We start from the raw sequence: 144,179 nt of genomic DNA, 5'->3' as shown, positions 1-144,179 counted from the left end.
ACACTGATCTCCAGAGCCAAATAAAACAAGGCAGAGATGGGCTCTTGCCTTACATCTGTAGCTGAGTAGATAGCACCTTGATTAAGTTTTTAGTTAATGGGAATATAGATAATATTAATAATAATAATCATTTTTATTGCTAGCATTTATGTAGCACTTTGAGGTTTGCAAAATGCCTTACAAATACCGTCTCATTTGATCCTCCTACCAACCCTGGAAGGTAGGTGTTATTATTATCCTCACTTTACAGATGAGGAAACTGAGGCTGGCAAAGGTCAAGTGACTTGCCCAAGGTCACACAGATGAGGTCTTGCCTGAAGCTGGATTTGAACTCAGGTCTTCCTGAATCCAAGCCTAGCACTCTGTCCACATTGCCTCAGGACTAGCAGTTAGTTGCCTCTGGCACATGAACATCCACGTGTAAGTTCACCCCCCTTGGAATCTGTTCAGCATTTTTATAACCTGTCAGAAGAACAAGTCATGTGTGGGTGCTAATGACCTACATATCTTAGAGACAGCCTTTTACTTTCTGATCTCTGTTATCTGATTTATGTCAGTGTTCTTGTAATATAGCAAAAGGGCTGTAGGAGGTCCTTGTCAGCTCTAACATGTGAGGATTCTGGGAAATGCACCAAGATTGACAATGAAGAATTAATAGAAGAAAAACAGTCATTAACAAGTTCAACCATGTCACGCATTTATTTTTTTCACCCTTAGTGATGAGTTTTTCAAGCAAAGCAATGCTCAAGGACCATCTACTTAGTTGGAACAGGGCTGGGGTCTACACTGGGATCCCTCTGCACTGACAAAACCTCAGGTGCTTGAATTATTGAAATGTGATCTCTTGTAAACATGTTCTTCTCTTCACTCATATAGCCACCACCTTGGTGCAGGCTTTCATCATCACACGGTGGGACTGTTACGTAGCCTGCTGCTTGTTTTCCTCAATTTTCCTAAAGCACAGGTTTTTAGGAAAGCACAGCACAAGACAGGAAAGACCTGTCCTAAAGCATAGGTCTTATGACACTCGCATGTCATAACCCTACTCATTAAACTTCTGTGGCTCTCTATGACCTCCCGGGTCAAATATAACATCTTCCATTTGGCTTTTAAAGTCATACATGACCTGGTGCCTACTAGCTTTCTAGTTTTCTTACACTTTTTACCCCTTCCACATATGCAAAACAGGTCTGCTTGCTGTTCCTTGCACTCTTTCCCATGCCGCCATATGTTTTCACTGACTATCCCCCCATCTCTGGAATGCTCTATCTCCTCACCCCACCTCCTGGTCTCCCTGGCTTTCTTCAAGACTCAGCTCAAATCCCACTTTCTGCAGGAAGACTTTACCAATGTCCTCCATTGCTAGTACCTTCCGTCTGAGGATCACTTTCCATTTATTCTCTCTCTGTTTTTTATACATAGTTGTTTGAATGTTTTCTCCTTCCATTAAGACGTGGAGTCCTTTAGAATAGGAATCAGGTTTTCTTTGTATCCCACGTAGCACCTACTTAATAAATTCTTGTTGACTGTTAAATGACTGACTGATGAGGAAGCATATAGTATCATAGATCTAGAGTCAGAGGAGACTGCAGAGATCTAAATAGTCCAACCCTTTCATTTTACTCAGATGAGGAAACTGAGGTCCACAATGGTTCAAATGACCTTCCAAGGTCATAAAATTAGCAAGGAAGCAAGTTTAGATTTAAACCCAAGTCCTCTCAAAATTCAGAATCAGGAACTAAATACAATAATGCATTATTCAGGAAAATGCAAAAAATAAAAACATTAGCAATTAGAATATTAAAATTACGATTCTGAGTTGAGGTGTCATGAGAGATTTAAAAGATTGTCATTGTACTGTACCGTGAAAGGAAACAGATTGTGGATCATGTTAGTCTAGAGCGATAAGCAAATCTACAGAAGCTGTTCAGGCTTCAGTCAGCCTGGCATTGCTGGGAATCTCATTATACTGAATAATAGATAATGCCATAAACTATGAAGAGTTCCAAACAAGTTGGGGCCTCAAAGCCATCACTTGAAATAAAAGGAGGAGAAGGGAGAATACAAGCATTTATTAAGAACAAGATAGTGTGCCCCAACCCTGACAGAACTTACAGTCTATTGGGAAAGACAAAGAGGTAAATAAACAAACACATAAATAAATAAATATGTGCGCACACACACACGGACTTCTTGAAAGAATCAAAATTGTAGCTGACCTAAAAGGCAATAGTGGAACACATGGCAGGTGTGAGTTAACTACAGAAGTTCAGTTCAATGTACCATTATTAGGCACTGGCAGCTAGGTGGCACAATGGTAAGAATGCTGGCTGGAGTCAGGTAGACCTGGGTTCAAATCCATCCTCAGACACTTACCAGCTGTGTGACCCTGGGGAAGCCTCAGTTTCCTCATCTGTGCAATGAGCTGGAGAAGGAAATGGCAATCCACTCCAGCATCTTTGCCAAGAAAACCCCAAATGAGGTCATGAAGAGTTGGTCACAACTGAAATGGCTGAACAACAACAAACTACTATTCTTTTTAATTTTTTTTGTTATTCTGACCTTAAACGCTAAAAACCATGAACATTTCCATATACAAAAAAGTACAGAAAAAAAGATTAAATATGAAACTGTGAATTACCAATTACCTACAGCTTAGGTTTTTTAAAGTCCATAATCATTAGGCATGTTGGTTTCAAAGCTGCCCTGCTTGTCCATGTTATTCTTGAAACAACTTTCTCTTGTCTTCTTTGCCTTTTAGAATGTTCACTGATGCTCTTTTCTTCCTTATCACTAGCCTTCTTTTCTTTTCCAATTCTCCCCCCCCAAAAAAAAGTTAATAAAAGCTTCAAATAACAAATAGTAATAAACAAACAAAATAAATCTGTTCATTGGCCATGCCTAAAAGCATCTCTCTCATTCTGTATCCCTAGTCTACCACTTCTTTGTCAGGAGGTGAGCGGCATGCTTCAGTCCTCTGGATGATTGCCATCAATCAGAATTCTTAAGTCTTCCAAATGTGTTTTTCTCTGTAATGTTGTAATCATTTTATAAATCATTTTCCTGCTTCTGCCCACTTCATTCTGTATCAGCTTATGCAAGTCATGGTTTCTGTGAATCCATCTATGAACCATCTGCACAAAGCATCACTCACAGCCCCAAAATTGAGAAATATAATTTCTTTAATAAAAACATACAGTCCACAAGGAAATAAAAGTTAATCAGGTAAAAGTAGCCTATAAGGAATTCACCTGGGGTCTCCAGAGCTTCCTAACAGACATTTAGAGTTCCTTGCTCTAAATATGCCTTGCCTAAAGGGCCCATGTCTAGGTCCCAGGTAAATCCACCTGAAAATAAAATTAATTCAAATAGCCCCCACTCTTCTCCAGAGTGTTTTGGCTCACAACAGATCTGGTTGGTGAGGAAAATGTATAATTTGTTGCTATGGCCTTTTTGCTAATATTTAACTTTTTTTAATAGTCACATTAGAGATATTGGTCTATAATTTTCCTTTTCTGCTTTGTCCCTCCATGATTTAGGTATCAAGATCATAACTGTATCCTAAAAGTAATTTGAAAGGATTCTTTCTCTTTTTCATAAGAGTTTATGTAATATTGGAGGTAAGAGGCAGTATGATACATTGGAAAGAATACTGGGTTTGGAATCAGAGAAGTTGAGTCTAAATTCTAGCTAGCTATGTGACGTTGGGCAAGTTACTTAACTTGTGTGGGCCTCAGTTCTTCATCCTAAAAATGAGGTGGTGACCTCTAATGTCACACTTACCTCTAAATCTATTATCTATTAAGATAAAGATTATCTATTAATCTAAGTGTATTAGCTATTAAGACAGCTGAAAGTTCCAGAGTGTGAAGTGGAAGGGGAAGGCAAAGGAAGATGGGATGCAGTGAGGGATAGGGCTAAGCTGGATACAGTTGAGAGCGTGTGGTCAAAGTAATGGATGGGGTTTTTGCCTCAGCAAATGGCAGCTCTGAATAGTAGGAGAAATCAAGATTTTTACTAATCCCAAACCATCTCTTTTAACAAAGAAAAGCAACTAATCTAAACAAACTGATATAGAGAATGCATCTGTCACGGTATGCAGTAATATTCATCCTGGGTTTATTACCTCTCTACCTAAGAGAAGGAAGAGTATTTTATCATGAATTCTTGAAATCCATTTCTCAAGAAGTACATATTGTGTAAAATTGTGCAAAGCATCAAAAGAGAAATAGAGAAAGAGGACTAGAACACATTAGGAAGACACTTTTAGGAGGGTTCAGGGAAAGACCTAGTCCACAGTTGTACAGAGTGAGAAAGCTTGGATGGGTTGTAATCCATACTGTTAGAGAGGGACAAATGCTCATGAGATCCCAGATCCCAGATGTGTAAAAAATAATAACATCCCTAGGCAATATGTGAATGTTATAATTAATATATACAATAGATGTTTCAGAGAAGAGAGCGATTGTTATATAATACCATGTTCATAGAAGGGAGCCTTGGTCATTCTGTAATGTTTATCCAAAACCTAAAGTGAATTTTCATTTTGGTTACTGGCCAGATGAGTTGGCCAGAACATGAAGTGCCTTAGCTAATGAGGAGAGAACCCTATAATGAACTATAAGATCACTGAGACTCCCTTGAGCCTCGTGATTCTCTCATTCAATGTCCTGTACACAGTCCAAACTTGTATAAACATAATAATTAAGGACAATAACAAGAGCTGACCTGTGTATAGCACTTGAAGACTGGAGAATACGTTCTATATGTAGCACTCCCTCTGAATTACCTGCCTCCCCCAACTCACACCAGGTCTGGTAAGTTGTGTTTTAAGGGTAACACTTTAGCTCATGAGCCCTCACTGGTGTGCCTCCCTGATAACGTTCAGACAGGGGAGTCAATTAGCTTTTTTTTAATGGCATTTACTCAAATGGTATAGCAAAATAGTGATTATGAAACATTTCCATGAAAAACCTGGGGCATGTTCTCCTATAAATAGACAAGTCCATGAGAAGAAGAGTAGGCATAAGCTTCAAGTACAATGGTTGTGGGACAGACACGTTGGGAACACACCTGGTCAAAATAATTCACAGCTTTGGAACATCAGGGCCTTGATGTTCTCTTTCTCTGGAGAGTGCTCATGAAGTTCACTGTGGGGCAGGGCATGATGAGTCACTGTTAAGTCGAGTTGACTCTTTACAGGTCATGATGTCTTGGGTGGACGGGTCACTACTTCTGGGCTCCACCAAGCAGGTTGTTTAGTTACAAAGCTGGTTCCTGACTTGGCTCAGATGTTGATGGGCTGAACCAAGAAGGTTGTTTAGACGCTGGTCAATGCTATTACTGAGCCAGGACCAGCCTGTAGCCAAACCAGGCTGCTGCTCAGTCCTGGGCTAGTCAGAATACTTGGTCTCTGGTCTTTCCACAGGACATGGTATCTCTGCTGTATGGGACAACTTGCTGTACTCCCTGGGGACTTGCTTTGATGGACTGGACTGTTGCAGTGTTTCCCACTCCTAGTCTCTGGCTGGTTGCTGTGGTACTCTTTTAATCAAGAGCAACAGCCTTGGGTCAGTCTTCCCCAACCCTTCTTAATTCTAGTGCCTCCCCTCTATTAATTATTTCCTATTTTCTATGTAGAATCTGTATCAGACTTATAAGAAATGGGAGGAGGACTTTTGCTTCCACAGAACTAAAGGTGTGCTTCCCCACCCTCCCCCACCCCAGCTTTAGCAGAGACCAGGCCTCAAGGTCGGTCAGGTGAGAGGTCAGAGGCTTGTACTCATGTACATACTTTTTGAGAAGGCAGTCTAGGGAATTAGAGAGGCCAAACCCACTTGAACCTGTTCAAGCTTATCTAGAGTCTGGTCTTGGTCAAGAATCCAGGCCTACTGATTTGCATCATTTGCATATGTTAGAGAGGGAAAGTAGGGGAAGTAAAAGAATATAGTTTAATCCTAAACTAGGACAAGGAAAATCTAGTTAACTTCACTTCTGCTTCTGTATCCTTATTATCCTATTTATATAAACTGTATAACCTAGGAAAACTATGTAAAAAACAAAGATTGTAAACTAACCATGACTCTAGCAGGAGTGGAGGGAATGGTTACCCCTGCTCCTGCAGCTGTATCAGTGTGAGTGTTCCCGCGAGCACTGCACCCGCTCTCTCGGGGAGTGTAATAAAATGCCTTCCTCTGCCCACTCTGGTCCTGAGTTCTTTGGATGTGAATGGGCAAATCACATGGATTTTCCTAAGGTCAAGTGAAGGGAAGCAACAAGCAGCAGAAGCTCGCCAGGCTTACTCCTGGATCTTGTCTTGGGGTGTCCTGTGATCCCCACTGCGGTGTTAAGAGGGCTACCACTCTGGATTCCCTTGGGGAACCCTGTGGTCTGCACGGCCTTCTTAAGGGGACATCACATGGGACTTCCGGCACTGTCTCGGGAGCCTTGTGATCTTACTGCCATCCTAAGGGGCCATCACTTGGGTCTTCCTTAGGGTCTGACCCCTAGGAGGCCCTGTGATCCCCATAGATTAAGGGATGGCTACCACTTGGTCTTCCTCTGGGAGTCCTGTGGTCTGTACAGCCTTCCCTAGGGATTATCACAGGGTTCTTCTTCAGGACTTTGGCCCTGCCTAGGAAGTCCAGTGATCCCCAAAACCATGTTTCTCACAGACTGCATACTGTCTTAGGGGGGAGGGGAGTGTAGAGAAGAAAATTTGAAACTCAAGAACATGTAAAACTAAGTGTTGAAAACTAAAAATAAAAAATCAAATTAAAAAAAAGAAATAGACACAAAAAAATTATTTCCTATTTAACCTGTATGTAGCTTGCTTTGTACATATTTGTTTGCGTGTTGTCTCCCTCATTTGATTGTAGGCTCCTTAAGGACAAGGGCTGTCTTTTGCCTCTTTTTGTATCCCCAAGGCTTAGCACAGTACCTGACAAATAGTAGGTGCTTAATAAATGTTTGTCAATTGATTGATTGAAAAGCCTCTCCTACCTCACTCTCTCTGAACTTCAGCTCTGAGGTTTGTCACCTCCAGGCAGGAGGTGGGACAGATGTAGACTCCCTGTTTGACAAACCTTCTGGTTCATATCTGGGGTCTCTCGGGGAGGAATCCCACACACCTTTACTTGTAGTCAACATCCCAGTTATATCTCCTGGATTCCTGTAGGGTCTTGTGCAGAGGAGTGGCTGAGAACAAAGGTATGGGGATAGCCCCCACGTGCCCTAGGGGAAAGTTCATTATCTGCTAGACTTTTCCTATGTAGTTCAGATACTCAAGACTCCATGTGGAATGCTTCCTTTACATCTAAAAGGGCTTGTCCTTTACATCATTGTGTGTCTCCTTTACCCCCACTAACCTTTATCTTTGCTCAAGTAGAGCTATCCCCTTACAGATGATTATCTCATTTGGACCTCACAACAACAGGTATTATTATGCCCATTTTATAGAAAAGGAAAATGAGAGTCAAAGATTAAGTGACCCTCCTTGAATCAAAAAGCAAATGAGTGTCAGGATTTGAATCCAGGCCTTCCTGACTCCAGACTCCATTTTCTGTCTATTGTGTCATGATACATTTGCATTGGAGTTTTAAAAAACAATCAACCTCATAAGTACCACATGGGAGAAGAATGACTAGGAAGCAGTTTGTCTGAAAAAGATCTGGGGGGGTTCATGAACTTCAAGCACAGCATGAATCAGTATGTTATAGCAACCAAAAAAAAAAAAAAGCTTATGCAATCTTACATTGTCAAGGACTAGGAAGGCTATTATAACCCACTGTACTCTGTCTTGATCAAACCATTATCTTGAGCATTGAGTTCAGTTCTGGGTATCTATTTTGGAGAAGGATCTTGAAGGGCCTCGAATTCATGTCGTCTGAGAATTTATTGAGAAACGTGGTGACATAATAACCATTTTCTAGTATTTGAAGAGCTTTCATAGGAAAGAAGGAATAGATGCATAATGATCGAAACCAGAAGGAAGACCTACGAACAATGGGTGTAAGTTACAAAAAAGGAAAATTTCAATCTAGAGGAAAAAAATCCTTATGATTTTGGAGATTTGGTAGGGGGAACTGAATGTTTTATTTCATCATTGTTTGGCACTTCCAGTGTGGAAATTCTCTTTATCAATGTAGATTAACATAATTATTTGCAACTTGTAGTCTTATAGCTCACTGAATGGTTAAGTAAATTACCTGTGGTCAAACAGCTAGGTCCCAATTAGCACAGATAATGAATCCTGTGAAGTAGTATTATCTATTTCAATTTGTACTGTTTTAAGTTATAATTAGGCAAAAATATAGTCATTAGTTCCAACCCAATGAAACCATACATTGCAAAATTAAATCATTGGACCAATCGGTATATTCATTACTTGCTCTTTTCAGGATCTAGGTACATATTGGGGCTGGGTTTGATCTAGGGTTTTTCTTGATTCCAAGGCCAGCCCCTTTCTGTTATGCCATGCTTCCCCTCAATTAAACCATTCAAAAAGCGAAGTGGGCTGGCACAAGAATTTGTAGGTTCTGTTGCTCACTGTAGGTTTTCAAAAAAGAGCAGGGTGACCACTTGATGGGCATGCTGTAGGAGAGATTCCTGTTCAGGTACAAGTTGGAATTGCTGGTGGCTGAGATTCTTTCCAGCTCTGAGATTCTCTGATCGTATATGCTGGGAACTATGACTAAGGGAACTCTCTGCAAGCATTTGTCGCAGGTGACCCACAGCCCTCTTGTGCCAAACAGAATTTAAAAATGGAATGTCCTTTCTGAGATGCCTAGTTAATCCTTCCTAAATAAGGAATCGAAATCTGCCTTGATACAAAAAAAAAGTGCCACAGACTTTGCCTGAGTTCACAAAAAGCTTCTGTATCTTTGAACTCAGTGACCAGTCACCTTTTTAGTCCCAGTAAACTTTCCACTAGCTCTCCATGGCACAAAGACCTCTATTGTGCCCAGGATGGTACATCTTACAGCACTGAAGTTAAGTAAGCATTGCATCATAATCCCCTGTGGCCATCTACTTCAGCAGACACTGAATCCTGATTCAGACATATAATGTCACACTCTGCCTACTGACTGAAGAAAAATGTGGAAAGAGATAGAAAATATATTTAACATATGAAATGAATTCTCATGGGAAAAGTAGTTCCTCTCCAACTCAAAGACTAATGTCAGTCATTTCTTTTCTTTTTTCTTTGTTTGCTTATTTTTTATTTATTTAATTTTTAACTTATGGAATAAAAAAAGCATTTCCATAACATAGTATAATTTTTAAGAGATGATTGCCCAATAAACTATTGTGTACTCTCATAGAGAGTCAATTTATACAATAATTTTGATCAATAGTCTTATCGATTCTATTTCTCTTATAGAGTGAAGTCTCACATCAAAATCCAATATAACCACTGGGTTTATCTAGATAAAACCTTCTTAATTTGGAAGGGGTTTGTGGAAAGATTTCAGGGTGGCTGTTAACTTGGTTGGAAAAAAATTCATCTTTATTTTCACTTATCTGTAACTGAAATTTAGCATTCCCTCTATTTATATGATTTTGCTAAAAACCCATCATTATGAGAAGAGGTCTATGGGTTTAACCAAACTGACACAAAGGTCCAGGATGCCCCAAAATGTTAAGAACCCCTGACATAGATGGTTTCTATGTGTGGAGTGTGAATTCTACATGGAATCAGAGAATCTTAGATCTGGAAGCAACCTCACTGATCACCTTTTCCAACAGACTACACAGGGAAATGAGGAAATGGAGGAGATCCAGCCTGGCACAGAGAGGTGCAACAACAGGAGTAAAGAGAAGATTTATTTATCTGGAGCTGTTTTCTTTCTCCAAAGCAGGGCAGATAAATATTTCTCTACTTCCTTTGATAATAATTTCTTATTTCAAAAGATGGAGGAAACAATAAGGGGAAATTCTGCTCTGGATCTGACGGTTACCAGGGGCAGTAATTGACTGTAGAGTTAGAAATAATGGGGGGGGGGAGGAGAGGGGCAGGGAAGGAGCCGCTCTCTCCTCCAGTTCATGTTAGATGAAAAGAAAGATTAGCATAGTCGGATGTGCGTCTTTGATTTAGAGAGGACAAATTTCCAGGGGTTCAGAGGAAGGATAGTTAAGATGAGATGAAGTGGAAAAGTGTTCAAGCATTTACTATGCACAGAATTCTTTGCTAAGAACTGAAGACACAGAAAGAAAACAAGACTCCCCTAATTGTGGTAGACAGCACTCAGAGGAGGGAGCAGTGGTAGAGCAAAAGGAAAGGCCCAGTAGGCCTTAGGGTGATGGCCGAAGGGTGGAAAACATGGCCAGGTTATCCTAGGGTGTTATGACAAAGATGGCAACACCTGGGGGTCTGGAGGGCCTAACCGCAGGGAGACTGTAAGGCCCAATGACCTTTAGGAGCAGTAGCAGAGCAGATGGTAAGGTCCAGTGGTTTACCATCGTGCCAGAAGTACTATAGTGTCATTTGGCCAAGCTCAGAGACACTCATTACAAAGTTGGCGTTTGTCAGACATGGTGGAGAATGCCTGTGATCCCTGCTGCTAGGGAGGATGAGGCTGGTGGATTTCTTGAGTTTGTGAATTCTGAGATACAGTAGGCTAAAGCTGATCAGATGTCTGAACTAAGTCCAGAAACAATATGATGAGCCCTGGGTCAGCAGGCTGCTGGAGAAGGAAGAAACTCAGGTTGGGGAAAGAGTAACTCAAAGTTGGCATGCCAATGGATAATAGCATCGGGCCGTGAGTGGCCCCTGCTCTTCTAGTCTACCTTCAAAAAAAAAGGAAAGAAAAGAAAAGAAGAGGGGATAAGGGAAGAAGGGGAAGGAAGGGAGGAAAGGGAAAGGAGGGGAGAGAGGGCAAGGCTCTTCCATTTCCTGGGCCTCAACTTTTACCTGCAAAATGAGAAGCTTGGACTAGGTGGGCAACTAGGAGGCACAGTGGATAGAGTACAGGGCCTGGAATCCAGAAGACCTGAGCTCAAATCTAGCCTCAGACACTTACTCTGTGTGTGTGACCCTGGGCAAGTCACATAACCTCTGCCTGCCTCAGTTTCCTTGACTGCAAAATGGAGTAAGAATAGAACCTACCTCCCAGGGTTGTCGTGAGGATCAAATGAGATGTTTGTAAAGTGCTTTGTTGACCTTAAAGTGTTATATAAACACCAGGTTGATATTTCAGGTCACTGTGTCCAGCTCTAAGCATCTAAGATTCTATTTTTTATTTTTGGCTTTATTTTCCCAGGATAATGACTGTAGCATATGTCTGAATATCCAGACTTCCATTCAGATTAGAAAGCTAAAAATGCCAAATGATTAAAAAAAAAAATTCCTCCATGCTTCCATGGGAAATTTACTGATTTGAACATGGAGGACGTGCTACTGACCAATTGTGTGACCTTGAGGTACCTCCCTTCTCCGGACCTCTGTTTTTTTATCTGTAAAATGAGGGAGATGTCCGTACTCTCCATGTTCCCTTCCATTTCTCATGCTCTACAATTCAATAAAAGGTGAGGGGGAGGAGGGGCCCAGCTGTGTGTTCTTGGGCAGTTGGCACTGCGTTTGCTGCTCTGAGACTGTGTGAGCCTTTTCTCGGTGTCTGGCTGGCTGGCTGCTACACACCAAAAGGGGCTGCTGAAGATAGGGGAGGGAGCATGATGTAATGGGTAGAGAGCAATGACCTCTGAGGCAGGAAGATCTAGTTTCAAATGCTGCCTCTGATACCTATTAGCTGTGAGATCCTAGGCAAGTCACCTAACTCTCCATGCCTTAAAGTGGGATTCAAAAATGAAATAAACTGAGTCAGTCGTGGCTAAGAACAAGAGAACCAATTTACTTGGTGTCACTAAAGGACAGCCATGTGTGTTAACTGGAAACACCCAAGGGAGCAACTAGGGGAAGACAGGGGCAACAAAGGAAGAATAGTTCTGTAGTTCAGTCATGTCCAACTCTCTGTGACCCCATTTGGGGTTTTCATGGCAAGGATACTGGAGTGCTTTGCCATTTCCTTCTCCAGCTCATTTTACAGATGAGAAAACTGAGGCAAATAGGGTCCAGGGTCACACAGCTAATAAGTGTCTGAGGCCAGATTTAACTCATAAAGATGAGTCTTCCTGACTCCAGACCCAGCACTCTATCCACTGCACCAGTTAGCCATCCATAAGACAGCACAGACCCACCCAAAAAAAACTGGGGCAGCAGCTGAACCCCCAAACCAGGAAGATAGTTGACAATACCTAAGCAGGATGAGGAAGGGAAAGGAACAGAGATATCCAGGGATGTTGCCAGAGAGCCTTGAGTATCTTGGTCTTTGTAGAATTCACAGAATCATAGAATTTATAAGTTGGGTGGGATCTCAGCCGCCATGTTGTCCATCACACACACAAAGGAAAATATACGAAACAAGCGGTCATCCACTTCTACCTGAAGACCTCCAAGAAAGTGGGGCTCTCTGATTCTCAAGAAAAGCTATTCGTCATTTTTGGACAAATTCTGCCATCAACACAAATTGGCCTCTTTACAGCTTCTACCCATCGCTCTTGGTTCTTATCCTCTATGGCCAAATAAAACCAATCTAATCTCTCCACCCCATGAAAACCCCTCAGAGACTTGAGGACGGCCAGTGTGTCTCCTTGAGTGTTCTTTTCTCCAGGCTCAATATGCCCACTTCTTTCAGCTGGTCCCCTTATGTCATGAGCTCAGGGCCATTCACCATTGTGATTAACTTCCTCGGGACATTCTTCTCCAACTTATCAATCAGAACCGAACACAGTAGTCCAGATGAACCCTGACAAAGGCAAAGTATAAGGGGATCATTTCTTTCCTGTTCCTAGAAGCCACGTCCCACTTAAAGCAGCTCAAGATTGTAATTCTACTACTGACTCATATTGAACTTGTGTTCCACTAAAACCCCCAGATCTTTTTTCCAGAACAACTTGCTCTCTATACATGCCTCTCCCATCTTATATTTTCAGAGTTCACTTTATGTAGCCAAGTTCAAGGCTTTACACTTATCCCTGTTGAATATCATCTTACTAGATTCAGCTCAATGCTCTAGTATGTCAAGATCCTTTTGGATCTTGACTCTCATCCAATGAACTAATTCTCCCTCCTTCTCAGCTTGTCATCTTCAAATTGGCCTCTATACTTTTATCCAACTCATTCTGTTAGCTATATCCAAAAATAAATGTCTCATCCTGCCCCTTGAGCCTCTCGCCTCTTTATCAAAAGGTAAGTAGCATGCTTAAAAGTTGGTTATTGTTATGGAATTCTTTCTGATCCCCTTTATTATACTAAATCATAGACATAAAATTATTCTAATGGTAGGAACCACAGATTAAGTTCAAATGCTGGGATGTCCACCTGCCCCCAACAAAAGTGTCCTAAAAGACCCTGTGCCCTTTGTTAGTGCCTAAATGAGCAGATCTTTGGAAATGAGCTGGTCTTTTTCTTCCTCCACCTTCACGTCAACTCCAATAATTCCTTCTGTGGCTGATTGGATAATACTGTTCTGAATTCCAAAATCGGTACTCAACATTCTTGGTCCACTTCTACCAGCCTCTGTAGTGAAATGGTTGTCCCTAGAGTACCTCTGAGGGCTGCCAGGGGAACATTCCAAGGACTACCCTGCCATGGTACCACCAGAGCACTTTGAGCAAAGACTCAGCTAGGGATCTCAAAGCCTGGAGCAACCACTGCCTGGGGCAAGCAACATGAAATGCAGCCAGCAAATCAGTTTTGTAATTAGTGATGCAAAGATGACACAAGAGGCAATTAAGAAAAATCCGGCTGAGTGGAAGTGAAGAACGTTAACTATAGCGACCTAGGGAATGGAATCTCAAGAGTCAGCAAGGACCTTGAGGATCAGCTGGTCTGACCCATAGGATTTAGTGTCCTATATACTTCCTGCTCCACATGAGCTTCCGTCCCAATCAGTGAAGGGAAGATAGCCCAGGTATTATCGCCCTCAGATGTTGGGGGTGGGGGAGGGGAAGGAGGGAAGTATTGATTTTTTAAGAAGAGAGAAGTTGATCTAGTCCAAAGGATAGTGGGAAAGGAATGTCTGGTGAGGGGATGGGGTGGGTATTTATGAGAAGAAAGGAAGGAGGGAACAGATTACCTAATGTTGTTATAAAGAGCTCAAGGGAACCTGAGCCTCTTTTATCTTACTTTTCCCTTCTTTCATCACTTAATAATTATTAATCCCCAATGAGTAGAAAGTATTAGAAAGAAGATACATGAGACCATAGCCCTATCTTATTGGAGAACACATTCTAGGATAACAAGATACGGAGCATTATACAGATATGTTTTACCAGTTAATGCACAGGCATATAGCAATACACTTTAAAAAAATCTTTGTGCTTTCTCTTTTTCTAGATTTTTTTTAACTTTAAAAATTGTTTTTAGGGGTAGCTAGGTGGCTCAGTGAGTAGAGCACTGGCCCTGGAGTCAGGAGGACCTGAGTTCAAATATGACCTCAGATGCTTGACACACTTACTAGCTGTGTGACCTTGGGCAAGTCACTTAACCCCAATTGCCCTGCCCTCCCCCCCTCCAAAAAAATTTGTTTTTTAATCTTCTTTCCCTAGGCCATTGTCTAAACTCCTATTCCCCTGTCTCCATCTACTATGTTAAAGAAGAGCACTGGCTAATTCTTGGCACCCTCTAGATTTCATCCTCGAGGGCAAAGCCTGGGTGGCCCTGGGCTGGCAACTCTACCCTGGGCTACCTGGAACCAAGAATAGCTGAAGCAGTCCCCGCTGATCATTGCAAAGGACTCGAATCTTGCTGAAAGCTTTCAGGGCTCTTTTTGCCAGTGAAATACTTTGGTTGAGATCCAGGTTTCCCTCAGAGTGGTCGGTACCCTCAATTGGTCTTGATTAACCTTCAAGTTTTCAAGGACAGAGCTGACATTGGAGGGAGACCTCTGTCTTTATCAGGAGGCTCTCCTGATAAACCAAAAAAACAATGCACACTATGTGCCAAGACTTGGGCTAGGTTCTGGGCAGGCAAAGACAAAAGTGAGATTTCCCCTGCCCTTAAGGAGCTGGCATTCTAATGAGTTGGGGGAAGGGGGTGCGTGGAAGGAGAAGAGATGACCTGCACATTTATGGGCATATACCCATTTCCTTCATTTCTGTCTTCGGTCTACTGTCCCATTCTTTTTCAGTACACATCCAAGTACCAGAAGATTTGCTGTAGAGTATGATAAGGGGGGAAGGGCAAGGGAAGGAGGGTTGTTTCCTATTGCTTATTAAGTGCCTACTATCACTGTACTAAGCACTTTCCAAATATTATCTCATCAATCAACGAACATTCATTAAATGAAATTTGATCCTCACAACAACCCTGGGAGGTAGGTGCTAGTATTATCCCCATTTTACAGTTGAGGAAACTGAGGCAGGCAGACGTTAAGTGACTTGCCCAAGGTCAGGTCTTTCTGAATTCAAGGGCTACTCTGACCACCTTTTGAAATCTTGGGCACCCTCCTACCTCGATGTCTTTTCTCTCATTTCCCCTGGCCTGTGGCCTTCCCAGTGTCCCCTAATGATGCCCCCGCCCCCACCCCCACCCCACTGGGTTTTGTACTGCCAAAATAACATGACTTCCCCCTTCTCCAATCAAATCTCCTAGTCCCTTGGTAAGAGAAAAGTAACCTGTTTAAAATGCTTTTTAGGGTGTAAATACTGATGATACTTTCTGGTTGAGGGGTATTTACATTTTTTAACAGAAAGTTTATTCCCCCAAACAAACTTCCATTTAATGGCATTTCAAACATTTTAACAAAAGTAGAAAGCAGAGACCAGAGCATGGAGAGCGTTGGATTCAGCACCAGAGGTCCCAGGCTGTCTCTGTTCTCCTCTAGCAGGGTGACCTCCAGCGAGTCACTGAGACCCTCTGGGCCTCAGTTTCCCCATCTGTAAAAAGGCACTGCTGGACTAGACAACAATGGTTGACATTCACGCAGAGCTTTATGTGGATATCTCATTTGATCCTCACACCAACGCTATGAGGTAGACGCTATCATTATCGCCGTCCGGCAGAGGAGAAGACTAATACTCAGAAAGATTCGACGTCCCAGAGTCATCCCTTTAACAAATGTTTTCGGCAGAATTTGAACCCAAGTCTTCCTGAGTGCCCACTCCGTATTCTAACCACTGAGCCACACTGCCTCTCCAAGTGAGCTCCCACATGGCTCTAAATTCCATGAAGAAACTGACAAGACCCTTTGAACTAAGTCAACATATATGTAAAAATGATAATAATAATAATAATAGCAGCTGGCATTTATAGAGGGCTAAATAGCTTATATAATATGCTAATATATGTAGCATAAATGTACATGTTTCTATAGGCAGGGTTTGCAAAACATTTTGCATATATCTCATTTCATCTTCACAACCACCCTGGGAGTTTTGTGCTATTATCCCCATTTTGCAGACGAGGAAACTGAGGCAGAAGGCATATAAGTGACTTTCTCTGGGATCATACAGCTAGTCAATGGCTGAGATAATATCTGAACTCACACTCCTGTCTTTAGGTCCAGTGCCCTAGTACCTGGGCTGACCAGAAATGGACACCCTCCTTTGAGTTTTGAAGGAAGCCAGGGTGTTTAAGAGGTGGAAGTGAGGAAAGAGGACATTCCAAGAATGTGGGATGGCCAGTACAAAGGTACTGGGATGGGAGATGGGGTTATTGTTCAAAGAATGCAAGTCGACCAGTGTAGGTGAATGTAGAGGGCCTCAAAGCCTTCTAAAATGTAAAAAGGCTGGAAAAGTAGGAAGCGGGTGGATCATGAAGAGTTTTAAATGCTTTGTTTAATGAAATGGGATTTTGACCCCTGTTGTTGGGGAGCTTATAATCTAGTTTGGGAAGTTGAAGATTATATCAAAACAGGAAGGTGCCAAATAAGTGAGATTTCAGAGGAAATCTACATAAGATTTCAGAGTTGCCCCTTCCCTAATCCCCTCAGGAGTCATTGCTTTACCTACAAAGTATTTATATCTATTTTATATTTATCTGGGTCCATGTTGTTTCCACCACACACCAGCAGAATATAGGTTGTTTTGTTTTTTAACTTTATATCCCAGCACAGTATGTGGCACATAGTTGTCACTCAATAAATGATTTTTTACTTGAACTGAACTGAATTGAATTCAAAGCTGGTGTCAGACTGATGCCCCTTGTACTAACCAGGACCTCAGAGCCTTTGAGGCAAGCCCAGCCAAGGGGCAACAAAGCTCAGAGGATCAGAGAATTTAGAACTGGCAGGAATCGGGGGATTTAGAGATGGAAGGACCTTAGGAGCAATTGAGTGCAACCCTTTTTACACATGAGGAAACTGAGGCAGAGAAACATTAAATGACTGGCCCTAGTAAATAATGTAGTCCAACTCTTTCATCATAAAGAAGAAAAAAAAGGACATTTCACAGAATGGAAGTGGCTTGTCCAAAATCATACAGTAATTCATGTGAGATCTTTCCCCTTTTTTCCCATCTAATTTACTGCCAAAATGTTAACAACATAGCTGCTGCCGATCACATACACAGTCATCATAATGAAACCCCTTCCAAAGCAGAAGTCACAAGGATATACCCAACACACTGTTTTCACTTTCCCTGTCCCGGTTACTGTTCGACCTCCTTGCAATCTTGTTTCAGATCACTCAAGTGAAACTTTTCTGGAGGTTACCAGTGGTCAAGTCTTGGTTATTTAATATGACAGTCTTTCCACAGTCTTCATTCTTCTTGACTTCTCTACAAACATTTCAAACTGTTAATAACCTTCTGCTCCTGTCTCTGGTTTTTGTGACATTATTCTCTTCTTGTTTGGCTATTCCTTCTCAATCTACTTTCCAAGATCATCATTCATATTCCATGACAGTATTTTAGGGCTCTGTCTTCTTCTCTCCTCTATCTTTACCCTCTCTTGGTGATCCCATCAGCTTCCAGGGGTTCCATGATCATCTCTGCACCAAAAATTACTAAATCATGCCCAGCTCCTATATTTCTTCTGGCCTCTAGTTCTGTACCACCAGCAGCTCAATGGGCCTCTCCACCTAGATATATCATAAGCATCTCAAACTCAACATATCCAAAACAGAACTCATCTTCCTATCACCACCCTCAAACCCAACCCTCTTCTGAACTTTTATGTTTCTGCTAAGAACAACATTCTTCTAGCTGTCCCCAAAGTTCAAAGCCTCAGTATCATCCTCAATTTCTTATTTTCCCTTCCCTTTATCAAATCCAAGTCTTACTGATGCCAAGTTGTATTGACTCTAACCTCCAGAGTATCTCTCATATCTATCCCCCCTTACTCTCTACTAATACATCTACAACCTTAGTTTAACCCATCATCACTTCTCAGCTATCCTGTTGCAATAGTTTTCCAATAAGCCTTCCTGTTTCTTGTCTTACTTCCCCAATCTATCTTCCACACAGCTGTCAAGGTGATGTCCCTAAAGCACAGGTATGACCATGACACTCACTTGTTCAGAAAGCTCTGATGGCTCCCTTTTGCTCTAAGATGAAACACAAACTTCTCTGTTTGGGTTTTAAAGCCCTTCACAGTCTTCCTGAGTTCAAATCTGGCTTCAGATACTTACCAGTTGTGTGATCTTGGGCAAGTCACTTAACCTGTTTGCCTTAGTTTCCTCATCTGTAAAATGAGCTGGAGAAGGAAATGGCAAACCCCTCCAGTATCTTTGCCAAGAAAACCCCAAGTGGGGTCACAAAGAGTAGGATACATCTGGAAGAACTCAACAACAACAACGAAATATCCCTTTGAACCATCCGATCAGTTAAGATCCTTCCTTCTATACAGGATTAAAGGGACACTAGTCTGATTCTGTCCCAATGCTCATGCTTTGACGCCCAGCCAGGGTGACAAAAACAGAGATCAATCTAAAAAAGTTGGGAAACATTGAGTTGGAAATGCCTAAGGGACATCCAGGCGGGAATGTCCAGCATTTATTTTGAGTTCTAACCTTGAACAAGGAGAAAACCTGACTTTGGAGTCAGAGGACTTGAATTCAAACTTTGCATCTGTTACTTATTATTAGAATGTGAATCCCTTGAGAGCAAAGACCTCACTTTTCTGCCTGAGCACAAATTGTGTCTTTGTCACATAATCAGAAGGTGGGTTCCATGACAGTAGGGTCCATCTTGCCATTGCCAGTTCCTAGAACAGCATTTTGCACAAAGTAAGCATTTAATAAATGCTTTTTCATCCATTGATTCCTTCCTTCACTCATTCATACTAGCAAGAAAAAGTCTGTGAACAATAAATGTACTGAAGCCTTTTTCTTTCTCTCCCCTTTACAAAATCCCCAAGTTGGAATGGGGCCCATCAAAGGCCCATCTATTAATCCATACCTAAACCATACTTGCTTTTGTATATCAGAGTTGTACCAAATTACATGTTCCCACAGTAAATTATAGTAGCCTACACTAATTTCATATAATAAATAATGATAATAAATATATATATATAACAAAGGTCAGGTAGTAACACCAAAAAAATCTAAATATTTTGTTTATCATGGCAAAAAAAAACCTCTTGTATAAACAATTCCCAAATGTTTTCACATTTTCAGAAAAAAAAATCTTCAGAATTTTCCCCGTGCCATTTTCCCCCACTGACTTTTTTGGCCTTTATCTCTAGCTGGGATTTTGTCTTCATTGATTGACAGTCTGATCTGAGGAAAGCATTGTGATGGGAGGTTAGTTAGCCCAGTCAGCATCATAATGCACAGTACTTATACCAGTGCAACCCAGTTTATTGGCTCTTCAGCTGGATCTGACACCCTTGACTGACCATGGATAAAGCAAGCCTTACCAGGTAAAGAATTGTTATCTTTCTTTAAATGTTAGAGATTTAAGCAGCATCCATTACTGAAATTTCTTTGGGGATAATTGGAAGACTCCTAAAAAGGATGTATTTGAATGTTGGGATGTCTCAGAGCACCAGTCCTTGGTCCATCTCAAGCTGCCTTCATCGGTGTTTCTCATTTCCCATCACTGACTCTCATATAATATCTATGAAATGCAAGAGGGAATGAAGAGCAAACTCCTAAGCTTATAAATAGAACACACATGAATCACTGGGAAGATTAAAAACCCTGGCATAAGATTCACCAGTAAGAAGATAAAAGAAATGTATTCCTCCCCCTCCCATTTCTAAATCTCCAAAAGGACAGTTTTCAGAGCTTTTTTTTTTTGATGAGAATTTGCAAAATAGAATCACAGAACTAAAGGCAAACTAGAGGGGCTTATTTCGTGCATCTCCTGATCCTAATATTGAAATCCTCATTAAAAAATCTGCTTTCCTCTTACCCTCTCTAGAGCAAGATGCTCTTCAGTCTCCACCAGTAACTTGTCATTCTAACATCTCATAGTCCTTTCAATCAAGATAAGTAACTACAAATCAAATGATCAGAAGAATCACTTACAGAAAGCATTGAAGTTGAGCCCTAAGACTAGCCAGTCAGTGATTTGTTTATCTGATGTAACTTAGAGTGCCTTGCCTATTTATCAGACCCAATGGAGAAAGAGACAGACAGACAGACAGAGACAGAGACAGAGAGACAGGGACAGAGAGAGAGAGAGAGAGAGAGAGAGAGAGAGAGAGAGAGAGAGAGAGACAGGGACAGAGAGAGAGAGAGAGAGAGAGAGAGAGAGAGAGAGAGGAGGGAGGGAGGGAGAGAGAGTTGTCAGTGATATAATTGGAAACATTGGAAAAATAAAAAAATGTCAATCATCTAAATGAGACTGGAAGGTGCAGAGGTAGCATTGAGCAGGATGGATAGGGAGAGCAGGACTTTGGAGTCAGGACGGATTGGACTTAAATTGCATCTCAGACACCAGTTATTGAACCCTGGGCAAATCACCCTCTCTGAGCCTGTTTGTTCATCTGTGAGAATGGAGATAGATAATAATTTCACCTGCCTCAGACAGTGATTGTGCTGATCAAATGAGCAAATAAATGTAAAGTGCTTTGTACATACATGTTAAAGGGCAATGACAGAAGATCGTTGTTCCTGATTTCTATGGTGCTAGAATGTTCAGACGGCTAGGTGGCGTCCTAGTGCACAGAGTGCTGGGCCTGGAGTCAGAAAGACATCTCCCTGAATTCAAATCCGACCTCAGACATTTACTAGCTATGTGACCCTGGACAAGTCACTTAACCCTGTTTGCCTTAGTTTCCTCATCTATAAAATGAGCTGGCAGAGGAAATGGCAAACCCCTCCAAGTATCTTTGCCAAGAAAACCCCAAATGGGATCAGACACAACTGAAAATGACTCAATGGCCACAACACAAAGAATCTTCTGCCTTCTAGTCACATGGTACATTTCACCTTGCCTAACCTCTAAAGTCCATTCTACTTTCCACATTAACTGAGTGGGAATTAATGAGTGAGATCCACTTCATTTTTATTATAAGAATTTGTTTTGAAATGAGTTAAGTAAAAAAGAACAGGATGCTATGAAATGTTTTCTAATCATTTCAGAGGAAATTTCATTCATCATGTTGTAAAATGAGTGAGTCTATGGCAGGTCCTCACGGAAAATCTGGGTGTAGTTGTTAGTATCATTATTAATAATATTATCGTCATTATTAATAGATCTACACTGAAAACACCCAGAGACACAAGTGGAAATTATTGGTGCGATGATTATGGCATATAGGCCTAAAAGGGTGCCTATAGAAGCAAGGTGGGGTGGTCGAGAGCAAGCCTGCTTTAGAATCAAGAAGATCTGAGTTCCAGTCCTATTTCTGACATGTACTGACTGTGTGACCTCGGGTCAATTTCATTAATCTCCCAATGCTCCAAGACGAGCTTTTAAGAGTCTTAAGTTGGAGAACAGTGGCAGCTCTGCATTGATGGAGGGAATTTCTTCACCCGAGCTCCCTAGCCCATCATCACAGATCCAGACAGACTACCACCTCCTTCCCCTCCCTGAAAGGTGTCTGTAGGAGGTAACATTTAAGAGATCAGGACTATGGAATGTCAGGGGGCAAACAACAATAATACCACCTAAGAATGCCATGGCCTGTTATTCAACTAATAACTAACTTCTAGGTCTACCGAGCTAGGCATCTCTTGATAAACAGGGCTTCGGTATCATGTGCTAACACGTAAGAATTTGAGTCTGTAAACATTTGTTACACTCCTGCCTTGTGGCAAAGCCACTGCTTTGGGGAATGCAAAGTTAAAAACAAAAGGAAGCTGAGTCTGCCCTAGCTAAGAGGGCCTGGGATAGGGAGATGCCTGTGGATGCAATGGGCACACATAATGATTGTTGAATGAAGAGAGAATTGTAATGAAGCTGGGAAGGAGACTGTGTGGTAGGCATGGGGGATTTAGGTAGAGAGAAGAGCTCGGGATGAAATTGGGGAACAGCTAGCAGCCCAGGTTGCTTGGTACAAAGTACATGAAGACAGGGGTTGGGGGTGGTGGTGGGAAAGAATATCAAATAAAACTGGAAAGGTAGGTTGGAGCTAGACCACAGAGCGCTTTGTGGTGTTTAAATCCAACTAGAAGGAGGTCAACTTTTATCTTAGAGGGACTAGGGAACCATTGAAGGTGAGTGAAGATGGGAGAGAGCGGTCAGTCCTATGCCTGACAAAGATGATTTTAGCAGCTGTGTGTGAAGGGTTCCACTGGAGGAGGGTGAAGTTGGGGGCAGGGAGACCAGCTAGGAGGCAGTTGCAGTGGAAGGTTGTGGGTGGACAATGGCCAAGGCTTGTCAATCATTGGATATAGAGGGTGAGAGAAGGGAAATAGTCAAAGATCACACTTAAGACTTCATATTGGAGCAAACAGAATTTCAAATAAATATCAAAAAACCCAAAGGATGATAGGGAAAGGCCAAAGAAAAGAACATTTCTTAACAAAAATGAATAAAACAGATCTTTCACTCTTTTTTTTCTCCTAAAGGTGGGGGCTCCTCCATTCATCTTACCATAGGAGATAATTATTTGTGAGAGAAATGGTTGCATGTATAACCTATAACAAATTGCTTGCCACCTCAAGGAGGGTGAAAGGGAGGGAACTAGGGAAAGAATTTGGAACTCAAAATATTTTTAAGAGTGTTGAAAATTGTCTTTATATGTAATTGGAAAAAAATAAAACATTTTTTAAAAAAGAAAGAAAAATGGTTGCTGACAATCTCAGACTCAGTCCTAGAGGTCAAATCTTTGGAAATAAACAGCAAAGGCATAAAAAAAAACCCTGTTATATCTCCAAAGGGAAGGCCCTACCTCTAGGTGAAGGTGATGAAGAGCTAAGTTACTTCACAGAAATGTCGAGTAATTAATCCTGAATCTGGGATCCAGTACCACCCGCAATGGTCAGTTTGCCTTCCATTTCCATTTGTTGGGTGCTGGTGATCATGTCAATTCAAGTTAAATAAAAGCCTTTATTAAGCATCTACTGTGTATGAGGAACATAACCTGTTATGTACAACTGAGCAGGGCACTGGTGGTACAAAAATCAAACAAGACAAAATGAAAATAGCTCCTGACCTCAAAGGGTATACGTTCTAATGCACAACATGTGCAATAAATGAATATATTACAATATCAACTTAATTGCAAAATAATTTCGAGAATGAGAGAACATTGACAAATTGGGTGGAGGCAGGGGAGTGGAGATCAGGAAAGACCTCCTCCTATGGAAGGCTGAGAACTAATCGGTGCTTTGAAAGAAGTTATGGATTCTTGGAGTCAGAGGTGAGGAGAAGGATCAATCCAGACCAGAAGAGGCTCAGAGGAGAGAGATCTAAAGTTCTATTAGGATGGGTGTGTTGCCTGTCTTGCTCCTGGGGAGGCTATGGCTGGTGGATTGCTTGAGCTCAGGAGTTCTGAGCTCTAGGAGAGCTAAAGCCCAGCACCAATATGGTAAGGCCTCAGGAATGGAGGTCTACCAGGCTGCCTAAGGAGAAGCAATCTGGAACATGTCAGAAAAATGAAGCTGATTGAAGCTGTCACGCAAATCAGTGCTGTGATCAGGCCCATGAGTGACGCCTGAAGGTGGGAACTGTATTATGAAGGACTTTGAATGGCAGGCTGAAAAGTTTTATTTTATCCTAGAGGCAATAAGGAACTACAGCAGTTTTTTGAGTTGGTATGTGATATGTCTGACGCTGACTTTTTAAAAAGTTTTTTTTTAATTTTAATTTTATGTAGCAAATAGGTTCACAGTTCATTCTCCCAGCTCCCTTTCCCCACTCACACTAGCAGGTCCAGTTCCCAGAACTCAGCTACTAGAACTCCTTCTTAGGATTTTAGAGGTTATCCCCATAGAGTTGGAGATAGCTCTCTGTAGTACACCTCCCACTGGATCTCTAGAGATCACTACCCTGATATCGTTTTAACCAGTTGACATCTTGATATAACTGATAACCAACTAACATTAATTAGCTTTTTATAAAGGGCTGTTTACTGAGAAGATATAACAAGAACAGAAGTATAAAAATGCCTCAACCAACCAAACCAGGGCACATACTCTCATCCTTTCTCCTCTATACCTTCCTGGTGCCCAGGAAGAGGAGATTCGACCTACAAAACATTCCCCATGAAATGGAGGGCACCCTCTCCTCTGCCATCTCAGTCTCTGGAGAGATCAGGTTTAAACTTAAAGCAGGGCGTGGGAGGGGGGTCAGCTACAAACCGATCCTCCCATCAAGTTCCCTTCTGGGTACAGTATAGCTGATAACCTAAGCACTCCCTTGATTACAAGGCACAGCGTCTCAGCTGCTGGCTGAGCTGGGTCAAAAAAGTTACTTCTCAAGGCTACACTGGCTATCAGATTCAGTCACTGTCACTGTACTTTTGGTGAGTTTATGAGCTTTTGAGGCTCACAATGCAATTGTTTCCTTGATACGTATAAACCTTGGATCAGAAAAGAATAAACATGCCAGACACAAAAGAAACAAAAGTGCCATGTGTTTGTTTGAGGCTACGTGGTGACCAGGTGAGAAAGGGACTGACACCTGGAAGCTAAGAACATTCTGTCCTCCTCACACAGTCAGACAGACAGACAGAGATAGAGACAAAGATGGAAAAGTACAGAGACACAGAGAGAAAGAGGGAGGAAGGGAGAGAGGGACAGAGACACAGAGAGAAAGAGAAGGGGAGAGAGACAGAGACACAGAGAGAAAGAGAGAGGGAGAGGGGAAAGGGAGGGAGAGAGAGAGAAAGAGAGACAGGGACACAGAGACAGAGAGAATGAGGGAGGAGAGAGAGAGAGAGAGAGAGAGAGAGAGAGAGAGAGAGAGAGAGAGAGAGAGAGAGAACCTTCTGTCTGTCCAAGCCTTTCACAAGCATATTCAGCTCTAGCTTAGCAGCCAATAAAATAGCTCTCTGTCATAATCTAGTAAGGCAGCAGAAAACAGTCGTTGAGTTCCTGTACATGCTCTGTGTTGAAAGGGCCCTTCCATGGCTGTCCCATCATGCATTTCTAGAAACAGATTCACCAAACCTACACTCAGATTGTCTGCAGGATACACCTACTCTGCTTCCTCTGAGGCTTGGGCCCCCACTGGCTAGTCATAAGCTGCATTCACAGTCACCTTCATGTCCAAATATATCGACCCCTCTCCATTTCCCTACCGAGTGAGCCATCTCTTATAACAGAGAATAAGAAGGAAAAAAAATTCCATCAGAACTAAGCCTTATCACCAAAGTTGACTTCTAAGCTGGTCCTGAGGCTTTCTCATTTTGGCTTACATGACCACCTGCTTTCCTAAAACTCTTCTAAGAAATAGAGTCAAAGGTCTTGAAGAGCCCTCCCCCTCCCCCTCCCCCTCCACCCCCCCATTAGTTCTGAGAAGGCCAAATCAGCATTTGGAGTTGTTTTTTCTGCTAAAGGAGAACATTATAAACCAATAAAATTAAGACACATTAAAAATAGAAGAGTATAAGAAAATGCATGTCATTTTTAGTGTAGAGAGAGCATAGTTGGGCTTGTTGATAGGTGTTTTCTAAAACAAAGAACTTTTACAGGTAAGTTTCCAGAGGTGGAATCAAGTTTATGTGTGAAACAAGAGTAGTCACAATAATACAGCCTCCACTAAGGTTTCCGTCCAGGGTCATTGATGGCCAGGCCTCAGAAGCAAAGGAAGGACCAGAAACATCTCTGTTTCTTAAGAGTAGACCCTGTAGCAGGTCTTTAAGGCAGTCCTGCATTGTTCTGACCTGTGATGTACTGCATGAGGTTAGTAATGTAGAATTGTTGGAGATGGATAGAGATAGTCTTGGTAGTCATCTAGTCCAGCAGCATGTCCTCTCCCTGCCTCAGTTTCTCCTTCTCTTCCCCCTTCCCATTTTCATAGATTTAGAGCTAGAAGGTATTGAGTCTTACCCATAGATGTACAAATGGAGACACCCAGGGAAGTGTCTTGTCCATGGTCACACAGCCAGCTAGTGACAGAAAGCAAGACTACATTGTGCATTCAGGATTTGGGAGTCTTTCTAGAAAAATCAGATAACTTGCTTAGGAGGAGGAGTCTATCCACTGGTGTACCGAAGAAATAAGGAAAACTTATGACTGTTTAGTGTTGGAAGCCAGAAGGCCTGGATTGAAATCCCAGTTCTGGCTCATTGAAAACAGGGGCCAAGTCACTTAATTACTCCGAGCCTCATCTTCCTCATCTACAAAATGGAAATGGAAATATTTGTCCTAGATCTATAGTACTTGGTGGGCAGAATTGAGGGAAAAAATTATTATGGGTCTTCAAATGCTATTACAGAAATGTGAGGAACTGTTAACATTTATTTTTTTCCCTTAGCCCTATGGATACTTTCAATACCTCATAATTCTCCAGCAAGGGGACAGAACATGTTCTCATTTCAGCAGATTTCAGGCACCATAAAAAGCAGACACTGCTAAGAATGTTTGACCACAACTCCTTCCCTGCATTGCAACCAGATTTCATTCACCGATCATTTAAGTGCTCAGCCATCAGGGGGAATACTGATATGAGGACATTGAAAATACAATATATAAAATGATTGTAAAATTATTTCAGGGAGGAGAGCAATAAGAAATGGAGATGAGGTGGTGGCACCTAAGTCAAGTCTGAAAAGGGAACAAGGGTCTCTGAGAGGAGAAGGTGTGAGGAGGGGGAGAATCCCAGGCTTGGGTTATCAGTTCAGGAGCTGCAGCCCAAAGCTTGGTGCTGCTACTTAGGTACACCTATCAGAGGATTTTAGAGCTAGAAGAGATTTTTTGTTTTCTAAGATCCTCTCGTTAGCAAGGCAAGCCATAGATCATTGGGATGTGTGCTGCGTTCTCCCTGAGAGAGCCTCATTAGCTTCCCAGATGTACTCGACTGCCATTGTCAAAGCCCAGAAGAGCCATTCCCTTTACGATCTTTTTAATTAAGAGTCCTGCTTCCAGTAAACTACAAGAAGACAAGTTCTACTTTCAGGGAGCATGTATGGGGCATGAATACCATATTGTGAAGGACAAGGATGGCCAGGCTGACTCCAACGGCTGGGGGAAGGGCCTCAGAACCTTGTGGAACACATGAGTACAAATTTAAAGCAAACCTTGTCTGCCCGCCTGGAGAAAAGCCTAGCGTGCAAATGGGAACAACCAACCCTCTCATTTCTCAGTGTGCAAAGACACGCTGCTCCCTGCAGAAGAATTAGAAGTAAAGTCTCTGGGAGGGCTTATTTTTAGGCTCACGGCACCACCCTTTCCTCTGGAACCAAGTCAGCTTTGTTATTTTAGGTTCAAGACAGGGTTTTTCACCTCTTAGGCAACTTTCAGTTTACAGAAAGTTTTCTAGGGAACCTTTTAACGTGCCCTCACTTGGCAGTTTTGAGAGCAATAATTTCAGTCTCAACACTTGCAAAAAGGTAGATTTTAACTCAGTATTTATTCAGAAAATGTTAACTGGTGCAGATGTAGTACAGAAGAGGAACTTAGAACAACCTTGTGCTCTTTTCACCAGGGCCACACCCACAGGGCTCAGAAGCAGTCTCAGAATGTGTAAGCTAGTTGGCGGATGTAGGGCAACACGGATTGGGCGGAGGTGCTAGTTTTGTTATTATCACCAGGCACAATCAATAACATTTCACAAAGGAATCCATGTTAATTTCTATTTTCAAATAGTATGATGAGCGATACTGACTTTGCTACATCTATGATTAACTGATGTGGCTATTCCTTCCAAAGCTACAGATCGTAGCCATTTCCTGTCTGGGTGTTCAGTGGAGAACCGTGTCCTGTGATCTGCGTCCATGCCCTCCCATAAATCCTAGATTGAAAAGTCAAGACTTTAACCACCCTTGGACCCTTGGGTAGTGAATGAATGTCAGGGGGAGATAGAATGGCTATTTGTAAGCAACATCCAGAAACCTAGTTTTACCACTGGTTTCCTCAGGAATCTGGTGTTTGGGTAACTTAGAAGAACTATAGAGTTTGGGTGTGTACATAGTTTTCAAGTCAAATATAGAATGTTGATTTTATTAAAAAGTCAGGACCAATTCAAAACTAGAAAAGTTTGCTACCTCATTGCTCTTTAAAAAAAATTATAAGTATTTATTATCTTTCTTTCTCACTCCTCCCATTAAACATTAAAAGAAAACCCTTGTAATAAATATGCATAGTCCAGCAAAACAAATTCCCATATTGGTCAAGTCAAGTCAAAAAAATGTATGTTTCATTCTACTTTTGTCCATTACCTCTTTTTTTCTGGGTAATTTAATCATTTTATCAGTAAGGCCAACAGGTTATTAACAAAATATTGGTCATTTGGACATTTCTCTTAGACCAAAGACCTGTCTATTATAGCATGTTTCGTTTTCAGTTCTCAGGAATCATCCCCCATTTAAATGTTCTTGAAAAGTAAACAGCACTATTTTCCAGGTAGACAGGTATACACGTGTGTGTATATACACATATACAGACACATATGTGTGTGTATGTGTGTTCCTCCTCCCTTCTAGCTCTTGGAGAAAACACAGTAGAGGAATATCTAAATTTCTCAAAGCAACAACAAGATTAATTAAGAGGTGATTATTCGTGCCATGCCATGTCACTTAGAGGCTGTATCCTAGTGATCAGGACTTAAAGTCAGGAAGCATGGTACCCTGGAGAATAAGAAGAATAGCGTTTCCATAGCACAAAGCACTTTACATAGGTTACAAAGTTAAAAGTATCTTATGTATGCTATTTCATTGGATTCTCACGACAACCTTGTAAGGTAGGTGTAATGATTACTGCCTGCCCACAGATGAAGAATCCTTAGGTAAGTTATCTGCCCAGGGTCACATAGCTAGTAAGTATCCGAAGCAAGACTAGGAATCATGAATTAGGAATCTCTCTCTGCGTTGTGCTGCTTAGATTGCCTCCATCTGAAAGCAGGGTTTGGGGAACCTGTTGGCCTTGAGGCCACATGTGGCCCTCCAGGTCCTCAAGTGCAGCCCTTTGACTGAATCCAAACTTCACAGAACAAATCCCCTTAATAAAAGGATTTTTTTCTGTGAAACTTGGACTCAGACAAAAGAATGCAAGCAAAGAAACCTAGAAGGCCACACGTAGCAGCCTCTAGGTTGCAGGTTCCCCACCCCTGATCTAAAAAAGCATTTTCTCTGGGTTCAAATCTTTGCTCTTCCATGTAACTTCTCAAGGACTTAGTTTCCTTATCCATAGAATGAGGCAGTTGGACAAGATGGCCTCTGAGGTCCCTTTCAGCTTTGTATCTGTGAACCCACAGCTAGAAATAAGGGACTGCACTTGTGATTTCACTGGTGGAAGCAACTCCCAGGTAAAGAAACTCTACCAATGTGAATTGGAACCTTCTCATACTTTTATAGAGACCCATAGAGCATTGAGAAGTTAGATGACCTGCCCTAAGATCACACAGCCAGTCTGTGTCAGAGGCAGGTCTTCCTGGCTTCAAGGCTAGCTCTATCTAATTTGCTTGTCAACAATACTACGACCTGAGTTCAAATTCGGCTTGACCGTGGACAAGTTCCCTAATCTCTCTGAGCCCAGGGAAACTAAGCCTTATCTACCAAATCACTGAAGGGTTCTAATCTAATTCCCATACCAGGAGTTCACTACAATAATGAATTCGCATATAAGTCCCTGATTTGCATATTCTTGTCACAAAAGATTCTTGCTTAAAAATGAGTCTGCCTACAGGCTCCATTGAAAATAGGAGCTTCTTTCCCTCCACTTCCTTCCAGTAACCTATAAGTGTTCCTTTACAGGCTATTAATTAATTAACAGAAAGACTTGAAGATACTAAGGGTCCTTCACAGAGAAACTAAAACTAGTGGCAGCCATTGCTAACTGTAGAGCAATAAGCAATTAAGATAAAGTATCCCTGAAATTATTCATCAATAGAAAAGGATTCTGGTTTCAAAAATTTGATCAAAACACAAATTTTCTATCATAGCATTCCTGAAAATGGTCTTCTTCACTATAGTCAATGTTTTCACCATCAGTAAGTCTTAGACTCTTGTGTCCTTCTGGGTCATTAGTCACTGGTGATGGGCATTGCCAAAAGGGACTGGAGGTATATTGGCCTCAGAAATTTACCATAATATGAGTAATATTTCAGAGGAAATCCAGAAGAGTCTCCCATGCCAAAGTGGTCCCTGGTTCCAACTTTATCCTTATCGCCTCTCTCTGGCCAGCACAATGAGCCAGCAGGACATTCGGATTGTAACACATCATCAGGTCCTTTTCCAGAGAATTGGTCTTTTGGGGAGGCTTAAGTCTAAAGGCCAAAACTGGGTTGAGTTTTATGATGATGCATGATTTGTCACTTCCATAGCCAAAGGTTTCATTTGAGTAAGGCATCCTTCCAGGTGTGGATAAAAGAGTCCAACCAGGAACATAAACACCAGCTTATTATTTTTGTCCTCCGTAGCAAGGGGCCAGCACCATGTAGTGGAAAGAGCACTGTGTTGGTTTTTTTTTTACCTTCGGTGGGGAAAGGAGGGGGTAGGACTTGAGCCTGGCAATAACCAGTCAGTTCAGTTTGTATGGGGGAGCTGTACCTCTAGAAGACACACATGTGTGCTCTTAACCCAGGGATTTGAGGAACAGTTGAAAAAGGAGAATTGACATTTGTGGATGGGGGTGCAGTCAGTCAATAAACATTTATTAAGTACTTACTATGTGCCAAGAACTGTACTAAACATTGGAGATACTAAGAAAAGGCCAACAACAAAAAATCTCTGTTTTCAAGGAGCTCCCAGGGAAGACGACATGCACACACTATGTACAAACAAGATTTATAGAGGATAAATCAGAAAGGGACCAGAGAAGGAAGGCACTAGAAATAATGGGGATTAGCAAAGCCTTCCTTTGGAAGGTGGGAATGGAACTGGAATTTGAAGGAAGCCAGGGAAGCCAAGAGGCACTGCAGGTGAAAACAGACTCTTGAATTGCATCACTTCCCTAATGTAGGAGTTTTGAGGAGGGTCAGGCAGGCACAGACTTTGAATGAACTTGATTGATACTAGGAGAGAGGAGGCAGTTATTGGGCTTCAGAGGTGTCATGTATGAAGAACTGGTGGGCTAAGCATACTTTGATGGTGCTATGAAGAATGTGGTTCTCAGCTGAAGCTGAATGCCTGGTCAGAACCTGTGCACATACACACAGCAGTCCATCTGCCAGAAGTTCAATATACCTAGCATTTATATAGCTCTTTAAAACTTTCAAAACACCATAAACATGGCATCTCAGTTGATCTTCACAACAATCAAGTGAGGGGTAGGTATTATTATCCCTATTTTACAGATGAGGGAACTGAGGCTTTCAGAGAGATTAAGTGACTTGTCCAGGCTCATACAGCTAGTGTCTGAGGCAGGATTTGAACTCAGGTCTTCCCGATTCCAAATCCAGCCTTTTATCCACTGATCCACCTAGCTGCCTAGATAAGTTATTAAAAAAAAAACTGAGGGGTCTGTGGTTTAGAGGAGGCTAGCATCTTGAGCTTCTGTAGTGGCTGGGCAATCATTGAGGCATCTCAGTGTTATCAAGGTTCTCGGGATGTTAACATGAGATAAAAGCCAGAAGAAAAAGTCTTGATGAGATCCCATCCTAAGTTACAATGGCTATCGTCACCATTCAAGGGACAGATGTCAATAAGTATTTAGTAAAAGTGAGCAGAGCAAGGAGTACTTGATAATAGGCCCCTGGAGCTCAGGTATGTTTCTACCAAGTTGAGCTACCCCAGAAGATATTGAGGCAAAAAAAAAAAGATATTGGGGCATTTTTATCTGGTAACTTCAGTCAGTGAATAAACTTTTATTAAGTACCTACAGACTAGCACCTCTGGTGTGAGGGCTTGCTAAGCCCTTTTCAGGCTTCTCATCCACCATTGGTGTCCACCTGTATTAGGAATCAAGATGGCCTCTTAGCATTTATTCAACCAAGTGTCCTTGAAGAGTTTGGCCTTTGTTTCCTTGATTAAATTAGGAGTCCTTGATGACCTCCTTGCCTCAAGGGAAAGCCTAGTTTACATGGGTTTGAGTGACATGTTTGTGACATCAGAGGCTTTTAGACCAAGTGGGTTTAAGTCAAATTTTTGTGACGATTTTAGGTCACGTGGGTCCTAAGGGGAGTTGCTAACTCTAGAGCCAATAGTAAGAGCTTAAGTTCTGGTGGCTCAGATGACGTTTGATGATGGCTAAAGAGTGCATAAAAAGAGGAGACAGAGCTATTTGCTTAGGGCTCTCACTTTTGTTGGTTCCCTGATGTGGAGACTCTGGGCAGCCCTAGTTAAGAGCCCTTCAGCTTGTAAACCTGGATGTTTGGACTTTGTTAAGCTCTGGTAACTATGAATTGAGATTTGAATCAGACAAGGTCTGTCTGTTGATGTTTGTAATTTGTTTGTATTTGCCTTGAAGTTCAGGGGGCTGATCTTTTCCCCCTGAATTGTGAATGATCTTTGTATACTGGATTAAAGTAAGATTGTTAACCCCTTAACATTGCTTTCCTTAGTAAGGCAGATCAAAAGAACTTGGGCTTGCAGCATGCTGTGTGCTGGTGGTTGTTGGTTTTACACTCCCACAGCAGCTGCTAGTGGAATTGTTGAAACACCACCTGTCACCCAACTCTCACCTGTGGCTCCAAGAAGCTGTAGCATGCACAGCAGCCACACCCTGGCCAGCTGTTTCAGGGCTAAACCAGGGTCAGAGTAACTGAAGGGCCTCAGACCTGTTAGTGAGTTGGGGTAGGGGATGTCCACCCCAAGCATGTGGAAACTTCCCCCAGTGGGATGGGCAGGAGAGAAATATTTGTTCCAAAGGCCATGAAGGTGACTAAAGCAGGTGCTGTGGAATGCTTAGAACTTGGTCAGACATCAAAGAATCCAGTGACATCCACTGAATTCTGGACCATCAACAGTCATCCTGACTTTTGTCTTGCCACTGGAGTTTGATGACTCTGGAAGAGAGAGTGAGGCTGATGACTTTGTGAAATTCTGCCTCACTTAAATAGAATTCACTTGAAAGTCGAGACATCACCCAGGATGTCATTGATCTCTTCAAAAATGAAAGACAAACTGTGTGCCAAGCGCTGTGCTGAGCTCTGGGCAGTATATAAAGAAAGAGAGAGGAGAAGGAGAACACGAGCTGAGTTACCCAACTAGCTGGGTCCCCTTTCAGGCAGCTGGGTCTACTCACAGGTTGTGTTTGTCCTTCATTTTCAAAAAGGGCCATGGCATCAGGGAAATGATGATATGACTTGCAGTTGACTTTGATTTGAGTGAGGCAGGGCTGTGCAAGATAGGAAGGATAACATTCTAGGAATGGGGAACAGTCTGTACAAATGCTTGGAGTGGAGAGATCTAAGCAAGGAGGGCCAGTATCAATGGATGGATGGAAGCATGGGAAGAATACAGTTACCCCTTCCACATCAAAACTTTCCCCATCTCGGTTTCAATATATCGCAGGTTGGCATAAGAAACTAAATGGGATTTTTTTTAGGAGTGTTGTGGAAGCCACAGATGACATGTACGGGCTAGACTAAGTGACTTTTTACAGTCCCTTCCAACTCAACATCCGTGATCTCTTTCTTTTTTTCTACCTAGTCGCATGTTATGGTAAGCCCCACCCACAGATGCTCCACACGTTCATCTGTTATCTTGGGAATTTGTTTCAGGTGCTGGGCAAATGAAGTCCACCTTTCTTAGTCAGCTTGCTTAATGAGGTGGGGGTTAGAGACATCTTCAGAGCAGCCCAAAGGGCATTTGATGTAGGCTTCCTGTAAAGTAGATCGGAGTCATAAGGTAGGAACTAAAGAAGGGTGCCTTGCTGACGCTTCAGCCAGGAAGCTGTAAAAGGCGTCGAACTACGACTGAATAATTCTCATCCAGTCTGAGAGACAGAAGTAGGGGGAGGAAAAGGAGGCGGGACTTGTTTTCTCGAGGTGTGTTTGCTAGATCTGGCTCCCTTGAGTGAGGCCGCTGGCTTCCTAATAACTGTCCTGGTCATCCGCATCTGTTTCCCACCCAGTTTCCCAGGCCACAGCTGTGTTTGTTTCGCTCTTCTAGAATCCTTCTCAGAAAGAAGTGTCTCCTAATGACCTCTCCAAGTCTGCAGTTTGGACCCAAGATTTCCCGTGCACATGGTAGCCTTAAAGATGGCAAAGGACCTAGGTAGGGAGGAAAGACAATGAAGCAGAGGAAGAAAGGCTTCCTAAGGGTCCACCGGGTCGCACTAAATGTGTGCCATCCAAATATGCACAGCCCCTACGTTGCTAAGGCGTCGGATAGCGGGAAGGTTAGACCGGCCTGTGCCTACAGTGAATGAGTGAATTCTCACAGCAACTTTAGGAAAAGTGGGGATCCCTGACTGGCTCAAGTAGAAATTTAGTAGCCAGCGGCTACCTGGGAGTGGGGACCGTAGTGGGGCAGGCGGTTCAGGAAACTGCAGTTGTCCCCACCCCCTCCCATCCTGCTCCAACATCCTGGCCCGACAGGGCCTTGCCCTTCTTAACCCTTCCTTCTCTGGGGGGCTGCGGTTCGGCCAAGACGAAAGGAAAGGCAAAGGCGGGGGCGGGAAATAAACTTCATTCCCGACCCGGGATAGTCCTAGGAGTTCCTTCAATGGCTATTTATAGTCCCCGCTTCTCCTTTGGATGGAGAGGAGGCGTGGGGGGGGGGGGGGCCCGAGGGGGAAGGGGGGCAGGGCTGCCCCAAAATACCCCCAGCTTTTCCTAGCATTGTTCGAGGATGAGGGACCTTGCACAACCAGCAGCCACCGCCTAATCACCCACACCCGCGCGGGGGGGAGGAGGGACGGGGACTCCAGCCCGGGAGGCCCGTGGGGCTCTCGCCTATCCAGCCCGCCGGCACACAGGGCTACAGCCACCGCCCACCCCGCTGCTCAGCTCGAAGCTTGGAGCGCTTGGGCGAGCGGGAAGGATCCCCCTGGAACGCCGGCTTGCGTCACGACGGCCAGGGCGCAGGAGTGGATCCCGCTGATTTCAGCGCGCCACCGCGGGTGGGCAGGGGCGGGAGGCGCGGTCCGCTCTCCCGGGGGGCCGGGCGCTGGGCGGCGCTGGCCGCAGCAGCGGCAGCAGGAGCAGCAGAATCAGCCCCAGCAGAATTAGCAGCAGTAGTTGAGGCGGCACGGGGCCGGGCTCCGGGTGGCGCTGAAGCCAGCTTCATCAGCAGCGGCAGCAGAGGCAGCAGCAGCCGCCCGAGAAGGAGGAGAAGAAGGAGGAGGCGGCCAGGGGGAGGGCTGTTAAGGGGCAGGGGCGTTAGCTGCCTCCTGCCTCGGAACCGGGAGGAGGAAGCCGCCTTTGCCGCTGTCGCCGCCGCCGCATTTCCCTGAGACAAGCCATGAACCGCACTCCTCGGCGGCCTCCCCGTGGCCCCACCGACGACCCTCCCATCTTGGAGGACAGCCGCCTCCTGTGAGTCCAGCTCGGAGCGCCCTCGTCTCCCCTAGCTTCATCAGCTCTCCAGCCCGCCCAAGGACCCAAAGGTAAAGCAGATGGGGCAGTCAGGGCCAGTGGGGGAGAGGATGGAGAGGACTGCCAGCCCCAGCACCACCCTCCTGGCCCTGGGGACTGGGAGGAGGAGGAGAGTGACTAGTCGGGCTCCGTTACAACGTCTGACTACTACAAGAACTTGCCACCACCTCCACCACCGCCTCTCTTCCTTTTCTTCCTTCTCCCTTGCTTGCTCCTCTCGGTAGCAGCATGCCACCGCCTTCCTCCGCCCAGCCTCTCTCTGCTGTGACTGTGCCGCAGCTGCAGCCAGCCAGCCTCCTACTGTGGCTTCTCCAAAAGCTGGTCTCAGTCTCTTCGGCCTCGCCCCTTCACTCTGGCTGGCGCCCCCCGTTCCCCAACCTGCTGGGCACTCTGCTTGTGGGCTGCTGCAGGTTCTGGGAACTGGAAGGTGGAGGAGGAGGAAAGGCGGTGGTAGGGCTGGGGAGAGGTTAGCATCGTTTTCACTTACCTTGGGCACATCCCCCTGGGGAACAGCATCAGCCTTCTCCCACACCTAAGTCCGAAGTTGGAACTCATTAAGAGGAAGAGAAGGGGATGAGAATTAAAGATCAGTGACGGCAAGGGCGGGGGGGGGGGGGGGGGCGGGGGAGGGGGGAGAGGTGTCCGAGAGATGTCTGTTTACCTGCGGGAAGAAAGACCCGTCGGACCCGTGGGGGCGGGGAGGCGTCCAGTGTTTGGAGGCAGGGGGCTGCTCACCTCTTCCCACCAGAACCGCCGGGCTTGTGAGGGGAACCATTCCACCCTTCTCCTCCTGCTAATGCTAACTTGTTCTTTCAGTAGCTTGTAAAGCGTTATTCTCTCTAAAGATCCCAATAAAAGGATGCTTACAGAGGGAATTAGTGGTCAATTGCTCCTTCCTTTTGTCACAGACAACTTTTTTTTTTTCCGAATCCACTTCCAAGTCATCCTCAAAAAACCACGCTCAATTTTAGAGCATCCCTATATATCTATCCCACATCCTCCCGTGTGGGTCTTTCACAATGTTGGTGCCAAACTTTACTTGGGTGTTGAAGCATCCTTAGGCTTTTCAAATTTACCAAAAAGCCTGGGAGTACGAGAAAGGAAAGATCTCTCTTTTCTTTGCTTAAGTTCTTGGGGGGGGGCGGGGGAAGTGGTCAAGTGGTCAGTTCAAACTTTGACAGTTAGAGGCCTTAACTAACAAGTCAGTGTTAATTGTGGGTGTTGTTTCCCTAACAGACGTCTACTCTAAGAAATCTATATGTTCCTGAAAGTCCGTGGTTCCTGGTAGATAACCAACAACAGAGGCTATTTCTTTTAAAGTGTCAACTAGCAGAAACTGGGGGTATAATTAGATGTAGGACCTTTGCCCTAGAAATAATACTGGTTTCTGCAAAAGTTGTACTCTTGTTCAGGTATAAAAATACCCAAAATAAACCAAGTTAATGAATTCAAGTTCTTGTGGAATTTGGGAGGGCACACAAGAGGCTGCACTTCAGGAGTTTTGCTGAGGTCAGTATACCATAATGGAAACAGAAAAATAGCAGATCAGATTTGCACTGTAAGAAGTGTTTTAGGTGTCTTGCTTTAGGTGGTAGGGGGGTCCAAGATAAGAAGCTTATGGGCTTCCCTGTGGTCAGTGGTTAAATTAAATACCCTACCTTAAATCTAGTCTAGAGGGAAAAAAGTGAAAGAGTAGTTATTCTAGGATTATTCTAGTATATCCAGGCTGTTGCAAATAGCCTGACGTGTAATGTGTGTCATGCAAAGCAAACCAGTCTAACTCAAAATCTTTTAAACTGACACCAAGTCGATTGAACTAATACCTTACCAATAAAATGGACAAAGTCTTTTTGTTATTTGTAGGAACCTATTTTCTCCAGACCAGCTAATATTTAGTGTAATCTGTTTGATGAAAGAAATACTTTCAGAGAGTTGGGCAACCAATTAGTTACTACAACAGATTAATTATTGATGTTTATGAGAACCTCATTTTTAAAAAACAGACCCCAAATCCCAAAGCTTTGGAAGAGTCATCCATTGTGGTACAGAGGAGAAAGCACTGGGGAGTCTGAAAACCATGGATTCAAATCCTGCCTCTGCTCCTTATTTACCTGTGTGACTCTTGGGCAAAATCACATCACTTATGACTTACCCAAAGTATCCTTCTGGTCTCATACAGGGCAGCATGTCACTGTTTCCTTTACAAATGATGGTATCACATATCTTAGCAACTATTGACTCATTTTTCACATAAACAGCAAGTAAGGACCTGATTTTAGCACTGGTTGGATCTCTGAGGTCCCTTCCAGCTTTAAAGCCATGATCCTAATGCAAAGCAGTTACGTTGCTAAGCTATTCAAATTGTCATTCAGTTGTATCTAGTTGGGTCCAACTCTGCGTGACTCCATTTGGGGTTTCTTGGCAAAGACACTGGAGTGATTTGCCATTTCCTTCTCCAGCTCATTTTGCAGATGAGAAAACTGAGGCAAACTGGGTTAACTCCTATGCCCAGGATTACACAGCTATGGTCTTAGGCCAGATTTTTACTCATGAAGATGAGTCTTCCTGATTCCAAATTGTACCAAGTGTTTAAACAATCTGTCATATTATGTATGAAATTAATTTTAAAATGTTGCTCTTGAAACTGACCTGCTGTTTCTATTATATGTATGATATGATCCTATCCCAACTATGTAACTGCAGGCTAGTGGAGGCAGGATAGTGGATTGAGTCTGGGCTTGAAATCAGAAAGACCTAGGTTGGAATCCCACTTCACTAACAGCTCCGTAAGACATCTGCTACATCACTCAAAAGTGGCCATCTGTGGAGGGAGTTTCCCACATTGATGAAATCATAGATACTTCCTGTATTACTATATGTTATACATGTGTGAATATATATTGTATATGTTCACATTCTGATGACTAATCAGTGACTGATGAATGATTAGGTCATTATACAAAATCTAAGATGTTTCAAGTATTTTTCTCTGTTGGTTTGAGCCTTGACTCCTCTATAAAAGTTTTCGTGACTTTATTTTAATTCCAATTTTCATTACCTTTTTGGCATACCAAGGGTTAAAAATCTGTCACTGAACAGGTCATTTTTACAACTTCATACATATCTCTGAAACCTTAAAAATAATCTAAAAATTGGAAATTTTGCAACACCTACCCTGGATAGATCATACCAGCACCTGAGATCCATCTTCTTCAGCTGTTTCTTTAACTTTGTTTTTTCCAGTTTTTTCACTTGATCATTGGCTCATTTAATCCCTTTCTGAATTGCCATATTTTGAGTCTCCTTAATTCTTGGATTCATGTTAAATCATTTTAGTTCACAATTCCCTGAAAATCTCATTTGAGGAAATTGAATGCTTCTGAATATGAAATATTCTTACAGCAACTCAGTCTTCAGTTGCCATGTATGTTAAAAAAAATCAGCAGTTGCTAAGATACACGATAGTGTCATTCGTAAAAATAAGCAGTGAAACGCTGCCTTTTATGAGAGGCCAGAAAAATACTTCTGGCAAGTCACTTAAAAATTTAAAATCTACATAAAATTAGTTAGCAGTTGCTAAGCTATGTGACACTGTCATTTATGGAAATGAGCAACGAATTGCTGCCCTTTATGAGGGCAGAAAGGTACCTCTGGCAAGTCATCGAACCTGTCTCTGCTTCATTTCCCTATCTGTAAAATGGGGACAATAATAGAAATTCCCTTACTGAATTATTATAAGGATTAAATGAGATACTACAGTGATTACTGCCCAAAGTCACTCACCATTGGCCCATCCTTTCCATTTTTGCGTGTGTGTATCTTCCCTAAGGCTTAGCACTGTGCCCTGCACTTAGGAAATCGATCTGTATTAATTGAATTGAATACCAGCACCCTATTACCTCTTCTGTACACTAATGGCATGGCATCTTAATTGATCCCTGGTTCCTGATGTGGCCCCTCCCCAACTATCCTGCATATATCTGAGTTAATTCAACAAGCTTTTAATAGATACCTGTTATAGAGAGAACCCTGTGCTAGGTAGGGGAGGGGAGAGATAAATAGGGTCATTAAGGCACTGACCTTGTACTTGCAGAGTTTATAGTCCTCCCAGAGGATGTGATGGTAAAATGTAAGCTCTCTGAAGTCAAGGAATATTTTGTTTTTGTCTTTGTGTCCTTGACTTTAGCATGGTGCGAAATATATATATAGTTTGGCACACAGTTTTTTTTTAATTTTTAACTGAATTGCATTTAGTTACATGCACAAGAATCTATAATACATGACAAAAGCTTAAGGTATTGGTAAACAAAGTACTTTGTAAGATAAGAAGAGGTGAATGGCCTCAGGTGGAGGGGAGGTGGAGGGGAAAGTTCATTGAAGGAGGTGAAATTTTCTGGGCTGTAACAGATGGGGTAACACCTCCTGAAAGAAGTGATAAAACCAAAATGCAGAATGAAACATTTTTGGACAGGACTAGTGTAGAAACTTATTTTTCTGGACTATGCATATTGGAAATAAGGGTCTTGTTTTTCTTTTCATTTAGGGTTAGGAAAGGAAAAGGAAGGACTAGAGACAGAATAGCCAAAAAAGAAAAAGGAAAGGAAGAAAAGAGCTCATTGAAGTATTTTTTCTTTAAATGCATAGAAATGAACAAAAGGACGGTGAAGATGAATCACTGACAAGCTGGACAGCTTTTAAAGTTACAAGATGAACGTATTATAGGCTTAAAAGGAAAAACAGTCTTTTGAGACATAGAGATTCACTAGTAGCAATGGGAACACAAATGGGAAAGAAGCTGTCAGATACAGAATGTGGGAAGGGAGGGAAGAACCCAGAGGTTCCAAGCATTTCAGCTAGGTGAATAGTGGTGGCCCTGATAAAAGTACTGCTGTCAGAGGAGAGTAGGTACTGGGGGAGAGCTGATGAGCTCAGGGGTTTTGGTGCCCTCTGTGAGAGCAGCTTGAGGAGAATGGTGGGGATTGGAGTTAGATCATAGGTGATTGAGGGGATAGTGAGTGGGAAATGAGGGAGGAGGAGGAGGATGGGCCATAGACTACTTTTTCTGTGAATATTGAAAGGGGAGAGGAGACAGATGGGACAGTAGCTGGAGGGAGAGGAGGGTATGAGGAGTTGAGGAAAGGCCCTTATACTAGAACATATTTATAAGTGGCTGGGAAAGATCTAATGAAGAGGAAGGGGTTTAGAGAGAGTGAATTGACAGAGCCAAGGGCTGGAGGAGATGGGATCAAGCAGAGAGAGAGAGAGCAAGGAACCTTGGATTAGGTTTAGGAAGATTCAGAGGAAGAATCAAGAGCAACTACTGTATGCCAGGCACCATGCTGGGGCTGCAAAGACAAAAGCAACCCTAGCCTTCAGGGATTTTGCAACTCTGTGCCAACTCCTCCCAACCAAGGGTACTCACTGGCCAATGAACTTTGTAATTCAAAATGTGAAAATGATTTTTGTCATTGTTTAGTCATTTTTCAGTCACATCCAGCTCTTCATGGTGCCATTTGGATTTTTCTTGGCAAAGGTACTGGAGTGGTTTGCCATTTCCTTCTCCAGCTCATTTTACAGATGAGAAACTGAGGTTAACAGGGTTGAATGACTAGCCCAGGGTCATATAGTTAGTAAGTATCTGAGACTGGATTTGAACTTGGGTCTTTCTGACTCCCAGCCTAGCTGTCTATCCTCTGTGCCACCTAGCTGCCCTGTGAAAATAATACAAGAAGCAATTATGACAGATTCCTTTGAACAAAAGCAGAGACCCTGGTTGCCACCTGGCAGAGGGAAACAGAGAGAATTTAATTCAGACAAGAGCTCACCTGGTATATGTGTGTTGGGGAATAATTAAGAAAAGCTAGCTATATGATTTATTTCTTAGCTAAATAAATTATTCTTGCTAACTCGGTGCTAAGATCTGTTGAAAGAATGCAAACATCAAAATGTAATTTTTCAAACAGCACAATCTCTTAAAAATCATCACTTAACATTTTTGCACTCTTCTTTTTTTAAAAAAAATTTTTTTGAGGGGGGAAGGCAGGGCAATTGGGGTTAAGTGACTTGCCCAAGGTCACACAGCTAGTGTGTCAAGTGTCTGAGGCTGGATTTGAACTCGGTGCTCTACTCACTGCGTCATCTAGCTGCCCCTTTTGCACTCTTTATATTTTGATACCCTGGGGTAAAGCCCCAACTATCCTTCCCTAGTCCCAGCTCAAATATATATTAAATCAGTAGTCCCTCAAATAGATACTAAATGAATGAATAACTCATGAAAGAAAAAAAAGTAACTTCCATTTTTTCATCCCTATTTAGCCTTTTTATGAGAGAGAGAGAACACAAAGTCTCTGTAAACTGAATATTGCTGATCACATCTTGGGCTTTCCTTCCTCTGTACTTTGAGAATTGTTTCCTCTAGTTGGGCCTCCTCCCCAATAATTTAAATAGAGCAGGGAGTTTGTTTGGAGCCTAAATTCCCCAACGTGTGTTTAGCCTGATGCCTGTGATTTTCACTTCATTGTCCTTGATAATCCAAGTCCTTCTCCCTAAGGTATACTCCCAAAGATTAATATGTATTTTGTTATCGTTAAGATGTTTACCTCCCTTGGCAATATTATATCCTCTGCAGGGTTACAGTAAAAATGTTTATGATTTATTTAGGAAGTCAATAGCATTCAGATGTTAGAGCATCCTTGGTATAGGGAGTGACATTTCAGGAGGAGCGCCTGCTGCTTAGAGACCATATTTACTTTATAGAGAAAGGAATAATCCTAGCTTAGAATTTGAATGATCAAGCAAAAGAGGTTTTAAATTAGAGAGGTTGAAACCAGGAAGCTGAATGGAGACTCAAGTACAGAGGACTGAACTTGAAATCAGGGAGATTAGAGTTCAAATCCTGACTCAGACACTTGCTGGTTGTATGACCCTAGGCAAGTCACCTAACCTCTGTCTCAGTTTCCTTATCAGTAAAATTGGGACAATAATATGATCTACCAAACAGAGTTGTTGTGAGGATCAACTGAGATGACATATATAAAGCGCTTTGTAAACCTTATGGCACTACATAAATATTAGCTATTCTTCTTCTTATCATCATCATTATCATTAACATCCTCATTAACCACCTTCCCCCTTCCATGCTAGGAATACATTCCCTCCTCTCCTCTCTCTCCTAGAAAGCTCTAGCTCAGGGGGTGGGGAACCTGTGGCCTTGAGGCCACATGTGGCCCTCTAGGTCCTTAAGTGCAGCCCTTTGCCTGAATCCAAACTTCACAGAACAAATCCCCTTAATAAAAGGATTTGTTCTGTAAAACTTGGACTCAATCAAAAGGCCACCCCCAACCACCTAGAAGGCCACATGTGGACTCTAGGCCATAGGTTCCTCACCCCTACTCTAGCTTGTTTCAAAGCCTGTCTCAAAGGCTGATTTCCCCGAAAAATCTAGAAAGACTTACATGAACTGATGCAAAGTGAAGTGAGCAAGAACCAGGAGAACACTGTACACAGTGACAGCAATATTGGATGATGATCCACTGTGAGTAGCTTAGCTCTTCTCAGCAATACATTATCTAAGACAGTCCCAAAGGCCTCATGAAAAGTGCTGTCCACGCCCAGAGAAAGGACTGTTGGTGACTGAATGTAAATCTAAGCAAGGCCATTTTCCACTTTATTTTTTTCATTTTTTTTCTTTTGGTCTGTGTCTTTCACAACATGACTAATATGGAAATACGTTTTGTATGATTGCACATGTATAACCTATATCAAATTGCTTACCATCTGAGGGAGAGGGGAGACAAGAGGGAAGAAGGAAGAAAAGTTGGAACTCAAAGTTTTTAAAAATGAATGTTAAAATTCTATTTACATACAACTGGGGAAAAAAGAAAATATTATTTTCTTAAAAAGTTAAAAAAAAAAGAAAAGCCCAGCCCAAGTACTACCTCCTATAAGAAACCTTTCCTTGTCCGCCTAGATATTAATGTTTTCTCTGCCCCCAGATATTCATCGCTATACTTCTCTGTTTACATGAATAAGCTTCTTGAGGACAAGGACTGTTTTCTCTTTTGTCCTTGTGTGGTCAGAGGCTAGTACAGAATCTTGTACCTGGTCAACATTAAGTAAGTGCATGTTGGGTTGAATTGGACTCGATATTATCAAGGTGGGCACTCCTTCCACCCTTTCCAGTATGCAGAGCAACCTCTCCACACCTTGCTAGCCTGTGAAATCTTTATTGTTTTGCCTTTGTAGAGGTGAATGTGTTATACAACCCAATGGAGGCCTTCCTTGTTCTTTGAGCACTTGGGGGGGTCGGGGGGAGGTCAGGTCCCAGTGCACCATTTGAGCTATTCCTTGCTTCTCATTCTTGATATGTAAACGGTCCACCTTTGACCATGCTCACCTTTTGTTATCTGCATTGATGTCATATGCCACAGTCTGCCTGTGTCTGTCATGGCTCTTCCCATGTCCTCTGAGTTATCTCTCTTCATTCATCATTAACTACTGGTGTGGTAAGATTCTCAGCCATGGCATGGCACGGCACTTGGAGAATTTTAGTATGGGAGGCAGACTTCCCTGGCAGTCAACAATTTGGACTCATTGAAAGCACAGCCCAATTTCCAAAACATATGCCAGGTGCTTTCTTCCTTGCCCTCCATTCCAAGACCCATTTGCCATTTGTCTACAGCACTTGTCCAAGATAGCTTCACATGTTAACAGAGCAAGGATCAATTTTACCGGCTTCCCACTGAACTATTGTATATCAAGATGAACTTTCCACCCACCTTATGTTTTCACCGTTGATGGCTAAACCAGTCTCTTGTGTCCTTATATACTTCTTGGAGTTATGGAGACTCTCACAGACAACATCTGCATGATGGACTGCCCCTCATAAACCATCTTGTCCCAACCAGGACATGAAAAAGAATCCCCTCTACCATATGCCATACAAATGCATGCTGTCTAGCCTTAGCTCGAAGACCTCCAGTGATGGCAAACTCACCATCTCCCCAAGCATCACAGTGTATTTTGGGAACAGCTCTCATTATTAGGAAGGCTTTTCTTACAGTCAGCTTCTGCCTCTGTGTAAATTCCACCCACTGCTCCTTATACTGCCCTTTGGGACCTTGGAGAAAAACTAATCCCTCTTCTGGATAGTATTGTTCCCAGGCTTGATACAATTAGTCTGACATCATCAGCAAATAGGATGTTGGAGCACTTCTCATCAATAGGAAATCCTTCCTTTGTTTGTCCCCTGTGAAAGATCTCTTGCCCAACACAACACCTTTCCCCTGCCCTCTAATTTGGCCTGAGTGTGCTTAAAACCTAAGGAATAGAAAGGCTAGAAAAACAATTGAGTAAGTGAATGTTAAAAACTAAAAATAAATTTTAAAAAGAAAAAAAGGAAAAACAATCGAGCTTCTGAGTAGAAGTAGGAGGACCTGGAAAAGAAAACAGAGAAAGGAAGGAAAAGAACAGAAGCCTGACCAATCTGTTCCACCAATAAAGGTAGGAATAAGAGGAAAGCTTTGTGACTAATACGGCATGACTGAGGCCCAGCGAAAGAACTCCCTCACAGAATAAATAGATCTTTAAAGCACCTTCCAGATTATTTTATGATCCTAAATTGAGACTAGAGACAGGGATGAAGAAAGTCACTGAGCAAAAAGGGTGGGTTAGGTAAGGAAAGGTGGGACGTACGTGGCCTCCACTTCAAGCATAAGGACAGTCTATAGGAAGGTGCTGAGTTAGAATGGAGAAGGGGAACCTCAATAGGGGTTTACCTCAAGGGGAGAGGCTGGCTGAATGGTCAAGGGAATATGGCCAAGGGAAGAGGAATGAATGGCATTTGTCTCTTAGGGAATAGTCAGCTCCCAAATGCAAGGGTGTCATACTGTCTCACAAGTACCCAGAGTGGATTAGGGATCACTTTTAGGTCATAACATTGTCTCCCCAATTCAATATATGAGCTAATTGAGTGTGGGGATTTTTTTCAATTTTTTAATTAATTTTTTAAAGAACTTAATTTATTTTTAGTTTTCAACATTCACTTCCATAAGTTTTAAATTTTCTCCCCCTCCCTTTCTTCTCCCTCCCCAAGATGGCATGCAATCCAATATAGGCTCTTCATATACATTCCTATTAAGCGTATTTTCACATTAGTCATATTGTATATAAGAATTAGAATGAATGGGAGGAACCATGAGAAAGAAAAACAGAAAACAAAAAAAAGAAAATGGCGTGCTCCAATCTGCATTCTGACTCCACAGTTCTTTCTCCGGGTGTGGATGGCATTTTCCATCATGAGTCTTTTGGAGTTGTCTTAGATCCTTGTGCATTGCTGAGAAGAGCTGAAACTATCAAAATCAGTCATCACACACTGTGGCTGTTACTGTGTACAATGCAATTGAAGGTTTTTTTAAAGAAGGGCAGGGGCAGCCAGGTGGCACAGTGGATAGAATACTTGGGCTTGGAGTAAGGAGGACCTGAATTCAAATCTGTCCTCAGACGCTTACTAGCTATGTGACCCTGGGCAAGTCACTTAACTTCAATCGCTTCCCCCCTGCCCAAAAAAAAAAAACAAAATAAAAGTAAAAGAAAGGCAGCTTGGGGAAAAGGTAACAACAAAGTAAGCTCACTCCCTCCCCATCCCTATCTCTTCTAATGCTTAGTTTGAAATGGTCTCTCTGCTTCAAGTTGCTCCTCACTCTGAACCATCCTCCATTCAACTGCTGGTGATTTTCCTAAAGTGGAAGTCTGACCTGGTCACTACACTGCTCAATGAACTGCACTCGCTCCCCATTACATCCAAAATGAAATAGAAAAGTCCTTTGGCTTTTAAAGCCTTTCCTAATCTGGCACCGTCCTAGCTTTTCAGTGTCCTTGTACTCTCCTCTCTTCCAACAATTCTATGATCCTGCTCTCTCCCTCCCTACTTTGTGGGTCCTGTTTCTGTGCCATAGCAGTGGCTGTCCTCCGAGCTCCCTCACTTTCCTGGCTTCCTTTAGGACTCAGCTCAAAGCCTACCTTCTGTAGCAGATCTTTCCCAGTCCTCCTCAAGCTGCTAATGCCTTCTCCGCTCAGACTGCCGGCCATCTACTTTGTATATATCTTCTATGTACCTAGCTATTTACATGTTCTCTCCCCCAGTTAGAATGTAAGTGCTCTGAGGGCAGGAACCATGGTCTTTTCATTTATTTGTTTCCCCATTGCCTGGCATGCTTAAGAACTGCTTATTGACTGAATAGTTTTTTTCAAGACTCAGCTCAAGGGCCATCTTTTACATGGCACCTTTACTAATGTCCTCAACTGCTAATCCTCCCATCTTGTATCTCTACTTTTTATATTATTTTTATCTCTTTACATGTACATGTTGTCTCCCCTGATAGAAATCCTCCCATCTTGTATCTCTCTATATAATTTCTATCTCCCTATGTGTACGTGTTATCTCCCCTGATAGAAATCCTCCCATCTTGTATCTCTCTATATAATTTCTATCTCCCTATGTGTACGTGTTATCTCCCCTGATAGAAATCCTCCCATCTTATATCTCTACTTTATGTATAATTTTTGTCTCTTTACATGCATACATTGTCTCTGATGATAGAAATCCTCCCATCTTGCATCTCTACTTTATATATAATTTCTGTCTCTTTACATGCACACATTGTCTCCCCTGATAGAATATAATGTTTTGGGGAGCAGAGACTGGGTCACTTTTGTCTTCATATCCCCAGTGCTTAGCACATATAGTAGGTGCTTAAAAAAATAAATGCTTATTGATTAAAAATTCAGAAAAGAAATAGGAAGGAGTTAATTAAAAAGTCAATTTCAGCAAAGCATATTTCCAGAAGCTTAAGGGATTATCTAAAAGGCCCACAGGGTAGAAACATTTAGGGTCAGAGGCATCCAAGAGAACTGCCTGTTCCTTAAGGAACAACACAGTAAGGGCCCCAGGAAAAGCTCCCTCTTACCCATGAGAAAGTGAGGATGACGGGAGTGAACTGAGTTGGCTAAACCCGAATTTGTACCAGGACCTGAATCACCACTAGCAATACCTGGGCCGTCAGAGTCAGGCAGGGGCATTACATGGGAGAAGTACAAAAGAATCCTGCAGTTAGGGCTGAAAATCTCAAGTGGGGAATATGAGACATGATGCAAAGTTATGTAACTGCACATATGCACAGCTGGTGGGGAGGGCGGGGTCCTTTAGACCTGAAATATCCACTGGCGCCAGGTATTCTTGATGTGGAAACCCCCTTTACCAATCTACTACTCACCTACCACATGTAGGATTAATTACCAAGGGCATGGAGAAGTTGAACAATTTACTTAGCTCACGTAGCTTGTGTGTGTCTGAGGCAGAACTGAACCCAGATCTTCCTGATTCCAAGGTAGATCTCTATCCACTAGGCAACATTGCCTCTTGCATACATTAAGTGCATGTGAAAATTATTTCATTAACAAATCCTCTGAGTGGATGAATTTAAAAGCTTTTAATTAAGGCTTCCCATGTTCAAAGTACTGGGGATACAAGTAGAAGAGTGGATGCAGTCCCTGCTCAACATCGGAGCTCATGTTGTCATGGAGATCACATACAGAACAGGTATCAGTTGCAAGTCAGATGGAAAGATCCTTAGGATGCAGTGTCCAAGCAGATGGTCCTGCCTCTTCTTTGATGTCATTTTCACTGATAAAATCGTATCCATTTCTGATGCTGAACAATTTGGTAGCACCAAGGACTTTGGTGGTTAGAACAGTTTTTTCTGAGCTTTGAGTAGCTGCAGCTGCAGCCCTTGCAGAGACAGTTGCCTCGTCTTACCTCCACAGGGACAGGGGTTGCTTCGGAAGGATGATGGTTGCACGGGTTGGGCCAGAAGCAGGTCCAACGGTCTGGAAGAGCAAGGGAGCAGGAGGCTGGGGCTCTTGTGTTCACATTCCCTTTGGTGAAATTTGGCCATAGGTAGGTGTTGCTTGGTTGTTGTCCTTTGTTCTCAAAGAGGACCAAAATGACATCACTATGTTAGAGTCAAGTTTCAGTGTGTCCATCTGTGGCCGATCAGACCAATATGAGCTCAGAATGCTCTACCTATAGGTCAGGCACAAATACGCTATGTGAACATTTGGGGTGGATTCTCTAAATTTGAGCATCTCGTGCTTCTTTTGAGTTACTGCAATTCTGCTTTGCTCTTAGAGCACAGCATCTTCTCTGATGAGGGCATGCCATGCTAGGTGGTCCTCGGTCAGTGTCTCCCATGTCACACAATCAATTCTGCCATTATGATGGGCTGGCCATGTTCAAATGCCAAACATACGCTTGCCTAAAAGACCTTTTTATGGAGAACGAACACAGGGCAAGTGCTCACGTGGTGGTCAGAAGAAGCAATACAAGGACACTCTTGGTGTTGATAATAGTGAGAAATAGTGAGTCCCTTTAGCTTTACCAGAGTGGGTATCTATCTTTAGTTACCCCAAAATTGGCTGACGTGAAATAAAAATGTCTTCAGAAATCTATGTATTTTTCTGACTTTTGGCAGACATTTCTGAAATCCAGTAAGTTTTTCCTCTGTGTCCCCAACTTTTCCTTTGTGGAATAAGGGAGCTGGACTTGAGGTCACAATGCCCCTTGCCTATGTACATGCACATCTTTTTTATTCCGTTAATGAGTCCTCTGAATGAAAATGAAGGAATGAATTGAGTTGGATGAATGGATGAAAAAGTATGAATTAAGTCCATGCCATGTACAAAGATACAAATAGAAAAGCAGAGAAAATCCCTGCTCTCAACATTTCAATGTGAGAGACAACACACCTAAGAGGTTTCACTCAGATTTCTTTTAGCTCTAAATTTATAATCCTTTGGCTCCAAAATTCTACCAAGCTTTAATGATGAATGCTAAAATAATATTCTCTGGAAAATAGCATAATGAAGTTTCCTATATGACTTCATGGCTTTCTTGTTTCCTTATTATGAGAACCCTAACAAACAGGGCTGTGGACATTCCAGAAAGGTTGTCCATCTCTGATCTAGAACCTTCTTCAGTACAGCAAGTCAAGCCAGCTGGGGCCTGGCACATATTAGCTGCTTAATAAATGTTTTTTGATTCATTTATCAAGTATCAGCGGGGTGTCCTGAAACCTTCCTCTGTGTAGACTGAATTAGGGCAAGAAGATCATCACCGATAGATGTAAAACAAACAAAACAATCAAACGCCAGTGCTCAGGCATAGGGGACATGGATAGCATCTGCTGTGCTCTTCTCCCTGTCTTCCAAGCACAACAGTTAGCTTTATTTCTCTCTCTAGTCTAGGGGTTATTAACCTGAGGTTATTGTCATCATCCTCATCGTCTTCATCATCATCATCATCATATTTTGATAAGTGTGTAGCCTGTCCCAAAAGTCTTAGTGCACTTTTGAGCTTCAGTAACTTCAGAAATAAGAAAAGCTACAAACTTACAAAACAAATATGAAAGGTTAATTATTTAAAATTTTAAACTATTGAAATATTTATTATTAAATTAGGAGAGCAAGGAATAGTTTACCTCTCAGATCAATGGAGAAGGGAAGAATTTAGGACCAAACAAGAGACAGAGAGCATTACGAAATATAAAATGGATAATTTTGATGATATCAAATTAAAATGTTTTTTTGCACAAATAAAAGTCACCATCCTCACCATCTGAAACTATACATCGCTCTAGCTGATCTGTGAACTTTGTACAAACTTTCTTTGGTTACTACCACTCAGTGACTGAAAGATTGCATTGGTAATCCTTGATGTGTATGTGACAGTTTTGATGTGCCCCCACAAAGAAAAGTGTTTATGCAGATAGATCAAGTGACTGAGGGGGCCAAGAGGAAACCCCTCTACTGTTCCACCAGTCTGAGAAAATATCATAAAAAAATTAAATTAGTTAAAAATGTATTCATCAAAATCCATAAAACCACCTAGATGAAAAAAGAAATATAAGTAACTAATCTTTTAAATGACATTTTTGGAACTTTGTGGTTCTTCTGAAGTTATTAAAGCTTAAAACTGCACTGAGATTTTTTGGGACATGCTGTATTTTCAACCTCCTTGGTTTTCTTTGCTATCCTACCTTTTTGTTTGAGGCACTCAGATATTTTCTTGAGGATATTTGCTAGGCTGCCAGTAGGGGCCCATGGCACAAAAATGAGGTTATCCCTCACTCTAGGGACAAGCTCCCTTCTAACAGCACTGCCCTACCTACTCCAGCTATCCCGCCATGTTTCCCAAGTGGTCTCTGAAATGTTAGGCCCCCATCATGCCACTCTGACATGGTGTTACTGCAGCCCAGCCATCTTAAGTCAACTTGAAACAGCTGGAGTGGAATGAAGGTGGAAAGAATGTTAGAAGTATTCCTGAACTTGTTTCGAATTGAAGTGAATGGGATAGAACAGGAGAGAGTTTGGAAGTGGGCAATAGAAAGAATTATGGGAGCCAGCTTGCCTTTGTTCCAGACACTCCAGGAGAGAGCAGGTAGCTGAGCTTGATCACCCTCTGTTGGTGACCCACCTGCTACTGTGCTGGGATTGTTTTTCCTCTCATAAGAGTTAGGTTCTGATAGATGTCAGAAATAACGTGGGACCAGGGCATGGTTTTTGTGGCAGGGTTATGCTGTGTCATGGATTGGCTGATTGTGAGATGAAGTTTATAAAGAACCAGAAACAGATATACCTGATAAAAAATGATGAGAAGCCTTTCAATTTCAATGGTGTTAATTTCTTAAAACAGAGATAAATACATTGCATATACTGTCCGCCTTGAGTTTTGGCTGGTTTTCCAGAATTACTTAAAAAAAAAAAAAAACAAACCTCTTATTCTTTGTAACAAAGCTGTCCCTCTGAATGAGGGTGGAGTCGGAGGGATAAGAATATTGGAATGAAGGTGATGTAAAAACAAAAGATACTCCCCTCAAATAACCAAATGAAATGGATTCAAATAGTAAAAATGGTGGCAAACTGCTTTATTTCTCTGATGTTAAATCTTCTAGTCTCCCTTTCCTTCCACTCTCTACCACCCTAAACCCAATACCTGTCCAGAACTTCTTTATCTCTATTGATGGCTCCATGATTCTTCCAGGCTCAGACCTCACTCATTTAGCTTTGGCTTCTCTCCCATCCTACCCTCAGCATCTTCATCGAGTCAATTACAGAGGGCTACTTCTGCAAAATCTTCTATATTTCCACTGTCACCACCCTCAGAGACCCTCATTGCTTCTTGCCTTTATTATTATAATAGCACCTTGAGTATTTCTGCTTTCAATCTTTATCATTCTTCACTCCCCCTGTCCCCCAGCCCTTCACCAAGTACACACACACACACACACACACACACACACTCCTTCACACTTCTGGAAGACCAGTTTTCTTCAAGTGTAATATTAAAAGCATCAGAAAGTCTCAGCTCCTCTATGAACTAGGTGTGTGACCTTAGATAAGTCACTTGAGTTCTCTGAGCCTCAATTTCCCCATCTAAAAAGTAGGTAGCATTAGTACCTGCCTTCCTTGTTAGAGATTTTTTTAAGTGACAAATTCCTCAGGAAATGGCAAAGTGTTATGTAAGATATCAGCATCAGCCTCGCTCCAAAATTCTAGGCATTCTGTATCACTAAATAAACCCTGCCATTTTTGGCCTGGTATTCAAGGCCCTTCACAGTATAGCCAAACCCTACCTTTCTAGCCTCAGCTCCTATGATCCTCTTGAATTTCAGCCAAACTAAATTACTTCCCTTTGTAAGGCCTTAGACTGGATGGCCTCTAAGTTCCCTTCTGACTCTCCATCTGTGATCCTGAAACTGTCCCTTCTACCTGGTCTCGAGATTCCTTGTACCTTGTGCTTTTGTTCATGCTGTTCCTTCAGGCATCTTTACCGTGGAAAAACTTCAAAGCTCAGTGGAGCTCACACCTCCACTGTGAAGCCTTCCAGGATCCACACTCACCTCTGAAGCTACACCCTTCTCTTATGGCCCTTGTCATTTCCTGCATCTCGGTGATGTTTGGCTACCCCTCTCAACCCCTTAACCCCTATTTCAAGCTCACTCCCCAAGGGTAGAAACTGCAGCTCATTGTACCCTACCCCCCACCCCCACCAAAATGCATGATAACATAGCCCATGCTCAGGAAACAAATTCTCTAACCCATAGACACCTTAGGGCATTTCTCCTTCAACTAAGTCCCCTGTTCTTGTATTTAAATAAATAGCTTTTTAATGTTTCAATAATCACAATAATATCTAGCATTTATGCAAATGTTATCTCATTTGAGGTTGCAGCAACTCTCTGAAGAAGATACTAATATTCTCCCCATTTTACATATAGGAAACGGAGGCTTCCCTAGAGTCACACAGCTAGAGTCTGTTGATTACCTCCAGTTTATCCTGTATATACCTTGTTTGCATATATTAATCTACCGTAAGCCCCTTGAGAACAAGGATTGTCTTTTCCATTTCTTCATATCCCCAGTGTTTAGTATGGTATCTGGCATAGAGTAGATATTTATTTTTATTTTTTATTTTTGGAAGCAATCGGGGTTAAGTGACTTGCCCAAGGTCACACAGCTAGTAAGTGTGTGAGGTCAGATTTGAACTCAGGTCCTCCTGACTCTAGGGCTGATGTTCTATCCACTGTGCCACCTAGCTGCCCCACACATAGTAGGCATTTCGTTGGCCAACTGACTGAGGCATGATTTGAACTCAAGTCTCCCTAGCTCATTATTCAAGCCACCCAATACCTTGCCAGCCTAAGAAATATAGCATGGGCTGCTGGCAGGATTTCGATGTAAAATGAATGTATGAATGATTCTTTCATGGAGGGTATTCCTTTAGGATGGGAGCCGGGCTTTATTGGTCTTTATGTCTGGAGCACAGAGCCTCTCCCAGATCAGGCACTCAGTAATATTCAGGGAGTTTGCTTTGGCCCCTAATGGAAGAGGGCAGTTAGGGGAATCCCTCTGAACCACAGAGAGAGATGATGGCAGCTAGTTGAGACAACCTTGCGGGTTAGGCAGGTGCCTTACTGTTCCAGGTGCCATGCTGGCTGTTCTCAGATTCAGTGTGGGGACTTCTTGGACAGTTGGGGGTTTTCCCTGGGGGCATGGGGCTGGGCAGCATTTGAAGAGGGTAGCTCAAAGGGCTTGTAAAGTCCTTTCTAGACATCATTTTGCTTGATCCTCACAGCAGTTCTGGGAGGTAGGCATTCTTTTTTCCCTGGCGGGGGGGGCGGGGGAGGGGGCCCATCCCTGTACTGATCTTAGCACAGGGGACCTTCCTAATTTGTTCATTGGCTCCAGCCCTGCTTGGCTTAATGAGGGTTTCAGGCCATAGAACTGCCCGAGTCCCAGAATGTATTTGCCTCGAGCCTGGATGTTTGTCCCAGTTTTTTTCCAACTGCCCTATTTGAAGTGAATGAACATCATTTGTTTTGGAGACCTCAGAATTCACCACAACAGACACTTAAAATAGGCCAAGGAGTTGGTTTAGTAATCAGTTTGTGATTTCTTGGGATCTCACAGAATCACAAGATCTCAGAGTTGTCAGGGACCTCAGAGGCCAGTTAATCCAACCCTGTGATGAGGTTCTTTGAATCTCATCACCTATGCAGAGATCCCCTCAACGACAGAGCTAAGTAGTCTTCCAGTCCCTGTGGAGTGACCTCCAGTGAGGGAGAGGGTCCTCCCTTGCATTTCCCTCTAGGCAGCCCATCCCACTGTTGAAGAGCTAATGGTCAAGAAGTTTTCCCTTATGTGAAGCCTACGTTTATCGATTTATAATTTCTACCCATTGCTCTTGGTTAATAATAAGAAGAGCCAGCATTTACATGGCACTTACCATGTGCCAAGCCCTTTACAAATATTATCTCACTCAATCCTCACTGCAACCCTGGGAGGTAGGGGCTATTACTGTCTCCATTTTACAGATGAAGAAACTGAGGCAAACAGTTTAAGTGACTTGCCCAGGGTTATACAACTAGTAAGTGTGTCAGGCTGGATTTGAACTCAAGTCTTCCTCAGCACTCTACCCACTGTGCCACCTAGCCCCCTCTTGGTTCAACCCTCTGGGGACTAACAGAAGGCGTTCAGTACCTCTTTCTTATGAGAATTCTTCAGATATTTGAAGGTAGTTAATGTGATGCCCTGCTGCCTGAAATACACACTCCTCTAATCTTCAGTTCTCCACGTTAAACATCCTCAGTTCTCAGAAGTGGGGGTGGTGATTGTTGTTCAGTCGTTTCAGTTCTGTCTGACTCTTCCTATTTGGGGTTTTCTTGGCAGAGGTACTGGAGCAGTTTGCCATTTCCTTCTCCAGATCATTTTACAGATGAGGAAACTGAGACAAACAGGGTAAAGTGATTTGGCCACGGTCACACTGCTAGCCAGTGTCTTGAGGTCAGATTTGAATCCAGGTCTTCCTGATTCCAAGCCCGTGCTCTGTCCACTGCACCACCTACCTGCCCTATATGCTCCCCTCTGGCTGGAAGAAGTGTTCCAAACAGGGGAAGGTGGTTCGGAGAAGAGTGAAGGAAGATGAGGACTGAGAAAAGGGCTTGATATCCAGGTTGGCCATGCAGGCTGCTGGTGACCTTGGAGAGAAAAATTTCAGTAGCGTAGTAGTAGGGATGAGCCAGATATCAGTGGTTCGAGTGAATGAGTCTGCACACATTTTTGTGGTTTTGTTTGGTTGGATTTTGGCTTAACCTAGGAAGGAACAAAGCATCATCAAATACAGAGGCAAAGAAGCCAGTCAAGGAGGAGATGGGTAATGATTGATAGATTCAGGGGACTAGAGTCAATGACTTCAAGAGGAAAGGTTAGTCATGGCAAGGGTGAGAGCTGCCTCTGCCAGTTCAGTCAGTAAAGAGCCCATTATGTACCTGGCACCGTGCAAAGCTCCGGTGGAACAAAGAAAGGGAAAGGGTAGTCCCTGACCTTAAGCAGCTCAGTCTAGAGGGGGAGAAAACGTGAAAAAAACTACATACAAGTAAACTTTCTCCATATAGGATAAGGGTGGGTAAATATTCAGGCCTGGAGTTAGAAAGACTTATCTTCCTGCGTTTAAATTTTACCTCAGACAGTAGCTGTGTGACCCAGGGCAAGTCACTTAACCCTGTTTGCCTCAGTTTCCTCATGTGTAAAAGGAGCTAGAGAAGGAAATGGCAAACCACTCTAGTATCTTTGCCAAGAAAACTCCAAATGGGGTCATGAAGAGTCAGAAATGACTGAAAAATGACTCAACAATAACAATATGTGATAAATTGGGAATAATTAACAAAGGGAAGGCACTGGAGTTAAGGGGAATCAGAAGGGATTGCTATAGAAGGTGGGATTTTTGCTGACTTGAAGGAAACTAGGAAGTGGAGTTGAGGAGGGGGAATAGTCCAGGCATGAGGGATGGCTATTGAAAATGGTCAGAGTTGGGAGATGTTGACTGGAGACAAGGAGAAGCAGATGAGGAAAGGGTGTAGAGGAGGGAGTTGACGGATGACCTCTGGCTTCCCAACACAATAGATAGGAAGGTCATCCACTGAGCAGGGTGGGGCTCTGAGGGATGAGGGTTGGAACCCCTGTTTTGGGGGAAGTGCTAGGGAGTCACTAAGAGATAAAAAGGTTGAAACAGAAACACAGCAAGGAGGGCCCAGTTGGAGTTCTGTAACATTTATTTGTGGTCAGCACAGTTCTGTGACTTCCTCCATAGCATTTGACCAGATAGAGAAGCAGGGGCTGAGGAAGTTCTTAGATTCCTCAGAATCAAGGATTTGCCCTGCAAGAATGGCATATGGCCAACAGCAAGGAAGTCGGGGTGGAGGATTCCCCACCTTCTGGCCTTTCCTTCCTTTCTTCACACAGCTGCCATATGCACAGTGGTGCTAAGTAACTCCACTCCAGTCCCTTCCCCTCTCAAGTCCTCAATGGCTCCCTCTTGCTTTCATCTGGCATTTAAAGTCTTCCCAAAGCTGGCTCCCAATTTTATTTAATGTTACTTCCTTTCCCACACTTTCTGTTCTATTCATCCTGGCCCAACAACTATTCCACATTCATGACCTCCTCCCCCCAGTATCCCATGCCTACATTGTACGCCTTTTTCACCTCAGACTTGGGGAAGCCCTATTTTCCCATCAATGCTAGTGTGCTAGCAGGGGCCAAGTCCTGGGGGATCTTAACCAGCAGGAAAGGTTTCAGGCACAGGTTGAGCAAGAGGCTGGGGTCTGTTGCCTGAGCTTCATTCATCCCAGCCAAATTCAGAACCCACTCATCAGCTGCTAGGCCCCATAGTGGTAAGTCGAGCAGTCACAACAGCTTTTGAAAGCCTCTTATTAAATTGGAATGAGGTCAGAGGTTGTGTCTGTGCACTGAGCAAGTGCCCACACTGACAAAATCACAGGGTCTGAAGTGAGGGAAAAGTAATAAAAGAGCTGGTTAATAATGATGACTTCATTTCAGGCTTCCCCTAACAACATGCCTCATCTCTGATCTCATGAAGATCTCATGATACTCTGAGAGTGTCTTTATGTTTACTCAGCTGTATTGAGTGAATTCCTTAGAAAAATATGTCAGTTTGGTGTAGCAAAACAGGCATTGGATAAAGGACCAGGGTTCAAATCCTGGTTCTACTTTTTAATACTTGGATGGCCTTGGGTGGGCCGCTAGGTGGTGCAGTGGATAGAGAGCTAGGACTGGAGTCAGGAAGACCTGAGTTCAAATCTGGCCTCAGACACTTAATAGCTGTGTGACCCTGAGCACAGTTTCCTCATCTGTAAAATGAGCTGGAGAAGGAAATCGCAAACCACTCCAGTATCTGCAAAAAAAAAAAAATCCAAATGAGGTCACAAAGGGTCAGGCACAACTGAAAACAACCAAACATCATGAACATGACCTTGGACATCCGTCTCATTTTCCGCCTCCGTATGAGGAAGTTCAGGATAGATGCTTGCTGAGGTCCTACGCAGCTGAAAATCTGTGATTGGCCCTGGGGACCATCCTTCCTTATCTCTACCTCCTTCTGGAGCTGTCTGTCATGATTCCATTTGTGTGGGGTGCTTTTATCAAGAAGCTTCCTCTTCTAACACAGATCCCACTTCCTCTGCACTTAATTATCTTAGTGAGTTGCCCCCATGGAACCAGGAGGTTAATCTTTTCATCAGGGTCACACCATCAGTGATGATAATAGCTGATATTGACAGAACTCAAAAATCTGCCAAGCACTTGGCAGATACGATCTCCCTGGAACCAGTGAGGTGGGTGCCATAGCTATTATTATCCCACTTTTACAGATTGGGAAACTCAGCTTCAGAGAAGTCAAGTGATTTACCTACGGTCAGGCAGCTAGTAAGCGTCAAAGGCAAAAACTCCAGTAGAAAGAACACTGGCTCTGGGGTAGAGGACTTGAGTTCCATGCTTACCTCTTATACTTACTACCAGGGTAATTTAATTTAATTAATTCTCTTCCCCCACCTCCATTTCCTCAATCTTAAAATGAAGGCATTGGATTAGTTGGCCTCCGAGGTCTCTTCTGATCCTGTGAGGAATTCAGATCTTCTGTCTCCAAGGGTGCCCTCCTAGCTAACTAGTACCCCACTATACAGGCATTTCCAAAGGTTAGGAACATCCAAAGTAGACATGAATCCTTACAAAGATCAGCTTATGGAAAGGGCTTCCCCAGAACCCTAGACCAGAGGCTCTTGACTCTTTCCACCATGAACACCTTTGGCAGCCCCTTCTCATGATCATGTTTTTAAATAATTGAAGGAAATGCTAAATTTCCATTAGTGGTTAATGAAAATAAAGGTAGAATCTTTTCCCCATCCAAGTTCAAGGAGCCCTGAAGTTATCCATGGACTCCTTGGACAGGGAAACCCCTGTGGGCCCTGGAGAGTGAGAATTGTCTCGGGAGCCCAATATTTCTCCTCTCCTTGGCGTTGCTGGGAGGCTCAGAGTAGTGTGGAAGATAGAGGGGAAGCAGGGGTGCTGGAGTCTTCTTTTACACCTCATGTCCATGAATGAATGGGAAGGAGATGGACGCTAATACAGCTATATCGTGGGTTAAATAGGTTTTTGTAGAAAAATTCCTTGGACATTTTCAAATCAACATATAGAACGTGACCCATTTAAATTGGAGATCTGCCTGACTTTGTTCCATTCTCTCCTGAAGCTCTTTTTTGAAACCAGCTCTAATGGGAGTTTGAAACAAAGACTCAGCTCATTGCATGATGTAAGTTGGCTGGGTATTACATGACAGCCTTTGATTACAGTGACCTAGCACAATCTAGAAGCCGAGGATTGATTTTCTCTAGTATTTTGCCTTCGATATGTGTTCAGAATTGGCCTCGTTACTAAATGAATTTTTTAAATGTATATTCACTTATTTTGAACGTAAACACAAAAGATAAAAAAAGAACATTCCCATGTCCTCAGCACAACATAAAAAGAGAATTCACTATAAAACCATGAATTCCCATTTCATGCTGTTTACTTTTTTAAAAACTATGTAATAAATACTACACGCCATTTCCAAAGCTACCCTGCTTTTCTATGCTTCCTTCTACGTTTTCTTTTGTTCTTTGCTGGGCACTTTTTTTTTCTCCCTCCCTTCCCACCCTGCCCTAGAGAAGGCCGCTATTGGACACTAATATGTATGTATGTATGTATGTGTTTGTGTGTATATATATATGTATATATGTGTGTGTGTGCATATATTTGTATATTAAAATGCATATTTTACATGCACATACACACATGTGTATGTGTAGGTGTGTATATATACACACATGTGTATGTGTATATATATATATGTATGCATAAAACCATACAGTACATATTTCTGTTTATCAGTTCTTTCTCTGGATGTGTTCAGCATCTTCCTTCATATGTCTTGCAGTTGACTTAAGTGTTTATAATACTCAAAATGACTCAGTTGCTCAAACTTGTTCTTAAAACAACATTACTGTTACTGTGTACAACATTATCTTGGTTCTGCTCATTTCACTCTTCATTATTTCTTGAATTATATCCACTCTGGCAACAGTGGGATTAGAAGCCATGCCTCTGGGGAGACCGAAGCCTAAATCCAGCACTTTAGACTGCTCAGCCATACTACCTGCTTAAATGAATTTTTAGTTTTGCATTTAACCTGTGTTTTGTAGAATTCGTGGCCTAGAGGGGAATTTGCAACTCTTCACTCATTCATTGGTGTGGTAGACAGAATTTGTTGATACCTTTATTTTTTCACATCAAAATATCAAGGGCAATAGACTACATGTAAAGTCTTATAGTTGAGGTTAAAAAATCAGCTTCTTCAGTACCAGATGCGGATGGTATGACTAGACAGTCATGCATCTGTAAAGGATCTGGGGGTCTTAGATGGCAAGCTCGACATGAAGCTGCAGTGTGATTGATTATAGCCACTAGGACCTCCAGTCATCTCCATAGGAATTGGTTGAAAGATCTAGGGGTGTTTAGCCTAGAGAAGAGGAGAGTTTGGCTAGTGGAGCTTCTATTATAGTCTTCAAGCATTCGAAGGGTAGGGCTATCTTGTGGAAGAAGGAATTAGACTCATTGTGTTTGGCTCAAGAGGACAGAAGAACCGAGGGGGGAGATTTAGCTGTTAGGAGAGGAAATATATCCTAGCCATCAGAGCTATTCCAAATGCCTAGGGATGCTTCAGAAGGCTGCGGGTTATAGTCCTCATTGGGTCATCAAGCAAAATCTGAATGGTAACTCAATGGGTTTGTTGTAGAGAGGATGCTCATGGGGGATGGCTTTGACTAAACGGCTGCTGAAATTCTCACGCTGAGAGTGAGAGTGTCTTGAGGCTGTTCAGTAAAAAACAGTCATCAGTTATCACATTCAGCCCCAAATCAAATCAGGCACATTTCATAGAAATCTGCATCTTGATATCAGTACAATCCTATGCACAAATTTGCAATTGCTGTATGAATTTAAGGAAAGATAAAAACATTTTTCCTCCAAAGTAACTCAAGTTTTTTTTCTAAAGATAACTAACCGTGCCTTCAAGTAGACATTTCTTTGCTCTGCAGGCAGAAGAAAAGGCAGATTAGGGTTTCTTGACACATCATTCTAAGGCAAAGCTTTGACCCTTTACAGAAGGATTAAGATACATGGAAAAACAATGCATCTCTAAGTCTATGAACCCTAAATTTTGGCCATTCTCAGATGATCTTTTACCTTTCACAGGCCTGGCTGGGCTCAGCTTCTATCAGTAGCTAATTTCCCAGAAGGCATTTCATTTTGACTTTATTTCTCCAGAAAACACCATGCTCTTTCTCCCATTACAATATGTTAGGTTACTATCTGTGGCAAAAAGTGATAGTTTCCCATATCTCCTTTTGGTTTTCACATGCTAGCTGGCTCTTGACCTTCACAATTGAATCAGGCAGCCTGAGCAGGTATTAAAAAACTCATTTTACAGGTAGAGGCTCAGAGAAGTTAGCTGAGTGATTTGCTCAGGGTCATACTGCTATTAAGAGGCAGAGTAAGGACTATAACTTGTTGTTATTCAGTCATATCTGACTCTTTGTGACTCCATTTTGAGAGTTTTCTTGAGATCCTGGAGTGGTTTGCCATTTCCTTCTCCAGCTCCTTTTACAGATGAGGAAACTGAGGCAGACAGAGTTAAGTGACTTGCCCAAGGTCACACAGGTCATGTCTGAGGCTGGATATGAACTCAGGTCTTCCTGACTCCAGGCCCCAGTACTCTATCCACTGCACTGCCTAACTACTCATATCAATAGATAATCTTACTCTCCCAGTTTAATATTCTATCAATTAACGTGAGCAGAGCCCTTCACAAACCTTAAACTACCACACAAATGCTAGTTATCGATTCACTCTATGCCATATGGCTGGAGGCTAGCTCTTCCAGACCGTGAAGTACAATCAGTGACTAAAGTTTAGTCATTGATTTAGTCAGAAAGTTTAGTCACTAAACCAGCCACAAGGGAAGACTTGGGTCCTCTAGTCTTAAAGCTTTCCACAGTTGAAGGTTATGCAGCGTCACTGAAAATAGCTTGCTTAATACTATTTTCACTTTTTTTTGTTTTTCGTGGCTTTTCCCCTTTTGTTCTGTTTCTTCTTTCAGAACATGACCAATGTGGAAATATGTTTACATGATTGCACATGTAAAGCCTATACCAGATTGCTTGCCATTTTGGGGAGGGGGGAGGGGAAGGAGGGAGGGAGAATAAATTTGCAACTCAAAATTTTGCAGAAAATGAAAGTTGAAAACTATCTTCACATGTAATTGGAAAAAATAAAATAAAAAAAAAGAAATTACTTGTTTAGTCAGCTCTTGTTGGATCCACTGATAGCAGCAACTAAAGACAGGGGACATTCTGGTTGTTCCTTAGTTCTACCTTAAAGCTCTCTTTCTGCAGCTTGGTCACTCATCTTATTTATATTATCTTATTATTTAATGATTTATTTCAAATAATTTATTAATTAATTCAATTTATTATAATTATTATAGTTATCATATAATATTATATATAATATGATAATTTATTATAATTAATTTAATTATTAAATTATTTAAATTATTGAACTTATTTATTAAATAATTTATTTTCAGTTTAAATTATCTATATTCTATATAGGTCAGCATTCTGTAGGGATGCCTTTCAAGGCACCATTTCTCCCATACTCTTGAAGGCACATTATTACTGCCACCATTTTACCCTGGACATATGTTGGTTGTACCATGGTTGTTGTATTGTCTCCCGCATTAGACTGTGAGTTCCTTGAGGGCAGGGCTCTTTCTTGTATCCAAGCCCTTAGCACAGTGCCAGGTGCAGAGAAGGCACTTAATATATGCTCACTGACTGGCTAACAGTTATCACTTCACTCTTAGAATCATAGCTTCAGAGCTGGAAGTGACCTTAGGTATTTTCTAGTCCAATCTTCTCATTTTACAGACGAGGAATTTCGCCACCAGGCTAGATTAATCCAACTTAACTTTTCCACTTAGATTCTGTTTTCCACTCCTTGGTTAATTTATTGCTTTAAAGTAAATGCTCGTTGTTGGGTTTTTTCCCTTCATTGGAGAGAGGGAGGAGAAGGAGCAAGTATTAATTAATGCCTGCTATGTGCCCTGTGCTGTGCCAAGCATGCTACAAATATTATCTCATTTGATCCTCACAATAGTCCTGGGAGGTAGGTGCTAAAATTATCCCCATTTAACAATTGAGGGAAACAGAGGTTAAGTGACTTGTCAAGATCACACAGCTTAGTAAGTATATGAGGCCTGATTTGAACTCAGGTGTTCCTGATTCTTGGCCCAGAATTCCATCTACTGGGCCACCAGCTGCCTTGATTAGGTCTCCATACTTAAAAGCAAAACTCTAGTGATAGTCTGAAGTAAATTAAAGGGTTAACTTTAAGTTCTAGCATATTCCCCATTTCAAGGTCAGGTTCCCTTTTTAAAGACCAACATTATATTGGTAATATGTTCAAGGCCTGGGTCAGTGCAACTCACAAGTATATCTAGTATCAGCCACCACCCCACCTCCACTCCTGCCTCTCCTTGGTTTGGTGATGGCCATACTGGGGTTTTGCTATTCATTCTCCAAATTGTCGATGGTTGACTGTAGACATTCTCTACTTTGAGGGGGCAGGGTGCTTCATTCTAATCCCTCAGAATTGCCTAATACACACACACACACACACACGTATGTATGCATGTATGTCACCTAGAAGATCCTAGGGTTTGGAGATAGAAAGAGACTTTAGAGTCCATTGGTGCACTGATTTTACAGGTGATGAAAGTTCCATCCCTCCCCCACCCTCGCCTCCCAGAAATGCCTTGGCCAAGGCCCCCATGGTAGTAAAGCGTGGCTAGCTGAATTAGAGGGGACCTAGAAGGACAGGGAAATTTTATTGTCTTAGTCTGAGAGGGTAAAGTTACCCCATGGAAAAGGATGTTTGTGTGTCATTCTCTTGGACATAGGTCTTTAACCTCCTCACTTACTATAGAGAATACTATTCATCAGCTTTATCTACTGTTGCTTTAGGTTTGTTTTTTGTTTTTTTCTGAAACCCATGGATGGCACAGTGAGTAGAGGACTGGGCATAGAGTCAGGAAAACCTGTGTTCAAATCCTGGCTTAGATGTTTGTTAACTTTGTGACTCTGGAAACTTAACCTCTCTCAGCTTCAGTTACCTTCTCTGTAAAATGGGGATAATAATAACACCTACCTCCCAGGGTCATTGTAAAGATGAAGAGAGACAGTATTTATAAAGTGATACAAGATGAACGTTTATTAAGTGCCTACTGTGTGCCACCAAGGAAACAAATAAGAAAAAAAAGTCCTTGCCCTCAAGGAGCTTACGATCTAATGCGGGAAATGATACACAAAAGGCAGTTGAAAGAGCAAAAGGGGTGCCTCGGCTGGAGGGGCACGATAAAGATGATGATGGAGTTGAAACCAGGCAGAGCAGTTGACGGCTAATGAAGAGAAGGCTGGCATTTTGAGCCCCCTATGAAGGGAGGGCATGGGAGGGTTGTTGTTTTTTTTTTTTTTACTCCACCCTCCAACCCTGCAGACAGAGAGGCAGAAGCAATGGAGGATACTTGCTGATGAGGGGTGAGTGCCCAGGCTGAAGCCATCCCCATGATGATGAGTTTTTGGTGATGGGTGTGTCCTGGGTGGGGCAAACCTTGAAGCCCTATGGAAGTGCTATTATTATCGTTATTATGATCATTATTAGTGTTACTCCAAAAATGCTCCAGAGAGCACGCAGAAGATGAGTTGACCTCCTAATAGTTTCCTTCAATTACAGTAAGCAGTAATTTGATCCCCCCTGTCCACAGTGGTCCACACTACAGGACAGATTATAGAAAGACGTAGCCAAAGAGCAGTTTGTCCTTGGTCTATCTCTATCAACTCCAGTGAAAAATAGAGAATAGCAATGTTAGTAATAATAATATCTGATATTTTATGGTGCTTTATTTAAGATCTGCAACATCCTTTCCACATATCATCTCATTTGATCTTGACAACAGCCCTGTGAGGCAGATACTACAAATACAGAACGACCCCCCAAAAACTCCTAGTGCCATTTTGATGCATTAAAGCTAAAAGGTGCCCAAAGACTTTTGGGACACCTTTGTCTATTTTTACTGTTTTCATTTCTACATAAGGTCCCTCCTGTGGCACACGTACTGACAGTGTGTCCCTGAGACATAAGTTGTAGATGTCTTATTTCCCTACTGAGATCCCCTTATATGGATAAAATCATTTCTGAACCCCCCCCCAAAAAACCCCAAACTCCAACAATATCAAACAAAAAACCAGATGAGAAAACCAAGTCTCAAAGAAGTGAAATGTGACATACTATGTCAGAGTGACTTCCTTACCATAGAATGCAATGAGGAAGGTGATAGCAATGGCAGGCATGTCTATGGTGTTCTAAGGTTTGCAAAGTGCTGTTATATGTATAATCTTATTGGATTCTCACAATGACTCTGTGAAGAGGAGCTATTCTTACATCCATTCACAGATGAGGAAACTGAGGCATGGAGAAGTTAATAGATTTGCCCAGGGTCACACAGCTAGGAAATGTCTAAGGCAGGATTAGAATTCAGGTGTTCATGACTCCAAGTCCAGTACTCATTCATTATGCCACCCCTTGAGGGTAGGAAACTTTGCTGATATAAATTTCAGCCAAAAAATATACTCATGCATTTGCCCTTACTTTAAATTATATCACCACTGAAGCATTTTTGCTTTTGTAGTCTACAGAATGTGAGATCGGCTTCTCAGAGGTGATCCAATATATTTATTCTTATTATGTATGTATTACATGTGGGTGCATATCTTCACTGAAAAGTCATCCTGTGATTTATTCTTGGCACACACTGCAGGCTAGAAACTGCTAATAATATGGTATCATATTTCCTGTTCAGGTTGGAGGAGATAACCAGTCAGATTCTTGCAGAGCCCAAAATGAGACTTCAATTCTTTTCAACTCCAAATCCAATGCCATTTCTATACCACTGAGTTCCTTGAGGTTTTGAACTGTTCATTCAATAGACACAGGGCACTGGTCCCTGGGAGGAGAGAGGAGGAAAGGATCCTGATTGTTTGTATTAATTAAGTCAAACCAAACAGGACCTGGGACTCATATGTATAAGACTAGCCCATAAACTTCCCTACCTGGACCATCACCCAGGCCAGAAGGTCTGAGTTGTGTTTTTTCTCTCCACATCTGTTATTAGTTATCACCTGTCCACATGTTAAGAGCCTCTTATTGCTAAAGGGAACTCTATCAATTGATCCAATTAATCAATAGATATTTGTTATTAATAAGATTCTAGGATCATAACTTTAAATATGGAAGTCACTCTGAAGTCATCAAGTTTCCAAAGTTACCAGTGATCTCTTAATTGCCAAATCCAATGGCCTTTTCTCAATCCTCTTTCTCTTTGACCTCTCTGCAGTCTTTGACACTTTTGACCATTCTCTCCTCCCCGACACTCTCTTCTCTCTAGGTTTTTGAGACATCACTCTCTCCTGGTTCTCCTCCTACCTACCTGACCAATCCTACTGAGTCCCCTCATCTAAATCACACCCTCTAACCTTAGGTGGCCCACAAGACTTTGTCCTGGGCCCTCCTCTCTTCCTTCCCCATGCTACTCCACTTGATGATCTCATCAGCTCCCATGGATTTATGCTGATGATTCTCAAATCTACCTGTTCTGCCCTCACCTCTCTGCTGATCTCCAATCTCACATCTCCTTTCAGAGAGCTTTTCACGATCCCTTTCAGACATCTCAAATTGGATGTCCATTTGACACCTTAAATTCAGCATATCCAAAACAGAACTCATTATCTTTCCCCCTAATTCCTCCCCCACCTTCCCTTTTATTGTAAAGGGCCGCAGCATCCTCTGAGCCCCTTAGGCTGACAACCCACTGTTATCCTTGACTCCTCCCAATCTCTCACTCCCATATGCAGTCTGTTGCCAAGGCAACTATTTCACCTTCGCCACATCTCTTGAATACACCCCTTCTCTCCTTTAATACTGCCATCCCCTTGGCGCAGGCCCTCCTCACCTCACACCTTGATTATTGCAATACCATATTGGTGGGTCTGACTGCCTCAGTCTCTCTCCCGAGTTCATCCAAATCTCCATTCAGCCACTAAGGTGATTTTCCTATAATGCAAGTCCGATGATGTCCCCTCCTACTCAAAAAGCTCCAGTGACTCCCAATTGCCTCCAGGATCAAATACAAAAACCTCTTTTTGGCATTCAAAGCCCTTTATAACTTGCCCCTCCCTCCACCTTTCCTGTCTTCTTATGCCTTCCTCCCCACTACTTATTCTTTTTCCCTCATTTCCTGTTCATTTTCTGGCTTGGGGGCATTGTCTTTTCAATATGAAAAAAAACAAGCAAGTTCAACACAAAGCAGAACCCCTAGGAAGTGGGAGGGGAAGAGCCCAAGATAGAAATTGCAGAAGTGAAAAGGATAAGAGAAAACAAAGGAAAAATTTGGTAATGGGAAGGGAAGTGTTCTCTTGCCCCTGCTCCCGTCTCTTGGAGGGAATTGATTTTTGGGAAGAGTGGAGTTGAAGCAATTCTCTCTTCTCATGCTGGGGAAGGTGGGTTGGCCCCCAAATGAGGGGAAGACAAAAAACTGAGAAGGAAAGCCCATCTCACCACATCCTCTTCTAACCAATAACACTGGCCTTCTGTGTCTTCCACCAAAAAGACCCTCCAGCTCTCAGCCCCACTTTCTCTGGCTGTCCCCCATGCCTAGATCGCCCTCCCTCCTCATCTCCACCTTTCCTGGCTTCCTTCAACTTCCAACTAAAATCCCGTATTCTACAGAAAGACTTTCCCAACCTTCTTCCTTCTCTTAATTATCTCATATTTATCCTGTACATATTTATTTGTATGTTTCTCCTTCCCTCATTAAACTGTAAGCTCCTTGAGGGCAGGGACTGTCTTTTGCCTCTTTTTGTATCCCCAGCACTTAACACAGTGCCTGGCACATAGTAGATGCTTAGTAAATGTTTATTGACTGATTGGTTTGACATCCCTCATTTTACAAATGTGGAAACTAAGTGGCTTGCCCAATGTCACACGTGTAAATGAAAAGACACAGAATTCGAACCCTGAATCTAAAAGCAGCGCTCCTACATCCCTCTGCTACTGGGGCCAGCAGAGGAGAGGGGAAGGTGTTCGAGAAAGAGTGAAACGAAATGAACACAAGACACAGCCCTTGCCTTCAAGGAGTTTACAGTTTAATTCAGGAAGCAGACACAAACCAACAGATTCCATTCTTAGGCTTGGGAAGGATGGGTGGTTCAAAATATCTGGTCCCAAGGAGGCAGAACCAGGAAAAAAAGCCTGGAAGGTACAAAGAAGTAGATTTAGATGGGGGGTAGGGAGAAGGAAAATAAACAAAAACCAAATTTCCAAGCAGTTAGGACTCTCCACAAAGTAACTGGTGGCTCAGTGGTTTGAGTGCTCCTTCTGGAGTCAGGAAGACTTGAGTTTAAATCTAGCCTTAGACACTTACTGGGTGACCCTGGGCAAGTCATCTTCTGCCTCAGTTTCCTCATGTGTAAAATGGGGGTGGTAATAACAGCATCTACCTTGCCAGGGTTGTTGTGAGGATCAAAAGATATAATAATTGGAAAGCACTTAGCACGATGTCGGGCACATAGCAGGTGCTATTATTATCTGTTCTTTTAAGAGGAGTGGGCCTGGGACAATGATGAGTTCTTCCTCTCCGGAGGTCTCCAGACAATGGATGACCATTTGGTGGAGATGTTGCAGAGAGAAATCTTCTCCAGATGTGGGTTGGACTGGAGACCACAGAAGGCCCTTCCAGATTTGAATTTCTATGGCTCAGTAAAATTTTGACTATTCACATTTGTGAGTAAAAGAAATTGGCCCGCCTGTGAAGTAAAAGCTGGTGAAGCTAATTCCCGTTGGGGGTGGCCAAAAGATTCTTATTTCTGGGTCACATTGGCCTGAGTATTTTATATAATCCAAGGGGATACACTTGAAGTGAGCCTCAGTTTAAAGTCTGGACTTTGGGACTCAGTGGGCAATGTGACGGTGCACAAGTCACATGGCTAGTGACCTGTCACATTAAACTTTCTGAGCCATAGGGGAAATGATCATGATAAACCTTACATGGTTTATGGGGTTAAAAAGCACTGTAAGGAATCTATATAGTGCCACTCAGTTGCTCCTCATGGCAGTTAAAAAGCAAGGACCATGTAAATCTTCAAACAAGAATTCTCAACCTGGAGTCTGCAAACTTTTTTGAAAAATGTAAATTTTGATGACTATTTCAACAAAATTGTTTTCCTTGGTAATCCTATACGTCTCATATATTTAAAAACATGATTCTGAGGGTCCATACACTTCAACAGACTGTCCAAGGGGTCCACGGCACAAAACATGTATGAGAAGGAAGGAAACAAAGTGCCTACCATGTGCCAGGCACTGTGCTAAGCTTTACAAAGATTACCTCACTGGGACAACCCTGGGAGGTTGGTGCTATTATTATCCCTTTTTTACAGTTGAGGAAACTGAGGTTAAATGACTTGCCCAGGGTCACATAGCTCATGGGTTCTGAGGCTGGTTTTCAACTGAGGTCTTCCTGACTGCAAGCCCAGAGCTCTACCCACTGTGCCACTTACCTGCCTAATACATGCAGCTGGCAAATGTCAAGGGTGTGGGATTCGAACCCACTTCCTCCCACTTCTAAGTCCAGAGCTCTATTCTATTCACTATATCATGGAGAGGATCTGTAAGATGTCTTCCCAGCCCCAAAGCTATGTAATTCTTTGAGGGACTACACTCAGGGAATGACAAGATGGAGATTCTAGTATTTGGCTTTGCCATTAACTAGCTGGGTGAGTGACTTTGGGTGAGTAGCTTAAAGGCCTCTCTTGGCCTCAGTTTCTTCATCTGTAAAATGAGCAGGTGGTCTGGGCTGACCTCTCTTGACTCCCATTGTCTACACAGTCTGATATGCAGTTCCCTGAAATGAAGCCAGATGCTTCACATGAGGGAGACAAGGGCATTCTGTCCTCTCTGCTCTGCTCTCCACACCAGTCTGGCCTCCTCGCTGGAGGAAGAGACAGGGTGTCCTCTCGATATGGTGCAGTGTGATTGGATGCAGACCCAAAGCTTTCAAATCGACTTCCTACCTTGGCAGAATAAATAAATAAAGTTGAAAGATGTTTATGTAACAATGGATTTGCTGAATAGACAAGATATAGCATTACAAGAGAGAAGTGCCAACATCATCTTTGTTTGCCTTGGCTCTGCTTTACACAATTCCAGTGTTTCACCAGTCCTTCACACAATGCTGGTAGCTTGCATCTGCTCTTTCTGGCATTTTAAGCTATGTACTTGGAAGTATGATGATGGAACTGTGATCTCACCTATGTGTGACTGGTGAGTGGGTTGCTATCTGCCTTGTTGGAGATAGCAACCCACTCACCAGTCACACATCCTGTAGGGCCAGTCAGCCTGTCAACTAACATTTATTAGGCATTTACTGTATGCCAGGCACTGCTAGTCCCTGGGAATACAAAGAAAGACCCTCAAGAAGAGTATATTCTAATGGGAGAAGATGATCACACTGGTCAGGTGATCTTGATATTTTATGGAGTGTTCTGGGCTGGGCTTGAATCACACTTGGAAGTCAAGGTTTGAGATTGGAACCAAATGAGAACTCTTATAGGTCATTCAAAAGTTAAGAAGATTTACTTAGCCATTGGTAGGAGCAGGAAATTCAAGGATATACACTGAGGGCAGTTGTAGTTGATTCAGCTGAGTAAAGTAATCCCTTTCCTGAATTCCGCTCCCCACCCAAGCTAGAAAGCTCCTGGAGCTCTTCATGGCTGTTTTGTATTCAGGTGGTGATGAAAACAGTGACAGTAGCCTGAGCCAACCAAGTGTTCTTAATGCCTTTTAAAGGAAAAGTAGCCTAACTCGCATGGGGGCAGGGGTTAGGATGTTCCTACTGAAGATTACATTGTTCATTCCATTTAATAAGCGTTGATTAAAGGCTCTCTATGTGCCAGGCACTATGCTAGGCTCTAGGGACCAAAGACAGAAATGAAAGTCTGTATCTTCAAGTAGTTTACATTCTACAGAGGAGCAGGGAGCACAACACATACAGAGGTAAATAAATCCAGAGTTATATGTCAGGTGATTTTTTTTTAAGGTAAGAAGGGGCAGGAATTGGGAAAATATCCTTATGGAGAAGGTAGGTTAGTAGCCTTTCCTACTTGGCCTCTAATACAGTGTTTTGCAGACTGTAGTTTCATTAATTTCTCTGTTTACTGCCAAAACCAGTGTAGTAGCTGGGGCTGCCATGCAGAGCAACTGAGCGGTACTATATAGATTCCTTATAGTGCTGTAAAAAAATACATCAGCTATCGTTGGTGTTCTCTCTGGAGTTCCTCCACCTGACAAACACACCTCTGGTCAATCTGGGCTCTTTTCAAGCAATGAGAGGCCAGCGTCCTCTCCTGGGCAGTGTAAATGACTCTCACTAAAGAGAAAGAAAGGCCTTGATGGTGGCGGGACATGGAAGCAGCGGAGTTGAGTCTGCAAAACAGCTGGAGAATTGCTTGGTTAGGTGTGAGGAATCTGACAGCCTTCCTAGGTATCCCCACCCCAAGCCTCTTTTTGAACTCGGGCATTTCTAGTCTCTTGAGCATTCTTTTATCCTCTCATCTTACAGGTGAAATAGAAAGTCAGAGAGAGGCAGTTCTCCCCCTGAGCCTGGAGGAATGCATAGTCATGTGATGGTTCACTTCTTTTCCCCCTCTCCAAAAGACCACATTAAGCATTCAGGGTCCTGGGAGATTCTGGGAGATCGTCTTATCTCTACTTTAACCACCTCCACTCCCCACCCCCCTCACTTTGAAGATGATAAAATAAGGACCTGAACAAACAGCAGTCTCCTGAACTGTTATCCACAGCCAGGGTCACTGCTATCGCTCTGAAAAGAGCCCCCAGTCCCAAGAGGTTATGAGGATTTTTCCCTTCCTTTGTGCTGGATTTTAAATCATAGTTTTCAGATGGCAGCTTCCCTTTGTCTGCTGTGGCCCACAGATAACTAATGCCCCTCTGAGATGTGTCCATAGCTACCAAGGATCCCATCACAGTCATGATGGGTGTCTCAAAAATCACTTCCTTTTCCCCCAGGGCCACTAGAAATACTCCTGCATAGGAGTCCTACTCATTGCTGAGTGATGGCTTATTCATCTCTTGGCCCGGTGTCCAACGCCCCCTCCCAGAATCAGTACCTCCTGCTCCCAGCCCTGAAGAGTGTATATTCTAAATATGAAACACCATCATATCATTTAAATGTCATCATCTTCCTTGGAAATGAGTTAATGCTCTTTTTGCCATAGATAGGCTGTCTCTTATCAATTCCTCCCACACAGGGGATAGATAAGAGCTCTAGGAAAACAAGACAAAGGCCTGGTTTCTGTTTCTTCTGTCAGATGGTCTTTGTCCTCTTGTTTTCCTCCTGTAGCACAACCAGCCCTAAGGAATGGGTAGAGGTCCCTCCTCCAAGGGAAGAAGTAAGAGCTTTATTTTAAAAATAATTTCTGAGTTCCCCAAACTAAACCAATCCTCAATCCAACCCTTGTTGAGGTAACATTCTCCTCTTCTTCCTTCCCCACCCATTTCTTTCTGTAAGTTACACTTAGAACCTTTATTAGACTAAAGTATTTGACCCTCCCTATCATAACGGGTTTTTCTCTCCCTAGAATATTTTATTTGATGTTCCATTTGCTCTGTGTTTTCGAATGAACCTTGTAAGTGGTCGCTGGATAGCACATTCTGAGAGTATGGAACTTTTTGATTTTAAGGAAAGTTTTCCTGACATCCATTCTGCATTATCATGTTCTTTTGTCCAAACATAACACTGTGGGCAGTTCTAAGTAATTTCACTTCCTTCTCAAAGTTATACCCTTAAGGGACTCAAGCGGTTAATTTTTTTGTCCTCATGCTGATTCATTTGATCCTTATAACAACCCTGGGAAGTAGGTGCCTTTATTATCCCCATTTTTCAGTGGAGGAAACTGAGGCAGAGAGCGATTATGTGATTTGTCTAGGGTCACACAGTTAGTAAGTGTCCGTGGCTGAGTTTGACCTCAGTTCCTCCTGATGCCCAACTCAGTGCTTTATCCACTCCCACACTGACCTACTTCCAAATGGGTAAAGAATTCATGTCATTCTCAGATGTAGAAACACTACTGGAAAACTACAGCAAGGGTCAGGATGGCAGCTAACAGGTGCACATTTTAGGTTGCGAGTGTGTAGTTCTGGATTATAGTCAGTGAGTTGAGCTAAACGAGTTGGATTGTTCACCTTAAGAGCCTCAGCAAAGCAAACTCTTCCTCTTCTGCCCTCCAAAGTCTCTTTAAAAGGCCTTTCAACTGCAGAGCTCCCCATGCCCAAAGCCTATATTAAACTTCATGGGATAGTAGCCAGACTAGGGTGTAACTACAAATCTATAACTTATTTTACAAACGATGCAAGGTATAATTGGGTTTCTTAAGAGAAAATATTTGGGAGGGGAGAGTGAACGAAGGCTTTGGTGGAGATGATATGTGGTCCTTGGGTCAGGATGGGCAGGGCTTCAGCCAGTTGAGATATGGGGGAAGCTCCTACATTCCAGCCTGAGGAAATGCCTTAATCAAGGACACTTGGGTGAAAACCTGCAGGACTGCATTTGGGGAACAGCAAGTAATCTCATTTGACTTGAGCAGAGAATAGGGGTAGATTAGTGTGTATGAAGTGGGGTAGAATTGGGCCATTCACTGGAAAAGCAGATGGAGGAGTTGGAATGTACAGGAAAATGAACAGAATTAAAGATTTAGAGTTAGAAAGTACCGAGGGTCATCGATTTCCGTTTCCTCATTTGGATCTTGAGTCCCAAAGAGTTGCTTGCCTGGGTCACGCAGGCAGGGTTGGAATTTGGACCTGGTCCCCTTGACTCCAAATCCAGGGCTCTTTCCTTTGTACCTTGTGGATCATTACGAAGCCGTTGAAGGTTTCTAAGCAGGGGAAAGTGACATGAGCGGGAGAATGTAGTACAATAAAAGGAAAAAGTTGAAAAAAGTCCAAGTAACTGTTAACTTATTATTGCTGGTGTTTTACCTTTTCTTTTTTTTTAATTAGTCTAGGCAGCGCCCAATAATTAAGTTCCTTATCAATAAATATCTGCATTTTTATCTTCGTCCATTAGAGAATAGTCTACAATGGACCCAATACTCTTAGACTAGTCTTGAGTGCCAAACACAGAATCCTCAGGGCTAAACCAGATTAAAATGTAATTGGGAAATATTTAAGAAAATAAATACAGTAAGACATAGATAATATTAATATATCATTTTATAAGTTGATTTGTAGCCCTTGTGGATTTTTATGCACAGTTTTGGTTCAGTCATTTTTTTAGCTGTGTCTGACTCTCTGTGACCCGGTTTGGGGTTTTCTTGCTGAGATACTGGAGTAGTTTGCCATTTCCTTCTCCAGACCATTTTACAGATGAGGAAACTGAGGCAAACAGGGTGAAGTAACCTGCCCAGGGTCACACAGCTAGTAAGTGTCTGAGGTCAGATTTGAAGTCAGGAAGAGGATTCTTCCTGACTTAAGGCCAGGCACTCTATCCACTGCACCACCCAGCTGCCCTTAAATACAGTTTAGTGGCCCCTTTTTCTATCTGTTTGACAAGTGACTTGCCCAGGGTCACACAGACCATAGTGTGTCAGTACACATGAGACTTGAACCTAGGAGTCCCCACCCTTATATCTCGTGATTATTAGACACTGTCCAGGACTTGTGCCTGAATTTGAACATCTAGATTTTGTGGCTTCAGAATCAACTTTAGCTGTGGGTTTGTTTGCTCACTTTCAAACCCCAAGCTTTGATTCTATAGAGCAAGATGAATTGTAACGGATTAAAGTATGAATGATCTTGGGCAAATCAAGGTTGGCTCAGGCATTTCAAAGGCTGGGAAGCTTTGGGTGACATGATGGTTTGCAGCAGTGAAGTGCTTAACAGCTCCAGACACAGTCTTCCTTAAGCAGAGTTATCTTGGGTTGGCTTTGACAGCCATCTACAAAGAGACTTTTAGGGAAGCTTAGGATCGTTTGACGGGTTTTTTTAGAAACGGCTCAGTTGATATCCCCTTTGTTGCCTCCTTTTTGATTTTTTTTTCCTGTCTGTCTCATTGTAAATTTCCCTGTAAGAAGCTGAAGCATTAGAGATTAGTTTGTTGGTCTTTCTGTAGTTGATAATAGAATCTTCCCCACCCCCTGGCTGCAGTCCATAAATCATTTTCTTACAGAACCATTGATTGGCCTCAAGTCTCCATGGTCCCAGCAAAGTGCTTTTTCTCCACCCCAAGGTTTCTTCCCAAAGCCATCCAAAGGGTTCCTTTCCCACCATCCACAAGGTTTCCCTTAATTCCTAAATGTTCTTTATTGCCTGGCTTCTCAAAGGTCTTCCTCTTTTTAAATTTTAGCACATAGTTCTGCCTGGTTTCCAACCTTTTTAGGTGACTTTACACTTAGCAAAAATTGCTATTAAGTGTATTTGACACCTCTCAATATAACACGCTTCACACTTATCCTCACATTTAGCCCTCTGTGCACCTCCTCATCTGCCAGCTTATTGATGAAGTGATCAAATAAAGCTGAATTAAAGTTAAATAAAGTCATAATGCCAATTGATGAGTACCTGGATACTGCCTTCACTTCTACATGTATATTATAGATAGGAAAAACTGATTTTATAGCTACATAATAAAACTGATTATAAATAAGTGAATAGCAAAACAATGACATAGTTATACATATATGCATAAATATACTCTGAATGTTGTATAAATATATCATAAATTATGTAATCATAAATACATGTATATTGTATAAGTACATGTATGTTTACAAGTATATATATTTATATATTATGTAAAGTCACTGCTTTCATTATTTTATTTAGTCTGTTTAACCAAAAAAAAGCCTACAGGAAGTACCTGGTATTCCCAGGCAATCTTCTAAGTACTAACGGGTCCCTATTTAGGAAGGTAACTTGTCAAGCTTAAAGGCATAAATCGATATGGATTGTTGCAGATAGGTTTAGCGGATAAAGCACTGAATAAAGAAAGCCTGGTTTCTAATCCTGGCTTAGACACTTACTAGCTTCAAGGTCTTGGGCAAGTCACTTAACTGTTCAGTGACTCAGTTTCCCCATCTGTAAAATGAGAGGATCAGACTGGATGACTGTTAAGGTGCCTTCATCACTTCTAAATCTCTCAGTCTATGGATGCTGTTTCAAGTAGTTTCTTCTAGGAAGTGAATGTGCTCTCTTACTGATACATGGTCCAATTCGTCTTGTAATTTTATATTGGTCATTGAACTTTTCCCTTTTTTCTGTTATCTGGTTATCACTTCAAGCTTGACCACTAATTCTCATCCATACACTTTTTTTAAAAATTATTTTTTATTTTTAGTTTACATCACTCAGTTTTGGGGTTCCAAATTTTTTCTCCCTCCCTCTCCTCCCCTCTCCCCCCCAAGACAGCATGTAATACAATATAGGTTCTACATATACTTTTGCATTGAGCTTATTTACACAATAGTCCAGCTGTAAAAAAGAATCATAACCAATGGAATGAATCATGAGAGAAATGAAACCAAAAAAGAAGGAAAAGAAAAGAGCAAATAGTTTGCCTCAATCTGCATTCAGACGCCGTAATTCTTTCTCTGGATGTGCATAGCTTTTTCCAGCATGAGTCTTTTGGAACTGTCTTTGAACCTTGCATTGATGAGAGGAGCCAAGTCTATCAAAGTTAGTCCTTACAGATACCATGTATCGTGTATAATGATCTCCTGGTTCTGCTCCCCTCACTCAGTGTCAGTTCATATAAGTCTTAACAGGTTATAATGAAGTTCTTCTGCTCCTCATTTCTTATAGCAGACATACACTTTCTTGTTAAGAGATTGTTGTTAATAAGTTGGCCTGTTGGCCTCTTCTCTCCCTTCCCCTAGTGACTTTTCAGATTCCAAATCAACTCATTAGTATCTTAGAATTTAAGAAAGCTGCTTGCTGATGTTGAGATGCTCATGTTCCCAGGCCCTAACGAACTCTGTTCTAGGGCACTCGCTGAAAGAGCTGGTAACCAAACCAGCAGATGACAAAAGATGGGAATCATCAGTGTCGGAAGGGTTCTGGGAAAAGCTGGAGGTGGTGTTGGGAATGATACAGCCATTTAGGAAAGCAATTTAGAATTGTGCAAAGAAAATGACTTAGAGTACTCATGCCCTTTGACCCAGAAATTCCACTTGCTTTGTCACTTAAAAAAAGGAACTAAAAATAAACCAAAATATTTATAGCAACACTTTTTTGTGGCAGCGCTGATTTGAAGGCAAAGTCGATGCCCACAGATTGGGGAGAGGCTAAACAGATTGTGGTCCATGGATGTCATGGAATGTTACTGTGCTACATGAAATGACAAATCTAGGATGAATACAGAAAAATCGTGGAGAGGCTTACCTGAAAGACAGCGACCTGAAGCAAGCAGAGCCAAGAAAACAATCTAGGAAATGAATACAAGAGTATGAATGAAAAGAACAAACGGCCCAAAACAACCGAAAGGGAATGTTGCAAAATGACCAAGAACAGGTCGGTCCAGGGAAACGAGAGGAAAAGATGCCTCTCCCCACAAAAGATGGAAGGTCCTCAGGTGGGGAACATTGGCTTTTTTTTGAGACTTTTCCGTAGTATTAATTGGTTGATTATTTCTTCCTCTTTTATTTAATAATATTAATAATATATTAATATGTGTAACTTCTAATAATAATTAATAATATTCTTTGTTACTTGAGATGGCTCTCTAGGAGGAGAAGGAATAATAGGAGAAATTTAGGTGATATAAAAATAAAAATTAACAATAAAATCTATACTCATTTTACATATATATACATATATATATACATATATATATATATATATATGAAAGACTGGGGTGGGGGGGAAGAGAACTGATAAGTGTGATGGATTTTTAAACCACTGCCAGTAATCTTTAAGAGATCGCTGTGACCGCTAGGTGGCGTAGTAGATAGAGTACTGGACCTCAAGTCAGGAAGACCAGAGTTCAAATTCAGCCTTTGACACTTAATAGCTGGTTGACCCTGGGCCAGTCACTTTCCTCTCTGTAAAATGGGGATAATAATAAGACCTAACTCTCAGGGTTGTTGTGACAGTCAAATGAGTAACATTTGGAAAGTACTTAGAACAAGGTCTGGTATAATATTTATTAAGTGCCTACCATATGTAAGGGAAGCTAGGTGGCACAATGCACTGAGCACTGAGCTTGGAATCAGGAATTCAAATCCTGCCTCAGACACTTCCTAGCTGTGTGACCCTGGGCAAGTCACTTAACTCTGCTTGCCTCAGTTTCCTCATATATGAAATGAACTGGAGAAGGAAATGACAAACCACTCCAGTATCTCTGTCAAGAAAACCCCCCAAAAGGGGTCACCCAGAGTCAGACAGGACTAAAATGAACAAACCACCACCACCTCCATCACCACGTACCAGACCTTGTGCTTTATAAATATGACCTTATTTGAGCATCACAACAGCAGGATTAGAGAAGGGCAAATGACCTGATTTTTTTTTTTAAGAAAGAAAGTGGAGTCTGCAGATTATGATCCAGTAAGCTTGACTTTGGTTGCTGGGGAAATTCTAAACTATATCACTGGAGTAGGGATCCTTAATCTGGGCTTGGTGGATTCGTTTTTAATTTTGATCAGTATATTTTAGTATTTCAGTATTTTCCTTTTTATTTTACAGATTTTATTTTATGCATTTAAAAACATTCTGAGACATAGTCCGTAGGCTTTCTGAGGCTGCCTATGATTGCAAAAAAACAAAAAATTAAGAACCCCTGAACTGGAGGGGTGGTTAGTGAATCAGTGATGACCAGGAGCTACCATGGCACCTTATTTGCTTTTTGAGCAGGGTTACTGGACTCAAATCTATGCTATAGCTGTAGCTTACCTAGATTTTAGGAAAACACTTGACCCAATCACTCATACCATTCTTTGGGATAAGAGGAAGCAACTGACTAGAGTGGTGAGGTGAATTTGAAACTGATTGAATGGTGACATGGAAATAATATTTCTTTTCCTTTTTGAAATATTTAATTTTTCCCAATTACATGTAAAAACAATTTTAACATTCTTTTTTTTTAATTTGAGTTCCAAATTCTCTCCCTTCCTTCCACCCCCCTTCCCTGAGACAGTGAACAATTTTATATAGGTTATACATATGCAGTCATGCAAAACATATTTCCATGTTGGTCATGTTGTGAGAGAAAACACAGATCATTACACATAATGCTTGTTGATGGTTTTAGGTAGATACTGCTTATTTTAAGGATCACTTATTTTAGGATTATTTATTCCTATGCTTTCCAGTGTTTGTTTTTAATAGGAATGGATGTTATCTTTTGTCAAAAGCTTTTTCTGCATCTGTTGAGATAATGATATGATTTCTTTAGGTTTTGTCATTGATGTGCTCAATTATGCTGATAGTTTTCCTAATATTGAACCAGTCCTGCATTCCTGGTATAAATCCCCCTTGGCCATAGTGTATGATCTTTGTGATATATTGCTGTAATCTTTTTGCTAGTATTTTATTTAAAAATTTTGCATCAATATTCATTATGGAAATTGGTCTATAGTTTTCTTTCTCCATTTTTGCTTTTTCTGATCCAAGTATTTGTGTCATAAAAAGAATTTGGAAGGACTCCTTTGCCTATTTTTCTAGATAGTTTATACTGGAATTAATTATTCTTTAAATGTGTGTTAGAATTCACTTGTGAATCCATCTGGTCCTGAGGATTTTTTCATAGCTTGTTAATTTCTTTTTCTAAGATAGGGTCATTTAAGTATTCTATTTCCTCTTCTGTTAATCTGGGCAATTTACATTTTTGTAAATACTCATCCATTTCACTTAGATTATTAGATTTATTGGCATATAATTGGGCAAAATAGCTCCTAATAATTGCTTTTAATTTCCTTTTCATTGGGGGTAAATTCACCCTTTTTGTTTTTGATACTAGTAATTTGGTTTTCTTTTTTAAATCAAATTAATCAATGGATTTTCTATTTTATTGGGTTTTTTCATAAAAACAACTCCTACTTTTATTTACTAATTCAATGATTTTCTTGCTTAACAATTCATTAATCTGTCTTTTAATTTTCAAGATTTCCAATTTGGTGTTTAGGGATTTTTAATTTTTTTTTTAGTTGCATGCCCAATTCATTGAATTGCTCTTTTCCTATTTTATTGGTGCAAGTGTTTGGTGATATAAAATTTCCCCTAGGTACTGCTTTGGCTGCATCCCATAAATTTTGGTATGTTTTCTCATTGTCGTCATTCTTTAATGAAATTATTGTTTCTATGATTTGTTCTTTGAAACACTCATCCTTTAGGATTAGATTATTTAGTTTCACATTAATTTTTAATTTCTGCTTCCATGGCCCTTTATTGAATGTAATTTTTATTTCATTATGAACTGAAGAGGATACATTTAACATTTCTGCTTTTCTGAATTTAGTTGTGAGGTTTATATGCCCTACTGTATACTCCATTTTTGTGTAGGTGCCACATGTTGCTGAGAAAAAAAAGGTGTATTCCTTTCTATTCCCCCTTTTTTAAAAAAAAAATTGAATTTTATTTTCAGTTCCAGATTCTCTGCCTTCTTTTATTCCTCCCCAACCCTTTGAGAAAGTATGAAAAATAGGACCCATTACAGATATACATAGCCATGCAAAACAAATTTCTACATCAGCCAGACATCTAAATGGTATTAAAGGGGTTCCATCTCAGGTTGCAATACCTCTCTAATGGAGTGTCCCAGGGATCTATGCTTAGCCCTGTGCCGTTTAACGTTTTTATCAGTGCCTTGGCTAAAAACGTATGGTACACTCCCCAAATTTGCAGATAACAAAGCTAGAAGGGATAACTAAAACTAGCATATATACATATATGTGTGTGTGTGTGTGCATACATATATGTGGTGCTTTAAGGTTTGCAAAGCCCTTTATAAATATCTCCATTTTTATCCTTCCAACATACCTGGGTGGTAGGTATTATTTTTATCTCCATTTTACAGTTGACTGAGACAGACAAAGTGACTTGCCCAGGGTCACACAACTAGCAAGCGTCATAGACCAGATTTGAACTCAGGTCTTTGTGACTCCAGGGCCAGGACTCTAGCCACTACACCACCCAGCTGCCTCCTGACAGAATCAGGAACCCAAAAGATTTTGACAAGCCAAAATGTTGGGCAGAATCTGGTAAAAAGAAATACAATAGGGATAAATACAGTCTTATACATATGAAGTTGATTTTGTGAATCCAAATGGCTTCCAGGGAGCCGCATGTTCCCCACCCCTAAAAATTTTCTGAAAAAAAATCTTTTAGTGAAAGGCAAGCTCTGACTGTGACTCTTCAATGTGATCTATCTGTGGACATAGAAGCTAATGTAATTGTAGTGGCCAGGCCTAGGGCAGTAGTAGGCCTGGTGTACTCTGCCCCTGGCAGTCGACCATTCAGTCAGGCCATCAGTACCTGGAGCTCCATGTTCGCTTCTGGGTGCCAGACATCAGGAAGTTCAGTGAGGAGCAGGGCCATGTGCAGAGAAGGCTATGAACAATAATGGAAACCTGTGGTGTGAGAATTACTTGACATCAACTCAACACATATTTCTTAAGCACCCACTGTGTTCCAAGCACTGTGCTAAGTGTTCATCATACAAAGAAAGAGAAAAAACTTGTCCCCGCTCTCAAGGATCTCATGGTCAAAGGAGGGAGATAACATATAAACAACTGTGTTACAAACATGATATATACAGGATATGTTAGTGATAGCCAGTGGAGAAGAGAGAATCAGGACAGGATTCTTGCAGAAGGTGGAGTTTTAGCTGGGACTTGAAGGAAACCAGGAAGTGGTGAGAGGAGGGAAGAGCCCCCTACCCCCACCCCAGGCAGGGAATTTGAAGAAACCTGGGATTTTTTGACTGTAGGAAAGGAAAAAAAAAAAGACTCAGTGGGGGGAGTGATAGATGTCTTCAATATTGGAAGGCCTATTCATAGAGGGATAAGAATCATTCTGCTTGAAATTGAGGCATACTATTTGCTCTCTTTTTTTCCCCTTCTTTTTTGATTTTGTTTCTTCTTTCTCATGATTCATTCCATTAGTTATAATTCTTCTTTACAACTGGACTATTATGTAAATAAGTTCAATGTGAAGGTATATGTAGAATCTACCTTGGATTTCATGCCATCTTGGCGGGGAATGGAGAGGAGAGGGAGGGAGAGAAAATTTGGAACCCAAAAACTTGTGGAACTGAGTGTTGTAAACTAAAAATAAAAAATAAATTTATATTAAAAAAGAATCATTCTGGTCAGGTCCAGAGGGCAGAGTCAGGACCAATGAGTGCAGATTGCAGAGAAGTTGGTTTAGTAATCCATAGAAGTATCCAAAAGTGGAGGCTGCAGTAGGGTCCCTCATGGGAGAGCTTGAGGTGGAAACTGCGTGATCGCATGTGGACGAGTGATGTTCTAAAGGGAACACGTAGGGCAGATTTCTGTTCAGAAGGGAGCTGGGCCTCTGTGGTCTCTTTTAGCAATGAAATGGTACTCCTATAAAGATAATGAACACAGCACTCCCCAAAGGGGGCATTTGACTCCCTTCAACACCAGTCCCTGGAGTGAATCATTTGATAGAAGCTCCAGAGGTGATTAAAATTTGTTCAGCTTCATAATGACAAAATAACGACTTGAGGAAATCAAATCTTGCCATCTAATGGCTCATTTGGAAGAAACATTCCATTAAATTAATATCAGGTTTGGAAACCTAGCTTGGGTTTTTTGGTTTTGTTTGTTTTTCCCTCTCCAAGATAATTTGCTGAATGAATATTCTTCCAGGAGCCTTGTTTTTTCTTCCTTTTTCCCCCCAAATGAGGAAGGCACTGATACATGATAGGAAGAGAAAAGAAATGCTTACTAATTATTAAAAATTGTTATTTCAAAAACAAAAAATGGCACATTTTCCTGATGCTTCTTTTTCTTCTATCATCAGTTCCAGTGTCCTCTATAAAGGGAAAACCAGGTGTCAGTAATTTTCTCATTATCACTAATTGGGGGAAAGTATGGGCTAGAGCCAAAGCATCCTCATTTAGCTTTATTTGTCACATCCAAAAGAAAAAAAATCTAGAGCAAAAAATGTTATTGATGGCAGCATTTCCTTTGACTTCCTTTAAAAAAAAATCCAAAGAATTTTTTCATTGGTTCCAATTTCTTTGTTGCTTTTAAGAATTCCAGCAAAGCACGTCTATTAGTCTTGGGTCCTAAATAAAATTGAAAAATTACCAAGTAGCCATTGAGGCTAGATTGACGATGGAGAAAAGAAAAATAACTATATTCTAAAACACAGCCTTTCAATCCTATGACAATGGTGATTACTCTTGCATATTTTAATCATGCTAGCTTTTCCCTCCAGTTCACCTTTGCTTATCTGAATCATGCTCATTTTTTATTTCCCCAATTACTTCTCCTTAGCTGAATGGTGGTAATTTTTTTTTCTCAACTCACTTTTATGTTTGCTTAATAGAGAAGAAATGGATTCCTTTAAGAGAAGGCATAATATCAGAAAATGTTTCATTTGTTGAATTTCAGATGCTTAAGAAATAAAGCCGTGTTCTGGGATCTGGATAAGCCACATACAAAACAAACCAGATTTCCCAGAGGGAAAAGAGAAGATGAAGCTTTTCCCCCTAGAATCAGCAAATACTTTCATTGTGTGCTTTTTTTGGTGCCTTTTTTTTCTTTTTCTTTTTCTTTTTTTTTTTTTTTTTGCCTTTTCTAAAGAATTCCTCAATCCAAAAGTTGTAAACAATTTCAAAACTGGCATTTTGTCCTTTCGACCCTTCTTCTTCCTTCCTCTCCACCGGTGCCAGAATTATCAGTGCACAAGACAACCCTGATGGACTTGTCATTTCAGTGATGTGGTCATTACCTCTAACAGGGTCCATCCATGACTGCCCAGCCCTTCTGAATCTCCTCGGCTTCTGGGGGGGGGGAGGGGCCTTCTCTGCACTCTCTTGAAGTTGTATGGATCCAAATAAACGTAGGGACTGACTATCATTTATCCTGTATTCTCACTACATCAGAGGTTCATCTTTGTCTTTTTTCCATTACATACGTTTTTGGTAGGCTTTACACTGTTTCTTCTGTGTAATTTCAGTCACACCCCTGGATTTCAGTCACACCCTTGATAGTAGATAGAATGCTAGACCTGGAGTCAGGAAGACTTGAGTTCAAATGTGGCCTCAGATACTTAGCTGTTAACTCTTGGTAACTCACTTTACCTCATACTATCATTTATCCTGTATTCTCACTACATCAGAGGTTCATCTTTGTCTTTTTCCATTACATACGTTTTTGGTAGGCTTTACACTGTTTCTTCTGTGTAATTGGTACTATGGATAGACCAGGATTTCAGTCACACCCCTGATGGTAGATAGAATGCTAGACCTGGAGTCAGGAAGACTTGAGTTCAAATGTGGCCTCAGATACTTAGCTGTTAACTCTTGGTAACTCACTTTACCTCCCATCTGCCTCAGTGTCCTTATCTGTAAAACGGGGCTAATAATTACATCTACCTCCCAGGGTTGTTATGAGGGTGAAATGAGATAATTCTCTCGCTTAGCGCTGTGCCTGGCGTATAGTGGGTGCTATAGAAGTGTTAGGTACTTTTAGTATTATTATTTTTGTTGTCATTACTACTATCACTATAGCTACTATTACTTCTGCCATCATTACTACCGCCACTCTACCACAGAGAGCACAACTCCAGTGGGCTGGCCACATGGTGTGAATGCCAAACGTACACTTGCCAAAAAGACTTTTATGGAGAACTCCCACAGGGCAAGTGCTCACATGGTGGTCAGCAAAAGCAATGCAAGGCCACTCCCATGGTTTCTCTTAAGAACTTTGGAATCGATTGTGTGGCATGGGAGCCACGGGCATAGGACTGCCCAGCATGGAATGCCCACATCAGAGGAGGTGCTGCGTTCTATGAGTGAAGCAGAATTGAAGTAGCTCAAAAGAAATGTGAGGTGTACAAATGTAGAGAATCCACCCCAAATGTTCACATGGACTATTTTGTGCCCGACCTGTGGTAGAGCATTCCGAGCCCATGTTGGTTTGATCGGCCACAGTAGGACACACTGTAACTTCATCTAATGTAGTGATTTCATTTTGGTCCTCTATGAGAATGAAAGACAACAACCAACCAACCAACCAACCAACCACCACTACTACGACTGCTGCTTCTGCTGCTGCTACTACTACTACTACCACCACCACTACCACTATCACCACCACCACTATGAGATGATGACTCTACCTCCTGGCTTCTTTCAAGTCCCAGTTAAAATCCTACCTTCTACAAGAAACTTTCTCCAATGCCAATTAATTAATGCCCCTTAATGCTAGTGCCTTTCCTCTGTTGATTATCTCCAATTCATGCCATATACATCTTATTTTTAACTAGTTGTTTACGCGGTGCCTCTCCCATTAGACTGAGCTCCTTGGGACTGTTTCGTGCCTCTTTTTGTATCCTCGAGACTTGGCACAGTGCCTGGCACATAGTAGGACTCCTGCAAATTCTTGTTGTTATTTCACCTGCCTTCCCAAGGTTCCTCATCTATGAAATGAGGGTGTTGGACAAGATGAGCTTCGAAAGGTCCCTTCAGCCTTCAGCTCTATCATTCTCATTTGTTACTTATGACTTGTTGATAAATTTTCCATCCTGGGCTCGGTGAGTAATTCCTGTAGCCTGGCATGGTAGTGGAGAGCTCTGGGATGTGCAGGGTTAAAGCTAGAATGGAAGTAACCTTTAATCCCTTTTTCCTCCAGAGAGATGACCTTCTATGGCATCTAAAGAGGCCTCAGTGATGACTGATCAGCTTCTCCCTGTTCCAGCTGTTTGCCCAAATGATGATAACTCACATTTATGTAGTACTTTAAGATATGCAAGTTCCTTTTTCCACAGTAACGTTGTTTGGACAGATGTTACTACTGCCATTTCACAGATGAGCAAACCAAGGCTCAGAGTAGATAAAAGACTTTACCAGAGTCCCACAGCTAGTGAGCATCCAAGCTAGGACGTGAAACTAGATCTTCTCATCCTAAGTCTAGAATTCTTACCACTGCGGTGTGCTGTATAGTTTGATGCAGTTGAGAAGGAAGCCCTGTATGAATGATAATTGGAAATTACCAGAACAAACAAAAAAGTTTTTGGAAGATTTTCCTACTAGATGAAAACATAGACTCGCTGACTTCTCCAGAGAACAGAACAGTTCTCCTGGAAGAGGAAGATTTGGATTTTCTAGAAATGGTTGTTGATGAGTCATTTTTCAGTCATGTCTAACTCTTTGTGCCCCCATTTTTTTTGTCAAAGATACCGGAGGAGTTTGCCATTTCCTTCTCTAGATCATTTTACAGATGAGGAAACTGAGACAGAGTTAAGTGACTTGTCCAGGGTCACACAGCTAGGGTGTCTGAAGTGAGATTCAGACTCAGGAAGGTGAGTCTTCCTGACATCAGGCACAGTGCTCCATCCATTGTACCATCTTTCAATTGTTCATTTAATTCTAATTTTGTTAATTAAAATCTTTAAACCATATAATCAGATGAGGAGGAGGAAGAAGAGAAGACTAACACCTGACAGATGCCTGTAGTTCCTAAACAAAGCCCTTCGCAGACTAGTTTCTCTTTATATTCTCTTCTAAGCCTATCTCTTGCCTTTCCCCTATCACATAATTCATCATGCAGCCAAACTACATAAGATTCAACATTCTTTCAAAGTGTCTCCCTGTCCCCCATCATGGCTTTCTTCATACCATTCCCTCTGTTTGAAATGCCCTCCCCACTAAATGTAGGTATCTGTTGAAAACCTCTCTACCTGTCAAGGTATGGGTCAAATGTCACTCCTTCCATGGAGCCTTCAATGTAAGAAACACTTATTTAGCCTTCATGTGTGCAAGGTTTGGTGCTAAGGTAGATGGGAAGTGGTATAACCCCCAAAGATTTACAAGGAGCTTAGCTGATGCTCTACTGGGATGAATTTGATTTTCCCATAGATACATATTATATGCTCATACATATTATAAGGAAGGATAAACTGGAAATCATTCACAGGAGGGAAACACAATGGTGAAGGATCTTGGGGTCATGCCAAACAGTGATTGATTGAAGGAAGTGGGAATGAAGAACAGATTGGAAAGAAATAGACTTAGGAAGGGCCATAATTATGTCTTCCAAGTACCTGAAGGGCTTCCATCAGGAGAGAGGTTAGATTTGTTCTCATTGGCCCCAGCAGGCAGAACCAGGAGTGGCAGGTGGAAGCCCCTCAATGTCCCAGAACTGTGCCTGATACAAAAGGACTTATTCCGGAGTGTCCAAATGGTTTCCCAATTCTGGGGTCACAAGCAGGAAGACACTAATCAGGGGAGGTTGCACGAAAGATAGAAGTATCTAGCCTGGAAGGTTCTAGGCATGGAGGATTCCAGATATGTGGGTTTCGGAGAAGGGGAGAGAGAGGGAGGGTGGAAAGGAAGGAAGAAGAGGGAGGTGTCTCTGGAGCAGAGACAGCCTTTCAGAGGTTGTTTTCTAGGCTACTACTCAGATGTTGTTGTTCAGTTGAGTTCTGACTCTGCATGACCCTGTTTGAGGTTTTCTTGGCAAAAATACTGGAGCAGTTTGCCATTTCCTTCTCCAGTTCATTTTACAGGTGAGGAAACTTGAGGCAGACAGGATAAGGGACTTGCCCAGGGTCCTACAGCTAGTAGGTATCTGAGGCCAGATTTGAACTCAGGAAGATGGGTCTTCTTGATTCCGAGCCCACTGCTGTGTGCACTACAGCGCCACCTAGCCTCCACTACTCAGATACTTCCTAATAATTAGAACTGTCCCAAAATAGAATGGATGACCTTGGGGAGTGAGTTGCTTGTTCCCAACTATGGATCTTCAGGCAAAGCTTGTACTGCTGCTTATCGGCGATGTGATGGAAGGAATCCTTGTGCAGTTAGATCAGAGGAACTCTGAGGTCCCTTCCAGCTCTGAAATTGTATAATATGAGGTAAAGTATGAACCAAGCCATAAAAATGTCACCTCTGATGTCTCTAAAGTCACAAGTAGTGGTTCCTTCCTTCCACATTACATACCACTCTCTTTGTGTCTCTCAAGTGGTTCAGAAGCATAGAGAGCTGGACTTGGAGCCAGGAAGGTGTCAGTTCAAGGCCCACCCCTGACATCTCATGGTTGTGTGACCTTGGTCAAATCTCTTCTCAGTGTCTTAGGCTACTCTCAAAGACTGTATGTGGCAGAGAACATCAGGGATGTGCTGCTAACATTTCTAGAATAACGTTGAATAATAGTGGTGATAATCAAGTGCTTACTTTACACCCCTGATCTTATCGGGAAGGCTTCAAGCTTATCCCCATTACAGATAATGCTTGCTGATGGTTCTAGATAGATACTACTTATTTTTTAAAAGGCTCCATTTATTCCTGTGGTTTCTAGTGTTTTTAATAGGAATGACTGCTGTATTTTGTCAAAAGCTTTTTCTGCATTTATTGAGATAATCATATGGTTTTTGTTATTGATGTACTCAATTATGCTGATAGTTTGTCTGATATTGAACTAGCCCTGCATTCCTCATATAAATCTCACCTGGTCATAGTATAGTGTGTGATCCTGGTGATAAATTTCTATAATCTCCTTGCTAATTTTATTTTAAATTTTTACATCGATACTCATTAGGGAAACTGGTCTATAGTTTTCTTTCTCTGTTTTTCCTCTTCATGGTATAGGTATCAAAACTATATTCATGTCATGTAAGGATTTTGGATAAGACTCCTTCTTTACCTATTTTTCCAAATAGTTTATATAGTATTGGAATTAATTGTTCTTTTAACGTTTGGTAGAATTCACTTGTAAACCCATCTAATCCTGGAGATTATTTTTTGGGAGCTCATTGATGGGTTGTTCAATTTCTTTTTCCAAGATAGGGTCATTTAAGTATTCTATTTCCTCCTCTCTTAATCTGGACAATTTATGTTTTGGTAAATATTCACCCATTTCACTTAGATTGTCATTTTAATTTGATATATAATTAAGCAAAATAGCTCCTAAGAATTGCTTTAATTTCCTCTTCTTTAGTGGTACATTCACATTTTTGATACTGGTGACTTGATTTTCTTTTAATCAAATTAACCTGCAGTTTATCTATTTTATTGATTTTTTTCATAAAACTAGCTCCTAGTTTTATTTATTAGTTTGATGATTTTCAATTTTATTAATCTCTCCTTTGATTTTCATTATTTCCAATTTGGTATTTAATAGGGGATTTTTAATTTGTTCTTTTTTAAGTTTGTTTGGTTTTTTTTTTAGTTGCATGCCCAAATTATTGATCTCTGTTGTATTGATGTAAGCATTTAGAGATAAAAAATTTTCCCTAGTACTGTTTTGGCTGCATCCCATAAATTTTGGTTTGTTGTCTCATCATTGCCATTTTCTTTAATGAAATTATTTATTGTTTCTATGATTTTTTTTCTTTGACCCACTCATTCTTTAGGATTAGATTATTTAGTTTCACATTAATTTTTAATCTTTCCTTCCAAGGACCTTTATTGAATTAATTTTTATAGCATTATGGTCTGGAAAAAGTGCATTTAATATTTCTGCTCTTCTGCATTTGGTTGTGAAGTTTTTAGGCCCTAATACATAGTCAGTTTTGGGAAGGTGCTATGAATAACTGAGAAAAAGGTATACTCCTTTCTATTCTCATTCAGTTTTCTTCAGAGCTCTACATATCTAACATTTCTAAGATTCTATTCTTTTCTTTAAATTCTTTCTTATTTATTTTGTGCTTAGATTTATCTAGTTCTCTGAGAAGGGAAACTGAAATCCCCCATTATTATAGTTTTACTGTCTTTTAACGTTTGGTAGAACGTCCTGTAACTCGTTTAACTTCTCCTTTAAGAATTTGAATGCTCAGCCATTTAGTGCATATATCTTTAGTGTTGCTATTACTTCATTTGTCTGATATTTCTTCATTGTCTTTTAGCAAAATGTCGTTTTGCTGATTGCCTATTTTAATGAGGTCTTTTTTTTCTTTTGCTTTGCCGAGATTATGATTGCTACCCCTGTCTTTTTTTACCTTAGCTAAAGCATAATAGATTCTGCTCTACCTCCTTATTTTAACTCTGTGTTTTTGTTTCAGATATGTTTCTTGTAAACAACATGTTGTTATATTCTGTTTTCTGATCCATTCTGCTAAGCTCTTCTGTTTTATGGGTGAGTTCATCCCATTCACATCCACAGTTATGATTATTAACTGTGTATTTCCTTCCATCCTATTTTTTTCTGTTTATCTGTCTCTCTCTTTTCACCCTGTCCCCCTTCAAAGTCATTCTCTCCCTCCTCAAAAAGATATACCTTTTAACAGACAGTAAACTCTGTATGGACAAGAGATCATTCCTTATTTACTTATTCATTTTAACATCTTTGCCAGTAAAAAATTTTACCATTAAAAATCTTTACCAGGCACTAAATTGAACTTGGATACCATTTCATAAAAGGAATTCTAGGAACAAGGAGAATATGGACATGAGGGGAAAATAAAGAACATGAGGTCATAATCCTTTTCATTTGAAAAATGTTTATTTCAGATTAGACTAATAGGAAGTGACTTAACCTCATTTTACCCATTCCTTCTGAATCCAAATGGTAGAAGCTGTCATCTTGCATAAAAGATCCAGGATAAAGGTGCAACATTTGTAGTAGGGGAGCCATGCATAGTGTTGAAGATTTTTTATACAAAAAAAAAAAAACCAACCTAGGAAAAACCTTTTCTAACTTCTCACCATATTCAAGAAAGAAACATCCCTGCCCATTATATTGCATATAATACTTTTATTTTTGGATCTGTTTTCTGTCCATCACTTCCTAATAGGTTATTGCTTCTGACCTGGGAAGCAGCTATAATTTGTCTTTCTCCTTAGCCCCTGAGCTGAGATAAAACATGATATTGATCAGCAGAGTCTATTTCATGACTGTGGCAGGATGCTTCATTTCAAAATATCAGTGAACCTTAAAATTGAAATGATAAATTATTCCTTATCCTCTTCCATCTCAACCACTTTTGGGGGATGTTGTTTGTATTGTCATAATGGTCCATTGTCGAAACACAACAGAATAGATTTTTAGTTTTATTTCTCAGTGTCAAGAAATGGAGAATTACTACTAGTAAGGAAAGCTTTGGTTCTTTGGCTGCTTGTATCTTTTGCATTTTATTTTTTATATCCTGTATTTTGGACCTTAAATCTTATTTTTTAAAAAAACACATTTCCTGTTTCATTTAAAAAAACAAACCATTATTCATCCCTAAGTTCAGCAACTGGTTTTTCAAACAAATGTTGGTGATGTCAAGAATGAAATATCATATTGTCCCAAAGACTTTGAAGTTTTTTACAAGAAGTGCTATGATAAATATTCTCTCAAAAATTTTGAGGGGGATAGGGAAGAAATAAGATGAAGAATACCAACATATGACAAATTAGAGAATGAATTCACTGAAGGATGACCAGAATGATGAGGCATATGAAAGCCTCATCTTCCTAGGCTCAATTGAGGGAGCTGAGGAAAGTAAAGACTTAGGAGTTAGTCATTCAGTCAAAAATTCAGTTTTGGAAGAGGAGTCCTTTCATGTGTTTGAAGAAGAAGAGGTAATTTGTGGTCCAGTGGGCAGAATGAGAGTAACAGTTATGGGAGGCAGATTTCAGCTCAGTTCAGCATAAGAAAGAACATTCTAACAGCCAGAGGTGTGTAACAGTGAAAACAGGTTGTTTTGTTAGGTACTAACTTCCATGTTATTGGATCTGTCCAATAACACATTGTGAGGGTGCCCATCATACCTTGCTCATCATCTCATAAGACAGGTATTTACTGGAAGGTTAAATCTGATGACCTCAAAGGCCCCTTTCAACTCTGAAATTGTACTTTTCTGTGGTATTAAGGTTATTTACTAGCCTTAAGAGTTACTTAAATCTGAGGTTTACTTACTAGTGACAGAATACTGTCCCGCTTAACCTAATAAAGGGAATGGGCAAAAAATGTCTATGAAGGCACATAATTTGTTTTGTAGGTCTGAAATGTTCAAGCATATATTATCATGATATCGGCATAGAGTCAGGAGACCAGGTGATAGGCCTGGCTCTGCTGTTAACTAGCTATTAAGACTCTTAATTCTCTGGGTCTCAGTTTGCCTCTTCTATCAGATAGTTGGATTAGACGGTTATTTTTGGGTCCTTTCCCACTATAAGAGCCTTTGTGATCTGTTCACCACTTTCTCTTCTAATACAATGATTAATAGCTATGAGAGTCTCAGGAAGATATCTAAAAAAAAAAAACCTGCCACGTAAATGGCATGCAAATTCAAATATGTATTTGTATATGCAAATATATACACATTTGGCTACTCCCATGATTCTATGGATGTGAGCATTCCTTGAACTCACATGATTACCCTCCATGACTCCTTAGTAGATGGTCGGTTGTGATCTGATTGGAAAAGTGGACTGATGTTTTTATTAGTTGGTGGCCAACCCTCTGGAGAGGGAGGGGGATGAATTTAGCTAGGCCAGTACCACCTCAGATGACAAGTATATGGTCTTTCACATGGCTAGCACTTAAAATGTCTCCCACTTATAAGGAGCCACCAGGGTTGGTGCTTTGCTGATAAAATAGCCCTTAAGAGCCCTGGGACAGCTCCACCCCAGGATTAAGCACTTGGATGGGAGACTTTGAAAGGGTTTAATTATATATTTATAAATACATAAATATTTATAAATATAAATATATAATTTATGTATGCTTTCTTGTAATTAGGATAAGATGTATTTCTATTTTCTTCAAATGAGGGAAGTTTGTTCTTAGGTAAAGCAAGAAGCGGTGTAATGCATAGGGAGCTGGCCTCAAAACTGGGAAGGCTCAAGTCTGACCTCTCACACATACTGGCTGTGTGACCCTTAACCTCTCACTGCTTTAGGCAATTCACTAAGGCTGTTGCTGTTGTTTGTTCCTCATTCTGGAAGAGGACCATTACATCAAGGAGGTGATGCCATGACTTGCAAGTGAATTGGATTTAAGCGAGGGAGGGCTGTGCAAAGTCACCAGCCTCACTTTCTCTTCTGCAGCCATCTGTTAAGTTGTAGAGAAGATGCAAGTCTGCATTAGTGGAGGGAGTTAACCTTACCCGGGAGTTCCCAAGTCAGTGCGATCACAGGTCCATATGCCCTACCTCTACAAGGTATTTCTCTGCCCTCTTGGTTGGTGAGTTGGGGGTGACACTTGGGCCCTTTTGTAAATAGATGATATTTTGTGCCTAACTTTAGGTTTGCTTTCTGATTGGTGAAGCACTTGGGACAAAGTGAGGAGAAAAGCAGCCACTTCTTCAGTCTCCCCTTTCCACTCTTCTACCTGTTCCCTTATCCCTCAACTTTGGCTTTAGGACTTGAAGTGACCTCTTAGGTCCCTCTCTGCTGAGGGACACAGAGGTGGTCAGAGGTCAGTGTGTCCTACCTGGGCATTGCTGCCTCCCTGAGGTGGAATAGCATAGCAGAGCTTCTCCAGAATTGTAGCACCTGATAGCTCCTAGTGAGATGGTGGATGTTAAAATGTTTTGCAAACTTTAAAGTGCTATCTGAATGTCAGATAGCTTGTTTTGTTATTGCTATTACTTCTCTCAGACATTCAACCTCCATATCAGGAAGATCTGGGTTCGAGTCCTTCTGACACAAGCAGGTCCTGTGACCCTGGCTCAGTGGCCCCAGGCAACCCCCCAAGATTTTGGATTGTGTAAGCTGGTGCAACTTTTTGTAGATAATTGGTGTTGTTCATTGGGAGAAAGCACAGATCTAGTTCCCAAAATGACACACCACCTACTACTGTTTGTGGCTGGTGATACTTTAAGTGGGAATAGAATGACCCAGTCAGAAGAACCTGGATTCAAATCCCAATACCGGCTGGCTCACAGGTTTAGAATTGGAAGGGATTGTAGATATTATTTAATCTAGCCCTCTTACTGTACAGACAAGGGAACTGAGACTGAAGTTGAGAAGTAACACGACTTCTTTAGGGTCACTGAGCTAGGAAGTGCTGAGGTTGAACCTGAATCCCTTCCTCAGACTGAGGCTCCTTCTACCCCATGATTCTGTCTCAGGTTCAACCACCTCCTTGAGACTCTGAGATTTAAATGAGACTTAAATGTCCAAGGTCAAATAGGCAAAGCTGAGATTTGAGCCCAGAACCCATACCTCCAAATCCAGTGATATTTTCTCTTTGCCTCTGATCTTGGGTTCTTCTTTAAGACTTCCTTCTCTTTACCACATCCAGTTAGATCCCCATTGATACCATCTGCAGTCTCACATCTGCCCCACTTCCCAGTCTCATTCCATCATTAGATCAAGTCTCATTACCACCTACCTAGACTTCTGCAAATACTTCTTTAAAAGCTTTCCAGCCTCCTTTCCCTGCCTCCTCCAGTCTGTCCTTCTTACCACTGCCAGAAGAATTTGTCTTATTTTATAGATCTAATTATATTTACATAATTATGTTACATATATTTTATATATGTTATATATAATTATTTTATATTTATATAACTAATTTATTTCTAGATTTATAGATCTAATTACTTCTCTGTTCCAAAATCTTCAGTGGATCCTTGTTGGCTCCTGATTAAAGAGTATACACCTTCCCTGGCATTCATTGATGTCCCCAGCCTGACGTTCCTCCACACATTACAGACATTTCTCCCATCATCCACATGCTCTGTGATCTGGTAGAACCGTATTACAAGCTGCCCTAGCACATGCCTGTGTAGTCACACATTTGAGTTCGGGATCTCAGTTTGCCCTCCCTGTCCCCAGATAGATAGGGAAGACCTGCCTTACCTAGTCTCTGTATGTTTGGGCTTCTTGCCCATGGAAGCCCAATTACCATATGCCCATAGGCTGTTCTAAATTCTTTTTTCATTTTCTATCATTGACTACTTAAACTATTGGTAACTTTCATTAAGAAATTTATCACCAGAAGCAGCCAGGTGGCAGAATGGGTAGAGCACTGGCCCTGGAATCAGGAGGACCTCAGTTCAAATCTGCCTCAGATACTTACTAGCTGTGTGACCTTGGGCAAGTCACTTAACTCTAATTGCCTCTGGGGGGGGGGGAGAAAGGAAATTTATCACCTGCTGGTCCCTTGACCTGTATGTATATGATTGAGCTACAAAAACAAATCAATAACATTTATATACTTCTTTACATATGTTCTCTCATTTGATGCTCACAACAACCCTGTGAGGTGGGTGTTATCATTAACCGCACTTTACAGATGAGGAAACTGAGGCTGAGAGGGGATAAGTGATTTTCCTAGGGTTCACACAACTAATAAGTGTTTGAGGCAGACTTCAAACTCGGGTCTTCCTGACTCTGAGACCAGCACTATACCAACTGTGCCACCTCGTGGCATAATGTCACTGGCCCACAGCAAAACATGGAAAACTTCTTGAAAATGAGTATGGAAAATCCTTCACAGACAAGTTAGAAGTTCAGAGATGTGAGAAGTCAATTGTCCCCCCTCCATGAAACCTGAAAGTTTTTTAGCATTTGCATTAGTGGTGGCAAGCTATGTGTAGAAACTCTAGGCAAAAAGGGGGTGAAAGTCTTGATGTTACAGGGAGTAGAAATCGTCTATAGGAGAGCTGTATGGGGAAAGAGCTTTAATGATGACCATAGCTCTCACAAGTTTCTGTACCAAAATGTTATTCCTTGTTTACTTCTGGGAGGCTGAGATTTGTTATGCTTAGAAGAAGAAAATGAGCTGTGTATACGTAATAACATTTTGTAGCGACAAACATTTTGGACTGCAAGAGGAAATGTGGTTCATTTCCTTTCTGGGAAAGCCTAGTGGGGAGATAGAAAGTGGATTAAATGATGACTTCTTGTTGATCTTAAACATCTACTTGGATTCCTTTTGTTGTCTTTTGAGAGACCCCCTTTCTAAGAGCCCCCACAGAAGTCCTACTTTGATGCCTAGTCATAGCATGGACTTGACCATAGATTATTGAAGACTCTGCCAGAGGGAGGGTAAACTCCCTGGAAAGGCAAGTATGGGCCTAATTATGTGGATTGCGTGAGGACCAGGCTGGGTGAATGAGGAAAAGCACATCACCAGATTGGTCACGGCATGATAAATGTTTTGTCAGGAGCAATTTTCAAAGACCAAAGACCAATCAATCAACAAGATTTTATTAAATGCCTTCTGTATACAAGGCACTGTGCTAGATCCTGGAATTACAAAGACAAAAATTAAACAGTCTTCCCTCAAAGAGCTTATATTCTATCAGGAAAAACAAGTCTGTAAATAGGTATATACAGACTAGAAACAAAATAAATAATAGGCTTAAAAGGACTCTATGAACTCTCAAAGACTATCAATAAATCAGTCAACAAGCATTTATTATGTACCTACTATACACATATTATACATTTATTATGCACTTACTATATACTAAGGACTATAATAGGCATTATGATTACAGAAACAAAAAACAAACCTGTTCTTGCCCTCAACAAGCTTACTGTCTACCTGGAGAGATAATATGCACACAAATAAGTAAATATAGTCAAGATACCAAGAAATGAAGGGCTCATCCTATTGGATCACAGATTTGAAATCACCTAGGGAGACACCCTGGAGGCTAGGGAGAGGTGAAAGAAGGTTCTAACACTTGGGGAAATCAAGAAAGGCTTATGTAACCTCTTTTTTGCAGTCTGTTGAAGCCTATGGACATCTTCTCAGAATAATGATTTGAAATGCATAAAGCAAAATACAGATCATTGCAATGGAAAATAATTTACTAAAAAAAAAATCAAGTTTACAATCTGATGGTTAAGAAGCCTTGAAATAGAAGGTGATGCTTAAGCTGAGTCTCGAAGGAAGTGAGGGATTTAAGAGGTGGAGGTGAGGGTGGAGGGCATTCTACACTCAGGGAGGCTGCTGTCTACTATCTCCTCAGTTATAGGGAGGATGCTATTGGTGTCTGAGGAGGGAATTCCCAGGCCTGTAAAATTACAAGAACATAAAGTAGCAAATGTTTCTCAGAGAGTATTGGATAAGCAAGGGGCTGAGATAAAGGGGGAAAAAAGCCACACAATCATTTATATTTGCAAAAAAGAAAACCTGAACCAAGTGGGAGGAAAAGATAATTTAGATCCTATAGTTGGTTCAAAATAGTTCCCTCTGGACTTGAAATGATGACCCAAAGTTGAGCTAAATCATTTGCTTCCCACTGAGTAGTGATTAAAAAGCAATCAAGTGTAGCTGTAACTGCCCTGCAAGGCTTTTGTGAATATGTAGAAAACCACTCAGGAACGAGTACAAGTAATGCCATTCCCCAGAGCGAACAGAAGCTCCACATTTCACCCAGGGTTTCTGGTTGGCTGACTTTTTACAATCTTGGGGTTTGTTTTTTCTCTTTCTACTTCCCAGTCTACTTAAAGCCTGGCTAATGATAATAGTCTATACCAAGTTGTTGTGAAGGGCTATAGATGCCCAGCAGAGGAGTTTTCATTTTCTCTTAGAAGCCATCAAGGACCATTGCGTTTTCTTGGACACAAAGTGACATAGTTGAATCTGCCATCTCTTCTTCCTGAAGAGTTTGATATAAACACTCCAGAGAAGCACAATGTTAGGGAACTTTATAAAGACATTGACTCATTTCTACCAGCTGAGTGTCGAGTCTAGCTTAAATAGGCAGCTCCAGGACTTTGAGACAAGCAAGAATTTAGCATCGAACCTTAGTGATTGGTTTCAAGACCCACTAAGTTGTGATTATTTCCTGGTTTTAGAGGTAGCCCTTCATGTTGTTGTTCAGTCGTATCTGACTCTTCATGATCCCATGGACCCATAATGTCCATGGGGTTTTCTTGGCAAACATATTGGTCTGGTTGGCCATTTCCTTCGCCAACTCTATTGCCATAAAACTCCCATGAATCTCTTGTGGATGAGAGCTATAGACCTCAATAATGGATTCCCTGAGCAAGAGTTAAAAGAGGACAGTTCTAAGTCCTTGGGTCCTTTGTACCTGAAACTGCCCTATGCTCAAAGAGTAGGTTAGAGAAATTTGCTTTCTGTCATTCTAGATACACTCAGGGAGGAGAAAATGACCAACTCCTAATCCACAGGACACAGAGGGGTGACAATGCCCTATGCCAGGCTCCCAATATAAGAATGATAACAGAACAGGCAGTCTCTTATAGCTGAGTTGGAGGAAGACCTGGGTTTGAATCCTGCTTTGGATACTTAATCATCAAACCATAATCACATAGTACAAGTTTTGTGACCTTAAATTCTTTCATCCTCAATTTTTTGTCTGTAAATACAACATGATAAACATTTATTAGCTTTCTGCTACGTGCCAGGCACTGTGCTAAGCACTAGAGACATAAATAAGGAAAAGAAAGACAGTCCCTGCCCTCAAGGAGCCTACAATCTAATGGAGAAGACAATGCACAGAAGCTGAAAGGTGAGGGTTGGGGAGAGTGCCAGAGGGCTATGTACTTGGCTGAGGGGCATGATGAAGATGAGGGGGAAGTCAAAACCAAGCAGAACAGCTGGTGGCAAATGAAGAGGTGGCTGGGGTGTTGAACCCTCTATAAAGAAAGGCTCTAGGAAGAGGTTTTTTGCTCTGCCCTCACCATTTTGTTCTCCAGCCCTTGAGTACAACTCAATTGCCATAAAAAGGGGCAGAAGCAACCAAAGCTGTTGAGATAGCTAAGCTGAAGCAATCTCCAGGATGATGAGCTTATCCCGGTCTGGGCATAATGAAGATGAAATCAAGCAGAGCAGCTCCTGGCAAATGAAGAGTGTAAGATGGGCATAATAAGTATACTTCCCTTCTGGAGTTGTTGTGAGCACCATATGAAATGATGGGTATGAAAGATGTTTATATACACATCATCATCTTTATACTTGCTTTAAGGTTGGCAAACTTTAAAGTGCTTTAGAAATGTTGACAGTAACTACTACTAATACTACTGCTACTTTGCCTATTACTGTCAAGGGCTAACTTCTTTCCTCCTCTCCTACCATAACTTCCCTCCTCTTCCTCTTCCCACTTACTACTAATAACAACTGCGACTTCTGTAACAATGTTTCTTCACCTGGTTGAATGTCAGCATTAGTTGTGGGGACTGACCGGGATAGATGATTGTAATGCAACCTGACTGAATTCCCTTTGGTGAATGCCTCTGTACCATCTCTAACTTATTAATTGAGGATAAGGACAAACTTCTAAATCCTTGTGGAGATGAAGAGAAGTCAGTGTGGGCCCCAGGGGGAAACCGAATGGAAATAAATCTATACTGGACTTTTCGTGATACTGAGAACATGGACAGTACTTGGAGATCACTAAGAATAAAAACAAATCAAAATACATAATATAGGATAAAACTTCCCTGAAACTCCCTGTATTTCTTTAAAGCTTTTTACCTTCATATCTCCCGCCATCCCCGTCTCCTTCCGGTTGGAGAGGGTGGGATCCCAGTGGACATCTGGGAACTAATCCTCTACCATTTAAAGAGAATACCCATGGAACTCTCCTTACCTGTTCTCATCTGGCTGCTTTCCTGGACTTGATCTCCAGAGACTCATCATTCTGCAAAATGAAATGAACCCTGAGATTCTTGCTCCCTTAGATCACTTCCCATGCTAACTTTATCATGTCCCTCCCTGCCTTCCACTTGGGGGAACTTCCCCTCTCCTCCCCTTTTCAGCTTCCTTTTTGTGTGTTGTCTCCCCTATTAGATTGTGAACTTCTTGTGGGTAGGGACTATCTTTTGGTTTACTTTGTATGGCTGGCACTCAGCACAGTGCTTGGCACACAGTAGGGACCTTATAAATACTTATTGATTCTGATTCTCTCTCTCAATGTCTAGCACAGTGCATTGTCTGCTGTAGAGCAGAGGTATCAAACTTGCTGCCCACGCAAAACTCCCAAGCGGGGCCTGAACCAGATTAAAATGTAATTGGAAAATGTGTAACAAAATTAAAAATAAAATGCAATATGTTATTTTGTGTAGACGCAACTGATATACAATACCAATAATATATACTCAATTCATTCATTTATTCAAAAAAGTGGCATTTTCATCCAAAGCCATAAGTGCTGACTGTGCAAGGCACTGACCTAGGCCCCCATAACAGACAGTCCCTGCCCTCAAAGAACTTATATTCTGTTGAAAAGAAACAAAGGTTTATATAGATAAGTCAATACAAAATGTTTTGTTATTATAGTTCAGTTGTTTCAGTTGTGTCCGACTCTTCATGACCCCATTTTGGGGTTCTCTTGGTAAAGATACTGGAGTGGTTTGCCATTTCCCTCTCCAGCTCATTTTACAGATGAGGAAACTGAGGCAAACAGGGTCAAGTTTGTTTACAAAATGTATACAAGATAAACATAAGTATCATGGAGTTGAGGAATTAAACCTTGATAAGCATTCTAAGCTGGGAGGAGAGAGCACATTCTAGGCCTGGGGACAAGCCTGTGCAAAGTCTAGAAACTGAAGATAGAAGGATTATATGTCGGCACCTTTGGCAGCCCTATAGGGCATGAAGGAGAGTGATGTGAAATAAGCTAGGAAAGGTAGGCTGGGGTCAGACAGTGAGAAGCTTTACTTAGATGATGAAAATAAGAGGTTGTTTTATGTCTTAAAGGTTCTAGGAAAGCACAAGTGCTTCTTGAGGTCAGGGTGGGTATGGGCAGATTTCTAAGTCTATGAAGGTCAGAAATTCTTGGCAGCAAAAAGGGAGAGAAAATGATTTTTGTTCATTGAAAAACATTTTAATTAAAGAACCAATGACAAGTTTTCATAGGTCCAAATGGAATGACATGTTGAATAATGTGGAAAGAACAGTGCGTTGGGAAGTTAGGAGAGACCCGAGTTCAAATCTTGGCCCTGAACCTCCACAGCAGTGTGACCACTGACATCAAGCCTGTGTCCTCATTTGTAAGATGAGAATAGGAGAACATGTAGTACTTGTCTTGCTACAGGTTTTTGTAAAGGTCAAATAAGCTAATGTTTGTAAAGCACTTTGCGAACCAGAAGGGACGGCATAGGTGTCTGCAATTATTACCCAGTGTCTTTACTAATATAACATTATTGAATATTTTTGAACATCAATTTTCTGGACCTGTGTGACTCCAGACAAATTACAACTTCTCAGTTTCTAATACAGCTAAGACTATAGATTATAGGACCGCATTGGTACAAGTTTTGTTTCCAAGAATTCCCTATACCAATGAAATTATAGGACCTCCTCCTCCCCTCATTTTGTACAATAGGTCTAGGGGACCAAGTTCACCAGAAAATTAACCAATCTAGCTGCATGTCTCATACAAAGTAGGTATAATAGGTGTTTAATAAATGTAAAATTTAAATTGAATCTACATATTATACAAATATGATCTTTGCAAAACTTAATTTTCATTGCTAATGTATGAAAAACATCAGATTTGCCTATTTGTTGTCGTTCATTCATTCAGTTGTGTCTGACTTTGCGACCCCATGGATTCTATCTATTCACCACTGTCTCTCAAAGTTCATGTTCATTGTTTCTATGACACTATCCAGCTCATCTTCTGTCATCTCCTTTTCCCTTTGCCTTCCATCTTTCCCAACATCAGGGTCTTTTCCAAAGCGTCCTCTGTCTTCTTACTATGTGGCCAGAGTATTAAGCTTAGCTTCTGTATTTGACCTGCCAGGGAATAGTCTGAATTAATTTCCTTAAGTATCTACTAATTTGACCTCCTTGCTGTCCAAGGGACTCTCAAAAGTCTTTTCTAGCACCTCAATTCCAAAGCGTGAGTTCTGCAGCACGCAGCTTTCCTTACCCATATGGAAATGGATCTACTGGTTAAACTCATCTGCATTTCTCCTTCTTTTTCAGAATCATGATTCCGGTAACGGAATTCAGGCAATTTTCTGAACAGCAGCCTGCATTCCGAGTACTCAAACCTTGGTGGGATGTGTTTACAGAATATCTCTCTGTAGTCATGCTAATGATTGGTGTGTTTGGCTGCACCTTACAAGTAAGTAAATAAAACCTTAGCACAGACCTGGGGGTGGGAGACATCAGAACAAAAGAAACCTTTTCTTTTCTTTTAATTAAGGTTTAGTGGTGTTTTATATTTTTATGTGTCATTTCCAGGAATATTATCTCTCTTTCCACCATTCTCCCTACCTTAAAATTGAACTCTTCCTTTTAACAAATTCAGTTAAGCAAAAACTCAATATGGTGACCGCAATCCACAATGAAATGACAACACAGCACCCCAGTAAATTCCCCTCTTCTCTGCTTACTCGCCTCCAAGTACTCTGCTTTCTAGTAACACTGGCCCCCTTGCAATTTTTCACATGCCACTATCTCCTGGCTGAGCGTTTTCACTTGCTGTGCCCCCTGCCCGGAATGCTCTCCCTCCTCATCTCTGGCTCCTGGCTTCCTTCAAGTCTGCTAAATTCCTACATTCTGCAATAAGCCTCTTCCAATGCTCCTTAATGCTAGCACCTCCCCTCTCAGACTGCACCCTCATTATCTTGTACATATTTTGTTTGTATATAGTTGTTAGCAGGTTGCCTCCCTCCTTAGACTGTGAGTGAGCTCCTTGGGAGCAGGGGCTATTATTCTGTTTGCTTTCTCTGTATGTCCAGTGCTTAACACGTAGTGGGCACTTAAAGCTAGTTGGCTGACTAAAAGGAAGGGAGGTGTGATTCATGATCTGCTGCACTCCAGGATCATCTTTAGTTTTTGATTTACTTCTAGTGATCTTTCATGTTGTTGCTGTCATTTATATATGTTATTCTCTGGGTTTTGCTCATTTCACCTTGCATCTCCCCATGTTTCTCTGAAATATAAAGAAACCATTTCAAAGACTCACTGGAGTCCTATTTTACATGAATCCTTTAGCTCTTGCTCCTTACCCAATTCCTATTTGTTGCACGGCAGGGAGCTGAGCCTTTTTTGATGAGCTTCCTTGGATCCCTGGTGCTGACATTATGAATGAATGCTCTTATATGCTTTCACTGAAACTAAAAGGCAATTGATTGACAGCCAAGCAGGTTGTTGTTGTTGTTGGTTTTTTTTTTGTTTTGTTTTGCTTTTAAAACAAATATCAGAAATATCCCTGATCTTAAGAATTGTTGAATGATGAAATTAAAATAATTCAATTCTAGAATTTAGGCCATAGGATCATGAAATCATAAATTTAAGGTTGGGAACAACTTTAGATGCCATCTGGTGCAACCACCTTCCCCACCCCATTCTGATGGTGAGGAGCTGAGGCCAAGAATGGCTGTGACTTGATTTGTCTAAGGTCTCACAGTCAGTAACAGAGCAAGCCACATTCTCTTTCAAATGGGACATTTTTCTTTTTTTTTAAAAGGTAATCATGGTTAAGTGACTTGCCAAGGGTCGCATAGTAAGTATCTGAGGTCACATTTGAACTCAGGTCCTCCTGACTTCAGGGCCAGTGCTCTATCCACTGCTCCACCTACTTGCTCAGATATTTTCTTTTTGTGCTTCTCAGATGAATGCTAATGTTAATTCTAAGCTCTAACTTTAAAATTAGCCTTCTATGTTATACTATTGTAACACTAACTCAAGTGGTGTTATGAGCTCATCAATGTGTAGACACTTCCTCTGGCAGCACAGATTGACTCCTGTCCACTCGTTGTAATTATGGGCCCTGTGTCCTTATCCTCCCATGAATCCTAGGATCATAGATGCAGAACTCAAAGGGACCTCAGAGCCCATATAGTCCAATCTCCTCGTTGTACAAATGAAGAAACATCAGAGAGGTTAAGTCACTTGCTCAAGTGACTTACAAACAGCAAATCATCTTCAGAGTCTCCTCTCCCTCCCCTTTATCGCCCCTCCGTGGAGGTATGAAAGTGGGATGAAGACCTACCTCTGGTACTAGAGCAACACTGGACCTCATTAAGTGCTCGTGAAATACAAAGATGAAAAAGGAGCTGGCCCTGCCCTCAGAGAGCTTACATACCATCCGTGAGCCAACAAGCACCACCTGTAAATGCCTTTGTCAACTGGTTGCTCTACCAGGGATATGTGATACCTGGCAGAACTTGCTTACGCTGCGATGGAGTCATTGAACTTTAGATGTAAAAATGATCTTAGCAGTCGTCTCATCCAGATCTCTCCTTTTACAGATGAGGATACCAAGGCCCAGAGATGGTCAAATGATTTGTTCAAGGTCAGGCAGTTAGTGGGGAGAGTTTGGGATTAGAAAGTAAGTTTCACATATCCCGGTCCAGGATTCTTTCCAAGTCATCCCTATTGTTTGCATTTCCTATGACAGAATGAAAGAGCCTTGGGAGGCTCTATAGAAACCCTATAAATAAAAAAGAACTAGTGTATTTGGAAAAATACTGTGAAATTCAAGGAGATTGCCTAGGAAAATAGTAGTACTGAGTATCCTTTACAGTAGAGGGGTCAAACACGAGGTCAGCTAGGTGGCACAGGGTTATAGAGGGCCAGGCCAGGAGTAGGAAAGACTCATCTTCCTGAATTCAAATCTGGCCTCAGACACATACTAGCTGTGTGACCCTGGGCAAGTCACTTAACCCTCTTTGCCTCAGTTTCCTCATCTGTAGAATGAGCTGGAGAAGGAAATGGCAAAACCGTCCAGTATCTTTGCCAAGAAAACTCCAAATGGGGTCACAGAGAGTTGAACAGGGCTGAACACCAACTGTCAAACACAAGACGACTACTGTCCTCAGCACTCCCCAATGTAGCAGAGCCAGATTAAAATGAAATTGGGAAATGTTTGACAAAATAAATAAAAATACAATAAAACATACATAATTGTTACATTTTAAAAGTAAGTCATTATGTGCCCTCAGGGATCCTCATGTATGGATCTGTTTCTATTTGAGGTTGACAGCATTAATTTAGAGGACAGATCTCCCTTGGGTCCAGGAGTACATTCAAATGTCCCCTGCAAATTTGGCCTTATTAGAACATCCTCTGAATATCCACATTACCATAGGGAGAGGGGAGGGAGACTATACAGACTGTGTAAGTCCCTTAACTCACATGGGGGCACTTCTGGCATGCCCTGCACTAAGGTCAAAGGCTCCGGACTTAGCTGTCTTGCAATGATGGGGCTCTGATGGTGCCCTTGGGAATCAAGCAGTCTCCAGATGTTTGTTGAGCTGAAGGCACCGTGCTTGACACAAATGATAGAAGGAGCAAGTGTTAAGGGAGCAGTATAGACAACAGCAGTTAAAAATGAGTCACTTTTGCTAATTAGTTTCATGGAAGTGAGAACTCTATGCCTCCTTGCTAGCCCTTTCTTCCCCTCTTTTCGGACAGCTGGGAGGCAGGCAGATGTTCACAAAAAGAACTCGCTGATGATAGCTGGGATCAGCTGAATGTGTGCACAGTTCCCATTGGTTCTTTTTGGCCTTGCCCAGGGTTAGGTCAGAGTGTTGTCCTATCTGAGTATTTACTGACCTTGTCCTCTCCTCTGTGGTCTGTTCCAGCTTAGCAGACCAGCTCCCATCTTTTTTCTTGTAGGTCTGGAGCTTGTTTATGTAAACCAATAAATGCTGGCAATGGCATGCTGATTTGGACCAATGTATGGGCATTTGCATGCATGCTCTATTAGAATGAAGCTGCAGAGAAAACAACAGATCATGTCCTCTCTACAAGCGGTCCCAGTGGTATATCGAGTCACACATATCATACTATATTTATAACCTGAAGATAAGGAATGTTTAATGGTGAGAATGGCCTTTGGCCAATTCATACTACATTAGATTTAGTGTCAGCCCTATACATGAAAGCTGGCAATGGGACCGAGAAGGAAAGCTTCCTAATGACATTTGGATAAGTGAATAAAGTCAAAACAAATACAAAATTACTAAGGAAAGTAAAACTACCCACAATGCTTACAGGAGGAAGCAGTACCACTTGGGGAGATACATAAGAGAGGCTTTCAATTTTAGTTCTGCCCAAATCATCCAATAAAATTGGACTTAATGAATGATAGACCATAACTTGGACCACCAGACTTCTATTCCTATTTCTGTGTTGGCATTTATTGAACAAATCCGGGCTGTTCCATGGACCTTTATTTTTCCTTCTATAAAATAGAAATACTGCAGTGCTTTCAGGACTTATTTGTAAAGTCAGTTAATGTAAAAGAGACAAGGCAGTTTTAGTGGGCAGAGTGCTGGATTTGGTTAGGAAGTCTTTGGTTCAAATCATGTGACCATGGGCAAGCCCCTTAGCCTTTCTGAGACTCCGTTTCCTCTCTGTAGAGTTGAAATAATAACTAGTTTTTTTCTTTAATGATATCTGCGGAACCTGCTTCACCTGGGGTGTTATGAATACCAGTGAGATAATGTACATAAAGTGATCAATTATTATTATTAAGTTTATTAAATAGAAGCTTGGTAAAGCCATGTAATTATTGATTGGCAAAATATTTTTCAGTAATGGAATGCTCACCTGTTAATTCCCATAAGACACCATTTGATAAATTACACCTTCCAGGGCAGTATTGGTAAATCGATAACAACAACATCTCTAATAATAATAATAATAGCCAACATTTATATAGAGCTTTACAGTTTACAAAGGACCTTACATGCTTTATCTCATTAAAGCCTCAAAATCCTGCGAGGGAAGCCGCACAAGCATATTCGCCCTGTTTTATGAGGCCATACATTTGCTTTGTTTACATTTAAATGTATATGTGCTGCTTCCCTCCAGAGAATACGAGCTTCTTTAGAGCAGCTGCTGGTTCCTTGTGTTTTGTTTTTGTATTCTTCATGCCCAACACAATGGCTAGGACATGCTGGATGCTTAATGAATGTTTTATAATAATATTCTAATAATGTTATATATTTTATAACATTAGGATATTCTAATAATGATGCATGTTTTATGATAACATTAGAATGTTATAATTAGGATACATGTCTATAATAGTAGAATGTTACAATAATACATCTTATGACAACATTAGAATGCTGTAAAGTGATACATGTTTATGATAACATTAGAATGATATAATAATGATACATGTTTATAGCACTAGACTGTTATGGTAATGATACATGTTTTATGATAACATTAGAATGTTATAATAATGATATATGTTTATGATAACATTACAATGTTATGATAATGAGCTATTTATGACATTAGAGTATTATGATAATGATGCATTATTATGATAACATTAGAATGTTATGGTAATGGTGCATGTATTATGATAACATTCAAATGTTATAATGATATATTATGATAACATTAGAATACTATAATAAAGATATATGTTTTATGGTGACATTAGAATGTTATAATGATATGTGTTTTATGAAATGTTATTATATAATTAATAAATCAAATGTTGTTGATTGATGAGGTGGCAGGCGCCAAGAGATGACCTACCTTCATGATCACACATTGTGTCAGGTGTAGGCTTTGAAGCCCCATCTTTCTGACTTCAGTGACAGCTAGCATTTCACACAGTAACTGGCTCACAGCAGGCACTTACTCATTGCTTATTGACTTGATTGTACTACTCCTTTCTGAGAGTACTGGTTTGCATGTGGAGCTTTTATAATTTATGAGATTTACCATTGCACGGACTTAACAATAAAAGTTGAAAAGTTCTCTCAGGTTAGCCCACTAAAATTTACCTCCTGCTTTCTTTCTTGCTTACTTTTTTATATAAGAAGTAAACAAACTAGAATCATCCAAGAGCAGTATTCACAACATCCAAGTGAGGCAGGTTCAACAGACATTATTAAAGAGCAAAACGATGTACTATTATCTCAACACTGGAGAGAGGAAGCTGAGTCTCAGAGAGGCTCATGGGCTTGCCCATGGGCACATAGCTAAGTTTCAGAGGTCTGATTTGAGTGTAGAATCTTAGGGTTTAAAGCTGAAAGGGAACTCGGAAGTCACTGAATCTAACCTGATTGCTTTGTAGATGAGGAAACTGAAGCCCAGAGTAGTTAAGTAACTTGTCTGAAGTCATGTGGGTAGGAAATAGCAGAAGTGAGATTCAAACCATCGAATCTAAGGGTGTATTCCCTGCTCCCCTCTCTATACCATATCATTCCACTTTGGATTCTGTCTGCAAATATCTCTACCTACTTTCTTATTAATCCTTTTGAGATATATTAAGGTATATACATACATATATATATATATATATATATATATATATATATATATTACAATTCACATCCACGATAGATTTCTTTTAAAGGTGGGTAGTAGTTATAGCTCTAACCCACAAAGATTTATCCAATCCCATGAATTGTTCTTGAAAATGTGATACTTCTTATCATTACATTTTTAGTTTTTTCCATATAAGGGCTATTTCACCAACTTTCAGGTCTAACTGCAGAGGCCGCCGTGTAGTCCAACGTATCTCTGAACAAGAGGCTTTCTACAATACACTCAACAATTGGTCCCATCCAGTCTTTGCTAGAGGATCTCTGATGAGATGGAGCTCACTACCTCCTGGGGTAACCTATTCTACTACTGATTATTTCTAGTTGTTAGGGGAGCCTTCCTTACATCAAGCCTAAGTTGTCTTCCTAGAAACCTCCACTCCCTGCTCCTAATTCTGCTCTCTGGAGGCCCAGCAGAAAAAGTCTAAACCCTTTTCCACTGATTTATTTCTGGAAAGTAGACAAGCACACAGCATAGTCCAGGGAGGCTAAGAGACCAATAGGCTAAACACCCAGGTTGTGATATAAATATTATTAAAAAACTAACCACAGTCCATATCATAGACACAATCCTAAGAGCCTGTTGCTTCCTTGGAAAATGTAGCTTTTTTAAAAAAAATTAATTTATTTCATTCCGAACGTAAGAGATAAAATGAGCATTTCCATAACAAAGTGGAATAGAAAAACAGAATTGCCCCTCAAATTGCAGATCCATTATTTACAGCTTGCTATGTCTTTCAAATATACAACAGTTATCATGTAACTTTCTTTTTTTTTTCCTTCCCCCATCCCAATTTTGAGATGCCTACCATTAGACACAAATCTGTATGTGTGTGTATATGTGTATACACACACACATATACACACATATAAACGCATACGTATATGTGTGTGTACATGCATTTATCCTATGCATGCACACATATATACATACACATGTGTGTGTGTGACTTCTTTTTCTGGATTCAAACAGCATCTTCCTTCATAGGATCTTTGCAGTTAATTTGGGTATTTATAATAGTTAGAATGACTTAACTACTCAAAGTTGTTCTTAAAACGATACTGCTCTTACTGTATACAATGTTCTCTTGATTCTGCTCATTTTTCTCTTTATTATTTCATGAAGGTCTCTCCATTCTTTTCTAAAATCATGGAGCTCATCGTTTCTTATAGCAGAGTAATATTCCATCATGAACATGTACCACAATTTGTTTAGCCGTTCTCCAATAGACAGGCATCTCCACAACGTCCAGTTCTTTGCCACCACAAAGAGAACTGCTGTAAATATTTTAGAACATGGAGGTTCTTTTCCATTTTCCCTAATCATCTTGGGAAAAGACCTGATAGTGGTAATACTGGCTCAAAGGGTAGAGGCCGTTTAATAACTCTTTGGGCATAATTCCAAATCTTTCTCCAAAATGGTTGTATCAACTCACAGATCCACCAGCAGTGAAGCAAGTCTCCAATTTTCCACATCCTCTCCAACGTTTGTCACTTTCTCCTTCTATCATTTTAGCCAATCTGATAGGTGTAAAATGATATCTCAATGTTGTCTTAATTTACATTTTTCTAATCAATAATCATTTAGAACATCTTTTCATATGACTATAAATTGTTATGATATCTTCATTGGAAAACTGCCTGTTCTTGTTCTTTGATCATTTATCAGTTGGGGAATGACTTGCATTCTTATATATTTGACAAAGTTTTTTTATATTTGAGATATGAGACCTTTATCTGAGGAACTGTCTATAAAATTTCTCCTCCCCCCTACCCCCTGCACCAGTTTTCTGCTTTCCTTCTGATCTTGGCTACATTTGTTTTATTTGTACAAAACCTTTTAAATTTAATGTAATCAAAATTATCCATTTTATGTCTCACAACACTATCTCTCATTTGTTCATTAATTATTCCATAAGTCTGATAGGTGATATTTCCGGTGCTCTTCAAATTTTCTTGTAATATCTCCCTTTATATCTAGGTCGTGTATCCATTTTGACCTTATCTTGGTAAATGGTGTAAGATATTTGTCTATACCCTGTTTCTGCCAGACTGCTTTCCAGCTTTCCCAACAATTTTTACCAAATGATAAATTCTTATCCCAAAAACTTAAGTCTTTACACTTGTTAGACACTAGATTACTATATTTGCTGCTATAGATTATATATCTGCTCTATTTCACTGATCTATCTTTCTATTTCTTAGTTAATACCAGATAGTTTTGATAATCACTACCTCATAATAGAGTTTAAGATCTGGTACTGCTAAATCTCCTTCCTTTACATTTTTTCCATTAGTTCCTTTGGTATTCTTGAACTTTTGTTCTTCCAAATGAATCCTGTTATTTTTTCTAGTTCAATAAAATAATTTTTTGATAATTTAATTGGGATGACATTGAATATATAGATTAATTTTGGTAAAAATGTCATTTTTATTATATTGGCCTTGCCTACCCACAAACAATATTTCTCCATTTATTTAAATCTGATTTTATTTGTATACAAAGTTTTTTTATGGTTTTGTTCATATAGATCTTGGTTTGTTCTGGTAGGTATATTCCCAGATTTTTATACTGTCTAGACTAGTTATTTTAAATGTGGTATCTCTAGCTAACTCTTCCTGCAGGGTGATACACACACACACACACACACACACACACACACACACAGACACACACACATACACTGATGGTTTGTGTAGGTTTACTTTATATCCTGCTACTTTTTGCTGAAATTGTTCACTATTTCAATTGACTTTTTAGTTGAGTCATTAGGATTTTCCAAGTATATCATCTTATCATTGGCAAAAAGAAATAATTTTATTACCTCATTCCTTATTCTGATTCCTTCTATTTCTTTTTCTTCTCTTATTGCTAAGATTTCCAATATAACATTGAATAATATTGGTGACAGTGGGAATCTTTGTTTCACACCTGACGTTACTGGGAAGACTTCTGGCTTATCCCCATTACAAATAATGCTTGCTAATGGTTTTAGGTAAATGCTTCCTATCAACTTAAGGAAAAGTCCATTTATGCCAGATCTGCACAATTTGGCAGTAGGTAGGTACCAAAATTAAAATAGACTAAACTCTTTTGGGCCACAGATAGGTTAGACTAGAAATGAACTGACGATGGTTGGTTACTGCAGGTCACATGACAAAACAGGAGAGTGAGCAGTGGCAACCCTGCGTTTTTCACAGGCCATATGTTGTGCAGGCCTGATTTATGCCTCAAGTGTTTTTAAAAGAAATGAGTGTTGTACTTTATCAAATGCTTTTTCTGCATCTATTGATATTATCATGTGATTTTTGTGACCTTTATTATTGATATAATCAATTATGTTAATTGTTTTCCTTATGTTAAACCATCCTTGTATTCCTGGTATGAATCCATCTTGGTCATAATGTATAATCTTTGTAATGTATTGCTGTAATCTTCTAGTTAATACTTTATTTAGGATTTTTGCATCCATATTCACTAGTGAAATTGGTCTATAATTTTCTTCCTCTGTTTTTACTTTTCCTGGTTTAGGTATCAGTATCATACTTATTTTATAAAAGAAGTTTGGCAGAACCCTTTCTTTGCCTGTTATTCCAAATAATTTATTTAATATTGGAATTAGTTGGTCTTTGAATGTTTGATAGAATTCACCTGTAAATCCATTTGGTCCTGGTGCTTTTTTCTTAGGAAACTCATTTATGTCCTGTTCAATTTATTTTTCTAAAATAGGTCTATTTAGATATGTTATTTCCTCTTCTGCTAATCTGGGCTGTTTGTATCTTTGTAAATATTCTTTTGTTTCACTTAAGTTGCTAAATTTATTGGCATATAATTGGGCAAACTAACTCCTTATAATTGCATTGATTTCATCTTCTTTAGTGATATATTCACCCTTTTAATTTTTGATACTGCTGATTTGGTTTTCTTCTCTCCTTTTTAATCATATTAACCAATGGTATGTCTATTTTACTGATTTTTTTCATAATACCAACTCCTGGTTTTGTTTATTAATTCAATAATTTTCTTACACTCAGTTTTATTAATTTCACCTTAAATTTTTAGTATTTCCAATTTAGTATTTAATTTGAGATTTTTAATTTGTTCTTTTTCCAGTTTTTTTTAATTTGTTTACCCAGTTTATTGGTCTGCTCTTTCTTTTTTATTGATATAAGCACTTAGAGATAAAAATTTTCCTCTGATTACTGCTTTTGCTGTATCCCATAGGTTTTGATATGTTGTTTCATTATTATCATTTTCTTTGATGAAATTACTGGTTGTTTCTATTATTTGCTCTTTAACCTATTCATTCTTTAAGATTAGGTGTTTAATCTTCAGTTAGTTTTTTCTCTGTTTCCGTAGTCCCTTGTTAAATATAATTTTTATTGCATTGTGATCTATAAAGGAAGCATTTAATATTTCTTCTTTTAGTTACAAAACTTTTGTGCCCTAATATATGATCAGTCTTTGTAAAGGTACTATGTACCACTGAGAAAAGGGGTGTGTTACTTTCTATTTCCATTCAATTTTCTTCAAATATCAATCATATCTAGCTTATCTAAAATTCCATTCACTTCCTTAACTTCTTTCTTATTTATTTTTTGATTAGATTTGTCTAGTTCAGAGGGGGAGAGATTAAAGGTCCTCCACTATCATAGTACTACTATCTATTTCCACCTATAATTCATTTAACTTTTCTTTTAAAAATTTAGATACTATGGTATTTGGTGCACATAAGTTTAATATTCGTATTGCTTCACTATCCATCATACTTTTTATCATAATGGAGTTTCCCTGTTTATTGCTTTTAATTAAATCTATTTTAGCTTTAATTTTGTCTGACATCATGATTGCTACACCTGCTTTTTTTTTTTGCATAAGCTGGGGCATAATATATTCTACTCCAGTCCTTTATATTAACTCTGTGTATATCTCTCATTTTTAAATGTGTCTCTTGTAAACAGAATATTGTCGGATTCTGATTTTGAATCCATTCTGCTATCTCCATTTTATGGGGAAGTTCATCCCATTCACATTCATGGTTATAATTATTATTTGTGAATTTCCCTCCATCCTATTTTTCCTCACTGTTGTCCTTCTCAGCCTCTCTTTTTACCTTATCTCTTCTCTTGTTCACTTCAAACCATTACCTCCCTATTTCACACCCTTTTAAAGAATATCTCCCTTATCTCTCCCCTCCTTTTCCTTGTTCTATCCCCTCCTCTAAGAGTCTCTCCCTTTTCCTCTCCCCCCACCCTCCTAAACCTTAATTTATGCACTCTTCTAAGCCCTTCGCCTTATCCTGTTCTTTCACCCTCTCATTTCTTTATAAATTTAGAAGGTTTTTCTACCCTTCTAGATGTATATGTTGGTTCCCCTTTAACCCAGATCTGATGAGAGTAGGGTTCCAGTACTACCAGCCCTCCACCCCAACCTGATTCTTCTGTATCAGTTCTTCCTCTCCCACCTCATTTGTATGAGATAATTGTTTTTACCTTTTTCTACACAATTTTGCTTTTTGGAATCACCACATCATATTTAGCTCATCCCCAATCTTTCTTTCAAACTACCCAATTACTAATGACAGTTTATTGTTTCAGTGGAGATATCCTGCAAATGTTTGCACTTCATTCAGGCCGAGCCTCCATCGCAGGGGTATTTCCTCAGGTCTCCTCCAGTTGTCCCAGCAGGATCACTGCTCTGCCCCAACTCTTGTTTATTTTTGCCAATCTCTTTTTTCCCTGAGGTAGTATTTTGTCTTGTTTGTGGAGGAAATCTGGAGAGCTTGCAATTTGGAATTTTTTGACTTATTCCTTCCCAGAATTCCACTCCCCCCCACCCCCAACACTACCACCAAATGTTAGCTTTATGTCTTTGTTCAGACATTTCAGGTTATCTTCTTACAACCAAATTCAAAACAACCCAGACTCTTACCAAATATAGCTAGATTTTCTAAAATGGAAACAGGAACTAGGACACGTCCACCCCTATGAAGCCCCAAAGGGCCTGCCCTTGTGAATTCAACAGAAGAAAAGTATTTCCTGCTCTCTTTATTAAAAAAAATAAGCCATTGAAATAATTCAAGGCTACTGTAGATGATTTGTCCCTCTCAGGCTTCAGATGGTCTCTGTTGCAGTTCATTCTAGGAAGTTTGTGACATCTGAGGTCCTGCTTCCTGACACAGATTCTCATGCAAATCCAAGTCAGCTCCTACATCTCTGTCAAAGAAGTCACCATAGATCCCCAGAAGCCCTGGGATCTAAATCCCTAGGATCTGGGAGTGGGAAGAAGTATTCTTGGTTGTGTGATAGTTTAGACCATTGGTAAGCTCTTGAATAGTTCAAAAGAGATGATGCTAAAAACTAGGGCTGCACACTGAAGATAGCTGGCTCCCTCATTTTACCCTCCTGCCAAATCAGATTTGGCCTCATGAAAGGATGCTCAGAAATTTTCACTTGCATGGGCATATTTTATACATTGGAATTCAGAGTGTGGATGAAATTGCAAAGGGTGCTAATGGGGATGCTTAAAATAAAACCTGAATTAGGACAGGTTTATCCATATGCTGATAAAACCTCTCTGGGCCCACGACAATTCAGCATTCTGCTCAAGTTGGGGGAAAGAAGTAGGCTAGGACATTTGAATATAAATGTTATGACAGGCAAAATTTTTAAAATTTTTATTAACATCTCTTTAAATATACCCAAAGGTTGGACCTGGGTTTAAAGTTCTGATAGGCCAATTATTTATTGTGGGACAGTGGACAAGAATCAACTATCTCTAAATCAGGAATGATGATACTCTATGAACATCTCCAGGTCATAGGCTCATAGAGCTGGAAAGGACCTCAGAGGCCCATGTAGTTCAACTTCATAAATTTACAGGCGAGGAAACTGAAGCCCAAGGAAGTGAAGGCAGGGTCACACAAGTGGTAAGTGTCAGAGGCAGGATTTCAATCTAGTTCCTCTGACTCAAGAGCCAAAGTTCTTCTGACTATATAAGTTTACTACCATTATTACTATGTACAAATTCTAATTGTTTGTTTAGACCTGTGATTTCACCCATATGGGAACTCTTTCTGTCAATGCATGTGGACAATCCTCTGTAACCTAGAGCAGTGGTTCTCAAATTTTTTAGTCTCGGGACCCCTTTACTCTCTTAAAAATCATTTAACAACTATCCAAAGAGCTTTGGCTTATGTGGGTTACCAATGTTTGCCATATTAGAAACTAAAATGTCTTGAAGTATTATCATGGAAATAGGAGCACATTTGGAGAAGCACTGCCTTAAAGAATTGCCAGGGACACTGGATAGTTAAATGACTTGCCAGGGATTACATGGCTACTTTATACCAGAGACAAAAAATCTTGCACCTAGGTCTTCCTGATTCTAGGCTCAGCCCTCTATCCGTAAACCACCTCTAAGGCGGCTAGGTGTTGCAGTGGATACAGCAGCGAGCCTGGCATCAGGCTTCACATGTGGCTTCACATACTTACTAGCTGTGTTACTTCACTTTTGCCTCAGTTTCCTCACCTGTAAGATGGGAACAATAATATAGTGCCTACTTTCTAGGGTTGTTGAGAAGACCAAATGAGATAAAATTTCTAAAGGGCTTTGCAAATCTTAAATCGCTTTATAAATGACAGCTGCTATTATTAGCTATTACTATTATTATATATATTATTATTAGCTATTATTATACTATTAGATAAATACAACCTGCGAGTAGCCTTTCCTTAGCTAATATGCTATTACTAATAAATAACATTCTAATGGTGATGATGCCTTGACCAAACCATTTACTTTTCATTGTGGTTCCTCATTCTTTGGACTGTTTTCATGTAGAGAATAGCAATCCTTGAAGAGAATGAATGAGCTTTTCTTTTTTTCCTCCAGTTTCTGTGATTCTGCAATATGTTTCTGAAAAGGCTTCCCTTAGATCATCTGGTGACACCATTTCAATACTATAGGCAATTAACAGGAAACACATTTGTTCTCTCGGATCATTATTATGGATTTTTGCACCACTCTTGTTGAGATTTTACAAACACATAGCTTCCCTTTCAAATTAATAATGTAAGGCATTGCTATGCAATATTGTGAATTTTCTTTGTCAGTACAATGAGATTTCTCTGTTCTGTAGTGTCTGTTTGACAAAAGAGTGAAAACGCTTCAAAACCTGTGCCTAGGAGTCCCTATGGCCCCTAGACACCAAGTAGAGCAGAAACTGGATTTTATATACAATTATAGCCCCTGATCTTGGAATTTCCTCCAACCCTAGGATCTCACCAAGAGAGGCTAATGTTAGCAACACCTTTTCTTCTCAGTCTCCTCCTCCCTCAACCTTCTCTCCATTCATAGATTCCTTGTAGTGCTAAGAGTTGATGGGGATTTGGGAGAAGCCAGACTCACTCTCTCTCTTCATTCATTCACTCATTCATTTCTTTCTTTCCCTCTTTCTTTTAAAGAAGTGACATTCCCTATAGGTCATGGATTCTTAACCCTTTTTGTGTCGTGGACCCCTTTCACCCTCTGAGGAATATATAACCTTCTCAGAATAACATTTTATTTCTTTTGTTAAATATTTCCCAATTACACTTTTAAACATTCATTTTTTTAAAATTTTGAGTTCCAAATTCTCTCCCTTTTGAGAAGGCAGGCAATATAATATTGATTATACGTGTGACGTCATGTAAAACATATTTCCATATTAGCCATGTTACAAAAGAAAACACACAAAAAAGGAAAATAAAGAAAATTAATAAAGTATGTTTCACTCTGCTCAGAATTCATCATTTCTCTCCCTGGAGATAGATGGCATTTTTCATCACTGATCCTTTGGACTTACCTCAAATCATCGAAAGAACAACCACACTGAGAGACATAAAAAGTGAATGTTGCAAAATTTGAAAGAATAAGCAAGGCTCAAAAGAAGAGAGATGAGAAGATGCTAAAAATTCCCAACCTTTTGCAAAAGAAGGAGGCCCCTAAGTGCTACACATTGCCCATACTTTTAGGGTTTTTTTTTTATTTCTGTAACATTATGAAAATCAGATTCTTCCTGTTTTATTTTCTTTTTCCTTTAAAAATATGGTGTGTTATATGGCATAGCTCTCTGGGAAGGAAAAGATACTGGGGAGTGGGGAGAGAAACCCTAGTGGCATAAAAAACAAAATTTGTTTGGAAGCAATATAATGAAGACCTGTGTGAGATGGCTGTACAGGAAGTCTTGTGAGACAAAAGTGAACCTTGTCTTCTTTCCTCCTTCATATTGCTCATGCTCATACCTGCCTCCTAAAAACTTGCAGTCCAGCCCCTTGCTACCACACTAGACTAAGTGGGAGGCAGAGCATAACCAGGTGACTGGAATTATAGACAGAAAAACAGGAGCCCTGAATAACCCTGACTTGCCTAAGTGAGGATAACGGTGTTTAACCTTTGGTTACCTCTCCTTATAATTTTCAGGGCATTTAGGTGGTACAATGGATAGAGTCTCTGGTCAGGAGTCAGGACAACCTGAGTTCAAATTCAGCCTCAGACACTTAGTTAACTCTGTGACCCTGGGCAAGTCACTTAACCTTGTTTGCCTCAGTTTCCTCATCTGTAAAATGAGCTAGAGAAGGAAATGGCAAATTACGCCATTGTCTTTGCCCAAAAAAATCCCATGGATAAGTCTATGGGGTCACAAAGAGTCAAACATGATTGAACACACAGAGGAAGCCCTGCAAAAGCGACATGGAAATAAATAATCATATAGCTATGGAAGAGGAACCAAAACCAATATGTCAATTGAGGAATAATTCTGAGGATGCCCCTTAAACATAGTATGTACTTGATGGTTGATGAAACAAATCATTTACTGTAATTAAATCCAGCCATCTCAGCAATTGGATTTGTTTGTGGCGCAATAGAAAAAGCACTCATCTTAAAGTCACAGAGCCTAGGTTCAAAGCCCAACTCTGCCACTTAACTATGCATGCCTCTCGGGGAGTTGCTTGACCACTCTGCTTCAGTTTCCTCATTTATAAAATGAGAGAATAAGACTAGATAAGCTTCAAGGGCCCATATATCTTTAAATCTGTGGTTTCCCTATGTCAGCTAACTGAGATAGAAGTGGGAAATTATATGGTAAAACCTCAGTTAGCCGGCATAGCTGAAGAATGGAATTCTTCTGCTCAGTGAGATTTTTGGTAAGCTGAGGGTTAATCTCATATATGTAATGAAATTACATAGCATCAATCAATGAGTACCTTTTAAACATGCCTCCTGCCCAGGACTGCAGTAAGTATCATCAAAGATAAAAAAGAGAACATAAGACCTGGAATATGTGCCCAAGATGTTGACAGCTTAGCTGGGAAGAAAAGACTAGCACATAGGGAAATAATTAAGAATTAAACCCCATGGTAGTGAAGCCTCTTAATTTTTCCCCATACCTGTGAGGGGCCCCAGTATTCTCCTAGTCACCCAGAGTCAGCCTTAATTCTTCCTTCTCCCTCGCCCCCGTATCTAATCAGTTGCTGGGTCTTTTCAGTTCTGCCTCCCAAACTCTTCCCTTTCCACTCCCTCAGCTGTCATCCTAATTCCAACCCTTGTCACCTTTCCCCTGAACTACTGAGATAGCCGACTAGCTGATCTTACTGCCATTGTGATATTCCTACAGCATGGATCTGACCGTGCCCAGCATCCCTTTGCATTGACTACCACCCATCCCCAGAATGTTCTCCCTCCTTAGCTTTTCCATTTACAATCTCTAGATTCCTTCAAGACTTAGCCCAGATGCTGCCTTCTGCAGGAGGCCTCTCCTGAGCCCCTCCAAATGCTAATGCCTTCTTTGCATCCTTGCATCCATTATGTGTAATGTGTAAGTAGGTATTGTTTTTTTGCGTGTCGTCTCCCCCATTAAAATGTATGCTTCTTGGGATAAAGCGTCCATTTTTCTTTCTTTGTATCTTCAGTGTTTAGGCTGATGGCTGGCACATGGCAAGCACTTAAGAAATGCTTGTTGATTGATTGCTCAGGGATCTTCCGTTGTTCTTTCCTGCCCTCTGCTATTAGACTGTAAGCTCCTCAAGGGCAGGAACTGTTTTTGCCTTTCTTTGTATCCCAGCACTTAGCACAGTGCCTGGCACCTGGTAGCTACTTTATAAATGCTTGTGGACTTGACAGACTTCTAGACTTTACATTTAGAGCCTTTCCCAATCTAGCCCTACCTGAGTAGGCATCCACTCTGCAACACACTCTCCTGACCTCTATGGCAGCCACACACTGACCTCACCATCAAGGAAAACTTTCTACCCATCATTTCACCCTGCTAAATCCCAAGTCTAGGGCTGAGCAGGACCAGAAATTCTTATCATCTGCTTCCTTGACTCTTCTCAAGTCACCAAATATTGCTGGAGGAAATCGTAAAATCAGACTGACTAAGATAACTTTAATGTTTTTTTCCATAACATAATATAATAAAAAAAAAAGATGATTGCACACGAAACTGCAAATCTACTATGTACCGCTTGGGATTTCTTTTAAATATATAAAGTTAATGTGTAAATTTCCTTTTTTTGTCTTCCCTCCCCCCACCTTGCCCTAGAGATAGCTTCCATTAGACACAGGTAAGTGTATGTAGTGTGTGTGTGTGTGTATAACACACATATACACATGTATATGTAAAATTATTCTGTTGTGACATCTAGAAAGGTTTGGGAGACATAGTTTCTGAGTGATTTAATCATTTTATTAATAAGGCCAGCAGGTTATTAATAAAAGAATGATTATTTGGCTATCTCTCTTAGACCAAAGACCCCTAATGGGGTTGGGGTCACAGTTTATATGCCCTTTAAAGGGAGGTGTTCCTAGAGGGTGGCAAGCAACTCAGATTTGTTAATGTAAAGATAGGTGTGGGCTATATTAAAATGAAGGTCTTGGGATACATGACTTAGGTCACTCAACTCTTGGTCAAAGAGACCAATTTCTATATCACCTGTCTTGATAATAGGGAGAATCAACCTTTCTCCAGGCATCTGAACAAACACAATGAGCCAGAATATACCTATTAACCCATATTTAGAATTTCATTTACTGTCTGATTAGATCTTGACCTGGGTAAATCTTTATTTTTTTTTATTTTTTCTGGGTAAATCTTTAAAAGAAATTTTCCACACTAGTTGACTTTTGGATGAGGAAGTAGAAAGGGGGAAAAAACCTTGGTCCTAATACAATAGTTATTAAAATGAGAGAAACATTCATTTCTCACACTATACATACTTCTATTTATCAGTTCTTTGGATGCAGATAGTGTCTTTCTTCATATATATTTTATAGTCAATTTGGGCATTCATAATAGACAAAATAACTTATTCGCTCATTCTTTTTTTATTTTTTTAATAAAATGAATTTATTGCTTATTTTAAAATGCTAGGCCCGTTGCATATTTTTTCATTCTTTTAAAAATTTTATTTCCCAGTTACATGTAACATTTTAAAACAATCTTTTTTTAAATTTTGAGTTCTAAATTCTTTCCTTCCTTGCCTTACCTCACACCTCAAACCTCGCTGAAAGGGCAACCAATTTTATTTCCTTTTTTTTTTATTTTATTTATTTAATATATTTGGTTTTCAGCATTGATTTTCACAAGAGTTTGAATTATGAATTTTCTCCCCATTTCTACCCTCCCACCCACTCCAAGATGGCATATATTCTGGTTGCCCCGTTCCCCAGTCAGCCCTCCCTTCTGTCACCCCACTCCCCTCCTATCCCCCTTTCCCTTCTTCTCTTGTAGGGCAAGATAAATTTCTACGCCCCATCGCATGTGTATCTTATTTCCTAGTTGCATGCAAAAACTGTTTTTTGTTGTTTGTGAACATCTGTTTTTAAAACTTTGAGTTCCAAATTCTCTCCCCTCTTCCCTCCCTGCCCACCCTCCCTAAGAAGGCAAGCAATTCAACATAGGCCACATATGTATCATTATGTAAAACGCTTCCACAATACTCATGTTATGAAAGATTGACTATGTTTTGCTCCTTCCTAACCTATCCCCCTTTATTGAATTTGCTCCTTTGACCCTGTCCCTTTTCGAAAGTGTTTGTTTTTGATTACTTCCTCTCCCATCTGCCCTCCCTTCTATCATCCCATCTTTTTTATCTTCTTCCTCCTTCTTTCCTGTGGGGTAAGATACCCAATTGAGTGTGTATGGTATTCCCTCCTCAGGTCAAATCCAATGAGAGCAAGATTTACTCATTCTTCCTCACCTGCTCCCTCTTCCCTTCCTACAGAACCGCTTTTTCTTGCCACTTTTATGTGAGATAATTTACCCCATTCTCTCTCTCCCTTTCTCCCTTTCTCAATATATTCCTCTCTTATCCCTTAATTTGATTTTAGTTTTTTAGATATCATCCCTTCATATTCAACTCACCCTGTGCCCTCTGTCTCTGTCTCTCTGTCTCTGTCTCTCTCTCTCTCTCTCTCTCTGTATATATATATACACCTACATATAGAGACACACACATATGTATATATATATATACATACACACACATATATATATATATGCATAATAAAGAGTGCTTTGTTCCAAGCTTGAGGGGATGCGCCGTTGATTTCAGAGGTGTATCTATACAGCCAGCTCTGCCACACCAGCACTCCTCCTTCCCCAAGAACCCCCAACCTGGACCTGACGCAAATCTTAAGCAGGCTCTGCACTCCTGCTCTGATCAGCCACTTAATTCCTCCCACCAGGTGGGCCTGGGGCCAGAAGCAAATGCAGCTCTAGTTCTGTAGCTGCACCTCACCCGGCTGCCCCCGGGGCAGTGGCCAAACTGCGAACTCTTTTCACTCTGTCCCCAGCAGCTTTTCCCACTAACCTTCTCTGTTGTCTTTGATGTTCGTGGGTTGAGAAGTCTGGTAACTGCCACAGCTCATTGATTCAGGGCGTTGGGGCCTGTTCCACCCGGCTCCTGGTCTGGTTGGTCCTGCCGCCACCCACGCTGGACTCCATTCCCCTCTACTCAATGCCCGATAGACCTCATCCAGTGACCATCCAGGCTGTCGTGGGCTGCAGCCCTGCTTCCCTCTGCTATTTTGTGGGTTCTGCAGTTCTAGAATTTGTTCAGAGCCATTTTTGATAGGTTTTTGGAGGGACCTGGTGGGGAGCTCACACAAGTCCCTGCTTTCCAGCTGCCATCTTGACTCTGCCCCCGCTCAAAGTCATTTTTAAACAATATTGCTGTCACTGTATACACTCTTCGCTTGGTTGTGCTCTTTTTGCTCTTCATTACTTCATATAAATCTTTCCATGTTTTTCTAAGATCATTGAGCTCATCATTTCTTATAGCACAGTAGTCTTCCATCACAATCCCTGTTGAGGAAATTCCTTCTACCAAAGCGGGCCATTGCTTTCTGTGAAATTTATAGGTTTAGAAATTTGCCCAGACCACTAAAAGGTTAAGTGAATTTCCCAGGGTCTTACAACTAGTATATATCAGAAGCAAGTTGTGAACCCAAGTCTTCCTGGTTTTGAGGCTGGTTCACTATCCATTACACCCTGTTTCCTCCAATTAGGTATTAGGATTATATTGGTCTCATAAAAGGTATTTCCTAGGCTTATTAATTTTGTGAATAATTTGTGTAGCATAGGTATAATCATTGTTAAATCTTGGTTGAATTCTCCTATAAACAACATTGATCAGGCATTTTGCCTTTTGTATTTCCTCTGTGCCTAGTTTAGTTTACATTGAGTTATTTAAGGTCTCTACATGGTAGTTAAAGCATTCTAGAGGTAGAAAAACCTGTTTCGTCTAAATTCTGACTTACTACATGTAAGTGTGCACAATCATTTCTGATAATTCTGAATTGCCTTTGATAAAGCATTGTGCTCAGCCCAAAATCCATGCATTCTGCAGACAGTTGACAAAGTCCACTTGTGATATCTTTTAAACTTACTTTGTTCTATATTCTTAAGGTGACCGTCCCTCCTCCTGTGTGACCTTACCAAGTTCACTTTGCCTTTTGGGGGCCTCCATTTCTTCATCTGTAAAATGAAGAGGCTGAACCAAATAGCTTCTACGGTCCTTCTCTAAATCTCTAATCCCATTAACCCTTTTGTCTTAAATCTCTAGGAAAGCTCCTTGAGTTGCAGGTGACTGTAGTTCATCCAAGAGATGTCTAGTAGGTGAATGCTGAACTCCATGGAGATCAGGAGAGATGAAGCCTGGATATAAAAGTTTGGGAGTCATCTGCCCAAGATCATTAGTAGAACTTGAAGCAGCTGAGGAGATAGATCACTTCTGAGAACAGTCTTGACCATAGGCTAACCCTGGCCTCTGCCTCGTCCTTCCAAGTTTGCTGAGTACATGTTGTTCTGTATGATACAATACATCTCAAAATTCTCAGGAAATTCTCCCCCAACAATAGACTCCTGTCATTTATTTGGCTACAGGACTAAGGAGTTTTATAATGACTTTTTGCTAGATTAATTAAAAAGACAATATGTCAGTGGCCTGGGCGTTACTGCCCTGGAAATGAGTCCTGGCTCTAACATGGGTACTGAGGGGAGATGCCTTAACCTCACTGAACCTCATACTCTTCATTCCCAAACTAGGTAAAATAATGCATTACCGCCTACCACCCAAGGCTATAAAGAAAGTGGTTTTTAAGCCTTAGTGTATTTTATAAAGTTATCTGAGTTTTTATATGTCCCACTTTATGTCCTTTGTTGAAAAGTAACAGTTTCTAGAGAATAGAAATTAGGACTTTTGTATTGATCCTAGAGGGCATGGTACCTTGCACAATTAAGTGCTTAATAATTGCTGATGTGTATTTAAAATTCTCTCTACTTGAAGGCAAAGGAAACGAGGTTTCCTGAGTTTGCCATGGTGTTCTGTTACTTTACCACTTCTGTTGTCTGTCCAAAATGAAATGGGCCACCTGGACCAGTAGTATGCTCCTCTTCCTTGGGGGGTCTTTAGGCTCTGAGGCTGGAATACTCTTTTCTTGGATATGTTTTGATGGGGATTCCTTTCGGGTTTGGACTGGATTCGTTGGCCACAGGGGTCCCTTCCAATTCTCAAAAGACGTGATTCAATAAATTCAGTTCAGCAAGTATTTATTAAGTGCCTACTGTGTGCTAAGGATGGAGAAAACAGAGACAAAACAAATGTGAAAGATAAATGAGTTTTGTTTTGGAAATGTTGAGTTTAAGATGCCTATGGGATATCCAGATGGAGATGCTGAACTCAAGAGAGAGCTTTTAGAGAGAAGATCTATAGATTTGGGAGTCTTCTCCATAAGGCTGATGGGGGAACCTATGGTAGCTATTGAGATTACCAAGTGAGAGTATAGAGAGAGAAGAGAAAAGAGCCCAGACATTCACTGTCACATGAGGGAGGAGGGAGTGTATGGGTGTTGAGCCTTCAAGGGAGACACAGAAGGATTGGTCAGACTGGTAGGACAGGGGCCAAGGATGAAGGAAGGATCCAGGAGTGGATCCAAGATCCAGGAGCCAGCCAAGGGGTTGACATGCCTTGTGTAGTGTTGAGTTCCCCCTCGTACCTCCCAGAGAATCATTCAAACACATTGTGGATAAGCACCTGTTGGGATGTTGTGGGGGATAGAGGCATGCATGAGTCATCTCTCAGGCAAGGGTGATCTCACCAATTCGGTGATTCTATGGCTAAACCGTTAGCTTCAGGCAGTGACTGCAATGGCCACATCCTCAATGCCAGGAACTACAGGCAGGAAGGGTGGCCTGTTTTCTAGAGAGTTCTAGTGCTGGGGAGAACCTCTGTACCATCCCCCCCTCATACTGTGCACCAAACACATAGTAAGTGCTTAATAAATGCTTGTTGACTGATGTAATTGATTTCTTCTTTTGCTCTTTCTGCCTTGTTTCCCACCTCCTCTTCAACTCCACTGAACAACCTTCTTCCTTGCTTAGCTTTCTCCTCAGTGGAGACTGGCCAAAAGCAGCATATCACTGCATCAAGCTACCCAGGCTATTCAATATAATATCTCAAAATCCCTATCTCCTCCTCAGGCCAATTCTATATAGCTTGGAGTAGTTGCATGACTCTAGAATAATCCGGGGACGTTGGCTTGACTTGGGTAAATTTAGATGAAATTTGCCAGAGAATTTTAGTCATTGTCCCAAATCTTTCATTTCATGAAATGTATATGTGCTGTTCCCCTTTGGATTCTCCCCCTCCCCTGCCATGCTTGCCTTTCTCTGTTTGCAGAAACTAACACCATCATTTCCGGATTCTGCTGCTAAGTATTTTCATAGGTTCTTAGGGCACCACTCAAATTCTGGGCGGAAATCTCAATCCCTCTTTTCCTGCTTGGAAGGATTACTATAAATTCCATTATTTCAAAAGGATCATCACAAAAATGTATTTCAGAATCTCCAAATGTGGCATGTGGCATCCCTGCTCTGGGTCACGGTCACTCTTGAAATTGTTTTTACTTCTCTGTTGCCACTGAAACTTCTATAATTTGGATGTTTGGAACAGGTTTTCCCAACCAAGAAAGCTTTTAAACCTCACAGGACCAACAGTTCACTTGGCTGATGAGAGGGGCCATGAGCTGGGGCTGGAGATGATCCTTTAGGAACAGCCCTTATTCTATTAAGTTGTTCTTTTTCCATGTTCCTCCTAGTCCGCCTTCTTCTAAGGCAGGGAGCATGGGGATCTTACTCCATGACTATAATCTATTTTCAGCAACATCATAATTATTGAGCCTTTTACTGACTGGAAATCTTTCCACTAAACAGAACTGAAACAAAAAATTTGAACTGACAAGTCTATTCATATTCAGTTCCCAAGATCCCCCTCCCTGAAGTCAGGGTGCTAAGAATCGTTTTGACGAGAGTGGGAGAGGACTATTGGGCGGGATATCCCTTCCAGCAAAAATAGCCATTATTATTAGAAAAAAAAGTAGCCGTTATTTCATCTGTCTTTGGAATCCAAAGGCAGACATCAGCAATGGCAAGGTCCTCCCTACTCCTCCCTCTGTGACTTTCCTGAGTCAGCATTCTGCTTTCTGTCCGAAGAATTATCAGGCTGCTATCACTTGGGCAGGTTGGGGTGTGGGGCTGGGGAACAGAATAAGTGTTGGGAGAAAATAATTTGCTTATCACATAGGAAGCTGGAGTGGCTCAAGATGAAGTATTGCCCAAGCCATACCGACATCTGTGTGCACTGACCAGGTCTATGTTTTTTATTTTCAAATATTCTTTAACTCTGCACAACTTGTAAGATTTACTGGTGGAAGCTATGTTAAGTAACTGATGAACTCCCCTGATGTTTTCTGCCTGCCTTCCACCAATGTGGCCATTATCATCTGTCCGAGTGTTTTTTTCTCATTACCTTAAAGTAAATGAAAGATTAGTAAAATAATCTTATTTAGATGGACCACAGTGCTAGTGTCCCATTTTAAAAATCCCTCTCCTCTCAGTTAACTTATAGATCAGGGGAATCATAACCTGGACACTGTGGACTTGGTTGTTATTTTTTTGTTGGGAGAGGGCTCTTTTTTTTGGTTAACAGTATTTTAACATAACTGGTTTCCTATTTAATCTTATATATTTTATTTTATGCATTTAGAAGCATTTTTCTGAGAAGGGGTCCACATTTTTTCCCCTGAGAATTATACCTTTGTTGGATAAACAAATAGCAGTTTGCTTTGATGCGGTGGGGAGGCATGTCTGTCAATATTTAGCCCATAATTCCTTTGTTCACACCCTCTGTGTTATTTTCACACAGTAACATAGTTCTGAACTTTATTATTGAAAACGAAAACTGCCCACAACAGAGAGGAAGCAGTGCCAGTAACAACTCTTTGTAGGAGCACGTGTGCAGGGGGTTGTTTTCCTTCCTCAGTGAACAGCAGGGTCCTTGTTTGTACCATGGTAACAGAGGTAGCTTGTGAAGGTCAGAGTGGTTCAGTCTGTGCCTTAGCATGATGGCAGCCACCCTACTCAAATGAGCAGAGATGCAAGCACTGGTTATGATGTAGCGGTACTCATTTACCATAAATGAGCAAGGCCATCTCCAGTCATCCTGATGAGTATCTGGCTACTGGACCCAGATGGCTCCAGAGGAGAGAGTGAGGCTGGTGACTTTGTACAGCCCTCTCTGCCTTAAATCCAATTCACTTGCCTGTCATGGTCCTTCTCAAGGACAAAGGACAAACAATATCCATAAGTGAAAAAATGATAAACAGCAGTCCCGGTGCTATCTTTGCCATCCCTTTTACAACTTCATTTCTTCTTTACTGGATCTGAACATGACTGGAAGTATTGGACTGGAAACAAATCCCGTATTTACTGGGGCTCATCTTATCAACCAAGAGAATAAATTTCTCACCTGTTGAAGTTACATCTAACTTAGGAACATAGACTGAGATCAAGTCAGACCCCAGAGCACAACAGCCTCATTTTCCAGAGGAGGAACTAAGACCCAGAGACATTAAGAGACTTGCCCAAGTTGGGCCAGTTATACAGCAGAGCTGGAGTTTGAACTCAGGTCTTTTATTTCCAAAACCCCACAGTTCAAAAGCTAACACATAAAAAGAACTAAAGATAAAGGTTTAGGGGTCAGCTGCCTAAGGCTTATAGTTGTCATGGCAAGAGCACATTCTATTGCTAAGGAAAAGGTGGGGTGAGAGAGAGAGAATCTTGGAGCCTATCAACCATCAAGAGTTTGATAGACGATGAGCTAACGAAGCAAAGAAAGGATTAAAAAGGTAGGAGAACCAGGAGAAGGGGGCACGCATTGTATCCATTTTTCAAGTACAAAATGTTTGTTCAAGCCTGAATTCTGGAGGCCCTTCTAGCTTAAATCTGTCGTCCTAGAATAGCCGTGTTACTATTTTGAACTACTGTTTTTGCCCTTGTGTTGTACCATAAACAAGGCAGCTTCCTCCCAGATATCGCTTCCAGATAATAACTCATAAAGCTGTGCTGGAAAAACTCAACTTAGACCTTGCTAACATCGTCTCTTCTGCCCTTAATAATTCCAGTGACTCACATTTCTATAACCCTTTATTTTTTACAAAGAGTTTCTATCACAGAACTGCGAGGTCGGTATTATAAGCACTCCCAATTTTGCAGATGAGGTTAACTGAGGTTCAGAGGAATTATCCACTTACTTAGGGTGTAATCACGGCAGAAATTGAATCTAGGTCCTCTGACTGCAAGCCTGGCGTTTTTCCAACACCCCCGCCCCGCACCACCCCTCTCCCACCCACCCCCCACACACACTACTCAATTCCAGCTTTGCATTTGTCACAGAATCAAATGCAGTGCTTAGTTTATTGTGCTACACAAAAAGTTGGTGAACTACAAAGTGTGAATGGAGAGTCTTAGATGTTGGAGAGAAGTGACTGGCCACTGAAAGGGAAAACAAGCGGAAGACCACAGAGGCTTTCCTCAGGTCTCCCAGAGACTTTGTCTGACTGCTCCTATCTGAAGGCACAATCAGATGTTGCCTGTCTGCACATTCCACCCTGTGGTGGACCTGCACTAGCTGTATCTCTGGTATGTAACCAGATAGGTTGACGTACTTTTATGTTGCTCCAGTCTATGTTTTGAGCCTTTCCTCTAATGCCCTTTTTTGCTTTTAACACAGCCCATTAAAATCTCTTTTGAGCAAATTTCTTGTCTTTTTAACTTGGTACTTATTGTCAATTCCTGGCTTTTTTTTTTTTCTGGTCACGATGTTTTCCCAGAAAGCACAACATAAAGATTTTATTTTGGATTGTGGTGATAAATGAGCCTCTTCTTCCTGACCAAATAAAACATAGACACAGTGGGTCCTACTAATAAAATAATAACATTTCCATGGTGCTTTAAGATTTACAAAGCACTTTATAAACATTGTCTCATTTTACTATCACAACAACCCTGGGAGGCTGGTATTGTTACTTTGCAATTGAAGAAACTGAGGCAGGCGGGTTAAGTGACTTGCCCAGGGTCACACAGTTTGTCAGTGTCTGAGGCCACATTTGAACTCAGGTATTCCTGACTCTAGGCCTAGCTCTCTATCCTTTGCACCACAACTCATGAAGACTCTATAATAAGATCTAGATTGAGGATGGCAAGAGACCCTCTCTAGAGAAAGCACAGCGCTTTGATGTATCATGACATACGTACCTCACTCTCTTCGTTGCTGGGGCGGGCAGGGGGCAGGAGCACATCTGGTCCGCTGCACTTATTTTTAGCCTGGGTTGATGTGTTTTCCTGGATCTCTGGTATGTCACCAGATTATGTTGCTTCCTTTTCCTTCAGATCCTTTGTAGCACAGGGCAGCTTTCTTGGTAAGGGAAGAGGAGACCGTGTCGGTGATATAAAAACAAAAACCATTAATCAATATTTTTAAATGTTTAAATAAAAAGGTTAGTAAGAGAAAAAATGCAATTACATATAACAAAAACCAAAACTGAAACTATAAATCCCAGTAATTGCTCAGAGACTTGCAAAATTGCATGTACCTGTGTTTAACTGTGCCTTGCTTCTACAAGGTGTCCCAATTTGCTGTAAAAGATAAAGCATCCTTCAGTATTTTAGGGATCTGTAATCTCATCAGTACAGATTCTTCCTTCAGGGATGCAGATCATAATTCTTCAGCACCTTAGTTAGATGGTCTTCTGGAGTTATCACTTAAAAACAAACCTCCTCTTCCTAATTTCCATATTACTGTTGAGGGCGGCACCGCCCTCCCAGTCACCCAGACCTATAGCCCAGTTTCATCCTGGACTCCTCACTGTCTTTTACTCCCCCTGCCCATCTTATCTGTTACCAAGTCCCATTGATTCTGCCTTCATCACATCTCCCATACACATCCCTTTCTGTATTCTGATACTACCCTGATGCAGACCCTCATCTATTTACGAGTAAACTTGGAATAGCCTTCTGATTGTTCTTCCCACCTCAAATCTCTCTCCACTCCAGTCTATCCTCCATTCAGCCATCAAATTGCAGGGGTGACCATGTCACTCCCCTACTCAAGAAATCCCAGTGGCTCCCCATTGCTTCCAGAATCAAATATAAAATCCAGTTTGGCTTTTAAAGTCCTTCATTATCCACCCTCTTCCTGCCTTTCCAGGCTCCATACCCTTTCCTCCTTCTCATATACTCTACAATCCAGGGACACTGGCTTCCTGGCTGTTCCTTGCACGATATGCTCAATCTCCAGACTGCATGCATTTTCACTGACTGCCTCCGATACCTCGAATTCCCTCCCTCTTCACCTCTACATTTTTGCTTCCCTGGCTTCTTTCAGGTCCCAAGTAAAATCTACCTCTTAAAGTCTTTCCTGATCTCTCTTAAAGCTAGCACCTTTCCTCCGTGGATAATCTCCAGTTCATCTGGTATATAGCTTGTTTGTACATAGCCGTGACACTGAACTCCATGAGAGCAGGGACTCTTGTCACTGTCGCTTTGAGGGGAGAGGCAGGGGCAGCATGGAGAGGTGTTTTTGTTCTTTATATCACTGTTGTTGTTCAGACACTTCAGTTGTGTTCAAGTCTTCATGACCCTATTTGGGGTTTTCTCAGCAAAGATTCTGGAGTGGTTTAACAGATGAGGAAACTGAGGCAAACAGGGTTAAGTGACTCACCCAGGGTCACACAGCCTACTAAGTGTCTGAAGCCAGATTTGAACTCAGTTCTTCCTGACTCTAGGCCTGGCACTCTATACACTGTGCCACCTAGCTGCCCCACTCTTTATATCACCAGCCCTTAGTACTTAATACAATTTTGTCTACTTGACTTTATCACCAACCCTTTGAGGATGCACCTATCTGAGCTTAGGTCCTGAAACCACACATACCTTTGTATGTTGTCACAGTCATTCCTGTTTCATAGAGCCTTCTAGGGCTTGTGATCCAAGCTCTGAGAGTATGGGATCACAGCTGAAGGAGAAAGCATCGGGGTAAGGCTTTGGTGTGGAGCCCATACAAAGAGCCCATAAAAATAACTGCGCTAGCACTGCTGTGGCCTGGCTGTACATTTTGAGCATTTTGCTTTCCTTCTTAGAACTGTGATAGGGGCAGCTAGGTGGCGCAGTAAGTAGAGCATTGGCCCTGGAGTCAGGAGGACCTGAGTTCAAATCCAGCCTCAGACACTTGACACATGTACTAGCTGTGTGACCTTGGGCAAGTCACTTAACCCCAATTGCCCTGCCCAAAAAAAAAAAAGAACTGTGAGAGAGGCAGTGTGGACTAGTAGATAGAGAGCTGGCCTTGGAGTCAGAAAGACCTGGATTCAAGTCCTGCCTCTGCTGTGTGACCCTGGGCAAACCACCAGAACTCTCGGTGATCTAGGCAACTCTGCCAACCTCCACTGGGAAGTGGAGTTTCTTTATCTGCAATGCCAATGAAATCTCAGGTCTAGTCTTTATTCCTACCCCACCTTGGAATTTAGAAAGGCTGTGTGTGTGTTTATGTGTAAATATGTACAGGACAGGGAAAGACTCTAATGACCGTCTATCTTTAAAAAGTCATCCAGATGAGGTCCCATCCTTTTTCTTTTCCAGTTAACTCAAGTTCAAAAAGATTTTTTTGTGTAACTGGTGAAATTAACCTGACTGGGGCTGAAGAATTTGTATGTGTATGTTTTTATTTATAATTATGTCAGAAGCATATCTTCAGGCTCTGCCTTTGGGCTTAGGGACCCCAATGTGGGCCACGACTCATCATTAAACAAGGAAGCATTTGAAGTCGGGCACTACAAGCAAGGAGAAGGCTAGCCATTGGTCGTAAGGTGTTACTTTCAACTGAACTTGTACAATGAGGAGCGAGGGTGGGACTTCAAGGGGTTTCAGAATTAAAAAGAGATAAATTCAGTCCAGAATGGAAAGCCATGTTATGAATAAGTTGTTCGGGCCCAAGGCCAAAAGATGCCTGGTGGACCAGACCACAGGAACTGAGACCTAGTTGAAAAGAGAGATGTCATTATCAAAGACTGAATCAGCCTAGAGGGTCCAGCAAGTCAAATTTGATTCAGGTACACTTGCCTAAATAGAAGACAAGAGGAAAGACAAGAAACACTTGAATGGTATCCAAGCTTGGTTATCCCCTAGAGTAAGGCTGAGGTGTCTTGAGGTCTAGAATCTAAAGTAGAGGGAGTAGCTTTGGGGTCCTTTAGAGAAAAGTCTTCTTTGACTGGATCTGGTTGATGGGAGTGGCATGAAGGACATTTCCAGGTGGAAGCCAGTAGGATGAGGGTGAACTGCCATGAGAGCTGGGAGTGGGGAAGAGAATAGAGAACCTGGCCCAGCCTGGCATTCCCACACCCCAAATTTTGATCAAAAGAACAGACACTGGAGGAGTGGGCTCCTAAAGGCTGAGACAATAGCTTAGCTAGAAAAATCAGGACAAAGGAAATAGAACTGAGTTAATATTGAGACCAAGCAGGATTTTAGCCAAGAGGACGTTAAAGAAGACTGGGCCCCTAACGTTCCTTATTTGGGGCTTAATATCGGAATCAAGCTCTAAGAAGTATGACAGGTATTTCCTTTCACCTCTCCCATTATCTACTGCGAGCTCTCCCCATCCCTTGTACATTTCCTGTATAGCATGTTTTGAAGCTAGAGTTTCCTTTTAAAATGTATGGAGTAGTACATGTGTTCTTATCAGAGACCGTCAAAAAAAAGTTACTCCTTTAACAGGCTGTATTCTAGAGATTTATTAGAAGTGTAGGACAGCTTTTAAAAAGTGAGAGGCTAAAAGGAGAGAAAGGGGATAAAAAGGGTGAGGCAAGGTGACGTAACAGACGGAGGCAGCTTTGGAGTAAGGATGTTGCTGTTCAGTTGCGTCCAACTCTTCGTGACCCCACGTGGGGTTTTCCCGGCAAAGATACTGGATTGATTTTGCCATTTCCTTCCCCAGTGGATTAAGGCAAACAGAGGTTAAGTGACTTGGCCAGGGTCATATAGTTAATGAGTCTGAGCCTGGATCGATAATTTCAGCATAAAATGCAAATAATGACAGATAGGACTAGATGTGTCCCTCTGGGGAGAGTCGTGACAAAGTAGTGAGGCCCTGCATAGTAGAGGCAATGGTGGTGTATACGGTGGATAGTGCCCTGGACTTGGGAGTCAGGATGGGTTCAAATCCCAGCTCAGACACATAGCTTTGTGACTCTAGTCAAGTCACCTAACCAATCTATACCTCAGCTTCCTCATCTGTAACATGAGGGGGTTGTTCTTGCTGGCCTCTCCAAGGTTCCTTCCAGGTCCCAATCTATGATTCTTTAAGCAGTTTTATGTGATGATCTCCCAGCTTTAACAACACAGACAAGTCCTTGGGGCAGTATAATTTGAAAATATCATTTCTATGTTTCAGGTTATGCAAGACAAGATAATCTGCCTCCCAAAAACCATGCAACCCTCTCAGAACCACTCTTCCCTCCCTAACACATCTCACACCATCGATACTCCAACACCACTGCCTCCGCCACAACCATCAACCAGCCCCGCAACGGTGGAGATGAAGGGGCGAAAGACTGACTTGGACCTCCAGCAGTATAGTTTTATAAACCAGATATGTTACGAGAAGGCCCTCCACTGGTATGCCAAGTACTTCCCTTACCTCGTCCTCATCCACACCCTCATCTTCATGCTTTGCAGTAACTTTTGGTTCAAGTTCCCTGGCTCCAGCTCAAAGATAGAGCACTTCATTTCCATCCTGGGGAAGTGTTTCGACTCTCCTTGGACCACCAGGGCTTTGTCTGAGGTGTCTGGGGAGGACTCTGAAGAAAAAGACAACAGGAAGAACAACTTACAAAAGGCATCTTATCCCTCCCAGACAGCTGCCGATAACACCTTGGTCAAATCTCAGTCATTAAAGTCCATACCTGAGAAGTTTGTGGTTGACAAGACCTCTGCTGGGGCGCTGGATAAGAAGGAAGGTGAGCAAGCTAAGGCCCTCTTTGAAAAGGTCAAGAAGTTCAGGATGCACGTGGAGGAGGGAGACATTCTTTACAGCATGTATGTCCGCCAGACAGTCCTCAAAGTGCTCAAATTCTTGATCATCATTGGTTATAACAGCGCCCTGGTTCCCAAGGTCGAGTTTACCGTCAGCTGTGACATTGACATTCAGGACATGACTGGGTATAAACACTTCTCCTGCAATCACACCATGGCACATTTATTCTCAAAACTTTCCTTTTGCTACTTATGTTTTGTAAGCATCTATGGACTAACGTGCCTTTACACTTTATATTGGCTATTCTACCGGTCCCTAAAGGAATATTCTTTTGAGTATGTTAGGCAAGAGACGGGAATTGATGATATACCAGATGTGAAAAATGACTTTGCTTTTCTGCTCCATATGATTGATCAATATGACCCTCTCTACTCTAAGAGGTTTGCTGTGTTCCTTTCCGAAGTCAGTGAAAACAAATTGAAACAGTTGAACTTAAATAATGAGTGGACAGTTGATAAACTGAGGCAGAAGCTGCAGATAAATGCCCAGAACCGCCTGGAGTTGCCTTTGATCATGCTCTCTGGCCTTCCGGACACTGTCTTTGATATCACTGAACTGCAGTCTTTGAAACTTGAAATCATCCAGAATGTCATGATCCCAGCCACCATTGCTCAACTCAGCAACCTCCAGGAGCTCTCTTTGCACCAATGCTCTGTCAAAATCCACAGTGCCGCTTTGAGCTTCCTGAAGGAAAATCTGAAGATCTTGAGTGTCAAATTTGATGACTTCCGGGAATTGCCACCCTGGATTTACAGCCTCAGGAATCTGGAGGAACTCTACTTGTATGGTTCCCTGGGTCATGATATCTACAGGAACATCACTCTTGAATCTCTGCGGGAACTTAAAAACCTGAAAGTTCTCTCACTCAAAAGCAACATCTCCAAAATTCCACAAGCTGTCGTGGATGTTTCCAGCCACCTCCAGAAAATGTACATCCATAACAATGGCACCAAACTCGTCATGCTCAACAACCTGAAGAAAATGACCAACCTGACAGAGCTGGAGCTGGTCCACTGTGATCTGGAGCGCATCCCCCATGCCATCTTCAGCCTGCTTAGCCTCCAAGAACTAGATTTGAAGGAAAACAACCTCAAATCCATCGAAGAAATCATGAGCTTTCAGCACCTGCGGAAGCTGACGGTTCTCAAACTGTGGCATAACAGCATTGCCTACATCCCGGAGCATATCAAAAAGCTCACCAGCCTGGAGCGTCTGACTTTTAGTTACAATAAAATAGAGGTGCTGCCTTCTCACCTCTTTCTATGCAACAAAATCAGACACTTAGATCTGTCTTTCAATGACATTCGGTTTATCCCACCAGAAATAGGAGTGCTACAGAGTTTACAGTATTTTTCCATCACTTCTAACAAAGTGGAGAGCCTTCCTGATGAACTGTATTTCTGTAAGAAACTGAAAACTTTGAAGATTGGGAAAAATAACTTATCGGTCCTTTCACCAAAAATTGGGAACTTAGTATTCCTCACCTTTTTGGAGGTCAAAGGCAATCAATTAGAGGTCCTCCCCCCAGAACTTGGGGACTGCCGGGCGCTGAAGCGCTCTGGCTTTATTGTGGAAGATGTACTGTTTGAAACACTCCCTTCTGACATTCGGGAGCAAATTAAAGCAGAATAACAACTTTCTTCAAAGTTTGACTGAAACATGCTTCTACCAAATACATTATAAATAACTAGGTAGTCTAATGCCTTTACTTTTTTTTTCTTTTTCACACAAAACAAAATGTACAGATTTGAAGTAAGGAGTACATATATTTTTAATAAAAATTTACTTGTATTTTTTCAATGTTAATATTTTAAAATTTTATTTGTCCTGGAAACTAACGTCCCTTTATTATTGTTTTGTATTGGCATAAACAGCTAGTTCAATCTGCTGGGTTATTTCTTTTTTATTTGGTTTTAAGTTCAATTTATTCTCAAGGAAAGGAGGAAGTTCGGAAATGCACCATGTTGAGGATTATTTGTTAATAGATGAAGGTATTTTGCTAAGGGCAAATATAGGTCCAAGGGATGCAGGTCATTTTCCTTTTACCATCTGGCCTTTCCACTGACAGGACTCATTGGTTCTCCTTTTTTAAAGAATTAGAAAGAATTAAATTTAATTAGAATTAAAGAACCAGATTCATTTGTTCTCTTTCTGCTCAGATGAAACTGAAGTCAGTGAGTGCAGCCCCAAGAGGTGTGCAGATATAAAGTTGCCATTAAGTACTCACTGTACCCCACAACCCAAACGGTGGTAGGTGGGATTGCAGGAGAGTTACAATTGCCTTTGAATGGTGGAGAGTTGCTAGTGAAAAATGAAAGCCACCTTCAGTTATTGGTGTCATAGGGTGAATAGAGTTGAATGGATTTGCACTTCTTGATAATTATTTTTAGAAATCAGATTTTCAAATGAAATTCTCAGTGTTTTGTTTATCCTTTGGATCCTGATACTGCTGTGTAGCACTGGTAAACAACCTTTGACAGATTCAATTTATTTTAATATTCTAACTGCTAATGGAATTAAAAATTATGAAATTAGAAGCCTGCTTTTTCAGTAACTGAATCAACTGCAAAATCTTAATATGTGGGTGCATTAGATAGGAAATTTTACCTACTAAAACTATGCTCAATAGCCAGTAAACTCCAGTGTTTTTTTCCTTCCTTTTGGGCACTGTGGCAATTTGTAATCTATTTAAGTTTTGCCTCTTGCCCCCAAATAAATGAAAGGCTATAAAATAATCTGTTTATATGTTAATCAATTTCCCTTCAAGCCTTCTGTGAACATACTGATGGCTGCTGGTTGTTCAGGCACAAGAAACCTATCTGCTATGCTCAACTTAAAGTAGGGTCTCTTCCTAAATGATTCTGTTACTTTTTTTCTTTTAAGTGTAAATAAATTGTTAAGTGGTTTTCACTTAGCAGATTTTGCCTGGTGGTTGATATTGGCCCTCTCTATTCTTGCACTTAGCAATGCAGAAATATTGGGATCTCTGCACAAAGTGTCGATGGACTTGTAAGCTTTGTGATAAGAAGATACAAAAATGGTGTTTGCATATATTGTGATTGGTCATAAGATCTTTGTCATAGTACCAAATTTTCAGTGCACTGGGCACTCACTTGTCCAATGGAGCTCCTCTGACTTATGTCGAAGTCAAAGAGAAAAGTGGTGAATGGTCTCAAAAGCCTTGCTTTAAAAACTAGTTGTTGAACAAATAATTCAGTGGCTTAATGTTAATCTGCTGTGGACTGCATCAGTAGGAATTGTTCAATATGTATATGTGTCACTGCTTCCAGTTGGGTGCCATATTGAAGAAACACTTAGCATTGTTCTGTTCACCTAATGATATAACCAAAGTGACGTTACCGGACCTGCCAAACATTCAGTGTTTCCCAGTGCCAACTGGCCAGCTCACTTATGTGAAGCTGGGAGTGGGGGGTTAAAAACCCTGTGTGTTTGAAGTGGTCTTGTGTTTACATTTTCCCCCCAATTAACCATTCACTTCCAGAATGTTGTTGTGGTCCCTGTAGACACTAGTTGTGAAGATTATGCATTGTATTTAGAACTGTGGTGTACTCTGTGATTTGAATGTTTTTAAACTTCCAGGGAAGATTTTTTTTTTGGCCACTGAGAAGAACAAACCAACCCTATTCCAGAAGTCAGGACCCCAGTGGAACCTGGGAAGGGGGTGCTGTATTTTTCTGAATTATAGGCATAGGTTTGCTTTTACATGCAGCACTTTCAAAAAAAAGTGCCATCAAGCTTAAAAGCTTATTTTAAAGCAACAATTCAGCTTTCTAAATCTATAAGCATTTATTAAGCACCTGCTGTGTGCATGAGGCATTTCCATCACTTATACCAATTTTGGCAGAATTGTAATGCCAAATCAGCCTAGCTTATTTTTTATTTGTAATGAGCTATTACAAGCTCCCTTACCTGCCAAAATGAGTCTGATAATGATAATAATAATAATAATCTTTAAACTAGTTTTTAAAATGAAACAGCACAAAGCCTTTCAGCTTTGGCTTAAAAAGTAAATGCGTAGACATTTCTATGGGGAGAGGGGAAGGGGCCTGCCCCATCTGAGGACATACAATACACAGACCTAAGTATTTTCCTGATTTTCTCTTTTTTAGCTTTCTAATTTCCCAGTTCACATTTGTTAATTAAAATTAAAGTTTGGCCTTTATTAAAGAAAACTCAGGTAAATAAGTAGCTTGGCTTTCCTAAGGCCATTTTAGTCATCTGCGGGCTCTATTTATGCCCCCATTTTCAGCATTTTAGAAGTGCTCTTGATAGAAGTTAATAATAAATTGTATTTCCCCTCAATAGTACCTATAGGAGGCTATCTATATAAATATACAGGTACCCTATGTTTGCAACTGTTTAAACCCTTGATGTTCACAATGGCAAACTATTTGTTATGTAGAGTAACACTCTAAGAGCTGATGGGCCTTTCACTGTTGAACTGATTGAGACACCATATATGCCGCATTTCCAAGTGAAGCCTGCCTACGAATTAGCTCACCAGTGGCTCTGCAGAGAGTTGATGTTCTTGACCTGTGGCCTCTAACTGCAAGATTTGGAGGGATAATTAAGAAAACTCTTGGCTCTTAGCCCATTAAATCACCTATGGTGCTAATCTAGACTGGTCTTCACAATCCGTGCTGTTATACACATCATAAAGAAAAAAAAGTTATTATAAATATATCCTTGGCTAATTCCTAAATAGGAAGTGTGATTCAGTGCAAAGAACCCTGGCTGCACAGTCATTCAAACGATGCCTCTGATATTTAACACCTGGTGCCTGGGAGAAATCATTTCACCTCCCTGGTTCTCAGTACCATTGCCTGGAAAATGAGGGGATTAGACTAGGTGTCCTCAGAGGTCTAGATCTATGAACTATTAGCCTTGGGGTAATGAAGACCTGGGTTCAAGTCCTTCCTCTGATAGCACCCTGATAGCTACAGACAAGCCATCTTAACATCTCAGTGCCTCTAGGAGACTCTTAGATGATAAATTAGAATGAGTTGCCAATAGGTACCTGACGTGCGGCAGGGAAGTCTCCGCACTGAGTCTGACCAGAAAAAGACCCAAAAAAGTGACCTTTCTTTCATACTTCTTGGGTCAGGGTCCTAGCTAACCTGAAGAAGGGGTATGAAATATCCCAGAAGGCTTAGCCCAGAAAAGAGACACCTACAGGGGACATCATAGTTGCCTTCAAGGGCTGTCATGCAAGAGAGATTAGACTGATTCGACCTGGCCCCAAAAGACAGGACTAGGAGCAGTGGGTAGTAGCTGCTTGGGGACAAATTTAGTTTTCATGTAAGTAAGGAAAAAACCTTTCCCACAATCAGCTCTCCAAAAACATAATGGATCACCTCAATCAGTAGTGAGTGGACTCTTCCTCCTTGGAGATCTTCACGTAGAAGCTGGAAGACCACTTGTTGGCAGTGGTGTCAAGGGGGTTCTTGTTCATGGATTATCTGGCTTCTTGGGTCCCTTCCAGCAGCAAGAGTCTGTGACTCTGAGTCTGTGCATTGCCTGGGATGAGGCAAATAGAGAAGGACTACTCGGCCCTTGTCTTACTCTGAGGATTTGTCATTATTACTAATATGAAAGAGTCAGATATGGCTTGGCTGATTTATGGATGTCCTTTGAGCAACATTTTCTGCACCATCCCCTTAAAAGGTGCACAAGATGGGTATAAGTATACTTCACTTGCCAAAAGTCAAGGTAAGAAAATACAGGCTTTTATAAAACTTCGTTCCGTGGAAATGATTTCTCCTAAGCAGATCTCCAGATTTATCACCTATCAAGCACTCATTCAATTCAACAACTATTTATTAATAAGCACTACACATCAGACACTGTTCAAGGTAAAAAGAAGATAAGAATGAAATATTCCCTGACCTCAAGGAGCTTATATTCTACTGAAATTAAGTGATCAATCAGGATCTATTGATATAAACCATCTACAAACCATACATCATTACAAAGGATTTTACCAATACTCTGGAGTAGTCAGTAGAGAATATATTTCAGCATAGATGCATGTTTTTAAGCCCCATTTAAAGTTCATACTAAATATGAAATGTTATTCCCCATCAATGATCCTATCAATGGTAAAATTTGACCTCTCAGATTAGCATTCCACTATGAGATTGCCAAATTAGCATCACAATGTAATTAAATGGCTAGCTAGGAGGTTGTGTCTTGGAAGACCTAGGGTCCCTAAATCCTTGATACTGGTAATTACTTTGTACTCAGAGAAACTAGGGAAGAATTGTTGAGCAACCATCATAGATCATCTTTGGTTCTTCAGAATGGATAAATCTCACTGGTGGAAGGTGAGTACCTCTTTAGATCGTAAGCTCCTTGAGGGAAGGGGCTGTCTTTTGCATCTTTGTATCCCCAGCACTTAGCACAGTGCCTGACACATAGTAGGTGCTTAATAAATATTAACTGACTGACTCTGGAAACTTAAGCATACTATATCTGCCCAGCATCATCACCCTTTTCCCCAATAGTCCCTAGGCACCAAGTGTCCACTGGTCCTTAGTCTTCCCAGTAAAGTTCAGATGACAATGCTTGGCAGTATAAAAAATAAACATATTAAGAAGACTTTTTATGTCAAATCTCTGTCGAATAATAAGAGAGAATGGAGATGATGTGGGCTTGGTTTTATTTGATTGGCAGCTATTTGATAAGTAATGTCCTATGAATTTACCTGCTTCCTCTGTATCATCCTCTCCCACCCAGGCTCTCCTTTAAGGGGATATTTTTATTGTTGAAGTGCTATATATGGTGAGCTCAGTCCTTTGCATTCTCCAGACATCAGTGTGTGTGCTCATATTGTCAAATTCTAAAAATGTCTCCAAGACTGTCAAGTTGAAAAATTGACATGGTGGAGAATCATCTTAAACTTATGGCAAAAAGTGTCTTAATATCATTGGCCGTGTTGTATTATATTGCAGTACAGTTCCAACAACGTAAGTGAAATAAAACTTTTTCTAATTTAAACTGGAGATCTGTCTTTTTCCAGAAGGTGGGGGAGGAGGGAAGAGATGGGGGAGGTTTGTGTTTTCTGTGTCTGTGGTTCCCAAAGGTGGGGAGAGGGGAAGGTTAGTACTTGTAAGTACTATAAGTACTGAGGAGGGAGCAACCACTTGTGACTGGAACATGGGGGACCATTTTGAAATTTCCATAACAAGAGGCAATGTAACATGGTGTGAAGAGTCATGGCCTTGAAGTCAGAAGAGATCTAGGTTCACAGAATTGCTGGATTTCAGTTAGAGGAGGCCCCTGTGGCCGTGTAGCACACAATGCAGATCTGAAAACAATCCTCGCTACAATACACCCAACAAGTGTTCATCCAGCTTAGGCTGAAGACAGCCTTTCCAGGCAGCTGCTGCCATCTTGGAGGGCTGTTTCAACAATCCGGCTAGCAGCTTCTGTGGGGGTGTAAGATCCACCCACAGCCAGCACCCAGAAGGCTAGCAGCTTCTGTGGGGGTGTAAGATCCACCCACAGCCAGCACCCAGAAGGCTAGCAGCTTCTGTGGGGGTGTAAGATCCACCCCACAGCCAGCACCCAGAAAGCTGCCAACAGCACAGGTTCTTTTGATCTGCTTAACTAAGGAAAGCAAGGTGAAGAGGTTGACAAGCTTACTTTAATTCAGCATACAAATATCATTCACTTAGTTCAGGGAAAAAGCCAGCAACCTGAACTTCAGAACAAAATACTAACAAATTACAAATATTGACAGACAGACCCAATACAATTCAGTTACCAACATCTAGGTTCAGCCCAGGAGCTCAGAACAAGGGCTGGCCCAGAGTCACGCGTGCCACCACTGCTCCTAGTTGTGCCTTCAGGAGCTCGATGGAACAAGCCCTAATTCCACTCCTAATTGATGACAGTTCCCACATATGTCCCCCTTGAGCCTTCTTGTCTGCAGGCGAAACATGCCCAGTCTGCTTGGGTTTTTTCAACTGATCCTCAGATGACATAAACTTGAGGCCCTACATCATCCTATTTGCTCACCTCTGGATGCTTTCCAGCTTGGCCATTTCCTTCCTAATCCCAAGAACTAAAAGATTTGTTAAAGATGTGGTTCAGCAAGGGCAGGGTACATCAAACTGTCACCACTTTATTCCTGAAAGCAATACTTCTTTCAATGCAGTCCAAGTTTGCATTTGCTTTTTAGTCACACAATTGAGACATACTGTATTTGCAACACAAAAACTGCCTACAACCCATGATGCAGAATGCCAAATTGGGGGCTTACATAGCCAGTATTCAAACTTGGAGGCTTACCCCTAAACTATCTCTTTTTGGCTTGCTTTGTTCCAGTTCAGAACTGCCTCTGGGAACTCTGAATACAGCTCAGGTTTAGGTCTCCACAGATGTTGGCCTTTTTTTTTTTTTGACCCTCACATAAATCGAATTTAAGTGAGGCAAAGTTTCATGAAGGTCAACCTCACTCTTCCAAAGTAATTGGAGTCCAGCGGCAAGACAAAAGTCAAGAGGACTGGTGATGGCTCAGGATACACTGGATGACCTTGGCATCTTCAATGTCTACCTGAGCTCTAAGTGTTCCACAGTGCCTGCTTCTCCCGCCTTCACGGCCTATTGGAACAAATCGTTCATGTCTGCCTATTCTACCTGGGAAGTCTTCCCATGCTTGGGGTAGATAGACCTCCCCCCAACTCAACTGTGGGTTTGAGACCTGTTGGTTACCCTCAACTGGTTTAGTCCAGTCTGACAGGATTGTTTTACTGGGGTGTGTACATGCTACAGCTTCTTAGAGCCACAGGTGAGAGTTGGGTGACAAGTAGACACCAAAGGTGGATGAGCAGCCCTGAAAAGGGCTCAACAAGCCTTCCCACCAGAGGTACTAGCCTTCTCGGAACACCCATATATACCAGGTATTGTTAAAAGGTCTGGAGAGCCCATAGAGGCATTCAAGGTAACAATGCATGTGCTGGGCAAAAGACAACCTTTATTCTACCCCTCAGAGCAAAAAGCAGAAAACACATCAAGAACCCATTGTAGCCAGGAGCCATCAATATACTTATCCTCCCTATCTAGAACCTCTCCAGAGCCCAATCCAATCATACAACCCTGAGAGCTTGGATTTTCCCTACAGATAATCAAAGAGTTCCTATCAAGGCAATTCTCAACATTTTAATGAATTCCAATTTCCTCTAAAGACCCGTACATTCACTCAGCCTTAGTATATGTCGCTGAGGGCCTTGGACTTCCACAGAAAAGCAATGGACAAGAGAGTCCACCCTCTTCCCTCAGATTTGTACTATAAAAATAATTTACAGTAATAGTGAAGGGCAAAATCTAGGTCTTTGTCTTAACTATATTGTGACTTTAGTCTCTTGCTTTTCATGGAGCAGAGGTGGGGAGGGAGAGTAGGAAGAAACTTAAGTGTGATCGTCTTCTCCAAGAAGTTGGTGATGCCTGGGATTGCCCCTCTCTCTGTAGAAGATTGGATCCCAGGATTCTCATATTAGGGGTTGCTAGAGAGGCAAAGCTGATGTTGCTCAGGACATCCCCTTTCTCTTTCTAGAAGATTGCCCTGAAAGTTCCCAGTTCTCTATCCAGGAGGTTGAGGTTCAATAATTCTCAACATTCAGTCCACATGGTTTCTATTTCCTTGGCTGTCATGTGACTGAGAGCACGGATGCCTCAACCACTGCCTCTCCTGGTCTTGATCCCCAGGGACTACTGG

General features: G+C 41.2%; 1 protein-coding gene across 1 annotated transcript; it reads left to right on the top strand.

Annotated features, from left to right (window-relative positions):
• Positions 1 to 35,617: 35,617 nt before the first annotated feature.
• LRRC8C (leucine rich repeat containing 8 VRAC subunit C) lies at positions 35,618 to 141,457 on the top strand. Its single transcript, XM_036754918.1, has 3 exons — positions 35,618 to 35,987; positions 102,147 to 102,288; positions 133,799 to 141,457. Exons 2-3 carry the CDS (start codon positions 102,151 to 102,153, stop codon positions 136,070 to 136,072), a joined length of 2,412 nt encoding a protein of 803 aa, XP_036610813.1. The 5' UTR covers positions 35,618 to 35,987; positions 102,147 to 102,150; the 3' UTR covers positions 136,073 to 141,457.
• The last annotated feature ends 2,722 nt before the right edge of the window (positions 141,458 to 144,179 follow it).

Source organism: Trichosurus vulpecula, chromosome 4 (genome assembly GCF_011100635.1).
Source record: "Trichosurus vulpecula isolate mTriVul1 chromosome 4, mTriVul1.pri, whole genome shotgun sequence".
NCBI lineage: Eukaryota > Metazoa > Chordata > Mammalia > Diprotodontia > Phalangeridae > Trichosurus > Trichosurus vulpecula.
The sequence above is the reverse complement of the archived record's forward strand: the minus strand, read 5'-3'. Positions and strand labels throughout refer to the sequence as shown.

Excerpts from the sequence above, each read along its gene's own strand:
- LRRC8C (XM_036754918.1), top strand. The coding sequence starts at position 102,151 with ATGATTCCGGTAACGGAATTCAGGCAATTTTCTGAACAGCAGCCTGCA. Across the intron at positions 102,289-133,798 it reads TGTTTGGCTGCACCTTACAA|GTTATGCAAGACAAGATAAT; the intron begins GTAAGTAAATAA and ends TCTATGTTTCAG.